Here is a 106,268-nt window from a genome sequence, read left to right as displayed (position 1 = left end):
CCAGGGCAAATCGTTGATGTTGGCATTATGAAGGTAGTCTAATGTCACACGAACTGTGCGCGCTGGAGCGTTGTCCAGCTCGCTCAGGCGGTCAGAAGGGAAGAAGGTGAGGTTGAAGAATTTGATTCATGTAGCCATTTGCTGTCAAATGTCCCTGAACCAAAACCAAGTCAGCCGGACTCGGGAGTATGCAAGCTAAAACACCACAGAACATGGAAGGAAGCCACCATAGTTTACTTAGACATCGCATCCATACATGACGTCATCATATGACGTAACGAGATGATGTGTACTTGGATATTGCGGGAAACTGTATCACACGCAATGTAAACAACTATAAGGAGAATACACTACACTCCTCCCCTCTAAACATTTACCTTATGATTATATTAAACATTAGAGTCCATCAATAATATTGATATATATATAATAATAATAATACTTCTACAGTCCATCGGGAGGTGTACTACGATCTTGCTGTAATGTTAGGCTTCTGAATAATACCAACATTAAAGTCCATTTCATTATAACTTTGATAACTGGAATTAACACAACTTTTAGAACTTGTAAATTCTGAGCTTGAATAACTGTTGAATTGACAATTCCTGCGAGATGCCAGAACTGTCCTCATTAAAGTCACAATGTTCAAAGATCAAGTCTTTGCACTTGTTTTCGAGTTCTCTGTGGATAGCGTCTTGGTTCACCATTTGTTGAAGTCACAGGTTTATCAAGAGTTCTCTCCCTTGATTCAAGGTTGCTGGCTGGCTTTAACGCTGGTTGTAGCTTGCGTTGAGTAGTCTCCTCCTCTGTAGGAATGGTATTACCAGTTGTTACCGGTAACAAAGGCAATGCATTTGGTAATGACAGTCTCAGTTCTTCATCTGCATGTCCCACTGAAGGTAGCATCTGGTTAACATGCACATATCTGGTTCTTGCTCCAGTTTGAACAAGATAACGTTGTTGACCTAAGCGTTTAACTACTCTTCCAGGAATCCATTTCTCATCTTGTGATTCTCTGTAATTTCTAACTCTGCAGGATTCATTCACTTCAAATTCTCTGAGTGTGATGGAATTGTCGTGAAATTGCTTCTGTTTTTCTTGAGCTGCTTCCACCGTTTTCCGCAGGTCTGGTTTCAAAAGTGAAAGTCTTGTGCGAACTTGTCTTCCAAGAAAAAGTTCAACAGGTGTCCGCCCAGTTACGGAATGAGGAGTTGACCTGTAAGTCAATAGGAAATTTGCCAAGTGTTTCCTTGTTGACTTGTCTCCATTGTTGAGTTTAACAGACATCATGTGTTTCTTCAGAGCAGATTTAATAACTTGAACAGATCTTTCTGCTGCACCGTTTGATGAAGGGTTGTAAGGTGGACTGAGGGAATGTTTGATTCCATTGTTCTTCATAAAATCTTTGAAGATTTCAGCTGTGAACTGCGGCCCATTATCTGACACTAATTCTTCGGGTAAGCCATATGAAGAAAATATCTTTCTCAATGTCTCTACAGTCTTCTCAGCTGTCGTGGAGGTCATGAGAATAGCTTCAATCCATTTCGAACGACTATCTATGAGCACAAAATAATGCTGACTTTGAAATTCCGCAAAGTCCACATGCACTCTTTCCCATATTCTCTGAGGATACTTCCAAGGGTGAAGAGGGGCCACTGGTGGGTCATTTTGTAGACTTTGGCATACAGTACAACTTTTAGCTGTCATTTCGATGTCATGATCAAGACCTGGGTACCACACATAGCTTCGAGCGCGTGCCTTCATCTTCACGATGCCCATATGCTCACTGTGTAGTTCATTCAACACATAGTCTTGATAGCTCTTTGGAATAATAACCCTGAGTCCCCATAACAAACAATCTTGATCCACAGACAGTTCATCTTTCCGTCTGAAGAATGGTGCAAGTCCCTCATCTGCAACATAATTTGGCCAACCACTCATGGTATAGTCCATCACACGAGCCAATACAGGATCTTTCCTAGTTGCTTGTGCTATTGCTGAGACAGGCAAGTTGATCACATTTGAGAAGTAGTTGATTTTGGCTTCAATAGTTTCTGGGTCATCGTTTCCAGGAAGTCTAGAGAGTCCATCTGCGTTAGCATGATCCTCTGATCTTCGATATCGTATCTCATAGTCATGTGCCATCAGAATGGGAGCCCATCGTTGTAGACGTGCTGCTGCCAGTGTAGGTATGCAGTTCTTGGGACCTAACAGAGTGGTAAGTGGTTTGTGGTCAGTGATTAAGACAAACTTCCTTCCATAGATGTACTTGTGAAACTTCTTGACTCCGTATATGATCGCAAGTGCTTCTTTTTCTATTTGGGCATAATTTTTCTCACTTGGTGAGAGGGTTCTTGAGGCGAAAGCAACTGGTCTTTCAGTTCCATCATTCATCACATGAGATAGTACACATCCAACACCATATGCGGATGCATCACATGCCAAAGTTAATGGCTTGTTCAAGTCATAGTGGACAAGAACACTTTCACTAGACAACATAGTCTTGCACTTTTGGAACGCATCTTCTTGTTCTGAATTCCATTTCCAAGGAGTGTCAGCCTTCAAGAGTGAGTAGAGGGGTGCTAGAATCGTGGACATGTTTCCCAAGAATCTGCCATAATATTTGATCATTCCCAAGAAAGCTCTTAGCTGTGTGACATTTTCTGGATGTGGAGCGTCCTCAATGGCCTTTATCTTGTCTTCCAGTGGATGTAGTCCATCCCCATCGATGCAGTGTCCCAGATATTCCACTTTGGGTACCTTGAACTTGCACTTGTCTAAGTTCACCTTAATGCCATAGGTATCCAGACGTTTCAGCACTTCATGAAGCACCTTGTCATGCTGGTCATCGGTCACAATCCCTATCAATATATCATCCAGCAATGATTCAGCTCCAGGTATGCCTTGTAATACCTGATCCATTATAGACTGAAATATGGAAGGAGCAGTGGCTATTCCAAACGAAAGTCTTTGATATTCGTAGAGGCCTTTATGGGTGTTGATCACTTGTAGTGGTTTTGACCTATCTGTAAGCTCTAACTGAAGGTATGCATTTGACAAGTCCAACTTCGTGAAGACTTTGGCTCCGCCCATCTTTGCGAATAAATCTTCTGCTGTTGGCAGGGGGTACACATTATCCTCCAGTACCGGATTGACTGTCACCTTATAGTCCCCACATAGTCTTACCGTCATATTTGCTTTCGGAACTACCACCACTGGCGTCGCCCACTCAGATTTCTCAACCTTCTTAATAATTCCATCCCATCCTCGTCGCCAAAACTGTCATGTATTTACACCTTATTGCTCGGGAGTATGCAAGCTAAAACACCACAGAACATGGAAGGAAGCCACCATAGTTTACTTAGACATCGCATCCATACATGACGTCATCATATGACGTAACGAGATGATGTGTACTTGGATATTGCGGGAAACTGTATCACACGCAATGTAAACAACTATAAGGAGAATACACTACAGGTACAATGTGTGAAGCCCATTTTTGCACGTGCATTTTGCTTTACTGTTTTCCTCCATGACATTTTTGAACAAGTGTGAAAACATTGCCGTTTAAGACTTTGCAAATCGATAATGGCTGCGTTTTGACGCACCGTTTGTCGAATATCAGGCCACCAACATTTCCAAATATCATATACCCAATTTATATACGGGATTTGTTGTGTAGTCAGGTTCAATGAACTCCATACTACCTCTGCGTTTCTATTTTTAAGGGGCGGTCGGGTAGCCTAGTGGTTAAAGCGTTCGCTCGTCACGCCGAAGACCCGGGTTCGATTCCTGACATGGGTACAGTGTGTGAAGCCTATTTCTGGTGTCCCCCGCCGTGATATTGCTGGAATATTGCTAAAAGCGGCGTAAAACCATATTCACTCACTCTCTTTTTAAAGTTGTATATCCGTCAGTTCGTTATATGCGTCAGTTCGTTATATGCGTGTTCGTTATAAACGTAGTTTACTGCAGTTTCTATTAGTGACAGTGACATCTCCATATATTTGACTTGTGACAGTCTCCACCCCATCTCCAACACAAACAGGTCCAATGCACTATTTACTTTTTAAGTAAATAATGCTTTGAAGTTTTAAGTACCTTTACTCAAATTAACTCATTGTCAAGCCGAAACTGTATTTAAGAGGCCTAACGTGGTGCTGTCAGATCACAATTATTCACAATGGCTTTTCGATGTGTTGCATGCGAGAAGAATGTCAGAACGGGTGGCCCAGTCGTCTAAGGCGCCACGATTCGCTGTGCAGAGTTGCGTCCCTTCGGCACGCTAGAAACCTATGATTGTGGGTTCGAATCCCGATTCACACCGATTATGTTTCGAGCTTTGTCGGCACCATACCCGTGCTCGTATGTTTCACCGAAGTGGTAAACGTCTGACACCTGCATCACTTCGGGCTTTCCTCCCATATTAAGCTGACACGCCGTGATACAACTGGAATACTGTTAAAAGCAGCGTTAAACCACTCACTCACTCATAGCCACATGAGTCTGGTACCTTGGGAATCTGGTTACTGGGAAGCTATGATGACGAGCACAACATTTGTCGTGGGAGGGAAGTGTGTGGCAGTGTCATTTTTGTCATAGTTTATTTGTATATATATGGTATTGGTTTTAGACAGTGTAGTAGTGTTTTATTGGATTATATACGGTACCAGTTTCCAGCCTGATTGCTCCAAGCTGCACGTGGGCTGACCAGTTCCAGTTTTAATGGCGAGGGCCCACGGCATTCGTCACCACTCGCCCCTTTCCGTAACCTGCAAGAAGACTCGTCCCCCTATCGATGAATGTTATGTGCATCTAAAAATATACGCAAGACACAGTTAAATGTGTTCAATCATACGGTATAATTCCGCACGTCCCGATGTGCTTTAAATTGCATCTGAAATATATATAATATATGGGGAAATATATGTGAACCATAACGCAACAATTTGAAAATTGATTAAGGTATGCCCGTTTGCGCTAAGACGGAACCCGGTCGCAAAAATAGCCACAAGAGGTGCACGAGTCGCTATTCCGCTTGTCCCGGAATAACACGAGTTGGTCACGAATGGGCCCACGGTAATCTTTTGTCTTGCCTTTTGAGGGCAATCTATTCTTTGCTCTCCTATTGGTCAGTTTTATCTTCTATTCTAACACGAGCACGTTGTAAGTCAGTCCACCATGTACAGCTGTGTGTGTGTGTGAGTTGGGTTTAACGCCGCTTTTAACATTATTCCAGTCATATCACGGCGTGTCAGCTTAATGTGGGAGGAAAGCCCGAAGTGATGCAGGTCTCAGACGTTTACCACTTCGGTGAAACCCACGAGCACGGGTATGGTGCTGACAAACCTAGAAACATAATCGGGGCGAACCGGGATTCGAACCCACAATCATAGGTTTCTGGCGTGCCCAAGGGACGCAACTCTGCACAGCGAATTGCGGCGCCTTAGACGACTAGGCCACCCGTGCCCCCTTGTACAGCTGCTTAAGACAGTCACAGTATTAGACAGATATTTTGACAGGCAAGACTTTTCACAGCCACAAATTTGGCGCGGTTAAATCTACAGGTAACCTAGCTCTACATTGAAAACACAGTATGTTTATCTCCATTGTACCATGACTAAATAAAACGCGAATTCTTTGGGGTTAGCAAATATACTGATCGAAGCGGCATGGGTTGAGTCCAGTGTTTTGAGTGGGTTATCGATCTGAATTACGGAATCACCGAACAACATATGGCGCTGTATATACTCAAGCAGTTTGTTTACACCATAATACTTCACTCGAACATATGACAGGCATTGAAAGCATATAAGCACGGCAACTTGGTAAGCTAATGTGAGGTGGGCATCCCTAAAGAAAACAAAGCAAGTTTTGCAAGGCTTTCGCTCTACATCGAACGTCACCATTATGACGTCATATCACTCATTGTGACGCAAAAGGTATGACGTCACAGTCGTATGGGGGGGGGGGGGGAGCGCCAAATTCCGAACTCTGTTGTCTCCAAAACGTAAATACATTCTCATTGTAGATTTCTGTCGTGTTTTCTGCGCGAAATGTATTGCCACACATCCTTTGAATATTGTCGTAACCGCATCTGTGCATCTTGTAACCTGTAATTGTAGATATAATTATTTAAAAAGACCTACCGACAATGACTGAAAATAGTACCATTCTATGAATATTAGCATAGGCGATGCAGCCGTCAATCTGTTTCAATCAGAGGGGGTTTATTGTGATTAAATAGCCTCTGATTGACCAATCACAATCGAGTAATTTCCAAATTCATGGTATAATTAGGAGATAAACATACTGTGTTTTCAATGTAGAGCTAGGTTAGCTGTAGATTTAACCGCGCTAAAATGAATTTGGAACCGAACGCGCAGCGTGTATCTTTGGTAATATGTCCGCAAGACAATGGTTCATTTTTCCGTCCTACAATGATAGGCATAGATGTGAATTTTAGTAAAACAGGGGATTGATTATTTTTAAGAAAATATCCCCTCGCCTACGTGAAAATCAAATGGTTGCTTTCATGCTTAACCGCTGGATGCTGAGATTTCATTTTTCTGTCGCACATTTTCCTAAGATTTGAAAAGAAATGGTTGTGTCAGAAATGTGGTCACGCGGCACTGAATCTCAATCTCATTATAAATCAGACTGTAGTTCTCGCAACCGCTAAACAAAGATCTGAAGACGTCCTATAAGGGGTCACGTCAGAACGACCTTTCATCCGACCAATCAGAGCGTCGCTTACCAGATTATGAAAGTGACAGTCGGAATGTGATTTCTAATCACGCAACCTCGTAAACTTTAACACGGGGTATTCCGAACGATAGTTACGGGTTTAACGACTGAATCCATACAATCTAGACCATCTATTAGCCATTCCAGAATGTTCTTTTGTTCGGGGTTCAAATTTGTAATAGAGAATTTGTATTAATATGTTTCGATGCGCCAATTTGAAATTAGTGCCGTAATGCACGAGAAAGCTGCCTTCTAACTGGTGGGTCAAAGTTCGCGCAAGGTCGGTCTGACGCGACCCGAAATGGGATCTCAGATGTTTGTTAAACGAGAACCAAGATCTGATTTTAATGAGATTGCACTGAATCGGAATTACGTACGGATGTACAATATTAAATTTCCTATCTGATGGTGTAAATTAAACCTGGTTTGAAAAAAGACACTGCTAAGTGTTGTCCAAAAATATATATTCTGCGTTGAAAAACAACAAATGTCTTCGCTTTTTATTGTACACTGATAAAAGTACTGTACGTGCAACGATTTTTTTTATTTTGCAGCTTTTCGGGAAACTGTGCGCGGACAAAAACTGCCGTATATGTGAACGACATAACTGTATAACGTTATACATTCAATACAAAAAATAACCTGCCGTGAATGACGAAAACCGATTAACCTCTTTGGCGTCAAAAGACGACAGGGGGTTTACACAGGTAGAAAGAACAGAGGGCCTTACTCCGCTCATCTTCCCGAGGCAAGAGAGTTAACTTACTTTAAAAGTCCAGTTTCCACCCTTGCCGAACTAGGCTGGAATTCCTGGGCTCGATCGTAGCGCCACCAGTGGCTATTACGAGTTATGTCCTTTCTATGCCTCTCCTATTGACCAATCAGATTCAACCTCTCGTATCACTTGCATTTGCTTCAAACAAAACGGTGGCGCCCAGTCAAGACGATCTGATTGATAATCAAGATCTATATTGTGATAAAACGAGTCTTACATCGCGAAGTGCATCAAACCACGTGAGCACCTTGATTAAAAACATGAAATGATTTAGAAAATATCTGTTGACAACGAGTTATATTTAGTGGTGCACATCCTTTTCAAATCCTGCAGTCGACGGAAATCTGCATGACACTTTACGAACCAGATTTCGATTTCGGTGCGCGATTTTGATTGGACTATGCATAGACTCGTTAGTCCAGCCAAAATGTAACTCCATAATACCAGCCTAGTTCGGCAAGGGTGGAAACTGGACTTTTATGGTCAGTTAACGCCCTTGCCTCGGGAAGATGAACTCCGCTATGCTTAGCTCTAGGTTATTCTAAATTAGGTCACTTGGTGAGAGTTAGCTGTGGTTGAGGACAATATGTTTTCCTGGGTTTTTTTGTTCACGAGGAAGCAAACTATTCCAACACAAATATCGATATTGAAACTATACGTTTATGTATTAAAAAACCCCATAAGAAATGATGAAATCGTACTTCATAAAAAGGAAGTGATAGCAAAATGGATGGCTCTATCTAACTTATAAATTAGTCCTTAGATTACAACATTCTCCTGATTGTGCAAGGGAAATTTGATTCATGTTGCACCATTATTAATGGAGCACTTACCCTTTGAATCAAATGTAATGAATTTACTAAAAAGACTGACATTTTATTTGACGTCATGGCTGGTTTTATGGCTTTGACAACGTCGGAGAAAGAAGACATTGGTATGTTGATAAATACATATCTCCCCTAATTTTCGTTCAAGGAATGGCAAATCTCGATGTGTTAAACGGAATTTGACGCTTTTTCAACACAACATAACATGACTGCTTTTGTCATGTAAATAATGTCTTGAATAGACAATTAGATAGTTTAACGGAATTATCTGTTAAAATATATGAGTGACGATAACCTCAGCGCTACGACAACTTTGTGGAACGGACGCTCGAATTTTAAAGGTGGGCCGTTGTATTGTATTAAATTAATACGTGTCAAATTTTGACGTGTTTGAAGTATTATTTTGTTAAACTCAATTGGATTGTGCTGTGGATCGTGAAGGTGTCTTATTCACACACGACAGTGAAATTCTAAAAAAGTTAAAGGTGAGGTGAAATGGGTTTTAACGTCGCGTCCAAGATTATTGCACTTAAATAGCGACGTGCATGCATGTGTATGTGAGTGTGTGTGGCGGCTTGTACTAATCCGGACTGATGCCGATTTATAGTGCTAGCACACTGAGATACCATGCCGCAGTTTAACATGAATGCAACAAGTACCATCTTTTAACGTCTTTTGGTATGACGCGGCCGGGAATCGAACCCCGGACCTTCCGCTCTCCGTAGTCCGGGCGGACGCTCTACCATTAGACGACGGAGGCGGTCTAAAAAAAGTTATAAATGGCAAGTAATAGATCTATATAAATACTAAACCAGCTCCCGCGTAATACCAATTTCATGAAACTCGTGAATAGTTCTGGTATATGCGTTTAGTATTCTCTGTATATATTGTCTATTCTACACATGCAATGCACGTTTTTGACTATACGTTAACTACGTCGGTACACTATACAATGGCAAAACAGTTATTTTAGTATAAAACACGAAATTTACTTCAATAATACTTATCATTCACTTCTACAATATTCATAACTACGATATTTGCCCCCTGGAAACAATTGTCACGTCCTCAATGGGCACACGATTTTGGTTTGTTTGTTTGTTGTTTTACGCCGCACTCAGCAATATTCCAGCTATATGACGGCGGTCTGTAAATAATCGAGTCTGGACCAGACCATCCAGTGATTAATATCATGAACATCAATCCATGCAATTGGGATTGCTGACGTGCATCAACCAAGTCAGCGAGCATGAACACCCGATCCCGTTAGTCGCCTATTACGACAAGTATAGTCGCCTTTTACGGCAAGCATGGGTTGCTGAAGACCTATTCTACCCCGGAATCTTCACGGGTCTGTGGGCACACGAAAGTTTGTTTGAAGCCTTCAAGGTACAATTGTTCATACGTAACTTTAACAGGAGGCAACATAAAAGAAAACAAATGACAAGCATGCATGTCCTGTACATGTTACTATGATTGTTGTTGTTGTTGTTGTTTAACGCCGCACTCAGCAATATTCCAGCTATATGAAGGCGGTCTGTAAATAATCGAGTCTGGACAAGACAATCCAGTGATTTACCATGTTACTATGATCAATACTGTGCGCGACTTGTGAAGATCCGGGGTAGAATAGGTCTTCAGCAACCCACGCTTGCCGTAAAAGGCGACTATATGCTTGTCGTAAGAGGCGAGTAACGGGATCGGGTGGTCAGGCTCGTTTACTTGGTGGATGCATGTCATCGTGTCCCAATTGCGTGATTCGATGTTCATGTTGTCAATCACTGGATTGTCTGGTCCAGACCCGGTTATTAACAGACCACTGTCATATAGCTGGATTATTGCTGAGTGCGGCGTTAAACAACAATTCGCGATTCGCCTTACAACAGTGTTCTAACTTTCAGCCGCTTATAAGCGCAACAATCGCTGGTTGATGCATGTCATCGTATCCCAATTGCGTGAATCGATGCTCATTATGTCAATCACTGGATTGTATGGTCCAGACCCGGTTATTAACAGACCACTGTCATATAGCTGGATTATTGCTGAGTGCGGCGTTAAACAACAATTCGCGATTCGCCTTACAACAGTGTTCTAACTTTCAGCCGCTTATAAGCGGAACAATCGCTGGCTGAGGTCGCTTCGTTCTCAAACCAAAATGGCGGCTGAGTTAGACAGCGGAAAAAGGAATTCTTGACTGGATCAACTGGAAAATTGGCAAAGGGTAGCAAACACCCCATCATCCTCAGTCTGCTCCACGTCTACAAAGAAGTCATAAATGCATCGGCTAGTCGTCCAGGCTCTTCTGTTACGTTCTTCATTAGGGCAAGGCAACCAAGCGGTGGTTGCGCCGCCATTTTGGAAGAGTGCGCAAGCGCTTCGAGTGGTTGCAGACACCCGGGTGAGCGATTATATGGCAAGCCGTTTTCACATTTATTACAGAATTACAGATATCTTCAATTGTTTTAAAGATATCGGTATTTTATTTAAAGATATCAATAATGTTTTTAAGATATCAAAAAATAATTAAAGATATCTTAAAATGTTACGGTGATATCAAGAAATTAGTTTGTGATATCTCTAAATGTATTTAAGATATCATTAAACAATTACCATCCTACAGTACATAAATATATTAGAAATAAATTCAGGATATCTTAAATTCAATTCAAGATATCTTGAAATAAGTTATACATATCCATAAATGCATTGCAGATATCGTTAATTCAATTAGAGATATCGTTAATTCAATAAGAGATATCTTTAATTCAATTAGAGATATCTTTAATTCAATTCAAGATTTCATTAATTCTGCCCGTTACGGATATCAAACATCCAATTAAAGACATCATTAATACTTTTGATGATATCTTTATATCAATTATTGATATCAGTTATCAAATTTAAGTGACATTATTAATGTAACATCTTTAATAATGGCAACAATTGAAGATATCAATAATTAATTATTGATATCCGTATTTAGTTTCGAGATATCAGGAATTGAATTAATGACATCATAGCAAAACATGACATTTTGATATCTTTAACTCATATTTTGATATCAATAATCGAATTTAAGATATCAGCAATTCTTTTCAAGATATCTTCAATTCCATTCAAGATATCTTCAATTCATTTCAAGATATCTTTAAAACAATTGAAGATATCTTATATTTTATTGCAGATATCTACAATTATCTGCATTTAAGATATCTTCAATTCCATTCAAGATATCTTCAATTCATTTCAAGATATCTTTAAAACAATTGAAGCTATCTGTAATTCTGTAATAAATGTGAAAACGGCTTGCCATACGATTAATTGGCTTACTCTTAGCGATTCGTGATTGCAACGCGAAAGGGACCTTGACGGTGCAAGGAAATTGTTGTGCTGTGACGTCATAAAGAGGGATGTTTGACGTCATCTTACTTCCGTAAAAAGATTCCAAGTGTAGGCCTACGGACTGTAAAAGAATATCTTATTTTTCTGTCGTCAGTTCATAATGTCAAACAAACATTATTTCTAAACATGTCAACACACTTGTTTACCTTCAATTAATCAGACATTATATAAGAAAAACTGCATTTTTTACATAAACAGTTAAAAGATTTGCGGACAATGAGTCCAAATGATTGATGCTATGTATCTCCGGAATATATATATATAAATTTAAGATTGTGAATTGTATTTTTGTGTTCGTAAGCAACTATAGTTTAAAAATATATACAGAAGTCAAAATATGATATATTTTTTCACCAATAAGGTTCCTTTTCGCCCGATGGGTCACATATTAAAACTAACAGTTCTTAATAACATTATTTTGCATAGACGAACGATGTTACGTCTTAAGCTTGGATTGACGGAGCGGTTATTTCTGGTTGAAATGCGACCCGGATTTGTTCCAAATATGTTGTTTTTCAAATGACAAAGCTTGAAGGAATATTTAACTCTAAATTCGTACTTTCAAAATATATATGTATCAATACACCGTGACGTTTTTTATGTATCATTTCTAAAACGAAACGGTGCAACAGTAACTATTATTACACGTTGATTGTAATATGACTGCAGGGGTTATCTCCCTTTGCCAGACAGCCGGTTGTTCGACAGTGGATAGGGGGGTATAAGGTAAGGTTTGTTTTGTTTGTTGTTTAACGCCGCACTCAGCAATATTCCAGCTATATGACGGCGGTCTGTAAATAATCGAGTCTGGACCAGACAATCCAGTGATTAATATCAGGAGCATCGATCCGCGCAATTGGGATCGATGACATGCATCAACCAAGTCAGGGAGCCTGATCACCCGATCCCGTTAGTCGCCTTTTACGACAAGCATAGTCACCTTTTACGGAAAGCATGGGTTGCTGAAGACCTATTCTACCCCGGCGTCTTCATGGGACTAATAAGTAAGAAAACACCCACAGCTGGAATGGGACAGTCCTAACTGAAAGAAGAGCATGTCGGGAAATGAGGCGGACCTTCGACGTTTGTGTGCGTAACAAAAGTTAATCTTTGCATGACTAGAAATGTATATATTTCTACTTTTATTTTTGCTTTTATCTCCTCAATAGCTCGTGGTGAAATTATTATAATGCCATTCAGCTTTCTCATTTTCTGTTTTATTTATTTACACCTTGTCAACAACTCATGTACAAGTCAAGGCATTTAGAAGTGATACACACAAGGAAGAGAATTTATGGATGTCAACTTTTTTGTTAAGAGGAGTAAGTGAGTGAGTGAGTTTGGTTTTACGCCGCTTTTAGCAACATTCCGGCAATATCACGGCCCAAGGGACGCAACTCTGCACAGCGAATCGCGGCGCCTGAGACGACTGTTCCCCCCCCCCCGTGCCCCCACATGGCTTGGTTAGGTTGGTTAGGCAAAGTAGAACATATTACGTCCAGAGGATACTCAATGATCACAGTATTGTTTTGTTTGTTTTTTGTTTCTTTGTTGTTTAAAGCCACACTCAGCAATATTCCAGCTAGATGACGGAGTTCTGTAGATAATCGAGTCTGGATCATGAGCATCGATCCACGCAATTGGGATCAATGACGTGCATCAACCAAGTCAGCGAGCCTGACCACCCGATCCCGTTAGTCGCCTTTTAAGGCAAGCCTGGGTTGCTCAAGACCTATTCTACCCCGCATCTTCACGGGCCTATTGGCTAAATAATCCATAATCAACGACCATACCTACATACTATTGATGCAACACACACGTGACTTTAATGAACAATCACCGCGATGTCTGAGTGGGGTCGGTAGACGTGTCTGAGTGGGGTCGGTAGACGTGTCTGAGTGGTGTCGGTAGACGTGTCTGAGTGGGGTCTGATCAGGGTCGGTAGACGTGTGTGAGTGGGGTCGGTATACGTGTCTGAGTGGGGTCGGTATACGTGTCTGTGCGGGGTCGGTATACGTGTCTGAGTGGGGTCGGTAGACGTGTGTGAGTGGGGTCGGTATACGTGTCTGAGGGGGGTCGGTAGACATGTGTGAGTGGGGTCGGTATACGTGTCTGAGTGGGGTCGGTAGACGTGTGTGAGTGGGGTCGGTATACGTGTCTGAGGGGGGTCGGTAGACATGTCTGTGCGGGGTCGGTAGACGTGTCTGAGTGGGGTCGGTATACGTGTCTGAGGGGGGTCGGTAGACATGTCTGAGTGGGGTCGGTAGACGTGTCTGAGTGGTGTCGGTAGACATGTCTGAGTGGGGTCTGAGCAGGGTCGGTAGACGTGTGTGAGTGGGGTCGGTATACGTGTCTGAGTGGGGTCGGTATGTATCGGGGGCACGGGTGGCCCAGTTGTCTAAGGCGCCGCGATTCGCTCTGCAGAGTTGCGTCCCTTGGGCACGCCAGAAACCTATGATTGTGGGTTCGAATCCCGGTTCATCCCGATTTTGTTTCTAGGTTTGTCAGCACCATACCCGTGGGTTCCACGAAGTGGTAAACGTCCGAGACCTGCATCATTTCGGGCTTTCCTCCCACATTAAGCTGACACCCCGCGATATAACTGGAATACTGTTAAAAGCGGCGTTAAACCCAACTCACTCACTCAATTGATGTATCATACCGACAGCTCGTTCTTTCTGTTGTAGGGTTAATCTTAGCATGCATGTTTGGATGTGAATGAACAGCACGTCGTTCCTTTTATACCCATATCCTTGTAGGCTGGCCTGCTGTAAGTGCAGCCAAAGTTGCAGTTCAAACTCAAGTTCCATTGATCTGGGTACTGAAGCACGTTAATGCTCAGCAAAATGTTTTGGTTGCGTTTGGGCGATTGATTCTCAACTATTTTGAAAACTATTCGCGGTTTGCACCAGTGTGTCCACATTTTAGTTTGGTAACGTTTCTTTTTTTCTTCAGTTGACGTCCAAAGTTAGGTTATTTAGGTCCATCGTCCTCAACTTAGTAATTGAAAAGTATGCTCTGCAAAACAAATATGTAAAATAGTAAAATCGTAAATATCTGACAGTGTTGCTGACATCCATACAAAATTAGTACCAACAGTAAAGTCATCCTTTCTGCATGGATTGTGATCGGTTTGTGTTGAAAGAATGAGGTACTGCAGAAACATGGTGAAAAGATGGGAAAATCGCAAAAACACAACCACGTGAGAGCCTGGCGCCGAAACACACAAATATGGCATGCACGTGCAACATTTCTTGTTGGGCTATAAAAACTTTGGGTTGTCATTTGCATGCTATCACAATCTTACTGAAAGTGAACTTCGAAAATATGCTGCGATTGACGGTAGCCAAAAGTAACAACGCAACGGCGGACTGAAATAGGAGAATCATCTTCAGCTGTAGACAGTTTTTTCCACGTAGCATCAAGTTCATGTACCATTACAAGACTGTGGAAGCGTTATCAGACGCACGGGACAACACGGGACCTCTCCACATCCGGTCAACCACTGATTACTACTAGAGGTGAGGTGAAATGGGGTTAAACGTCGCGTCCAAGATTATTGCACTTATATAACGACGTGCATGCACGTGTGTGTGTGTGTGTGTGTGTGTGGCTGCTTGTACTAGTCCGAACTGATGCCGATGTATAGTGCTAGCACACTGAGATACTATGCCGCAGTTTAACATGGATACCCCACTCAGACACAGTATACTGACTCCGAGCCGACCAGTCCTTGTTTTAGCCCCTTAATGCCGAGCGCCAGATAGGGTAACAACAAGTACCATCTTTTAACGCCTTTTGGTATGACGCGGCCGGGCATCGAACCCTGGACCTTCCGCTCTCCGGGCGGACGCTCTACCACTGAGGCGGTCTATTACTACTAGAGCACAGGACAGATTCATACGGCTCCGTCACTTACGTGAAAGAACCTCCACGGCCACCTCTACAACTACGGCAATACCAGGATTGCGTAGGACATACGCCCAGACAGTGAGGAACCGTTTACGCGTTAGAGGTATTCGCGCAAGACGAACAGTTCGATGTGTCAAATTGACGGACCTGCATCGTCGGCTGCGACGTCAATGGTGTCAAGGTCACAGAGTATGGCGGCAACTGCGATGGCGACAAATTTGACACATTTTATGCTTCGCGGTGCGAATGGTGGTACGTTGTGTTTACAGGCGTCTTCGGTAACGATATGCACGAAACTGCATACAGGAAGTGGACAGATTTGGTGGTGGTAGTGTGATGATGTGGGCGGACGTCTCCTACACTGGTAGAACACACCATCTGTTGAATATTTACATGATATATAAAATATACATCTAAAAATCACGTTTGCGTTTCTTTTTTTGTAGAGTATACATTCCTCGAGCAGTTGTGAATGCAAACATGTCAAGTCGACCCGTGTTCTGCCAATCTGGGCTTTGCTGCACCTGGTGTTGTAACACGTGGTCTTTTATTATCTTTATTTAGGAGATACTGTGTTTTCAATGTAAACCAAGGTTACCTGTAGATTAACCACGCTAAATTAAACCGAACGCCCATTGAAAACACAGTATGTTTATCTCCATTCTACCATGACTAAATAAAACGCGAACTCTTTGGTGTTAGCAAATATACTGAGTGAAGCGGCATGGGTTGAGTCCAGTGTTTTGAGTGAGTTATCGATCTGAAATACGGAATCACCGAAAAAAATATGGCGCTGTATATACTCAAGCAGTTTGTTTACACCATAATACTTCACTCGAACATATCATATGACAGGCATTGAAAGCATAAAAGCACGGCAACTCGGTAAGCTAACATGAGGTTGGCATCCCTAAAGAAAACAAAACCGCCATATGTGATGCCTCACAAACGCATAATTATGATGTTACTGAAAGGCATGAAGGAGCATAATTATATTAACCACAAATAACAGAACGCGGTTGTGGAAATTTTTAAGTATTTATTTTGAGTATTTGGCAATACAGTTGATACATTTGCATAGAGTAGGTCTATTTAAAAAAAACAGTTATTTGACGGTGGGCTGTAAATAATCGAGTCAGGACCAGACAACCCAGTGATTGACATCAAGAGCATCGAACTACGTAACTGCAATATGATGTCATGCATCAACCGAATCAGCGAGCCTGACTACCCAATCCTGTTCATCGCCTCTAACGGCAAGCATGGGTTGCTGAAGACCTATTCTAACCTGGGTATTTATTAAAAAGGTAGATCGAAGGAAATGGAAGCATTTTTTGGCTCAAATGTAAACATGTGGAAATAGTATTAAAACTACCAACACTATTGGCAGATGCATATACTCAAATAATAGATCACATTCTTCTTACACTTGGCATTTGGTTATAATAATGTAAATGAAAATACTAAGGGCTCCATATGCCAAAAAGTCAAACAGTAAACTACGGTTATAACAAACTCAAAGGGACCAGTAATTTTAGTTCGTAATAACCGTAGTTCGTTATAAGCATGTATACGGCTTATATACAACAAATGATGTCCGGAGTACAGTTCTTCTTTCGTATACACCGTGCAAACCAGAACATTAGTCCGAGAGGAAAAAGGGACATCGGATGGTATAATAATGTCAGCTAATTACCAGAAACGGTCAGGTGCATCAATTAACTACATACAGACGATTTTGAAGTATTTCTTATTGCTGGAAAAGAATAGCATCAACATTTCACGCACATGATTTGTATGTTTCGTTTCGGTAACTGCGTGGCTTGAAATTTCGACATACATGCTATAACATTAACCTTTCCCGTATACTTCCCCGCCTTCAGGGCGGGGGAAGAACAAAGCAAGCTTTGCAAGGCTTTCGCTCTGCATCGCAAAAGATATGACGTCACAGTCGTATATAGAAAAGCGCCAAAATTCCAAACCCTCTGTTGTCTTCAAAACGTAAATACATTCCCTTTGTAGATTCTATGGTGTTTTTTGCACGAAATGTATTGCCTAACATACTTTGAATATTGTAGTTACCGCATTTGTAACATGAACTTGTAGACATATTTAAATATGCCTACCGACAATGACTGAAAATAGTACTATTCTTTAAATATTAGCTTCCGCGGTGACGCGGCCGTCAAACTAGCTGTTTCAATCAGAGGGGGTTTATTGTGATTTAATAACCTCTGACTGACTAATCACAATCGAGTAAGTTCCAAATTCATGGTAGAATTTTGCTTTATTATACTCCGATTTTCATTGTTCTGTTTTAAAATCTCCCAAATCTGTACTGTTTTAGTGAAAAGTGAGAACATTCTAACAATCCGCCACATGTTGAATTTGAAATGTGATTTAAAACGAAATTCTCAGCTATGTTTTATGAAAAAAAACCCATCTCAGCCTCTACCAATGAAGGAAACAAAAACCTAATGTGAATGATACTTATAACATTATATATAGTCCCAGAAAGGACTTTAATTTTTAAAAATATAACATTACTATTGAAGATGTTTGTTTGTTGTTTAACGCCGCACTCAGCTATATTATTGAAGTGGTAGATAACACAGTAGTCATGCAAGCAGTACATACAGTACCGGTCACGCTATTGTAAAAAAAATAAATGATTAAGTAAAAAAACTGTGTTTGAAAACGGTGATAATGATTTGAAAAAAGGATATCTGTTAATGCTAAAATAACTTTTATTATTTGCAGAAAAATCATATTACTATAGATCGAGCTGAATGCCGAATTTATCATTGCCAGTTTGACTTTATTTCTGCTCAGGAATTTTTTTGTCCAACTTTCTTAATCACAGCTCAAAAATAATATCAACATTGTGCAAATAATAATTTAGCTTTAACTCTTTTTTATTTTGAAAGTTTGGAAGAAAATAAAGACACATGAATATTTCGTACAAAACTTGTCGTGGGGATACTAGTATCCTGTTTCAAAATGGCGACCCTGGACGTGGAAGATGAAAACATTCTGACATCTATTTTCAAGGATGCATTTCCAGGTAACAATGTCACTCGTTGTCACGTTGTCATGACTGAATGCATACTCTAGATCACAATAGCGGGACTGTAAGACAAACTAGAGTCATTAGGGTGTCTGGATGGCCCTTGAGCTGGGGACCACAGTCGGCGAACACACGTCACAACTCTTCGTCTGCTATAGTTCATGTGAGCTGTTGTAATGGGGAAACAATCCAGTTTACCGGGCGCAGTTTCTGGCGCTAATTGTCTCAGGATACCGTGCATCTTGGATCCTTAGGGTTTTTGTGGTTTATAGCCTGTAGTGCAGGATGAAGACCCATGAAGATCCAGTTTAGAATAAGATCTTCAGCAACCCATGATTGTCGTCAGAGGCGAATGATGGGATCGGGAGGTTAGGCTCCTGACTTTGTTGATGCATGTCATCGTATCCTAATTGCGTGGATCGATGCTCATGATGTCAATCACTGGATTGTCTGGTCCAGAGTCGATTATTTACAGACCGACGTCATATTGCATGGAATGATGTGCATGATGTTTTGTTTTGTTTGTTGCTTAACGCCGCACTCAGCAATATTACAGCTATATGACGGCAGTCTGTAAAATAATCGAGTCTGGACCAGACAGTCCAGTGATTGACATCACGAGCATCGATCCACGCAATTGGGATTGATGACATGTATCAACCAAGTCAGCGAGCCTGACCACCCGATCCCGTTAGTCGCCTTTTACGACAAGCATATAGTTGTCTTTTACGGCAAGCATGGGTTGCTGAAGACCTATTCTACCCCGGAATCTTCCCGGGTATGATGCGCATGACATTGTAATAGGCACCTAACGTCTCCAATAGGCGCCCAGTGCCAGCAGTTTACTGCGATACTTTGCATTGTGTTCTCTCCCGGTGCAGTATCTTTTGCCATATCCTGCGAGGCTCCTGGCCAGGTTACAAATCCTAGAGACACAAAATGAAAAGGAATAAAATTTAAAGTTTATGATTAAAGAAACAAGGGGCAAACCGTAAAGTTAGTGCACTACTCCAATCAATGGCAAACTACCCACATGTTCGGACATATAGAGGCGGTGAAGTATGTGAAGTGGGGCTGCAACGAATACACTATGAGGCGAATACTATTTGTAAAACGAATATAAGGTAAAGAATACAAATATTAGTTCACGAATACAATAACAAGTCAGCAGTTGATGTAATATTTGTTATATTCAGTAAAGCAATAACAACAAATTATTTGTTAATTATTAATATATTATTGATTATATACCACACTTATCCAGGTACTAGTATCTGCTCAAATGCGACAATGACCAGTGACCACAATACTGTCAAATTAAATATCATGAGAGTGTTGTCTTTTGAAGATATCTATGCAAATAATGTTCTTATGGATATTTTTAGGTACAGGGTATGTAAATGCACATGATTGCATATTCATAAATATTTGATTCTAGTGGCCACAAATAATGAATTCAATTCATGAATGGATATGGTTCGATTCACCGAATACACAAGTGAATTGAAACAGTCCTAATGTGAAGTATGTTAACCCTCATCGCCAACACATAATGCAGTGTAGAATGTTAGTGTGTACCATGGATAACAGAACACCCAGTAAGTAGACCTTAGACAACTAAGACTGAGCCATGATACTACATGTACTAAGTCCAGGGGTTGAAAAATTATTAAAAATGTTACTTGACCAAGGGCAAGTATGACCAACATTCTCACTTGCCCAATTTTAAAATGTACTAGCCCAAAATCAAGCTAATAAATTCAGTAAAATGTTACTGCTGCAGAAATGAGAATAAAATTCTGAAATTTGAACATCCATCAATAAACGTTCTCTTACGATTGCAAGCGTGTATGTTTGGGTACTTGAAACAAATGGTGCACTTCATGACTTTCGCTGTGTCATCATACGCAACCCAAGGAAACTGGTCTTTCCACCCAGCGATGAATGTTCGTTTTTGTTTACATTCGTCATACTTCTTATTCTTTGCCGATATACAACTTCCCTCTGCCTTCCTTTTAAGTTCGTCCCCACCGCCAAAGAAACTTAAAATAGACCGCTGAGACATGATCGGCCATGTGCGGTACTGGCAATATAAATTGTTATTGCAGATACCCCTCTGGGTGCTAATGAGGCAAAGGGAGACTACTCTGTCCTTTACTGGCTTACTTATTTGAAACAACAGATTTACTTACAGTGATCCCTCGCTATTGCACTCTTCAATATAACGCTAACTCGGTTATTGTGTGCGGTAACACATGGTTCCCAAAACTTATATACACTTTTAGTAAACTCAAGTCACTGACACGATGTCATTTCCCCATCGCAAAAACATTACCACCTGCACGCAACACAGGAAATACCAATCAACAAATTCCGCAATTAAATCCTATTATTACTATCTGGTTATAAAAATAACACGTTTGTACCTTGACATATGTTTGTAGCATATTTGATTAATTTTATTTAAAATTTCATTCAATACAGTTTAGATCAATTTTGCCGAAATCGTGCGTAAAGGGGTCGATAGATCGCACAACTCGCTGTTATTTACAGCAGCCACGGTCAGGTTATCGCTATTGACGCCTCGAATGAACTTTAGTTGACAACGAAAAGAAACACATATTAAATAAATGCCATACTTTCACTCGTTAAAAGTCCCGTTTGTTGTAGTTCGACAAAATTATATTTCATCAAAGCTAGGCCTAACGAAGCATCTAAAGTCGGAAAATGTTTCAACCTCACGTTACAATTTCCAAGAAATTCCATTTCCAAGAAACATGTGCCATATATGGAAGTGTTACTACGATTTAACAATGAAACAAGCCTGGTTCTCGTTGTTGACCTGCCTGACATCGAAATGTATTAATCCCATTGGTTGACTGGCGTAGCTGTATGCAAATAACATTGTCAGTCTGGGACACTAACAAAATATTAGCCAATCAAATACCGTAACATGATCACATGATTACATTCTCGTGAAACTTGACCCAGTTCATTTTGTGTGCTCTACTTGTCCACGGGCATGCTAGAAAACGTATATTACACGCCCGACATCTAAACCTTACTTGGCACGGGCGTCGGGCAATGGTATTTTTCAACCCCTGAAGTCTTAACAAACCATTATTTATTTATTGTTACGCAAAACAGTTGCAATTAGGCCCTTACATTTGTAGAAAGATTATCCTGTGTGTGATACTGAAGAGAAAATGTGTCCAGTGATTTTAAGGGAGTTTTTGCCAGTGGACCACTTGACCACACCGTGCTCGTGGGTTTCACCAAAGTGGTAAACGTCTGAGACCTGCATCACTTCGGGCTTTCCTCCCACATTAAGCTGACACACCGCGATATAACTGGTGATGTGGTGTTGCAGACAGCTGGCAGGACAACCCTGACTTTCCTGACTGTTGTGTTGAGTTGTGTCATGGTGTGTTGTGGTGTTGCAGACAGCTGGCAGGACAACCCTGACTTTCCTGACTGTTGTGTTGAGTTGTGTCATGGTGTGTTGTGGTGTTGCAGACAGCTGGCAGGACAACCCTGACTTTCCTGACTGTTGTGTTGAGTTGTGTCATGGTGTGTTGTGGTGTTGCAGACAGCTGGCAGGACAACCCTGACTTTCCTGACTGTTGTGTTGAGTTGTGTCATGGTGTGTTGTGGTGTTGCAGACAGCTGGCAGGACAACCCTGACTTTCCTGACTGTTGTGTTGAGTTGTGTCATGGTGTGTTGTGTCATGGTGTGTTGTGGTGTTGCAGACAGCTGGCAGGACAACCCTGACTTTCCTGACTGTTGTGTTGAGTTGTGTCATGGTGTGTTGTGGTGTTGCAGACAGCTGGCAGGACAACCCTGACTTTCCTGACTGTTGTGTTGAGTTGTGTCATGGGGTGTTGTGGTATTGCAGACAGCTGGCAGGACAACCCTGACTTTCCCGACTGTTGTGTTGAGTTGTGTCATGGTGTGTTGTGGTGTTGCAGACAGCTGGCAGGACAACCCTGACTTTCCTGACTGTTGTGTTGAGTTGTGTCATGGTGTGTTGTGGTGTTGCAGACAGCTGGCAGGACAACCCTGACTTTCCTGACTGTTGTGTTGAGTTGTGTCATGGTGTGTTGTGTCATGGTGTGTTGTGGTGTTGCAGACAGCTGGCAGGACAACCCTGACTTTCCTGACTGTTGTGTTGAGTTGTGTCATGGGGTGTTGTGGTGTTGCAGACAGCTGGCAGGACAACCCTGACTTTCCTGACTGTTGTGTTGAGTTGTGTCATGGTGTGTTGTGGTGTTGCAGACAGCTGGCAGGACAACCCTGACTTTCCCGACTGTTGTGTTGAGTTGTGTCATGGGGTGTTGTGGTGTTGGAGACAGCTGGCAGGAGAACCCTGACTTTCCCGACTGTTGTGTTGAGTTATGTCATGGTGTGTTGTGGTGTTGCAGACAGCTGGCAGGACAACCCTGACTTTCCTGACTGTTGTGTTGAGTTGTGTCATGGTGTGTTGTGGTGTTGCAGACAGCTGGCAGGACAACCCTGACTTTCCTGACTGTTGTGTTGAGTTGTGTCATGGTGTGTTGTGGTGTTGCAGACAGCTGGCAGGACAACCCTGACTTTCCTGACTGTTGTGTTGAGTTGTGTCATGGTGTGTTGTGGTGTTGCAGACAGCTGGCAGGACAACCCTGACTTTCCTGACTGTTGTGTTGAGTTGTGTCAGTGTGTGTTGTGGTGCTGCAGACAGCTGGCAGGACAACCCTGACTTTCCTGACTGTTGTGTTGAGTTGTGTTATGGTGTGTTGTGGTGCTGCAGACAGCTGGCAGGACAACCCTGACTTTCGTGACTGTTGTGTTGAGTTGTGTCATGGTGTGTTGTGGTGTTGCAGACAGCTGGCAGGACAACCCTGACTTTCCTGACTGTTGTGTTGAGTTGTGTCATGGGGTGTTGTGGTGTTGTAGACAGCTGGCAGGACAACCCTGACTTTCCTGACTGTTGTGTTGAGTTGTGTCATGGTGTGTTGTGGTGTTGCAGACAGCTGGCAGGACAACCCTGACTTTCCTGACTGTTGTGTTGAGTTGTGTCATGGTGTGTTGTGGTGTTTCAGACAGCTGGCAGGACAACCCTGACTTTCCTGACTGTTGTGTTGAGTTGTGTCATGGTGTGTTGTGGTGTTGCAGACAGCTGGCAGGACAACCCTGACTTTCCTGACTGTTGTGTTGAGTTGTGTCATGGTGTGTTGTGGTGTTGCAGACAGCTGGCAGGACAATCCTGATTTTCCTGACTGTTGTGTTGAGTTGTCTCATGGTGTGTTGTGCTGTTGCAGACAGCTGGCAGGACAACCCTGACTTTCCTGACTGTTGTGTTGAGTTGTGTCATGGTGTGTTGTGGTGTTGCAGACAGCTGGCAGGACAACCCTGACTTTCCCGACTGTTGTGTTGAGTTGTGTCATGGTGTGTTGTGGTGTTGCAGACAGCTGGCAGGACAACCCTGACTTTCCTGACTGTTGTGTTGAGTTGTGTCATGGTGTGTTGTGGTGTTGCAGACAGCTGGCAGGACAACCCTGACTTTCCCGACTGTTGTGTTGAGTTGTGTCATGGTGTGTTGTGGTGTTGCAGACAGCTGGCAGGACAACCCTGACTTTCCTGACTGTTGTGTTGAGTTGTCTCATGGTGTGTTGTGGTGTTGGGAGACAGCTGGCAGGACAACCCTGACTTTCCTGACTGTTGTGTTGAGTTGTGTCAGTGTGTGTTGTGGTGTTGCAGACAGCTGGCAGGACAACCCTGACTTTCCTGACTGTTGTGTTGAGTTGTGTCATGGTGTGTTGTGTCATGGTGTGTTGTGGTGTTGCAGACAGCTGGCAGGACAATCCTGATTTTCCTGACTGTTGTGTTGAGTTGTCTCATGGTGTGTTGTGGTGTTGCAGACAGCTGGCAGGACAACCCTGACTTTCCTGACTGTTGTGTTGAGTTGTGTCATGGGGTGTTGTGGTGTTGCAGACAGCTGGCAGGACAACCCTTACTTTCCTGACTGTTGTGTTGAGTTGTGTCATGGTGTGTTGTGGTGTTGCAGACAGCTGGCAGGACAACCCTGACTTTCCTGACTGTTGTGTTGAGTTGTGTCATGGTGTGTTGTGGTGTTGCAGACAGCTGGCAAGACAACCCTGACTTTTCTGACTGTTGTGTTGAGTTGTGTCATGGTGTGTTGTGGTGTTGCAGACAGCTGGCAGGACAATCCTGACTTTCCTGACTGTTGTGTTGAGTTGTGTCATGGTGTGTTGTGGTGTTGCAGACAGCTGGCAGGACAATCCTGACTTTCCTGACTGTTGTGTTGAGTTGTGTCATGGTTTGTTGTGGTGTTGCAGACAGCTAGCAGGACAGCCCTGACTTTCCTGACTGTTGTGTTGAGTTGTGTCATGGTGTGTTGTGGTGCTGGCAGGACAACCCTGACTTTCCTGACTGTTGTGTTGAGTTGTGTCATGGTGTGTTGTGGTGTTGCAGACAGCTGGCAAGACAACCCTGACTTTCCTGACTGTTGTGTTGATTTGTGTCATGGTGTGTTGTGGTGTTGCAGACAGCTGGCAGGACAACCCTGACTTTCCTGACTGTTGTGTTGAGTTGTGTCATGGTGTGTTGTGGTGTTGCAGACAGCTGGCAGGACAACCCTGACTTTCCTGACTGTTGTGTTGAGTTGTGTCATGGTGTGTTGTGGTGTTGCAGACAGCTGGCAGGACAACCCTGACTTTCCTGACTGTTGTGTTGAGTTGTGTCATGGTGTGTTGTGGTGTTGCAGACAGCTGGCAGGACAACCCTGACTTTCCTGACTGTTGTGTTGAGTTGTGTCATGGTGTGTTGTGGTGTTGCAGACAGCTGGCAGGACAGCCCTGACTTTCCTGACTGTTGTGTTGAGTTGTGTCATGGTGTGTTGTGGTGCTGGCAGGACAACCCTGACTTTCCTGACTGTTGTGTTGAGTTGTGTCATGGTGTGTTGTGGTGTTACAGACAGCTGGCAGGACAACCCTGACTTTCCTGACTGTTGTGTTGAGTTGTGTCATGGTGTGTTGTGGTGTTGCAGACAGCTGGCAGGACAACCCTGACTTTGTGCAGTATCTGGTGGAGCTCAGCTCCTGTGGAGTGGAGCGGCTCAGTCGGGAGCCTGACAGACTCGCGGAGGAGAAGTCCCAGATCCTGTCGGAGACCCAGGACCTCGCCTTCCACAACTACACAACCTTCATCCACACCGCCGACTGCTCCAAGGAGATCTTCCAAGATGTACGTACAACCCTAGTCTCGTGATGCATATGGTAGCCGGCAGTGTACACGTGGTTTCTGCAGAGTACATATGGTTTCTGCAGAGAACATACAGAGTACAGAGTACATTCATTATTCATATGGTTTCTGCAGAGTACATACAGAGTACAGAGTACATTCATTATTCATATGGTTTCTGCAGAGAACATACAGAGTACAGAGTACATTAATTATTCATATGGTTGCCTGCAGAGTACATACAGAGTACAGAGTACATTCATTTTTCATATGGTTTCTGCAGAGTACATACAGAGTACAGAGTACATTCATTATTCATATGGTTGCCTGCAGAGTACATACAGAGTACAGAGTACATTCATTATTCATATGGTTTCTGCAGAGTACATACAGAGTACAGAGTACATTAATTATTCATATGGTTGCCTGCAGAGTACATACAGAGTACAGAGTACATTAATTATTCATATGGTTTCTGCAGAGTACATACAGCATGGTACAGAGTACAGAGTACATTAATTATTCATATGGTTTCTGCAGAGTACATACAGAGTACATTAATTATTCATATGGTTTCTGCAGAGTACATACAGAGTACAGAGTACATTAATTATTCATATGGTTGCCTGCAGAGTACATACAGAGTACAGAGTACATTAATTATTCATATGGTTGCCTGCAGAGTACATACAGAGTACAGAGTACATTCATTATTCATATGGTTGCCTACAGAGTACATACAGAGTACAGAGTACATTCATTATTCATATGGTTGCCTGCAGAGTACATACAGAGTACAGAGTACATTCATTATTCATATGGTTGCCTACAGAGTACATACAGAGTACAGAGTACATTAATTATTCATATGGTTGCCTGCAGAGTACATACAGAGTACAGAGTACATTCATTATTCATATGGTTGCCTGCAGTGTTCATTGTGTATATTTATTTAATCAATATTTTAGTTCCAGATTATTGAGAAGCATGTGGACAACCTGCTTACAAAGTTACCTCCCTTCTCTGATGAATGTCAGAACGTTGTGAAGAAAGCCCAGGAGATCAGCTCCAGGTAGGAGAATGTCTGTCTGTCTGACAGTGTCTTCTTTCTGTCTGTCTGTCTGTCTGTCTGTCTGTCTGTCTGTCAGTGTCTTCTGTCTGTCTGTCTGTGTCTTCTGTCTGTCTGTCTGTGAGTGTCTTCTGTCTGTCTGTCTGTCAGTGTCTTCTGTCTGTCTGTCTGTCCGTGTCTTCTGTCTGTCTGTGAGTGTCTTCTGTCTGTCTGTGAGTGTCAGTGTCTTCTGTCTGTCTGTCTGTCAGTGTCTTCTGTCTGTCTGTCTGTCAGTGTCTTCTGTCTGTGTGTCTGTTTCTGTCAGTCTGTCAGTGTCTTCTGTCTGTCCGTCTGTCAGCGTCTTATGTCTGTCTGTGAGTGTCTTCTGTCTGTCTGTGAGTGTCTTCTGTCTGTCTGTCTGTCCGTGTCTTCTGTCTGTCCATCTGTCCGTGTCTTCTGTCTGTCTGTGAGTGTCTTCTGTCTGTCTGTCTGTCAGTGTCTGTCTGTCTGTGAGTGTCAGTGTCTTCTGTCTGTCTGTCTGTCTGTGAGTGTCTTCTGTCTGTCTGTGAGTGTCAGTGTCTTCTGTCTGTCTGTGAGTGTCAGTGTCTTCTGTCTGTCTGTCTGTCTGTCAGTGTCTTCTGTCTGTCTGTCAGTGTCTTCTGTCTGTCTGTCTGTCCGTGTCTTCTGTCTGTTTGTGAGTGTCAGTGTCTTCTGTCTCTCTGTCTGTCTGGGTCTTCTGTCTGTCTGTCTGGCCGTGTCTTCTGTCTGTCTGTCTGACAGTGTCTTCTGTCTGTCTGTCTGTCCGTGTCTTCTGTCTGTCTGTGAGTGTCAGTGTCTTCTGTCTGTCTGTCTGTCCGTGTCTTCTGTCTGTCTGTCTGTCAGTGTCTTCTGTCTGTCTGTTAGTGTCTTCTGTCTGTCTGTCTGTCAGTGTCTTCTGTCTGTCTGTCTGTCTGTTTCTGTCAGTCTGTCAGTGTCTTCTGTCTGTCCGTCTGTCAGTGTCTTCTGTCTGTCTGTGTCAGTGTCTTCTGTCTGTCTGTCCATTTATCTGGGAATGTCTATCAGCGGTAGAAACTAACATGATACTTTAACTATTGGGCAGTTTGGAAAGGACTACAGGACTACAGGACTAGTGCCAATGTCCTGTTGTGTTATTCCTTTACAGCGTATGAACACATTGACCCTGCAGTGACACTGGTGCTATGAGCGGTGTTTGGTGTATGAATATGTCGACCCTGCAGCGACACTGATGTTATGTACGGTGTTTGGTGTATGAATCTGTCTACCATTCAGCGACACTGATGTTATGTACGGTGTTTGGTGTATGAATACGTCGACCCTGCAGCGACACTGATGTTGTGTACAGTGTTTGGTGTATGAATACGTCAACCCTGCAGCGACACTGATGTTATGTACGGTGTTTGGTGTATGAATACGTCAACCCTGCATCGACACTTTTGCTATGTTTGTGTGTTTGGTGTATGACTACATCGGCCCTGCAGCGACACTGATGTTATGAGCAGTGTTTGGTGTATGACTACGTCGACCCTGCAGCGACACTGATGTCATTGTGTGTGTGTTTGCAGTCGGCGTATGAACACGTTGACCCTGCAGCGACACACCCAGTTACTGGAGGTGCTGGAGATGCCCCAGCTGATGGACACGTGTGTCAGGAACGGCTACTACGAGGAGGCCCTGGAGCTGGCAGCCCATGTCCGCAGACTGGAGAAGAAACATGCTGCCATCCCAGTGATCATGGTGAGTAAACCAGCTGCCCAACATGCTCCAGTCAGTGGATGCTGCCATCCCAGTGATCATGGTGAGTACACCAGCTGCCCAACATGCTCCAGTCAGTTGATGCTGCCATCCCAGTGATCATGGTGAGTAAACCAGCTGCCCAACATGCTCCAGTCAGTGGATGCTGCCATCCCAGTGATCATGGTGAGTACACCAGCTGCCCAACATGCTCCAGTCAGTGGATGCTGACATCCCAGTGATCATGGTGAGTAAACCAGCTGCCCAACATGCTCCAGTCAGTGGATGCTGCCATCCCAGTGATCATGGTGAGTAAACCAGCTGCCCAACATGCACCAGTCAGTGGATGCTGCCATCCCAGTGATCATGGTGAGTACACCAGCTGCCCAACATGCTCCATGTCAGTGGATGCTGCCATCCCAGTGATCATGGTGAGTACACCAGCTGCCCAACATGCTCCAGTCAGTGGATGCTGCCATCCCAGTGATCATGGTGAGTAAACCAGCTGCCCAACATGCTCCAGTCAGTGGATGCTGCCATCCCAGTGATCATGGTGAGTAAACCAGCTGCCCAACATGCTCCAGTCAGTGGATGCTGCCATCCCAGTGATCATGGTGAGTACACCAGCTGCCCAACATGCTCCAGTCAGTGGATGCTCCAGTCAGTGGATGCTGCCATCCCAGTGATCATGGTGAGTACACCAGCAGCCCAACATGCTCCAGTCAGTGGATGCTGCCATCCCAGTGATCATGGTGAGTAAACCAGCTGCCCAACATGCTCCAGTCAGTGGATGCTGCCATCCCAGTGATCATGGTGAGTAAACCAGCTGCCCAACATGCTCCAGTCAGTGGATGCTGCCATCCCAGTGATCATGGTGAGTAAACCAGCTGCCCAACATGCTCCATGTCAGTGGATGCTGCAATCCCAGTGATCATGGTGAGTAAACCAGCTGCCCAACATGCTCCAGTCAGTGGATGCTGCCATCCCAGTGATCATGGTGAGTACACCAGCTGCCCAACATGCTCCAGTCAGTGGATGCTCCAGTCAGTGGATGCTGCCATCCCAGTGATCATGGTGAGTAAACCAGCTGCCCAACATGCTCCAGTCAGTGGATGCTGCCATCCCAGTGATCATGGTGAGTACACCAGCTGCCCAACATGCTCCAGTCAGTTGATGCTGCCATCCCAGTGATCATGGTGAGTAAACCAGCTGCCCAACATGCTCCAGTCAGTGGATGCTGCCATCCCAGTGATCATGGTGAGTACACCAGCTGCCCAACATGCTCCATGTCAGTGGATGCTCCAGTCAGTGGATGCTGCCATCCCAGTGATCATGGTGAGTAAACCAGCTGCCCAACATGCTCCAGTCAGTGGATGCTGCCATCCCAGTGATCATGGTGAGTACACCAGCTGCCCAACATGCTCCAGTCAGTGGATGCTGCCATCCCAGTGATCATGGTGAGTACACCAGCTGCCCAACATGCTCCAGTCAGTGGATGCTGCCATCCCAGTGATCATGGTGAGTAAACCAGCTGTCCAACATGCTCCAGTCAGTGGATGCTGCCATCCCAGTGATCATGGTGAGTAAACCAGCTGCCCAACATGCTCCAGTCAGTGGATGCTGCCATCCCAGTGATCATGGTGAGTAAACCAGCTGCCCAACATGCTCCAGTCAGTGGATGCTGACATCCCAGTGATCATGGTGAGTAAACCAGCTGCCCAACATGCTCCAGTCAGTGGATGCTGACATCCCAGTGATCATGGTGAGTAAACCAGCTGCCCAACATGCTCCAGTCAGTGGATGCTGACATCCCAGTGATCATGGTGAGTAAACCAGCTGCCCAACATGCTCCAGTCAGTGGATGCTGCCATCCCAGTGATCATGGTGAGTAAACCAGCTGCCCAACATGCTCCAGTCAGTGGATGCTGACATCCCAGTGATCATGGTGAGTAAACCAGCTGCCCAACATGCTCCAGTCAGTGGATGCTGCCATCCCAGTGATCATGGTGAGTAAACCAGCTGCCCAACATGCTCCAGTCAGTGGATGCTGACATCCCAGTGATCATGGTGAGTACACCAGCTGCCCAACATGCTCCATGTCAGTGGATGCTGACATCCCAGTGATCATGGTGAGTAAACCAGCTGCCCAACATGCTCCAGTCAGTGGATGCTGCCATCCCAGTGATCATGGTGAGTAAACCAGCTGCCCAACATGCTCCAGTCAGTGGATGCTGCCATCCCAGTGATCATGGTGAGTACACCAGCTGCCCAACATGCTCCATGTCAGTGGATGCTGCCATCCCAGTGATCATGGTGAGTACACCAGCTGCCCAACATGCTCCAGTCAGTGGATGCTGCCATCCCAGTGATCATGGTGAGTAAACCAGCTGCCCAACATGCTCCAGTCAGTGGATGCTGCCATCCCAGTGATCATGGTGAGTAAACCAGCTGCCCAACATGCTCCAGTCAGTGGATGCTGCCATCCCAGTGATCATGGTGAGTACACCAGCTGCCCAACATGCTCCAGTCAGTGGATGCTCCAGTCAGTGGATGCTGCCATCCCAGTGATCATGGTGAGTACACCAGCAGCCCAACATGCTCCAGTCAGTGGATGCTGCCATCCCAGTGATCATGGTGAGTAAACCAGCTGCCCAACATGCTCCAGTCAGTGGATGCTGCCATCCCAGTGATCATGGTGAGTAAACCAGCTGCCCAACATGCTCCAGTCAGTGGATGCTGCCATCCCAGTGATCATGGTGAGTAAACCAGCTGCCCAACATGCTCCATGTCAGTGGATGCTGCAATCCCAGTGATCATGGTGAGTAAACCAGCTGCCCAACATGCTCCAGTCAGTGGATGCTGCCATCCCAGTGATCATGGTGAGTACACCAGCTGCCCAACATGCTCCAGTCAGTGGATGCTCCAGTCAGTGGATGCTGCCATCCCAGTGATCATGGTGAGTAAACCAGCTGCCCAACATGCTCCAGTCAGTGGATGCTGCCATCCCAGTGATCATGGTGAGTACACCAGCTGCCCAACATGCTCCAGTCAGTTGATGCTGCCATCCCAGTGATCATGGTGAGTAAACCAGCTGCCCAACATGCTCCAGTCAGTGGATGCTGCCATCCCAGTGATCATGGTGAGTACACCAGCTGCCCAACATGCTCCATGTCAGTGGATGCTCCAGTCAGTGGATGCTGCCATCCCAGTGATCATGGTGAGTAAACCAGCTGCCCAACATGCTCCAGTCAGTGGATGCTGCCATCCCAGTGATCATGGTGAGTACACCAGCTGCCCAACATGCTCCAGTCAGTGGATGCTGCCATCCCAGTGATCATGGTGAGTACACCAGCTGCCCAACATGCTCCAGTCAGTGGATGCTGCCATCCCAGTGATCATGGTGAGTAAACCAGCTGTCCAACATGCTCCAGTCAGTGGATGCTGCCATCCCAGTGATCATGGTGAGTAAACCAGCTGCCCAACATGCTCCAGTCAGTGGATGCTGCCATCCCAGTGATCATGGTGAGTAAACCAGCTGCCCAACATGCTCCAGTCAGTGGATGCTGACATCCCAGTGATCATGGTGAGTAAACCAGCTGCCCAACATGCTCCAGTCAGTGGATGCTGACATCCCAGTGATCATGGTGAGTAAACCAGCTGCCCAACATGCTCCAGTCAGTGGATGCTGACATCCCAGTGATCATGGTGAGTAAACCAGCTGCCCAACATGCTCCAGTCAGTGGATGCTGCCATCCCAGTGATCATGGTGAGTAAACCAGCTGCCCAACATGCTCCAGTCAGTGGATGCTGACATCCCAGTGATCATGGTGAGTAAACCAGCTGCCCAACATGCTCCAGTCAGTGGATGCTGCCATCCCAGTGATCATGGTGAGTAAACCAGCTGCCCAACATGCTCCAGTCAGTGGATGCTGACATCCCAGTGATCATGGTGAGTAAACCAGCTGCCCAACATGCTCCAGTCAGTGGATGCTGACATCCCAGTGATCATGGTGAGTAAACCAGCTGCCCAACATGCTCCAGTCAGTGGATGCTGCTATCCCAGTGATCATGGTGAGTAAACCAGCTGCCCAACATGCTCCAGTCAGTGGATGCTGCCATCCCAGTGATCATGGTGAGTAAACCAGCTGCCCAACATGCTCCAGTCAGTTGATGCTGCCATCCCAGTGATCATGGTGAGTAAACCAGCTGCCCAACATGCTCCAGTCAGTGGATGCTGACATCCCAGTGATCATGGTGAGTAAACCAGCTGCCCAACATGCTCCAGTCAGTGGATGCTGCCATCCCAGTGATCATGGTGAGTAAACCAGCTGCCCAACATGCTCCAGTCAGTGGATGCTGCCATCCCAGTGATCATGGTGAGTACACCAGCTGTCCAACATGCTCCAGTCAGTGGAAGCCGAACTTGTGTTTCTGTCATACTCCATCAGCACTGAAACGGAACTCACATGTGTTATAACCAGCGTATCACACTCTTCCTTCCAGAGCATCGTGGAGGAGGTGAAGACTTCGACGCAGCTCATGTTGAACCAGCTGATCCACCAGCTGCGGACCAACCTGCAGCTTCCGGCTTGTCTCCGCGTCATAGGCTTCCTGCGCAGGATGGACGTCTTCACTGAAGCCGAGCTACGCATCAAGTTCCTTCAGGTGAGTCCACCCTACCCCCCACTGACCACATCATGAACTTGCCATGACCCCACCTTGACCTCCCCATGACCCATTCCTGACCTCAACCAGACCCCACCCTAGCCCCACCCGACAACTACCACTAACATAGTGATTCCTGGTCAGATTTGTCCCCAGCACCTTAGGCTTGTGGCCGATCTGCGCATTCCTTGTAATATCGTACACTTGTTTGGCCCGTGATTATTTACAGGGAGCTAAATTATAATAAAAGGTATTTACAGATAAACTACCTCAACTTTCAAAACACAACAGGATTATCTCCTAATTGGTGCTGACATGGCCTCTGTCTTCAGGCTCGCGACTCCTGGTTCCAGGGAATCCTTGAGGCTGTACCTAGAGATGACCGTGAGTACCTCGTTACATACACTCACATGTACACACTCCAACCTACGACCACCAACACGTCCACATACACTCGCCCACATATACAGTGTTACACACGCCAACACGCCCACACGTCCACATACACTCACCTACTTGTACAGTGTTACACATGCCCACACGTCCACATACTCTCGCCCACATATACAGTGTTACACACGCCCACAAGCCCACACGTCCACATACACTCGCCCACATATACAGTGTTACACACGCCCACACGTCCACATACACTCGCCCACATATACAGTGTTACACACGCCCACACGTCCACATACACTCGCCCACATATACAGTGTTACACACGCCCACACGCCCACACGTCCACATACACTCACCCACACCTCCACATACACTCACCCACATATACAGTTTTACACACGCCCACACGTCCACATACACTCACCTACTTGTACAGTGTTACACACGCCCACACGCCCACACGCCCACACGTCCACATACTCTCGCCCACATATACAGTGTTACACACGCCCACACGTCCACAGGTCCACATACACTCGCCCACATATACAGTGTTACACACGCCCACACGTCCACATACACTCGCCCACATATACAGTGTTACACACACCCACACGCCCACAGGTCCACATACACTCGCCCACATATACAGTGTTACACACGCCCACACGTCCACATACACTCGCCCACATATACAGTGTTACACACGCCCACACGCCCACACGTCCACATACACTCGCCCACATATACAGTGTTACACACGCCCACACGTCCACATACACTCGCCCACATATACAGTGTTACACACGCCCACACGCCCACACGTCCACATACACTCGCCCACATATACAGTGTTACACACGCCCACACGCCCACACGTCCACATACACTCGCCCACATATACAGTGTTACACACGCCCACACGTCCACATACACTCGCCCACATGTACAGTGTTACACACACCCACACGCCCACGGGTCCACATACACTCGCCCACATATACAGTGTTACACACGCCCACACGTCCACATACACTCGCCCACATATACAGTGTTACACACGCCCACACGCCCACACGTCCACATACACTCGCCCACATATACAGTTTTACACACGCCCACACGCCCACACGCCCACATACACTCGCCCACATATACAGTGTTACACATGCCCACACGTCCACATACACTCGCCCACATATACAGTGTTACACACGCCCACACGTCCACATACACTCACCCACACGTCCACATACACTCACCCACACGTCCACATACTCTCGCCCACATGTACAGTGTTAGGGACTGACAATTTGATAGGGGGGAAGGCTGGGAATTGTCTGGAGATAAGATATATTTCAGCTACAGCTACAAAAGCAGATATTTGTTTTCATTAAAACTATGAGCCTGAATATTTTTGTAAGGAAAACACCTCGTACCAAACTTATCCTATGTCACTCTATGCATTTTTTACTTCTTTGATCCTGGTGTGGAAGGGGGCACGGGTGGCCCAGTCGTCTAAGGCAGCGCGATTCGCTGCGCAGAGTTGTGTCCCTTGGGCACTCCAGAAAACCTATGATTTTGGGTTCGAATCTGGGGGTTCGCACCGATTATGTTTCTAGGTTTGTCAGCACCATACCCATGCTCATTGGTTTCACTCAAGTGGTAAACGTCTGAGACCTGCATCACTTCGGGCTTTCCTCCCACATTAAGCTGACACACTGTGATATGACTGGAATACTGTTAATAGCGGCGTTAAACCCAACTCACTCACTCACCTGGTGTTGAAACATCCTAGAACAAAGTTTCCAGCTTAAAAAACATCTCACCCCAACACATCCCTCACATCACCATAGTCCCTACCTTAACCATGGGACACACACCACTGCAATCTACCAGCACGACACTTAAGAATTGACATCTTGACACATTGATGTATAGACATCACAGCCTTCATCGGATTGACAAGTCGATAGATAGGCAGAAGGTAAGACGTTAAAAGATGGTACTTGTTGTTACCCTGTCTGGCGCTCGGCATTAAGGGGCTAAAACAAGGACTGGTCGGCTCGGAGTCAGTATACTGTGTCTGAGTGGGGTATTCATGTTAAACTGCGGCATGGTATAAGAAAAACACCTCGCACCAAACTTATCCTATGTCACACTATGCATTTTTTACTTCTTTGATCCTGGTGTGGAAACATCCTAGAACAAAGTTTCCAGCTAAAAAAACATCTCACCCCAACACATCCCTCCCATCACCATAGTCCCTACCTTAACCATGGGACACACACCACGGCAATCTACCAGCACGACACTTAAGAATTGACATCTTGACACATTGATGTATAGACATCACTGTCTTCGTCGGATTGACAAGTCGATAGATAGGCAGAAGGTAAGGCCTTGAGATCTCGAGACATTCAGTGGGTTGACTTTCTGATTATCGTTCTTTATCGGATCAATATCTCTCTAAGGAACGACAGGTTGATAATTCAACAGTTCACCATACCCGTGAAGATCCGGGGTAGAATAGGTCTTCAGCAATCCATGCTTGCAATAAAAGGCGACTATGCTTGTTGTAAAAAGTTAATGTACGGGATCGGATGGTCAGACTCGCTGACTTGGTGGAAGCATGTCATCGTATCCCAATTGCATGGATCGATGCTCATGTTGTCAATCACCTGACTGTCTGGTCCAGACTTGATTATTTATAGGCCGCTGTCATATAGCTGGAATATTGCTGAGTGCGGCATTAAACAAACAACCAACCATGCCATGACAGTTCAACACCAATCAAAGGATTTGTACTTCGCCACTGATCGCCATCACTCACAGGATCGACAGTCTTGGACGGATCGCCATCACTCAAGAGATTGACAGCTCATTCGACGTTATTAGGTCAAGGTATCCTTTGACCTCTGGGGTTCGACTTATCACCATATCTATCGGGATCGCCATTCATCCGGGGATTGGTAGGACCGTCCGTCGTCCAGAGAGCGCAAGGTGCTTATGGATTGACAGATCAAAATTGTCCGGACGCCCTTCTCAGTGCGTGACTCATTTGCTTGGGTGGTGACCATTGTGATGCTGGGATGTGTTCGGGTGAATTGTTTTTTGAAGCTGGAAACTTTATTCAAGTATGTTTCATGCATAGTGTGAAATAGGATAAGTATATAAATAAACAATTTAATGTAAAATTTACAACACATGGCAGACCCAACAATCTGAAGCATAATTAATTTTTCAAGAATTCTTTTTTTCCCCGATAATATCAAATGTTTGGTCCCTCACACACGCTCACAAACATGCTCAGTGTCACTCACACATACACATGTTCAGTGTAACACATTCTGTCAATGCACACACTCATACGTACACCATCACACATACGTACACACTTTCATACACCTTCCATGCATTACAGACCGCCTCCGTGGAGCAGAAGGTCCCGGGGTTCAATCCCCCGGCCGAGTCATACCAAAAGAGGTTAAAAGATGGTACTTGTTGTTACCCTGTCTGGCGCTCGGCATGAAGGGGCTAAAACAAGGACTGGTCGGCTCGGAGTCAGTATACTGTGTCTGAGTGGGGTATTCATGTTAAACTGCCGCATGGTATCTCAGTGTGCTAGCACTATAAATCGGCATCAGTCCAGACTAGTACAAGCAGCCACACAAACGTACATGCACGTCGCTATATAAGTACAATAATCTTGGACGGGACGTTAAACCCTATTTCACCTCACCTCACACACACACACCCTCACATTTGCACACACACAGTTGCGCGCATGCGAAAACATACACACCCAGACACACAGAGTTACACACATACCCTCCAATAGGGCTGGGACGATACACCAACTGTGAGAGCCAATAGTACCACGATACCTTACTTACGATCCGATATGTATCATGATACTTGCAGGTGCTCTTACCTGTGGTCCCTAAGTCATCTTTTTCATAGACAGGATGACCAAATACCCGATTTACAGTCAGCAGTGTGAAGTATGGCACAATGAATGAAAATAGTTACGTTTTTACTACAAACTTTCATTACTAAAATAAGTGTAACAGTTATTTAAGCAAACATTTAAGGTAGAAATCGATACTTTTTACTTAGTGTGCGATAAGGCTGTTACGATTCACTCGCGTATTCGGTGAATCGAACAGTATCCATTCATGAATTGAATTCGTTATTCGTGGTCCATGGATTTTATATTTATGAATATGCAGTCATGTGCATCTACATACCGTGTACCTAAAAATATCCTTAAGAACATCTTATATGCAGAGATTTCTTCAAAGATAACACTCATATATATAATTTGACAGTATTGTGGTCATCGGTCATTGTAGTATTTGAGCAGATACTATCCCTGGATAAATGCAGTATATGAATGTATAATATATCAATAATTAACCAACCGTGTCAAATAATTAATGTTGTTATTTTTCACTGAATATAATAAATTGTACATCAACTGCTGACTTGTCATTGTATTCGTGAATAAATATTTGTATTCGTTACCCTATATTCGTGATATGAATCATATTCACCTCATAGTGTATTCGTTGCAGCCCTTGTGTGCGACGTGATCGATGCTTGTATCGAGAAGTAAAAAAGTCGCAATCCACCGATGCATCAGTGTATCGTCCCAGCACTACCCTCTAATGTATGTCCTCAGCTTGCACTGCTTGTTACAGCGTACGCCCACATTACCAAGACGATCGAGCTGAGCCGTGTACATCTGTTTGACATCATCACACAATATCGAGCCATCTTCTCCGACGAGGACCCACTTCTCACCACCACTCGAGACGAAACCATCAATGAGGCTGCGCTTTTCCATGGCTGGGTGGTCCAGAAGGTGAGACTGATAACAGACAGGCCACCGTCCTATAGCTGCAATATTGCTGAGTGCAGCGTTAAACAACAAACAAAGATAGATCACACTCATGGTCAGACTGATAACAGACAGGCCACCGTCCTATAGCTGCAATATTGCTGAGTGCAGCATTAAACAACAAACAAAGATAGATCACACTCATGGTCAGACTGATAACAGACAGGCCACCGTCCTATAGCTGCAATATTGCTGAGTGCAGCGTTAAACAACAAACAAAGATAGATCACACTCATGGTCAGACTGATAACAGACAGGCCACCGTCCTATAGCTGGAATATTGCTGAGTGCAGCGTTAAACAACAAACAAAGATAGATCACACTCATGGTCAGACTGATAACAGACAGGCCACCGTCCTATAGCTAGAATATTGCTGAGTGCAGCGTTAGACAACAAACAAAGATAGATCACACTCATGGTCAGACTGATAACAGACAGGCCACCGTCCTATAGCTGCAATATTGCTGAGTGCAGCGTTACACAACAAACAAAGATAGGTCACACTCATGGTCAGACTGATAACAGACAGGCCACCGTCCTAGAGCTGCAATATTGCTGAGTGCAGCGTTAAACAACAAACAAAGATAGATCACACTCATGGTAAGACTGATAACAGACAGGCCACCGTCCTATAGCTGGAATATTGCTGAGTGCAGCGTTAAACAACAAACAAAGATAGATCACACTCATGGTCAGACTGATAACAGACAGGCCACCGTCCTATAGCTGCAATATTGCTGAGTGCAGCGTTAAACAACAAACAAAGATAGGTCACACTCATGGTCAGACTGATAACAGACAGGCCACTGTCCTATAGCTGCAATATTGCTGAGTGCAGCGTTAAACAACAAACAAAGATAGGTCACACTCATGGTCAGACTGATAACAGACAGGCCACCGTCCTATAGCTGCAATATTGCTGAGTGCAGCGTTACACAACAAACAAAGATAGGTCGCACTCATGGTCAGACTGATAACAGACAGGCCACCGTCCTATAGCTGCAATATTGCTGAGTGCAGCATTAAACAACAAACAAAGATAGATCACACTCATGGTCAGACTGATAACAGACAGGCCACCATCCTATAGCTGCAATATTGCTGAGTGCAGCGTTAAACAACAAACAAACAAAGATAGGTCACACTCATGGTTAGACTGATAACAGACAGGCCACCATCCTATAGCTGCAATATTGCTGAGTGCAGCGTTACACAACAAACAAAGATAGGTCACACTCATGGTCAGACTGATAACAGACAGTCCACCGTCCTATAGCTGCAATATTGCTGAGTGCAGCGTTAAACAACAAACAAAGATAGGTCACACTCATGGTAAGACTGATAACAGACAGGCCACCGTCCTATAGCTGCAATATTGCTGAGTGCAGCGTTAAACAACAAACAAAGATAGGTCGCACTCATGGTCAGACTGATAACAGACAGGCCACCGTCCTATAGCTGCAATATTGCTGAGTGCAGCATTAAACAACAAACAAAGATAGATCACACTCATGGTAAGACTGATAACAGACAGGCCACCGTCCTATAGCTGGAATATTGCTGAGTGCAGCGTTAAACAACAAACAAAGATAGATCACACTCATGGTCAGACTGATAACAGACAGGCCACCGTCCTATAGCTGGAATATTGCTGAGTGCAGCGTTAAACAACAAACAAAGATAGGTCACACTCATGGTCAGACTGATAACAGACAGGCCACCGTCCTATAGCTGCAATATTGCTGAGTGCAGCGTTAAACAACAAACAAAGATAGATCACACTCATGGTCAGACTGATAACAGACAGGCCACCGTCCTATAGCTGCAATATTGCTGAGTGCAGCGTTAAACAACAAACAAAGATAGGTCACACTCATGGTCAGACTGATAACAGACAAGCCACCATCCTATAGCTGCAATATTGCTGAGTGCAGCGTTAAACAACAAACAAAGATAGGTCACACTCATGGTCAGACTGATAACAGACAGGCTACCGTCCTATAGCTGCAATATTGCTGAGTGCAGCGTTACACAACAAACAAAGATAGGTCACACTCATGGTCAGACTGATAACAGACAGGCCACCGTCCTATAGCTGCAATATTGCTGAGTGCAGCGTTAAACAACAAACAAAGATAGGTCACACTCATGGTCAGACTGATAACAGACAGGCCACCGTCCTATAGCTGGAATATTGCTGAGTGCAGCATTTAACAACAAACAAAGATAGATCACACTCATGGTAAGACTGATAACAGACAGGCCACCGTCCTATAGCTGCAATATTGCTGAGTGCAGCGTTAAACAACAAACAAAGATAGGTCACACTCATGGTCAGACTGATAACAGACAGGCCACCGTCCTATAGCTGCAATATTGCTGAGTGCAGCATTAAACAACAAACAAAGATAGATCACACTCATGGTAAGACTTATAACAGACAGGCCACCGTCCTATAGCTGCAATATTGCTGAGTGCAGCGTTAAACAACAAACAAAGATAGGTCACACTCATGGTCAGACTGATAACAGACAGGCCACCGTCCTATAGCTGCAATATTGCTGAGTGCAGCGTTAAACAACAAACAAAGATAGGTCACACTCATGGTCAGACTGATAACAGACAGGCCACCGTCCTATAGCTGCAATATTGCTGAGTGCAGCGTTAAACAACAAACAAAGATAGGTCGCACTCATGGTCAGACTGATAACAGACAGGCCACCGTCCTATAACTGGAATATTGCTGAGTGCAGCGTTAAACAACAAACAAAGATAGGTCGCACTCATGGTTAGACTGATAACAGACAGGCCACCGTTCTATAGCTTGAATATTGCTGAGTGCAGCGTTAAACAACAAACAAAGATAGATCACACTCATGGTCAGACTGATAACAGACAGGCCACCGTCCTATAGCTGGAATATTGCTGAGTGCAGCATTACACAACAAACAAAGATAGATCACACTCATGGTCAGACTGATAACAGACAAGCCACCGTCCTATAGCAGGAATATTGCTGAGTGCAGCGTTAAACAACAAACAAACAAAGAAAGATCACACTCATGGTCAGACTGATAACAGACAGGCCACCATCCTATAGCTTGAATATTGCTGAGTGCAGCGTTACACAACAAAGAAAGATAGATCACACTCATGGTCAGACTGATAACAGACAGGCCACCATCATATAGCTGGAATATTGCTGAGTGCAGCATTAAACAACAAACAAAGATAGATCACACTCACAGGTTGCTGACAGATCACGCTGACAGATCTTAGGCAGATCTCACTCTCCGATCTAACTAACAGATCCCACTGATAGATCCCACTGATAGATCCCACGGACAGATCCCACTGACAGATCCCTCTGTGAGATCCCACTGATAGATCCCACTGACAGATCCCACTGATAGATCCCACTGACAGATCCCACTGACAGATCCCACTGACAGATCTAACTGATAGATCCCACTGACAGATCTAACTGATAGATCCCACTGACAGATCTAACTAACAGATCCCACTGATAGATCCCACTGACAGATCCGACTGATAGATCCCACTGACAGATCTAACTGATAGATGCCACTGACAGATCCCACTGACAAATCACACTGACAGGTCCCACTGACAGATCGTACTAATAAATCTGAAAGATAGATCCCACTGACAGATCCCACTGATAGATCCCACTGATAGATCCCATTGAGCGATCCCACTGACAGATCCCACTGATAGATCCCACTGACAGGTCACACTGACAGATCCCACTGATAGATCCCACTGACAGATCCCACTGACAGATCCCACTGATAGATCCCACTGACAGGTCCCTCTGAGAGATCCCACTGACAGATCCCACTGATAGATCCCACTGACAGATCCCACTGACAGATCCCACTGATAGATCCCACTGATAGATCCCACTGACAGATCCCTCTGATAGATCCAACTGATAGATCCCACTGATAGATCCCACTGATAGATCCCACTGATAGATCCCTCTGATAGATCAAACTGATAGATCCCACTGATAGATCCCACTGATAGATCCCTGTGACAGATCACAGATCTAAACATCACAGACACATCTTACTCACAGATCTCTGACTGATATTTACTGTGACCTGCAGGTGTCCCACTCCCTCCAACTGATATTTACTGTGTCCTGTAGGTGTCTCCCTCCTTCCAACTGATATTTACTGTGACCTGCAGGTGTCCCACTCACTCCAACTGATATTTACTGTGTCCTACAGGTGTCTCCCTCCAACTGATATTTACTGTGTCCTGTAGGTGTCTCCCTCCCTCCAACTGATATTTACTGTGTCCTACAGGTGTCTCCCTCCAACTGATATTTACTGTGTCCTACAGGTGTCTCCATCCAACTGATATTTACTGTGTCCTGTAGGTGTCTCCCTCCAACTGATATTTACTGTGTCCTACAGGTGTCTCCCTCCAACTGATATTTACTGTGTCCTACAGGTGTCTCCCTCCAACTGATATTTACTGTGTCCTACAGGTGTCTCCCTCCCTCCAACTGATATTTACTGTGACCTACAGGTGTCCCACTCACTCCAACTGATATTTACTGTGTCCTGTAGGTGTCTCCCTCCCTCCAACTGATATTTACTGTGTCCTACAGGTGTCTCCCTCCCTCCAACTGATATTGACTGTGTCCTACAGGTGTCTCCCTCCAACTGATATTTACTGTGTCCTGTAGGTGTCTCCCTCCCTCCAACTGATATTTACTGTGTCCTACAGGTGTCTCCCGCCCTCCAACTGATATTTACTGTGTCCTACAGGTGTCTCCCGCCCTCCAACTGATATTGACTGTGTCCTACAGGTGTCTCCCTCCCTCCAACTGATATTTACTGTGTCCTGTAGGTGTCTCCCTCCCTCCAACTGATATTTACTGTGTCCTACAGGTGTCTCCCGCCCTCCAACTGATATTGACTGTGTCCTACAGGTGTCTCCCTCCAACTGATATTTACTGTGTCCTGTAGGTGTCTCCCTCCCTCCAACTGATATTTACTGTGTCCTACAGGTGTCTCCCTCCCTCCAACTGATATTTACTGTGTCCTACAGGTGTCTCCCTCCAACTGATATTTACTGTGTCCTACAGGTGTCTCCCTCCAACTGATATTTACTGTGTCCTACAGGTGTCTCCCTCCCTCCAACTGATATTAACTGTGTCCTACAGGTGTCTCCCTCCCTCCAACTGATATTTACTGTGTCCTACAGGTGTCCCACTCCCTCCAACTGATATTTACTGTGTCCTACAGGTGTCTCCCTCCAACTGATATTTACTGTGTCCTACAGGTGTCTCCCTCCCTCCAACTGATATTTACTGTGTCCTACAGGTGTCTCCCTCCAACTGATATTTACTGTGACCTACAGGTGTCTCCCTCCCTCCAACTGATATTTACTGTGTCCTACAGGTGTCCCACTCCCTCCAACTGATATTTACTGTGTCCTGCAGGTGTCCCACTCCCTCCAACTGATATTTACTGTGTCCTACAGGTGTCTCCCTCCAACTGATATTTACTGTGTCCTACAGGTGTCTCACTCACTCCAACTGATATTTACTGTGTCCTACAGGTGTCTCCCTCCCTCCAACTGATATTTACTGTGTCCTACAGGTGTCCCACTCCCTCCAACTGATATTTACTGTGTCCTGCAGGTGTCCCACTCCCTCCAACTGATATTTACTGTGTCCTACAGGTGTCTCCCTCCAACTGATATTTACTGTGTCCTACAGGTGTCTCCCTCCCTCCAACTGATATTTACTGTGTCCTACAGGTGTCTCCCTCCCTCCAACTGATATTTACTGTGTCCTACAGGTGTCCCACTCCCTCCAACTGATATTTACTGTGTCCTACAGGTGTCTCCCTCCAACTGATATTTACTGTGTCCTACAGGTGTCTCCCTCCTTCCAACTGATATTTACTGTGTCCTACAGGAGTCTCCCTCCCTCCAACTGATATTTACTGTGTCCTACAGGTGTCTACCTCCCTCCAACTGATATTTACTGTGTCCTACAGGTGTCTCCCTCACTCCAACTGATATTTACTGTGACCTACAGGTGTCCCACTCACTCCAACTGATATTTACTGTGTCCTGTAGGTGTCTCCCTCCTTCCAACTGATATTTACTGTGTCCTACAGGTGTCTCCCTCCAACTGATATTTACTGTGTCCTACAGGTGTCCCACTCCCTCCAACTGATATTTACTGTGTCCTACAGGTGTCTCCCTCCAACTGATATTTACTGTGACCTACAGGTGTCTCCCTCCAACTGATATTTACTGTGTCCTACAGGTGTCTCCCTCCAACTGATATTTACTGTGTCCTACAGGTGTCTCCCTCCAACTGATATTTACTGTGTCCTACAGGTGTCCCACTCCCTCCAACTGATATTTACTGTGTCCTACAGGTGTCTCCCTCCAACTGATATTTACTGTGTCCTACAGGTGTCTCCCTCCAACTGATATTTACTGTGTCCTACAGGTGTCTCCCTCCCTCCAACTGATATTTACTGTGTCCTACAGGTGTCCCACTCCCTCCAACTGATATTTACTGTGTCCTACAGGTGTCTCCCTCCCTCCAACTGATATTTACTGTGTCCTACAGGTGTCTCCCTCCCTCCAACTGATATTTACTGTGTCCTACAGGTGTCTCCCTCCCTCCAACTGATATTTACTGTGTCCTACAGGTGTCTCCCTCCCTCCAACTGATATTAACTGTGTCCTACAGGTGTCTCCCTCCCTCCAACTGATATTTACTGTGTCCTACAGGTGTCTCCCTCCAACTGATATTAACTGTGTCCTACAGGTGTCTCCCTCCCTCCAACTGATATTTACTGTGTCCTACAGGTGTCCCACTCCCTCCAACTGATATTTACTGTGTCCTACAGGTGTCTCCCTCCCTCCAACTGATATTTACTGTGTCCTACAGGTGTCTCCCTCACTCCAACTGATATTTACTGTGACCTACAGGTGTCCCACTCACTCCAACTGATATTTACTGTGTCCTGTAGGTGTCTCCCTCCTTCCAACTGATATTTACTGTGTCCTACAGGTGTCTCCCTCCAACTGATATTTACTGTGTCCTACAGGTGTCTCCCTCCCTCCAACTGATATTTACTGTGTCCTACAGGTGTCTCCCTCCAACTGATATTTACTGTGTCCTGTAGGTGTCTCCCTCCTTCCAACTGATATTTACTGTGTCCTACAGGTGTCTCCCTCCCTCCAACTGATATTTACTGTGTCCTACAGGTGTCTCCCTCCCTCCAACTGATATTAACTGTGTCCTACAGGTGTCTCCCTCCAACTGATATTTACTGTGTCCTGTAGGTGTCTCCCTCCTTCCAACTGATATTTACTGTGTCCTACAGGTGTCTCCCTCCCTCCAACTGATATTTACTGTGTCCTACAGGTGTCCCATTCCCTCCAACTGATATTTACTGTGTCCTACAGGTGTCTCCCTCCAACTGATATTTACTGTGTCCTACAGGTGTCTCCCTCCCTCCAACTGATATTTACTGTGTCCTACAGGTGTCTCCCTCCCTCCAACTGATATTTACTGTGTCCTACAGGTGTCTCCCTCCAACTGATATTTACTGTGTCCTACAGGTGTCTCCCTCCAACTGATATTTACTGTGTCCTGTAGGTGTCTCCCTCCCTCCAACTGATATTTACTGTGACCTACAGGTGTCTCCCTCCCTCCAACTGATATTTACTGTGTCCTACAGGTGTCCCACTCCCTCCAACTGATATTTACTGTGTCCTACAGGTGTCTCCCTCCTTCCAACTGATATTTACTGTGACCTACAGGTGTCTCCCTCCAACTGATATTTACTGTGTCCTACAGGTGTCTCCCTCCAACTGATATTTACTGTGTCCTGTAGGTGTCTCCCTCCCTCCAACTGATATTTACTGTGACCTACAGGTGTCTCCCTCCCTCCAACTGATATTTACTGTGTCCTACAGGTGTCCCACTCCCTCCAACTGATATTTACTGTGTCCTACAGGTGTCTCCCTCACTCCAACTGATATTTACTGTGTCCTACAGGTGTCTCCCTCCAACTGATATTTACTGTGTCCTACAGGTGTCTCCCTCCCTCCAACTGATATTTACTGTGTCCTACAGGTGTCTCCCTCACTCCAACTGATATTTACTGTGTCCTACAGGTGTCCCACTCCCTCCAACTGATATTTACTGTGTCCTACAGGTGTCTCCCTCCAACTGATATTTACTGTGTCCTACAGGTGTCTCCCTCCAACTGATATTTACTGTGTCCTACAGGTGTCTCCCTCCAACTGATATTTACTGTGTCCTACAGGTGTCTCCCTCCAACTGATATTTACTGTGTCCTACAGGTGTCTCCCTCCAACTGATATTTACTGTGTCCTACAGGTGTCTCCCTCCCTCCAACTGATATTTACTGTGTCCTACAGGTGTCCCACTCCCTCCAACTGATATTTACTGTGTCCTACAGGTGTCTCCCTCCTTCCAACTGATATTTACTGTGTCCTACAGGTGTCCCACTCCCTCCAACTGATATTTACTGTGTCCTACAGGTGTCTCCCTCCAACTGATATTTACTGTGTCCTACAGGTGTCTCCCTCCTTCCAACTGATATTTACTGTGTCCTACAGGTGTCCCACTCCCTCCAACTGATATTTACTGTGTCCTACAGGTGTCTCCCTCCAACTGATATTTACTGTGTCCTACAGGTGTCTCCCTCCTTCCAACTGATATTTACTGTGTCCTACAGGTGTCTCCCTCCAACTGATATTTACTGTGTCCTACAGGTGTCTCCCTCCTTCCAACTGATATTTACTGTGTCCTACAGGTGTCCCACTCCCTCCAACTGATATTTACTGTGTCCTACAGGTGTCTCCCTCCCTCCAACTGATATTTACTGTGACCTACAGGTGTCTCACTCCAACTGATATTTACTGTGACCTGCAGGTGTCTCACTCCCTCCAACTGATATTTACTGTGTCCTACAGGTGTCCCACTCCCTCCAACTGATATTTACTGTGTCCTACAGGTGTCTCCCTCCCTCCAACTGATATTTACTGTGTCCTACAGGTGTCTCCCTCCAACTGATATTTACTGTGTCCTACAGGTGTCTCCCTCCAACTGATATTAACTGTGTCCTACAGGTGTCTCCCTCCAACTGATATTTACTGTGACCTACAGGTGTCTCATTCCCTCCAACTGATATTTACTGTGACCTACAGGTGTCTCCCTCCCTCCAACTGATATTTACTGTGACCTACAGGTGTCTCCCTCCCTCCAACTGATATTTACTGTGTCCTACAGGTGTCTCCCTCCCTCCAACTGATATTTACTGTGTCCTACAGGTGTCTCCCTCCAACTGATATTTACTGTGTCCTACAGGTGTCTCCCTCCAACTGATATTAACTGTGTCCTACAGGTGTCTCCCTCCAACTGATATTTACTGTGACCTACAGGTGTCTCATTCCCTCCAACTGATATTTACTGTGTCCTGCAGGTGTCTCCCTCCCTCCAACTGATATTTACTGTGTCCTACAGGTGTCTCCCTCCCTCCAACTGATATTTACTGTGTCCTACAGGTGTCTCCCTCCTTCCAACTGATATTTACTGTGTCCTACAGGTGTCTCATTCCCTCCAACTGATATTAACTGTGTCCTACAGGTGTCTCCCTCCAACTGATATTTACTGTGACCTACAGGTGTCTCATTCCCTCCAACTGATATTTACTGTGTCCTACAGGTGTCTCCCTCCAACTGATATTTACTGTGTCCTACAGGTGTCTCCCTCCCTCCAACTGATATTTACTGTGTCCTACAGGTGTCCCATTCCCTCCAACTGATATTTACTGTGTCCTACAGGTGTCTCCCTCCCTCCAACTGATATTTACTGTGTCCTACAGGTGTCTCCCTCCAACTGATATTTACTGTGTCCTGCAGGTGTCCCACTCCCTCCAACTGATATTTACTGTGACCTACAGGTGTCTCCCTCCCTCCAACTGATATTAACTGTGTCCTACAGGTGTCTCCCTCCCTCCAACTGATATTTACTGTGTCCTACAGGTGTCCCACTCCCTCCAACTGATATTTACTGTGACCTACAGGTGTCTCCCTCCCTCCAACTGATATTTACTGTGTCCTACAGGTGTCCCATTCCCTCCAACTGATATTTACTGTGACCTACAGGTGTCCCATTCCCTCCAACTGATATTTACTGTGACCTACAGGTGTCTCCCTCCCTCCAACTGATATTTACTGTGTCCTACAGGTGTCTCCCTCCTTCCAACTGATATTTACTGTGTCCTACAGGTGTCTCCCTCACTCCAACTGATATTTACTGTGTCCTACAGGTGTCTCCCTCCAACTGATATTTACTGTGTCCTACAGGTGTCCCACTCCCTCCAACTGATATTTACTGTGTCCTACAGGTGTCTCCCTCCAACTGATATTTACTGTGTCCTACAGGTGTCTCCCTCCTTCCAACTGATATTAACTGTGTCCTACAGGTGTCCCACTCCCTCCAACTGATATTTACTGTGTCCTACAGGTGTCTCCCTCACTCCAACTGATATTTACTGTGTCCTACAGGTGTCTCCCTCCTTCCAACTGATATTTACTGTGTCCTACAGGTGTCTCCCTCCCTCCAACTGATATTTACTGTGTCCTACAGGTGTCTCCCTCCCTCCAACTGATATTTACTGTGTCCTACAGGTGTCTCCCTCCAACTGATATTTACTGTGACCTACAGGTGTCTCCCTCCCTCCAACTGATATTTACTGTGACCTACAGGTGTCCCACTCCCTCCAACTGATATTTACTGTGTCCTACAGGTGTCTCCCTCCAACTGATATTTACTGTGACCTGTAGGTGTCTCCCTCCCTCCAACTGATATTTACTGTGTCCTACAGGTGTCTCCCTCCAACTGATATTTACTGTGTCCTGCAGGTGTCCCACTCCCTCCAACTGATATTTACTGTGTCCTACAGGTGTCTCCCTCCCTCCAACTGATATTAACTGTGTCCTACAGGTGTCTCCCTCCCTCCAACTGATATTTACTGTGTCCTACAGGTGTCCCACTCCCTCCAACTGATATTTACTGTGTCCTACAGGTGTCTCCCTCCAACTGATATTTACTGTGTCCTGCAGGTGTCCCACTCCCTCCAACTGATATTTACTGTGACCTACAGGTGTCTCCCTCACTCCAACTGATATTTACTGTGACCTACAGGTGTCCCACTCACTCCAACTGATATTTACTGTGTCCTACAGGTGTCTCCCTCCCTCCAACTGATATTTACTGTGACCTACAGGTGTCCCACTCACTCCAACTGATATTTACTGTGTCCTGTAGGTGTCTCCCTCCCTCCAACTGATATTTACTGTGTCCTACAGGTGTCTCATTCCCTCCAACTGATATTTACTGTGTCCTGCAGGTGTCCCATTCCCTCCAACTGATATTTACTGTGTCCTACAGGTGTCTCCCTCCAACTGATATTTACTGTGTCCTACAGGTGTCTCCCTCCCTCCAACTGATATTTACTGTGTCCTACAGGAGTCTCCCTCCAACTGATATTTACTGTGACCTACAGGTGTCTCACTCCCTCCAACTGATATTTACTGTGTCCTACAGGTGTCCCATTCCCTCCAAACTGATATTTACTGTGTCCTACAGGTGTCTCACTCCCTCCAACTGATATTTACTGTGTCCTACAGGTGTCTCACTCCCTCCAACTGATATTTACTGTGACCTGTAGGTGTCTCCCTCCCTCCAACTGATATTTACTGTTTCCTGCAGGTGTCTCACTCCCTCCAACTGATATTTACTGTGTCCTGCAGGTGTCTCACTCCCTCCAACTGATATTTACTGTGTCCTGCAGGTGTCCCACTCACTCCAACTGATATTTACTGTGTCCTACAGGTGTCTCCCTCCCTCCAACTGATATTTACTGTGTCCTACAGGTGTCCCACTCACTCCAACTGATATTTACTGTGTCTTGTAGGTGTCTCACTCCCTCCAACTGATATTTACTGTGTCCTGCAGGTGTCCCACTCACTCCAACTGATATTTACTGTGTCCTACAGGTGTCTCCCTCCCTCCAACTGATATTTACTGTGTCCTGCAGGTGTCCCACTCACTCCAACTGATATTTACTGTGACTTGTAGGTGTCTCCCCCCAACTGATATTTACTGTGTCCTGCAGGTGTCTCCCTCCCTCCAACTGATATTTACTGTGTCCTACAGGTGTCTCCCTCCCTCCAACTGATATTTACTGTGTCCTACAGGTGTCTCCCTCCAACTGATATTTACTGTGACCTGTAGGTGTCTCCCTCCCTCCAACTGATATTTACTGTGACCTACAGGTGTCCCACTCCCTCCAACTGATATTTACTGTGTCCTGCAGGTGTCCCACTCCCTCCAACTGATATTTACTGTGACCTACAGGTGTCCCACTCACTCCAACTGATATTTACTGTGTCCTACAGGTGTCTCCCTCCCTCCAACTGATATTAACTGTGACCTACAGGTGTCCCACTCCCTCCAACTGATATTTACTGTGTCCTGCAGGTGTCCCATTCCCTCCAACTGATATTTACTGTGTCCTACAGGTGTCTCCCTCCCTCCAACTGATATTTTCTGTGTCCTACAGGTGTCTCCCTCCAACTGATATTTACTGTGTCCTACAGGTGTCTCATTCCCTCCAACTGATATTTACTGTGTCCTACAGGTGTCTCATTCCCTCCAACTGATATTTACTGTGTCCTGCAGGTGTCTCATTCCCTCCAACTGATATTTACTGTGTCCTACAGGTGTCCCATTCCCTCCAACTGATATTTACTGTGTCCTACAGGTGTCTCCCTCCAACTGATATTTACTGTGACCTACAGGTGTCTCCCTCCCTCCAACTGATATTTACTGTGACCTACAGGTGTCTCCCTCCAACTGATATTTACTGTGTCCTACAGGTGTCTCATTCCCTCCAACTGATATTTACTGTGTCCTACAGGTGTCTCATTCCCTCCATCTGATATTTACTGTGTCCTGCAGGTGTCTCATTCCCTCCAACTGATATTTACTGTGTCCTACAGGTGTCTCATTCCCTCCAACTGATATTTACTGTGTCCTACAGGTGTCCCATTCCCTCCAACTGATATTTACTGTGTCCTACAGGTGTCTCCCTCCAACTGATATTTACTGTGACCTACAGGTGTCTCCCTCCCTCCAACTGATATTTACTGTGACCTACAGGTGTCTCCCTCCAACTGATATTTACTGTGTCCTACAGGTGTCTCCCTCCCTCCAACTGATATTTACTGTGTCCTACAGGTGTCTCCCTCCCTCCAACTGATATTTACTGTGTCCTACAGGTGTCCCATTCCCTCCAACTGATATTTACTGTGACCTACAGGTGTCTCCCTCCCTCCAACTGATATTTACTGTGACCTACAGGTGTCTCATTCCCTCCAACTGATATTTACTGTGTCCTACAGGTGTCCCATTCCCTCCAACTGATATTTACTGTGTCCTACAGGTGTCCCATTCCCTCCAACTGATATTTACTGTGTCCTACAGGTGTCTCCCTCCAACTGATATTTACTGTGTCCTACAGGTGTCTCACTCACTCCAACTGATATTTACTGTGACCTACAGGTGTCTCCCTCCCTCCAACTGATATTTACTGTGACCTACAGGTGTCTCCCTCCAACTGATATTTACTGTGTCCTACAGGTGTCTCCCTCCCTCCAACTGATATTTACTGTGTCCTACAGGTGTCTCCCTCCCTCCAACTGATATTTACTGTGTCCTACAGGTGTCCCATTCCCTCCAACTGATATTTACTGTGACCTACAGGTGTCTCCCTCCCTCCAACTGAGATTTACTGTGACCTACAGGTGTCTCATTCCCTCCAACTGATATTTACTGTGTCCTACAGGTGTCCCATTCCCTCCAACTGATATTTACTGTGTCCTGTAGGTGTCTCCCTCCCTCCAACTGATATTTACTGTGTCCTACAGGTGTCTCCCTCCCTCCAACTGATATTTACTGTGTCCTACAGGTGTCTCCCTCCTTCCAACTGATATTTACTGTGTCCTACAGGAGTCTCCCTCCCTCCAACTGATATTTACTGTGACCTACAGGTGTCTCCCTCACTCCAACTGATATTTACTGTGTCCTACAGGTGTCCCACTCCCTCCAACTGATATTTACTGTGTCCTACAGGAGTCTCCCTCCCTCCAACTGATATTTACTGTGTCCTACAGGAGTCTCCCTCCCTCCAACTGATATTTACTGTGTCCTACAGGAGTCTCCCTCCCTCCAACTGATATTTACTGTGTCCTACAGGTGTCTCCCTCCCTCCAACTGATATTTACTGTGTCCTGCAGGTGTCTCCCTCCCTCCAACTGATATTTACTGTGTCCTACAGGTGTCTCCCTCCCTCCAACTGATATTTACTGTGTCCTACAGGTGTCTCCCTCCCTCCAACTGATATTTACTGTGTCCTGGAGGAGTCCCACTCACTCCAAACTGATATTTACTGTGACCTGGAGGAGTCCCACTCCCTCCAACTGATATTTACTGTGTCCTACAGGTGTCTCCCTCCCTCCAACTGATATTTACTGTGTCCTACAGGTGTCTCACTCACTCCAACTGATATTTACTGTGTCCTGCAGGTGTCTCCCTCCAACTGATATTTACTGTGTCCTACAGGTGTCTCCCTCCAACTGATATTTACTGTGTCCTACAGGTGTCTCCCTCCCTCCAACTGATATTTACTGTGACCTACAGGTGTCTCCCTCCCTCCAACTGATATTTACTGTGACCTACAGGTGTCTCCCTCCCTCCAACTGATATTTACTGTGTCCTGGAGGAGTCCCACTCCCTCCAAACTGATATTTACTGTGTCCTGCAGGTGTCCCCCTCCCTCCAAACTGATATTTACTGTGACCTGGAGGAGTCCCACTCCCTCCAAACTGATATTTACTGTGACCTGGAGGAGTCCCACTCCCTCCAAACTGATATTTACTGTGACCTGGAGGAGTCCCACTCACTCCAACTGATATTTACTGTGTCCTAGAGGAGTCCCACTCCCTCCAAACTGATATTTACTGTGACCTACAGGTGTCTCCCTCCCTCCAACTGATATTTACTGTGACCTGGAGGAGTCCCACTCCCTCCAAACTGATATTTACTGTGACCTGGAGGAGTCCCACTCCCTCCAAACTGATATTTACTGTGACCTGGAGGAGTCCCACTCACTCCAACTGATATTTACTGTGTCCTGGAGGAGTCCCACTCCCTCCAACTGATATTTACTGTGTCCTGGAGGAGTCTCACTCCCTCCAAACTGATATTTACTGTGACCTGGAGGAGTCCCACTCCCTCCAAACTGATATTTACTGTGACCTGGAGGAGTCCCACTCCCTCCAAACTGATATTTACTGTGACCTACAGGTGTCTCCCTCCCTCCAACTGATATTTACTGTGACCTGGAGGAGTCCCACTCCCTCCAAACTGATATTTACTGTGACCTACAGGTGTCTCCCTCCCTCCAACTGATATTTACTGTGTCCTGGAGGAGTCCCACTCCCTCCAAACTGATATTTACTGTGACCTACAGGTGTCTCCCTCCCTCCAAACTGATATTTACTGTGACCTACAGGTGTCTCCCTCACTCCAACTGATATTTACTGTGACCTGCAGGTGTCCCACTCCCTCCAACTGATATTTACTGTGTCCTGGAGGAGTCCCACTCCCTCCAAACTGATATTTACTGTGACCTACAGGTGTCTCCCTCCCTCCAAACTGATATTTACTGTGACCTACAGGTGTCTCCCTCCCTCCAAACTGATATTTACTGTGACCTACAGGTGTCTCCCTCCCTCCAAACTGATATTTACTGTGACCTACAGGTGTCTCCCTCACTCCAACTGATATTTACTGTGACCTGCAGGTGTCCCACTCCCTCCAACTGATATTTACTGTGTCCTGGAGGAGTCCCACTCCCTCCAAACTGATATTTACTGTGACCTACAGGTGTCTCCCTCCCTCCAAACTGATATTTACTGTGACCTACAGGTGTCTCCCTCACTCCAAACTGATATTTACTGTGACCTACAGGTGTCTCCCTCACTCCAACTGATATTTACTGTGACCTACAGGTGTCTCCCTCCCTCCAACTGATATTTACTGTGTCCTGGAGGAGTCCCACTCCCTCCAAACTGATATTTACTGTGTCCTGGAGGAGTCCCACTCCCTCCAAACTGATATTTACTGTGACCTACAGGTGTCTCCCTCCCTCCAAACTGATATTTACTGTGACCTACAGGTGTCTCCCTCCCTCCAACTGATATTTACTGTGTCCTGGAGGAGTCCCACTCACTCCAAACTGATATTTACTGTGACCTGGAGGAGTCCCACTCCCTCCAACTGATATTTACTGTGTCCTACAGGTGTCTCACTCACTCCAACTGATATTTACTGTGTCCTGCAGGTGTCTCCCTCCAACTGATATTTACTGTGTCCTACAGGTGTCTCCCTCCAACTGATATTTACTGTGTCCTACAGGTGTCTCCCTCCCTCCAACTGATATTTACTGTGACCTACAGGTGTCTCCCTCCCTCCAACTGATATTTACTGTGTCCTACAGGTGTCTCCCTCCCTCCAACTGATATTTACTGTGTCCTGCAGGTGTCCCATTCCCTCCAACTGATATTTACTGTGACCTACAGGTGTCTCCCTCCCTCCAACTGATATTTACTGTGACCTACAGGTGTCCCATTCCCTCCAACTGATATTTACTGTGTCCTGCAGGTGTCCCATTCCCTCCAACTGATATTTACTGTGACCTGGAGGAGTCCCACTCCCTCCAAACTGATATTTACTGTGACCTGGAGGAGTCCCACTCCCTCCAAACTGATATTTACTGTGACCTGGAGGAGTCCCACTCACTCCAACTGATATTTACTGTGTCCTGGAGGAGTCCCACTCCCTCCAACTGATATTTACTGTGTCCTGGAGGAGTCTCACTCCCTCCAAACTGATATTTACTGTGACCTGGAGGAGTCCCACTCCCTCCAAACTGATATTTACTGTGACCTGGAGGAGTCCCACTCCCTCCAAACTGATATTTACTGTGACCTACAGGTGTCTCCCTCCCTCCAACTGATATTTACTGTGACCTGGAGGAGTCCCACTCCCTCCAAACTGATATTTACTGTGACCTACAGGTGTCTCCCTCCCTCCAACTGATATTTACTGTGTCCTGGAGGAGTCCCACTCCCTCCAAACTGATATTTACTGTGACCTACAGGTGTCTCCCTCCCTCCAAACTGATATTTACTGTGACCTACAGGTGTCTCCCTCACTCCAACTGATATTTACTGTGACCTGCAGGTGTCCCACTCCCTCCAACTGATATTTACTGTGTCCTGGAGGAGTCCCACTCCCTCCAAACTGATATTTACTGTGACCTACAGGTGTCTCCCTCCCTCCAAACTGATATTTACTGTGACCTACAGGTGTCTCCCTCCCTCCAAACTGATATTTACTGTGACCTACAGGTGTCTCCCTCCCTCCAAACTGATATTTACTGTGACCTACAGGTGTCTCCCTCACTCCAACTGATATTTACTGTGACCTGCAGGTGTCCCACTCCCTCCAACTGATATTTACTGTGTCCTGGAGGAGTCCCACTCCCTCCAAACTGATATTTACTGTGACCTACAGGTGTCTCCCTCCCTCCAAACTGATATTTACTGTGACCTACAGGTGTCTCCCTCACTCCAAACTGATATTTACTGTGACCTACAGGTGTCTCCCTCACTCCAACTGATATTTACTGTGACCTACAGGTGTCTCCCTCCCTCCAACTGATATTTACTGTGTCCTGGAGGAGTCCCACTCCCTCCAAACTGATATTTACTGTGTCCTGGAGGAGTCCCACTCCCTCCAAACTGATATTTACTGTGACCTACAGGTGTCTCCCTCCCTCCAAACTGATATTTACTGTGACCTACAGGTGTCTCCCTCCCTCCAACTGATATTTACTGTGTCCTGGAGGAGTCCCACTCACTCCAAACTGATATTTACTGTGACCTGGAGGAGTCCCACTCCCTCCAACTGATATTTACTGTGTCCTACAGGTGTCTCACTCACTCCAACTGATATTTACTGTGTCCTGCAGGTGTCTCCCTCCAACTGATATTTACTGTGTCCTACAGGTGTCTCCCTCCAACTGATATTTACTGTGTCCTACAGGTGTCTCCCTCCCTCCAACTGATATTTACTGTGACCTACAGGTGTCTCCCTCCCTCCAACTGATATTTACTGTGTCCTACAGGTGTCTCCCTCCCTCCAACTGATATTTACTGTGTCCTGCAGGTGTCCCATTCCCTCCAACTGATATTTACTGTGACCTACAGGTGTCTCCCTCCCTCCAACTGATATTTACTGTGACCTACAGGTGTCCCATTCCCTCCAACTGATATTTACTGTGTCCTGCAGGTGTCCCATTCCCTCCAACTGATATTTACTGTGACCTACAGGTGTCTCCCTCCCTCCAACTGATATTTACTGTGTCCTGCAGGTGTCCCACTCCCTCCAAACTGATATTTACTGTGACCTGGAGGAGTCCCACTCCCTCCAAACTGATATTTACTGTGTCCTACAGGTGTCTCCCTCCCTCCAACTGATATTTACTGTGTCCTACAGGTGTCTCACTCACTCCAACTGATATTTACTGTGTCCTGCAGGTGTCTCCCTCCAACTGATATTTACTGTGTCCTACAGGTGTCTCCCTCCAACTGATATTTACTGTGTCCTACAGGTGTCTCCCTCCCTCCAACTGATATTTACTGTGACCTACAGGTGTCTCCCTCCCTCCAACTGATATTTACTGTGACCTACAGGTGTCTCCCTCCCTCCAACTGATATTTACTGTGTCCTGGAGGAGTCCCACTCCCTCCAAACTGATATTTACTGTGTCCTGCAGGTGTCCCCCTCCCTCCAAACTGATATTTACTGTGACCTGGAGGAGTCCCACTCCCTCCAAACTGATATTTACTGTGACCTGGAGGAGTCCCACTCCCTCCAAACTGATATTTACTGTGACCTGGAGGAGTCCCACTCACTCCAACTGATATTTACTGTGTCCTAGAGGAGTCCCACTCCCTCCAAACTGATATTTACTGTGACCTACAGGTGTCTCCCTCCCTCCAACTGATATTTACTGTGACCTGGAGGAGTCCCACTCCCTCCAAACTGATATTTACTGTGACCTGGAGGAGTCCCACTCCCTCCAAACTGATATTTACTGTGACCTGGAGGAGTCCCACTCACTCCAACTGATATTTACTGTGTCCTGGAGGAGTCCCACTCCCTCCAACTGATATTTACTGTGTCCTGGAGGAGTCTCACTCCCTCCAAACTGATATTTACTGTGACCTGGAGGAGTCCCACTCCCTCCAAACTGATATTTACTGTGACCTGGAGGAGTCCCACTCCCTCCAAACTGATATTTACTGTGACCTACAGGTGTCTCCCTCCCTCCAACTGATATTTACTGTGACCTGGAGGAGTCCCACTCCCTCCAAACTGATATTTACTGTGACCTACAGGTGTCTCCCTCCCTCCAACTGATATTTACTGTGTCCTGGAGGAGTCCCACTCCCTCCAAACTGATATTTACTGTGACCTACAGGTGTCTCCCTCCCTCCAAACTGATATTTACTGTGACCTACAGGTGTCTCCCTCACTCCAACTGATATTTACTGTGACCTGCAGGTGTCCCACTCCCTCCAACTGATATTTACTGTGTCCTGGAGGAGTCCCACTCCCTCCAAACTGATATTTACTGTGACCTACAGGTGTCTCCCTCCCTCCAAACTGATATTTACTGTGACCTACAGGTGTCTCCCTCCCTCCAAACTGATATTTACTGTGACCTACAGGTGTCTCCCTCCCTCCAAACTGATATTTACTGTGACCTACAGGTGTCTCCCTCACTCCAACTGATATTTACTGTGACCTGCAGGTGTCCCACTCCCTCCAACTGATATTTACTGTGTCCTGGAGGAGTCCCACTCCCTCCAAACTGATATTTACTGTGACCTACAGGTGTCTCCCTCCCTCCAAACTGATATTTACTGTGACCTACAGGTGTCTCCCTCACTCCAAACTGATATTTACTGTGACCTACAGGTGTCTCCCTCACTCCAACTGATATTTACTGTGACCTACAGGTGTCTCCCTCCCTCCAACTGATATTTACTGTGTCCTGGAGGAGTCCCACTCCCTCCAAACTGATATTTACTGTGTCCTGGAGGAGTCCCACTCCCTCCAAACTGATATTTACTGTGACCTACAGGTGTCTCCCTCCCTCCAAACTGATATTTACTGTGACCTACAGGTGTCTCCCTCCCTCCAACTGATATTTACTGTGTCCTGGAGGAGTCCCACTCACTCCAAACTGATATTTACTGTGACCTGGAGGAGTCCCACTCCCTCCAACTGATATTTACTGTGTCCTACAGGTGTCTCACTCACTCCAACTGATATTTACTGTGTCCTGCAGGTGTCTCCCTCCAACTGATATTTACTGTGTCCTACAGGTGTCTCCCTCCAACTGATATTTACTGTGTCCTACAGGTGTCTCCCTCCCTCCAACTGATATTTACTGTGACCTACAGGTGTCTCCCTCCCTCCAACTGATATTTACTGTGTCCTACAGGTGTCTCCCTCCCTCCAACTGATATTTACTGTGTCCTGCAGGTGTCCCATTCCCTCCAACTGATATTTACTGTGACCTACAGGTGTCTCCCTCCCTCCAACTGATATTTACTGTGACCTACAGGTGTCCCATTCCCTCCAACTGATATTAACTGTGACCTACAGGTGTCCCACTCCCTCCAACTGATATTTACTGTGTCCTGCAGGTGTCCCACTCCCTCCAAACTGATATTTACTGTGACCTGGAGGAGTCCCACTCCCTCCAAACTGATATTTACTGTGACCTGGAGGAGTCCCACTCCCTCCAAACTGATATTTACTGTGACCTGGAGGAGTCCCACTCACTCCAACTGATATTTACTGTGTCCTAGAGGAGTCCCACTCCCTCCAAACTGATATTTACTGTGACCTACAGGTGTCTCCCTCCCTCCAACTGATATTTACTGTGACCTGGAGGAGTCCCACTCCCTCCAAACTGATATTTACTGTGACCTGGAGGAGTCCCACTCCCTCCAAACTGATATTTACTGTGACCTGGAGGAGTCCCACTCACTCCAACTGATATTTACTGTGTCCTGGAGGAGTCCCACTCCCTCCAACTGATATTTACTGTGTCCTGGAGGAGTCTCACTCCCTCCAAACTGATATTTACTGTGACCTGGAGGAGTCCCACTCCCTCCAAACTGATATTTACTGTGACCTGGAGGAGTCCCACTCCCTCCAAACTGATATTTACTGTGACCTACAGGTGTCTCCCTCCCTCCAACTGATATTTACTGTGACCTGGAGGAGTCCCACTCCCTCCAAACTGATATTTACTGTGACCTACAGGTGTCTCCCTCCCTCCAACTGATATTTACTGTGTCCTGGAGGAGTCCCACTCCCTCCAAACTGATATTTACTGTGACCTACAGGTGTCTCCCTCCCTCCAAACTGATATTTACTGTGACCTACAGGTGTCTCCCTCACTCCAACTGATATTTACTGTGACCTGCAGGTGTCCCACTCCCTCCAACTGATATTTACTGTGTCCTGGAGGAGTCCCACTCCCTCCAAACTGATATTTACTGTGACCTACAGGTGTCTCCCTCCCTCCAAACTGATATTTACTGTGACCTACAGGTGTCTCCCTCCCTCCAAACTGATATTTACTGTGACCTACAGGTGTCTCCCTCCCTCCAAACTGATATTTACTGTGACCTACAGGTGTCTCCCTCACTCCAACTGATATTTACTGTGACCTGCAGGTGTCCCACTCCCTCCAACTGATATTTACTGTGTCCTGGAGGAGTCCCACTCCCTCCAAACTGATATTTACTGTGACCTACAGGTGTCTCCCTCCCTCCAAACTGATATTTACTGTGACCTACAGGTGTCTCCCTCACTCCAAACTGATATTTACTGTGACCTACAGGTGTCTCCCTCACTCCAACTGATATTTACTGTGACCTACAGGTGTCTCCCTCCCTCCAACTGATATTTACTGTGTCCTGGAGGAGTCCCACTCCCTCCAAACTGATATTTACTGTGTCCTGGAGGAGTCCCACTCCCTCCAAACTGATATTTACTGTGACCTACAGGTGTCTCCCTCCCTCCAAACTGATATTTACTGTGACCTACAGGTGTCTCCCTCCCTCCAAACTGATATTTACTGTGACCTACAGGTGTCTCCCTCACTCCAACTGATATTTACTGTGACCTGCAGGTGTCCCACTCCCTCCAACTGATATTTACTGTGTCCTGGAGGAGTCCCACTCCCTCCAAACTGATATTTACTGTGACCTACAGGTGTCTCCCTCCCTCCAAACTGATATTTACTGTGACCTACAGGTGTCTCCCTCACTCCAAACTGATATTTACTGTGACCTACAGGTGTCTCCCTCACTCCAACTGATATTTACTGTGACCTACAGGTGTCTCCCTCCCTCCAACTGATATTTACTGTGTCCTGGAGGAGTCCCACTCCCTCCAAACTGATATTTACTGTGACCTACAGGTGTCTCCCTCCCTCCAAACTGATATTTACTGTGACCTACAGGTGTCTCCCTCCCTCCAAACTGATATTTACTGTGACCTACAGGTGTCTCCCTCACTCCAACTGATATTTACTGTGACCTGCAGGTGTCTCACTCCCTCCAACTGATATTTACTGTGTCCTGCAGGTGTCTCACTCCCCCCAACTGATATTTACTGTGTCCTACAGGTGTCTCACTCCCTCCAACTGATATTTACTGTGACCTGCAGGTGTCCCACTCCCTCCAACTGATATTTACTGTTCCCTACAGGTGTCCCACTTCCTGAGTACGCTAGAGATAGACCTGCAGCATGGAGTCGGGGGGAGACTGGATTCACTCCTCGGTCAGTGTATGTATTTTGGGCTGAGCTTCAGTCGAGTTGGCGCCGACTTCCGCGGCCTCTTGCCATCGATTTTCAAGACAGCTGCACTGCAGAACTTCAAGGCAGGACTGAAGGAGGCAAACACAAGGTTGGTCTAACGTGTGTAGCACAACTTGGTCATAGCCATGTACTGGCAAACACAAGGTTGGTCTAACGTGTGTAGCACAACTTGGTCATAGCCATGTACTGGCAAACACAAGGTTGGTCTAACGTGTGTAGCACAACTTGGTCATAGCCATGTACTGGCAAACACAAGGTTGGTCTAACGTGTGTAGCACAACTTGGTCATAGCCATGTACTGGCAAACACAAGGTTGGTCTAACGTGTGTAGCACAACTTGGTCATAGCCATGTACTGGCAAACACAAGGTTGGTCTAACGTGTGTAGCACAACTTGGTCATAGCCATGTACTGGCAAACACAACGTTGGTCTAACGTGTGTAGCACAACTTGGTCATAGCCATGTACTGGCAAACACAAGGTTGGTCTAACGTGTGTAGCACAACTTGGTCATAGCCATGTACTGGCAAACACAAGGTTGGTCTAACGGGTGTAGCACAACTTGGTCATAGCCATGTACTGGCAAACACAACGTTGGTCTAACGTGTGTAGCACAACTTGGTCATAGCCATGTACTGGCAAACACAAGGTTGGTCTAACGTGTGTAGCACAACTTGGTCATAGCCATGTACTGGCAAACACAACGTTGGTCTAACGCGTGTAGCAAGTCTTGGTCATAGCCATGTACTGGCAAACACAAGATTGGTCTAACGTGTGTAGCACAACTTGGTCATAGCCATGTACTGGCAAACACAACGTTGGTCTAACGTGTGTAGCAAGTCTTGGTCATAGCCATGTACTGGCAAACACAACGTTGGTCTAACGCGTGTAGCAAGTCTTGGTCATAGCCATGTACTGGCAAACACAACGTTGGTCTAACGCGTGTAGCAAGTCTTGGTCATAGCCATGTACTGGCAAACACAACGTTGGTCTAACGTGTGTAGCACAACTTGGTCATAGCCATGTACTGGCAAACACAACGTTGGTCTAACGTGTGTAGCACAACTTGGTCATAGCCATGTACTGGCAAACACAACGTTGGTCTAACGCGTGTAGCAAGTCTTGGTCATAGCCATGTACTGGCAAACACAACGTTGGTCTAACGCGTGTAGCAAGTCTTGGTCATAGCCATGTACTGGCAAACACAACGTTGGTCTAACGGGTGTAGCACGTCTTGGTCATAGTCATGTACTGGCAAACACAACGTTGGTCTAACGTGTGTAGCACATCTTGGTCATAGTCATGAACTGCCAAACACAAGGTTGGTCTAACTCTTGGTCTCCAGTTATTCAAAAATAAAATATCAATTGAACGATTTGGGGAACTGGTTCAGATTGAGAAGGTTTGAGATTCAGAAGGTTTTGGATCTAAGAGGTTAAGGGTCTAATAGGTTGGGGATCTAAGAGGTTCGGGATCAAAGAGGTTGGGGATCTAAGAGGTTGGGGATCTAGGAGCTTCAGGATCTAAGAGGTTGTGGATCTGCTAAGTTCAGGATCTAAGAGGTTGTGGATCTATTTAGTTTAGGATCTAAGAGGTTCGGGATCAAAGAGGTTGAGGATCTAAGAGGTTGGGGATCTAGGAGCTTCAGGATCTAAGAGGTTGGGATCTAGGAAGTTTGGGATCTAGAGGTTGGGGATCTAGGAGGTTCAGGATCTGGGAAGTTCAGGATCTAAGAGTTTCAGGATCTAAGAGGTTGGGGATATAGGAGGTTCAGGATATAGGAGGTTCACAATTTAGGAGGTTTGGGATGTAGGAGGCACGTGATCTGGGAGATACAGAATCTTGGAAGTTTGGTATCTGGGAGGGGATATAATAAGTTCCGGATCTAAGAGGTTGGGATCTAGGAAGTTCGGGATCTAAGAGGTTGGGATCTAGGAAGTTCAGGATCTAGGAGGTTCAGAATCTAGAAAGTTCGGGATCTAGGAGGTTCAGAATCTAGGAAGTTCGGGATCTAAGAGGTTGGGATCTAGGAAGTTCGGGATCTAAGAGGTTGGGATCTAGGAAGTTTGGGATCTAGAGGTTGGGATCTAGGTGGTTCAGGATCTAAGAGGTTGGGGATCTCGGAAGTTCAGGATCTAGGAGGTTGAGGATATAAGAAGTTTGGGATCTAAGAGATTTGGGATCTATGAGGTTCGGGGATCTAGGAGGTTCAGGATCTAAGAGGTTTGGGATCTCAGAAGTTCAGGATCTAGGAGGTTTGGGATGTCGGATTTGGAATCCTGGTTGTTCAGGGTCTAGAAGGTGCAGGATCCAGAAGGTTCAGGAGCTAGGAGGTTTGGGATCTGAAGGTTGTATTGACACATAGCCTTCAACAAACAAACTACTAAATTTTATTGATTCAAAATCCAATGATTGTAGTCCCCATAGACTGGTGGCTTTTGAGGCCATAATTCTGAACCAGTTCCCAATTCTTTCTTTTGTCCTACAAGAGTAACTGAATAAAATTGACAACATGTAGACATAGTAAACCTTACTCCAAATCTAAGCACAAGTGAAATAAGTTTCCTCCAGTCATATGGTCTTGATAATAAATAAAAATGACAAAAACATTTCCATAAACATTAATCTCTACTTAGGCAGAGTACATTGTACAATTCTTACTATATCATAAGCATGTATTTATTAATCACTATTGGGGGCACGGGTGGTCCAGTTGTCTAAGGCGCCGCGATTCGCTGTGCAGAGTTGCGTCCCTTGGGCACGCTAGAAACCTATGATTGTGGGTTCGAATCCCGGTTCGCCCCGATTATGTTTCTAGGTTTGTCAGCACCATACCCGTGCTCGTGGGTTTCACCGAAGTGGTCGACGTCTGAGACCTGCATCACTTCGGGCTTTCCTCCCACATTAAGCTGACACGCCGTGATATGACTGGAATACTGTTAAAAGCGGCGTTAAACCCAACTCACTCACTCACTCACTATTAATAACTATCAAATAGTGGGGATACCATATGTCTTGAAAAGGTGAGCACAACCTGCCCTACTGGTGGAACTCATCACACCTATTTAAATTCTATAGTAAGGCCTTGGGGTCAGAAGCCAGGCGCTGAGATCGTATCCTGTTAGTGACTCGGTTGTTCTTCAGCCTTTTTACCACCGATGTTTACAGGTCTTTACAGTGTTGTCACTACTCGTAGTGTACAGTACATTCACCCTGTGAACTGTGCCGCCTCCGTGGTCTTGTGGTAGAACGTCTGCCCGGAGAGCGGAAGGTCCGGGGTTCGATCCCCGGCCGCGCCATACCAAAAGACGTTAAAAGATGGTACTTGTTGTTACCCTGTCTGGCGCTTGGCATTAAGGGGCTAAAACAAGGACTGGTCGGCTCGGAGTCAGTATACTGTGTCTGAGTGGGGTATTCATGTTAAACTGCGGCATGGTATCTCAGTGAGCTAGCACTATAAATCGGCATCAGTCCGGACTAGTACAAGCAGCCACACACACACACGTGCATGCACGTCACTATATAAGTGCAATAATCTTGGACGCGACGTTAAACCCAATTTCACCTCACCTCACACCCTGTGAACTGTAAAGAACCCACTTGTCTGATGGTAGATGACCAGATGGTGGTAACACGAATACATACATACACCCGTAACACAAGTGTCAAAACATGTGGTGTCACCCTGGGCCAGTGACTTGGCTCAAATGTATGAACTGCCACTTGGAGCTTGGGATTGGGTTCCTGATATGTGAGGTGCTCCCACAGACATCTAGGGTTGTATACTCCCAAGGGAGTTGAGAAAGATAGCTGGAATGCAAACGGATCCACTAGACGGAGAACAAATAAAATCACATTTGAGCAGATACTAGTACCTGGATACCAGCAGTATATTAATGTATAACATAATATTCAAATAATATTAAAAGGAAAGTCTCTTCTGTTTTTCTCTTTCAAATTTTCCGTGTCAAACTTTTGAAGTTGCATGATTAGAAAGCACATTCCGACTGTCACTTTCCTGATCTAGTATGCTACTCTCTGATTGGTTGGATGAAAGGTTCTGATGTGACCTGTAATGGGATCTCCTGTAATCAGATCTTTGTTTAGCGGCACCAAGAACTAAGATCTGATTTTAATGACACTGGGAATTGACTATTTGATGATTATTGAATGATATCAGTTTATCGATATTCCTAAGCTAAAGTAAAACTTCTTGGCCAAATTCTCTTACTGTATTCGACGTAATAAGCGCCCCGCTCTGATAAGCGCCCACGCCGATATTTGCTAATATATTGGCGAGTGAACAATCGCAATTAGCACCACTTCTGATTGATCAATGTCCACAATTCATGTATGATACGCAGTCATGTGTTATATGCACCCTCAGTTATGGGGAATTAAATTCAGGAATAATATATCTGTCGTATATAAATATTTCAGGCTGTCAGCATAAACCACGAAATTTACGATCTTTCAATTCTTTTATTTTCACCTAAATAATATTCAAATAAGAGCCCCAAAATCAAAATACTGTATTCCACGTAATAAGTGACCCGTGAAGATTCCGGGGTAGAATGGGTCTTCAGCAACCCATGCTTGCCGTAAAAGGCAACTATGCTTGTCGTAAAAGGCGACTAACGGGATCTGGTGGTCAGGCTCGCTGACTTGGTTGATACATGTCATTGATCCCAATTGCGTGGATCGATGCTCATGATATTAATCACTGGATTGTCTGGTCCAGACTCGATTATTTACAGACCGCTGTCATATAGCTGGAATATTGCTGAGTGCGGCGTTAAACAACAAACCAAACCAAAACCCAAAAAATATTACGTGGAATACAGTATTTTGATTTTTGATTATTTATTACGTTGAATACAGTATTTTGATTTTACCAATCCAAGCAGAAATTGTGATTCATATGCATAAAGATACCGATCGGCAAGAAGGGGAGTGCAGTTGGTACCAAAGGGGATGCTTAATTCTTGCTTAAATGTCTCTTCCTCAAGTTTCACATAGGTGTTATCAATTGGGATTCAAGCATATTTGGGGGCACGGGTGGCCCAGTCTAAGGCGCCGCGATTTGCTGTGCAGAGTTGCGTCCCTTGGGCACGCCAGAAACCTATGATCGTTGGTTCGAATCCCTAAGGCAACTATGCTTGTTGTAAGAGGCGACTCATGGGATCGGGTGGTCAGACTCGCTGACTTGGTTGATGCATGTCATCATATCCCTTTTGTGTGGATCAATGCTCATGATGTCAATCACTGAATTGTCTTGTCCAGACTCGATTATTTACAGACCGCCGTCATGTAGCTGGAATATTGCCGAGTGTGGCGTTAATTACATTAAGTAATACGTTACCACTGTTATACCGAGGCTGTTGTCTCCCACAACTGCTGCTATAGCGAAATCTACCACAGAGATCTCAATTACCTCATGCAGCACGTGCGTAGCCACCTAGCTGCCATGTGACACCCTTCACTCTTGTCTCCTTCGTCTGCTTAGCAAGACGTGTTTTCTCCTGCTGAAGCGTTCCTTGAAGATTTGGTGATATTTATTATAGTTTATTCTCTAATAAACTGTGCTTTTATGGGGCGTTGCGGTAGCTACGCTTGGTTATAATTTTCCCACCAAACGGAAATTTTTTCCCGCCCTTTTTTCTATATACTTGCGGGGTTCGCGTATGCACGTTGTGTTTTACGTTTCCCCTGTTCTTGTATGTTTTGGGGGTTAACATAACTTATTTCTTTAATAAAAGTTATATGTGTATGTTATATGTTCACATTGCTCGTTTATTTTCTTGTGAAAATGTTCGTTTGTGAATCATTGTGGTGCGTGCGTTGTAACCATGTTTTGTTCTTTGTTTATAGCAAACAATCAATGTCTGACATGGATATGTCCCCAGTATCCACCCCCTCTACCCCTGCTCCTCGGAGTTATGGGGTGTGCAGAAAGTTTTTGTCGTCCCGGGATCCCCACGATCGTTGCCCGCGGTGCAGGGTTCCTTGCGGGGACACCCGGTGCATCCTGTGCGAAGGTCTGGGGCCTGCGGATTTTGAGCGGTACTGGCTGTACGTACAGTCCGTCTCCACCCCTGTGGTGGCCGGTTCGTCCGGTCGGGGTCCCCGTGCGGGTACCACCTCCTCGGCTGCGGCGGATCCCCTTGCGGCCCTCGGGCTGTCTGGGGATTCCGTCGCCGCATTGTTGTCGAAACTTGTGGATTCCAAGCTGGCGGCCTTATCGCAAGATAGGCCGCTGGCTGTTCCGTCCCCGGCCTCTTCGGTGGCCGCGGGGTCGGACGCGGGGTCCACCGGTAAAGCGGCGGATCTCTTGGCGGCCCGTGTGCTGTCCGGGGATTCCGTCGCTGCATTACTTGCATAACTTGTGGACTCCAAGCTGGCGGCCTTATCTCAGGATAGGCCGCTGGCTGTTCCGTCCCCGGCCACTTCGGTGGCCGCGGGGTCGGACGCGGGGTCCACCGGTACGGCGGCGGCTCCCGTGGTCACCGGTCCTTCCCCCGAACCGTTGCTCCCGCTATCGGTTTAGGACCGCGTGGCCATGGTTTATGACCTCTTTGAGGACATGCCCCGGCCGGTACCGCGGGGAATCCACGACTGTGGGTTCCTCCGAGGTATACGATGAGTCTTCCGACACGGCTTTCCCCGCATCAACCTTGCTGCGCGGTTTCAAGCCTTCCTTGGAGAACGCCTTCGCGGCGGCCTCCGGTCGGGGTCTCCCGTTGCCTCCGACGTCGTGGAGAAAGGGTTTATTCCCGGTACATGACCTTGCCTTTCCCGAGGCTGGTCCTACCGCGGAGGCCCATGTTGAGCGGTTGGGTGTCCGTGCCCCACCGGCTGCTACGGTAACGCAAGCTACCTTGCACCAGCTGGACGCCCTCGCTCGGCACTCCATGTCTCACGGAGACACTTACTTGGCTGCAGCGGCCCGTCTGGTCGAAGGTTCTCCCACGGACCGTGACCAGCGCATTTACAACTGCCTGCTCAGTTTAAATGCTTCCCTGGAGTACGTTGCCGAGGACTCTCGGCACACACTTGCTCTTGTTGGGTCCCTGCATAGGCGCCTGGGTGCCGCTCCTAACCGGAGCGCGCCCCAGGCTGCTGCGGCCGGTAGGTCTAAGGGGTCGGGTTCTTCTTCCTCTGGGAAGTAGCCCCGCCCTGAGGGCTCCGGTATGGGCAATCAGCTGCCCTTTCGCGGGAAGACGGGGAACTGGGGGAAGCCCAAGTCGTCGACGGACGGCAAGGGCCCCTCCAGGTGACTCTCATTGGAGGGGTTCGTATGCCGACAGCGCCAACTTCGGTTGGCCCTTAGGCGAACCCGAGTCACTTGGCCCTGGACAGTTGCGCCTGTCGCAACCTGTCAGGGCCCCCTCTCCTTCCCCAGTGGGAGCCAGACTCCAGACTTACTGGGAGAATTGGGAACAAGTGTTCGACGACCCGTGGGTGGTCAACACGATTCGGTACGGCTATCGGCTTGATCTCAAAGCGAATCCGCCGCTCACCGTTGCCCCGTTGGCAGGTTTCGATTCGGAAACCGATCTTCCCATCCTCGCCGATGCCATCGGCAGGTTGGTGGAGAAGGGGCAGTACGGGAGTTAGCTCTACCAGAAATAACACCGGGGTTTTACTCCAGGATATTTCTCGTTCCCAAGTAGGACAGTGCCGAACTCAGAATGATTCACACGTCCGCTCCCTGGCTGTTCACCCGGTTAACCACCCCCATAGTGGGGTTCCTCCACAGGAGGGGTGTCCGGTACTTCGCGTACCTGGACGACTCGCTAGTAGCAAATCGAATGACGGACACCCTGTCACGCCATCTCGATTTCGCACGTCGGCTCTTGGAGCAATTTGGGTGGATTATCAATCTCCCCAAGAGCGAGTTAACCCCTTCTCAGAACTTGCTGTTCATCGGAGGTCGGTTCAACACGGTGTCCCATCGCCTCTTTGTCCCCCCAGACCGGTGGCACAAAATTCAGGCGATGATTGCCAAAGTCTTAGCGGTGCAACAGACTGTTCACTTTTGGGAAAAGCTGTTAGGGCTACTTGTATCAGCCCAGGACTGCACCGCACGGGGTCGTCTCCAACTCCGCCCGCTGCAACGGTTTTTAATCCAGTTGTTAGCAACGGAGGTGAACAGTGCGACCGTCGCCCTCCCGGATCGGCTCCGACCGCATCTGGAGTGGTGGACGGTCCCTTACATTGTCTTATCAGGAGTCTCTATGCGGCCCTACCGGGCCACGTTGACCCTGTATACAGACGCCTCTCTAGTGGGCTGGGGCGCCCATCTAGAGGGGGAGGTGAGCTCGGGGCTGTGGTGCTTAGACGAACTAGGTCTTCACATCACTTGTCTCGAGTTCAAGGCAGTGATCAACGCAGTCAATCACTGGAAGCATCGTCTCGTCGACGCCCGGCTCATGCTGGCGACCGACAACACGACGGTAGTGTCCTATGTGAACAAACTGAGGGGAACCCACAGTCACTCGCTACTCGATCTCACGTTCGAGTTTTACGCTCTGGTGGACAGTGTCCCGTGCCAGATACGCGCCCGTCACATCCCAGGTGTGCGGAACGTACTGGCCGATGCTCTATCGAGGCCTCAGGATCCGAGCCCCACAGAGTGGATGCTGAACCCAGTAGTGTTTCAGTGGCTGTGCGAACGTTTGGGTCGTCCGATGGTCGACCTGTTCGCAACGCGGTTCAACAATCAACTCCCGTTGTTTGTATCACCAGTCCCGGTCCCGAGGGCCATCGATCACGATGCTCTCGCGTTAGACTGGACGGGCTTGGTCGCTTATGCTTACCCGCCGACAGCGTTGATACCACACATTCTAAGCCGGCTCCGAGGAGTTCGCTGTCGAATGTTACTGATCGCGCCCATGTGGCCGAACAGATCGTGGTACCCCGACTTGCTGACCCAGGTCACGCAGTCGCCACTTCCACTGCCTGTGAGACCGGATCTCTTGATCCACCCTCACAGCCGTCAGCTTCATCCAAACGCAGGGCAGTTCAATCTGCACGCGTGGATGTTGTCACCGAGCGTCTGAGGAGTAAAGTTTTTTCTCGCCGGGCGTCTCGGGCATACGTTAGTATGCATCGTGATTCTACCCAGAAGGTGTATAATGCACGTTGGGTTATTTTCACGAAGTGGTGTTGTAAACATCACATTCATTCGCCAGATAAGGTATCTGTGCAGGATATTGCTCGTTTCATGTCTCACTTGCGAGAGACCCGGAAACTCTCCGGGGGTTCCATTGCCAACTATGTCTCGTCCGTTGCTACGGTACGGGACGTTGCTATGGGTACCAGTCTCTCCAAAGAGCCGGTGATACGGGGTATTATCAAGGGTTTCAAACAGCACGATCTTAAGAAGGGCCGCCTTCGGGCACCGGCCTGGGATCTTTGGCTAGTGTTGCAATCACTTACGGAAGCTCCGTATGAACCCTTGCATAGTGCTTCGTTCCGGCATGTGACTTGGAAAACAGCATTTCTCCTCTCCTTTGCCACGGCGGCACGTGTATCCGAAATTCATGCACTCGATGTCGCCAAGGTACGATTCGATAGGGGTGACGAAGGAGCGGTCCGCCTGGGCCTGCTCATGGGCTTCGTCGCCAAGAATCAGAGAGTCGGGCAAACGGAGAGAGAATTCACTGTAAGATCACTCAAAGAAATCTTACATCCTGCTGATACTGAGGACAGAGCGCTGTGTCCGGTTAGGGCCCTAAAGTATTATCTTAAGGCTTCGAATGAACGTAGACAAGGGCGTGACCGTCTGTTCATATCGTGTAACCCTAATCGCACGGTTGACATACCTCGCAACTCGATTGCGTTGTGGCTTCGTTCTGTCATCAATCTGGCGTACCGGTCTCGGGGGTTACCGGTAGCGGGGTCAAACCCGCACGAGATCAGGGCGCTAGCGGCAACATTTGCCCTACACTCGAATATCTCTGTTCGCAGAATATTACGAGGTTGTTACTGGCGTTCTGACTCGGTTTTTGCCAATCATTACCTCAAACAGGTCGCTGATGCCGTCGTGGAGAGTGTGCACCGTCTTGGCCCGCGGATCGCGGCGCAAGCGGGCACCTAAGGGGTGTGCCCAGCGCAATTCCGAACTCCTCAGGCGTCTGACCTTGCACGGTGGTCAATCTGGGTCTACTCCAATGTTCCCACTGCCGTGGGTACAGGAGTTGGGGTCCCGCAAACCAGCGCACTCACACCACAGGTGAGGGCGGCTTTTTGTGTGCTTTGTCCTTATTTGTATTTTGACAATTATGTCTTTAATTGTCTGTCGTGTATCCCAACCTTGTGATGCATGCTTACAAATACTGGAATTAGGTCACGCGCCTAATGCATACTTTAAGTAGGCTTGCTCTGGGATATACGGTCTGAATGAAATTAATTTCCCTCTTTTCGACTGTTTAACCTGATCTAAGATTAAGCTCACGCGGATACAGTGTTCTCATCCGCTGCGGCGATGAAATACCTATCCAGTGGGGCCGTTTGGAGTCACCAATCGTTTTGGCAATGACGATTGAGCCTTACGGTATGCGCTTGACAGTGCTTTGGTATTCCTATAGGGTAACGCCTAGCTAGGTGCATGCGCATCGAGTGCTTCCGCCTTGGTGTTTACTTCCGCTGGTCGGCAGGAACGCTAGCAGTCAGGATTCGGGTTGTAGGTGCTCCCCACCGCCTACTGTGGTAGTCAGCCTCGGTATAACAGTGGTAACGTATTACTTAATGTAATTTGTAGAATTTTCCTATTCGGAATATTCTATAAGTAATACGTTACCACTGGGCTGCTGCCCGCCCGTCCGTCCCCCGAGCACTTGCTCTCGCAGGAGACAAGAGTGAAGGGTGTCACATGGCAGCTAGGTGGCTACGCACGTGCTGCATGAGGTAATTGAGATCTCTGTGGTAGATTTCGCTATAGCAGCAGTTGTGGGAGACAACAGCCTCGGTATAACAGTGGTAACGTATTACTTATAGAATATTCCGAATAGGAAAATTCTACAAAACAATAAATAAACCAACAAACAATAAACATTTAAATTCTGATTTCATTTTCTTTCATTTTGGACAAATTGTCTTGAACTTCTGAAGACAGACATGTAACGTAACATTTGAGGTCACTGCATCAAAAGACCCTAACTTTTATAGGCATGCGTTGATTGAGAGATTCATGTTTCAGATTTGAGGAGAATATGCAGTCATACAATCTGCTAGGAGTAACATCCGCTGGCAGCGGAATCAACTACGGAAGCAGTACACAGGTATGTTTGTGTTGTGAGAGTTACCTCCCTTTGACCTGTAGGAATACATGGTGGGTCAGTTATAAACTGCCACTGGTAGCTTGTCCTTCCGAGTGTCGTTGTGATGGTGTGTGAGAGTTACCTCCCTTTGACCTGTAGGAAAACATGGTGGGTCAGTTATAAACTGCCACTGGTAGCTTGTCCTTCCGAGTGTTGTTGTGATGGTGTGTGAGAGTAACCTCCCTTTGACCTGTAGGAAAACATGTTTGGTCAGTTATAAACTGCCACTGGTAGCTTGTTCTACCGAGTGTTGTTGTGATTGTGTGTGAGAGTTGCCTGCCTTTGACCTGTAGGAATACATGGTGGGTCAGTTATAAACTGCCACTGGTAGCTTGTCCTTCCGAGTGTCGTTGTGATGGTGTGTGAGAGTTGCCTCCCTTTGACCTGTAGGACTACATGGTGGGTCAGTTATAAACTGCCACTGGTAGCTTGTCCTTCCAAGTGTTGTTGTGATGGTGTGTGAGAGTTGCCTCCCTTTGACCTGTAGGAATACATGGTGGGTCAGTTATAAACTGCCACTGGTAGCTTGTCCTTCCGAGTGTCGTTGTGATGGTGTGTGAGAGTTGCCTCCCTTTGACCTGTAGGAATACATGGTGGGTCAGTTATAAACTGCCACTGGTAGCTTGTCCTTCCAAGTGTCGTTGTGATGGTGTGTGAGAGTTGCCTCCCTTTGACCTGTAAGAATACATGGTGGGTCAGTTATAAACTGCCACTGGAGGCTTCTCCTTCCGAGTGTTTGTGAGTTGCCAGCCAGGGACTGTCTACCCTCCCACGGTGCTGCTAGAGTTCTGGGCAGCCTACTGTAATAGTATTGTTTGTGTGTTGCCAGCCAGGGACTGTCTACCCTCCCACGGTACTGCTAGAGTTCTAGGCAGCCTACTGTAATAGTATTGTTTGTGTGTTGCCAGCCAGGGACTGTCTACCCTCCCACGGTGCTGCTAGAGGTCTGGGCAGCCTACTGTAATAGTATTGTTTGTGTGTTGCCAGCCAGGGACTGTCTACCCTCCCACGGTGCTGCTAGAGTTCTACCCCCTGGCAGCCTACTGTAATAGTATTGTTTGTGTGTTGCCAGCCAGGGACTGTCTACCCTCCCACGGTGCTGCTAGAGGTCTGGGCAGCCTACTGTAATAGTATTGTTTGTGTGTTGCCAGCCAGGGACTGTCTACCCTCCCACGGTGCTGCTAGAGTTCTGGGCAGCCTACTGTAATAGTATTGTTTGTGTGTTGCCAGCCAGGGACTGTCTACCCTCCCACGGTGCTGCTAGAGTTCTACCCCCTGGCAGCCTACTGTAACCATGTGCTCACTGCCTTCAATGACCTCCGCCTGTGTGCACCGGTCAATCTTGCCTGTGAAATAGCCGATTGTGTCCAGCAGTCATTGCTCGAAGTTAACAGGGTCATCCTCGCCTTCTTCAGGTCAGTGCACGGTCCATCCAGCCCCCATCTGAAGGTCCACCCACTGAAGCTGTATCAAATACAGCATCCCATCTACATGCATCACTCTGATACAAATACAGCATCCCATCTACATGCAGCACTCTGATACAAATACAGCATCCCATCTACATGCAGCACTCTGATACAAATACAGCGTCCCATCTACATGCAGCACTCTGATACAAATACATCCTCCATCTACATGCAGCACTCTGATACAAATACAGCGTCCCATCTACATGCAGCACTCTGATACAAATACAGCATCCCATCTACATGCAGCACTCTGATACAAATACATCCTCCCATCTACATGCAGCACTCTGATACAAATACATCATCCCGTCTACATGCAGCATTCTGATACAAATACATCCTCCCATCTACATGCAGCACTCTGATACAAATACATCCTCCCATCTACATGCAGCACCCTGATAGAAATACAGCATCCCATCTACATGCAGCACTCTGATACAAATACATCCTCCCATCTACATGCAGCACTCTGATACAAATACATCATCCCATCTACATGCAGCACTCTGATACAAATACAGCATCCCGTCTACATGCAGCACGCTTACACAAATACATCCTCCCATCTACATGCAGCACTCTGATACAAATACATCCTCCCATCTACATGCAGCACTCTGATACAAATACATCCTCCCATCTACATGCAGCACTCTGATACAAATACATCCTCCCATCTACATGCAGCACTCTGATACAAATACATCATCCCATCTACATGCAGCACTCTGATACAAATACATCCTCCCATCTACATGCAGCACTCTGATACAAATACATCCTCCATCTACATGCAGCACCCTGATACAAATACAGCATCCCATCTACATGCAGCACCCTGATACAAATACATCCTCCCATCTACATGCATCACTCTGATACAAATACATCCTCCATCTACATGCAGCACTCTGATACAAATACATCCTCCATCTACATGCAGCACTCTGATACAAATACATCCTCCATCTACATGCAGCACTCTGATACAAATACAGCATCCCATCTACATGCAGCACTCTGATACAAATACATCCTCCATCTACATGCAGCACTCTGATACAAATACAGCATCCCATCTACATGCAGCACTCTGATACAAATACATCCTCCCATCTACATGCAGCACCCTGATACAAATACATCCTCCATCTACATGCAGCACTCTGATACAAATACATCCTCCATCTACATGCAGCACTCTGATAGAAATACATCCTCCATCTACATGCAGCACTCTGATACAAATACATCCTCCATCTACATGCAGCACTCTGATACAAATACAGCATCCCATCTACATGCAGCACCCTGATACAAATACATCCTCCATCTACATGCAGCACTCTGATACAAATACAGCATCCCATCTACATGCAGCACCCTGATACAAATACATCCTCCATCTACATGCAGCACTCTGATACAAATACATCCTCCATCTACATGCAGCACTCTGATACAAATACATCCTCCATCTACATGCAGCACTCTGATACAGATACATCCTCCCATCTACATGCAGCACCCTGATACAAATACATCCTACATCTACATGCATCACCCTGATACAAATACAGCATCCCATCTACGTGCCACACTTCCTTCGTGTAGGTTTACATACACTCTCTACATTTATGATACTTTCAGCCATTGTCTGATTTATTGACCTGTGATAATTACTGTTTCCAGAGCTGAAGAGACGACCTTCAACTTGCAGGAGGGGGAGCAGTTCGGTCAGTTCTGCGCCACGTACATCACGGACCTCCTCCCCTACCTCAACAAGTGTCTGCAGGTGCTCTTCCCTGCCTCCCAGCTGGCTCAGGCCCTGGGTGTGTCGGTCACAGAGCTCCACAAACTGGTGAGTCCATGCAAGCCTCTGTCGTTCCACAAATTGGTGAGTCCATGCAAGCCTCTGTCGTTCCACAAACTGGTGAGTCTAAGCAAGCCTCTGTCGTACCACAAACTGGTGAGTCCATGCAAGCCTCTGTCGTACCACAAACTGGTGAGTCCATGCAAGCCTCTGTCGTTCCACAAACTGGTGAGTCCATGCAAGCCTCTGTCGTTCCACAAACTGGTGAGTCCATGCAAGCCTCTGTCGTTCCACAAACTGGTGAGTCCATGCAAGCCTCTGTCGTTCCACAAACTGGTGAGTCCATGCAAGCCTCTATTGTTCAACAAACTGGTGAGTCCATGCAAGCCTCTGTCGTTCCACAAACTGTTGAGTCCATGCAAGCCTCTGTCGTTCCACAAACTGGTGAGTCTAAGCAAGCCTCTGTTGTTCCACAAACTGGTGAGTCCATGCAAGCCTCTGTCGTTCCACAAACTGGTGAGTCCAAGCAAGCCTCTGTTGTTCCACAAACTGGTGAGTCCATGCAAGCCTCTGTCGTTCAACAAACTGGTGAGTCAATGCAAGCCTCTGTTGTTCCACAAACTGGTGAGTCCATGCAAGCCTCTGTCGTTCCACAAACTGGTGAGTCTAAGCAAGCCTCTGTCGTTCAACAAACTGGTGAGTCCATGCAAGCCTCTGTTGTTCCACAAACTGGTGAGTCTAAGCAAGACTCTGTCATTCCACAAAGGGGCGGTCAGGTAGCCTAGTGGTTAAAGCGTTCGCTCGTCACGCCGAAGATCCGGGTTCGATTCCCGACATGGGTACAATGTGTGAAGCCCATTTCTGGTGTCCCCCGCCGTGATATTGCTGGAATATTGCTAAAAGCGGCGTAAAACCAAACTCACTCACTCACTCATTCCACAAACTGGTGAGTCCATGCAAGCCTCTGTCGTTCCACAAACTGGTGAGTCTAAGCAAGCCTCTGTCATTCCACAAACTGGTGAGTCTAAGCAAGCCTCTGTCATTCCACAAACTGGTGAGTCTAAGCAAGCCTCTGTCGTTCCACAAACTGGTGAGTCCATGCAAGCCTCTGTCATTCCACAAACTGGTGAGTCTAAGCAAGCCTCTGTCGTTCAACAAACTGGTGAGTCTAAGCAAGCCTCTGTCATTCCACAAACTGGTGAGTCTAAGCAAGCCTCTGTCATTCCACAAACTGGTGAGTCTAAGCAAGCCTCTGTCGTTCCACAAACTGGTGAGTCCATGCAAGCCTCTGTCGTTCCACAAACTGGTGAGTCCATGCAAGCCTCTGTCATTCCACAAACTGGTGAGTCTAAGCAAGCCTCTGTCATTCCACAAACTGGTGAGTCTAAGCAAGCCTCTGTCATTCCACAAACTGGTGAGTCTAAGCAAGCCTCTGTCATTCCACAAACTGGTGAGTCCATGCAAGCCTCTGTCGTTCCACAAACTGGTGAGTCTAAGCAAGCCTCTGTCGTGGCCTGTTTGTTGGGTATCCAGCATCCATTGTAAATATGATCTCCTCAGAAACAGCTGGACCAATGAAGACGCAAGCTCACATGCTTGTTTCCACCAATGATAACACCTGAATTTGTTCAAGAGGTTCAAATCCAATTTTCAATATGGCCGCCTCAGCAGACATATTAAAAAACCTGATAACGGTGTCATTTTTGTAAGCCCGTCACTGCAGTAGCCTGTTTGCAGAGCTTAGTACTATCGCTGCCATCATTTACCGTTCCCCACTGTGCTAGGGGACCTTTGGCATGTATGTTGTTCAATGTGAAGATTCGGGTTAGAATAGGTCTTCAGCAACCCATGCTTGTCGTAAGAGGCGACTAACATGATCGAGTGGTCAGACTCGCTGACCTAGTTGATGCATGTCATCATATCCCAATTGCGTTGATCGATGCTCATGGTATCAATCACTGTATTCTTGATCCAGACTTGATTATTTATAGAAAACTGTCGTATAGCTGCTATATTGCTTAGTGCGGTGTTAAACAACATACAAAACAAAACAAGGTTTCACTAGATAGACACAATTTTATGGATAACAACTTCTTTAATACTGTAAAATTCGACGTTTCGGTATAGATCCTTATACCGTTGTCAAGGATCTATACCGAAACGTCGCTTTTTACAGTATTAAAGAAGTTATTATCCATAAAATTGTGTCTATCTTGTCATCCGCCAACTTCTAAGTAATGCCTATCAAACAAGGTTTCACTAACTTCTCTTTCACTTTTCAGGGCAGTGTGGGCCAGGTTGACCTGAAGGCTGTTCTGAAGCAGGTCAGCCATCTCATACCTGTTGTCAAGGAAAGCCCTACACCAATTTCAAGCTCAACAGCAGCTCCTCACAACCCATCCTCCCCTCCAAATCAGCCTGCAAATAAAACTGAAACAAGTGTTCTCCGAGCTCAAGACACAGATGCTACTGGGACAACAACTGTTCCCGGATCTCAAGACACTGACACTACTGGGACAACAACTGTTGCCAAATCTCCAGACACAGATACTAGTAGTACAACAGATATTCCCAGATCTCCAGACACGGATGCCACTGGGACAATACCTGTTCCCAAATCTCCAGACACGGATGCCACTGGGACAACAGATATTCCCAGATCTCCAAACACGGATGCCACTGGGACAACAGATATTCCAAAATCTCCAGACACGGATGCTACTGGGACAATAACTGTTCCCAAATCTCCAGACACAGACACTACTGGGACACCAACTGTTCCCAAATCTCCAGACACGGATGCTACTGGGCCAACACCTGTTCCCCAATCTCCAGACACAGATGCTGTGGTCCATAGTGATGATGGAAGGGTGACACATACAGATACTACTACTGTGGCAGCTACTCCGGATGGCCCTGACAGAGTCCCGGTGGTTGCAGGTCCAGATACTTCTGTAGATGCTGTTGCCCCTTCCTCTGCTGATGGCTGGTCCAATTCTTGGGGGGACAACGACTTCAGCATTGACCTTGACTCGGTCCAGCTGACCGGTGGGGCACCCGCGGGTATTGATATTGGGCTGGCCTCGAGTTTAGTGGACAGCGTGCTACAAGGGGGGACAACCTCTGTGGGTGAAACCGGGGATGTGAAGAAACAAGACTGAATCTGTGTTACCATGGTTTCTGCAAAAATAGAACTCAGCTCAGACTGTTTCAACCTTTTGTAGTGTCACTGCAGATGGAAATCATGGTGAATGATTTTCTGTTGCTGGTTCGTGAGGTGTGGCCACAGATTTCTGTAACCATGGATACTTTGTTATGAAAGAAACATTATTAGTTTTTACTGAAGTTAACCTCTATAATCTACCATTAACTTATTACTGAGAAGACCCTCTCCGTGGTCTAGCAGATGGAGTGTCTGCCTGGAGAGCGGAGGGTTGTTGATTGATCCCCGGCCACGTCATGCCTGGTGTTTGGCATTGATGGGATAAAACAATGACTGGTCGGCTTAGAGCCAGTATACTGTGTCTGAGTGGGGTATCCATGTTAAACTGCTGCATACTATCTCAGTGGGCTGACACTGTACGGTCGGCATAAGTCTGGACGACTACAAGCGGCCACACAGAAACATGTGCATGCATGTCGTTATAGAAGTGCAACAATCTTGGATGCGACTTTAAGCCCTATTTTACCTCACCTCATAACTGAGCAAATGTTTTGGATATGTTCATTTTGTTTTGAGTGTAACCATGGTAACACATTCTTCAGAAATGTGACAACTGGGAAGTAGTGTCAAGGGACTTGTTATGTGGGCTTTCATATCTATATTTTGTTGATTAAATATTCAAATTCTTTACAATGTTTGTGTCTTCTTGGATCCAGTTCACCCATACAGATACGTACTGTATTTGTCCTGGAAGTGATGATATTCTGTACCTTTCTGTGTTGATACAGTGTAATATTCAGCTGACAGTGCTGATACTGTTATACCCAGCTGACAGTGTTGATACTGTTCTACCCAGCTGACAGTCTTCATACAGTGTTCTACCCAGCTGACAGAGTTATATACAGCTGACAGTGTTGATACTGTGTTGTACCCAGCTGGCAGTGTTTATACTGTGTTATGACCAGCTGACACTGCTGTTACTGTGTTGTACCCAGCTCTCAGTGTTGATACTGTGTTATACCCAGCTGACAGTGTTGATACTGTGTTATACCCAGCTGACAGTGTTGATACTGTGTTATACCCAGCTGACAGTGTTGATACTGTGTTATACCCAGCTGACAGTGTTGATACTGTGTTATACCCAGCTGACAGTGTTGATACTGTGTTATACCCAGCTGACAGTGTTTATACTGTGTTATATCCAGCTGACAGTGTTGATACTGTGTTATACCCAGCTGACAGTGTTTATACTGTGTTATATCCAGCTGACAGTGTTGATACTGTGTTATACCCAGCTGACAGTGTTTATACTGTGTTATATCCAGCTGACAGTGTTGATACTGTGTTATACCCAGCTGACAGTGTTTATACTGTGTTATACCCAGCTGACAGTGTTTATACTGTGTTATATCCAGCTGACAGTGCTGTTACTGTGTTGTACCCAGCTCTCAGTGTTGATACTGTGTTATACCCAGCTGACAGTGTTTATACTGTGTTATATCCAGCTGACAGTGCTGTTACTGTGTTGTACCCAGCTCTCAGTGTTGATACTGTGTTATATCCAACTGGCAGTGTTTATACTGTTTTATGTCCAGCTGACAGTGTTGATACTGTGTTGTACCCAGCTGGCAGTGTAGATACAGTGTTATACCCAGCTGACAGTGTTGATACTGTGTTATACCCAGCTGACAGTGTTGATACTGTGTTATACCCAGCTGACAGTGTTGATACTGTGTTGTACCCAGCTGGCAGTGTAGATACAGTGTTATACCCAGCTGACAGTGTTGATACTGTGTTATATCCAGCTGACAGTTTTAATACTATGTTGTACCCAGCTGACAGTGTTTATACTGTGTTATGTCCAGCTGACAGTGTTGATACGGTGTTATACCCAGCTGACAGTGTTTATACTGTGCTTTCGCTCGTCAGATACCACAACTATTCACTCGTTTCATAAAATTTGTATTAAATGGGAGCTTGTTTAATATTCTATATATATCAAGCTGACAGTGTTGATACTGTGTTATATCCAGCTGATAGTGTTGATACTGTGTTATACCCAGCTGACAGTGTTGATACTGTGTTGTACCCAGCTGACAGTGTTGATACTGTGTTATATCCAGCTGATAGTGTTGATACTGTGTTATACCCAGCTGACAGTGTTGATACTGTGTTGTACCCAGCTGACAGTGTTGATACTGTGTTATATCCAGCTGACAGTGTTGATACTGTGTTATATCCAGCTGACAGTGTTGATACTGTGTTATATCCAGCTGGCAGTGTTTATACTGTGTTATACCCAGCTGACAGTGTTGATACTGTGTTATATCCAGCTGGCAGTGTTTATACTGTGTTATACCCAGCTGATAGTGTTGATACTGTGTTATACCCAGCTGACAGTGTTGATACTGTGTTGTACCCAGCTGACAGTGTTGATACTGTGTTATATCCAGCTGATAGTGTTGATACTGTGTTATACCCAGCTGACAGTATTGATACTGTGTTGTATCCAGCTGGCAGTGTTGATACTGTGTTATACCCAGCTGACAGTGTTGATACTGTGTTATATCCAGCTGACAGTATTGATACTGTGTTGTATCCAGCTGGCAGTGTTGATACTGTGTTATACCCAGCTGACAGTGTTGATACTGTGTTGTACCCAGCTGACAGTGTTGATACTGTGTTATATCCAGCTGATAGTGTTGATACTGTGTTATACCCAGCTGACAGTATTGATACTGTGTTGTATCCAGCTGGCAGTGTTGATACTGTGTTATATCCAGCTGACAGTGTGAATACTGTGATACCCAGTTGACAGTCTTCATACAGTGTTATACCCAGCTGACAGCGTTGATACTGTGTTGTACCCAGCTCGCAGTGTTGATACAATTTTATATTCAGCTAACAGTGTTGACACAGTGTTATACCCAGCTGGGAATAACAGCATCAACAGTGCCAGCTGTCAACTGGGTATAACACAGTGTCAACACTGTCAGCTGGGTATAACAACATATAACCACTGCCAGCTGGGTACAACACAGTATCAACACTGTCAAGTGTTATACCCAGCTACCAGTGTTTATACAGTGGTATACCCAGCTGACAGTGCTGATGCAGTGTTATACCAAGCTGACAGTCTTCATACAGTGTTATACCCAGCTGACAGTGTTATATCCAGCTGAAAGTCCTAATACAATGTTATACCTGGCTGGGAATAACAGCATCAACAGTGCCAGTTGTCAACTGGGTATAACACACTATCAACACTGTCAGCTGGATATAACAGTATCAACCCTGTCGGCTGGGTACAACAGTATCAACACTGCCAACTCGGTATTACACAGTATCAACTCTGCCAGGTGGATATTACAAAGTACCAAAACTGTCAAGTGTGACACCTAGACTACAGTGTTTATACTGTTATATCTTGCTGACAGTGTTGATACTGTTATAACCAGCTAATAGTGTTCATACTGTTATACACAGTTGACAGTGTTGATACCGTGTTGTACCCAGCTAACAGTGTTGATACTGTGTTATACCCAGCTGGCAGTGTTGATACTGTGTTATACCCAGCTGGCTCTGCTGATACTATGTTATATCCAGCCGACAGTGTTGATACTATGTTGTACCCAGCTGACAGTGTTGATACTGTGTTATATCAAGCTGACAGTGTTGATACTGTCTTGTACTCAGCTGGCAGTGTTGATACTGTGTTATATCCAGCTCGCAGTGTCGATACAGTGTTATATCCAGCTGGCAGTGTCGATACAGTGTTATATCGAGCTGACAGTGTTGATACTATGTTATACCCAGTTGACAGTGTTGATACTATGTTGTACCCAGCTGACAGTGTTGATACTGTGTTATACCAAGTTGACAGTGTTGATACTGTCTTGTACTCAGCTGGCAGTGTTGATACTGTGTTATACCCAGCTGACAGTGTTGATACAGTGTTATTCCTAGCTGGAACTGTTGATGCTGTTATTCCCAGCTGACAGTGTTGATACTGTTATGCCCAGCTGACAGTCTTCATACAGTGTTATACCAAGCTGACAGTGTTATATCCAGCTGACAGTCTTGTACTCAGCTGGCAGTGTTGATACGGTGTTATAACCAGCTGACAGTGTTGATACTATGTTGTACCCAGCTGGTATTATTGATACAGTGTTATACCAAGGTGACAGTGTTGATACAGCGTTATACCCAGCTGACAGTGTTGATACTGTTATACCCAGCTGAAAGTGTTGATACTGTGTTATACCAAACTGACAGAGTTGACACTATGTTGTACCCAGTTGGCGTTGTTGATACTGTGTTATATGCAGCTGGAACTGTTGAAGCTGTTATTCCCAGCTGGCAGTGTTGATACTGTTAGGCCCAGCTGGCAGTGGTGATACTGTGTTGTACCCAGCTGGCAGCGTTGATACTGTTATACCCAGCTGGCAGTGTTGATACTGTTATACACAGCTGGCAGTGTTGATACTGTGTTATGTCTAGTTGACAGTGTTAATACTGTGATACCCAGCTGACAGTCTTCATACAGTGTTATACCCAGCTGACAGCGTTGATACTGTGTTGTACCCAGCTCGCAGTGTTGATACAGTTTTATATTCAGCTAACAGTGTGGATACAGTGTTATACCCAGCTGGGAATAACAGCATGAACAGTGCCAGCTGTCAACTGGGTAAAACACAGAATCAACACTGCCAGCTGGGTACAACACAGTATCAACACTGTCAAGTGTTATACCCAGCTAACAGTGTTATGTTCAGCTAACAGTGTTAATACAGTGGTATACCCAGGTGACAGTGCTGATACAGTGTTAAACCCAGCTCACAGTGTTGATACAGAGTTATACCCAGCTGACAGTGTTGATACTGTGTTATACCCAGCTGACAGTGTTGGTACTGTGTTATACCCAGCTGACAGTGTTGATACTGTTATACCCAGCTGGCAGTGTTGATACTGTTATACCCAGCTGGCAGTGTTGATACTGTGTAATGTCTAGCTGGAACTGTTAATACTGTGATACCCAGCTGACAGTCTTCATACAGGTTTATACCCAGCTGACAGCGTTGATACTGTGTTGTACCCAGCTCGCAGTGTTGATACAGTTTTATATTCAGCTAACAGTGTTGATACAGTGTTATACCCAGCTCACGATACTATGTTGTATCCAGCTCGCAGTGTTGATACAGTTTTATATTCAGCTAACAGTGTTGATACAGTGTTATACCCAGCTGATAGCGTTGATACTGTGTTGTACCCAGCTCGCAGTGTTGATACAGTTTTATATTCAGCTAACAGTGTTGATACAGTGTTATACCCAGCTGGGAATAACAGCATGAACAGTGCCAGCTGTCAACTGGGTATAACACAGTGTCAACACTGCCAGCTGGGTACAACACAGTATCAACACTGCCAGCTGGGTACAACACAGTATCAACACTGTCAAGTGTGATACCCAGCTAACAGTGTTATGTTCAGATAACAGTGTTGATACTGTGTTATACCCAGGTGACAGTGCTGATACTGTGTTATACCCAGCTGGCTGTGTTGATACTATGGTATATCCAGCTGACAGTGTTGATACTATGTTGTATCCAGCTGACAGTGTTGATACTGTGTTATACCAAGCTGACAGTGTTGATACTGTGTTGTACCCAGTTGACAGTGTTGATACAGTGTTATTCCCAGCTGGAACTGTTGATGCTGTTATTCCCAGCTGACAGTGTTGATACTATTATACCCAGCTGACCCTGTTGATACTGTCAAACACAAAGCTGACAGTGTTGATAATGTGTTGTACCCAGCTCGCAGTGTTGATACAGTTTTATATTCAGCTAACAGTGTTATGTTCAGCTAACAGTGTTTATACAGTGGTATACCCAGGTGACAGTGCTGATACAGTGTTATACCCAGCCGACAGTGTTGATACAGTGTTATACCCAGCTGACAGTGTTGATACTATGTTGTACCCAGCTGGTATTATTGATACAGTGTTATACCCAGCTGACAGTGTTCATACGGTATTTCACCCAGCTGACAGTGTTGATACAGTGTTGTACCTAGTTGACAGTGTTGATACTGTTATACCCAGCTGACAGTGTTGATACAGCGCTATACCCAGCTGACAGTGTTGATACTGTTGTACCCAGCTGACAGTTTTGATACTATTATACCCAGCTGAATTTAAAGTGCTGATACAGTGTTATACCCAGCTGACAGTGCTGATATAGTGTTATACACAGCTGACAGTGTTGATACTGTTATACCCAGATGGCAGTTTAGATGCAGTATTAAACACAACTGACAGTGTTGTTACTGTGTTATTCCCAGCTGACAGTGTTGATACTGTTATACCCAGCTGACAGTGTTGATACTGTTATACCCAGCTGACAGTGTTGATACTGTTATACCCAGCTGACAGTGTTGATACTGTTAAACCAAGCTGACAGTTGTGATACTGTTATACCCAGCTGACAGTGTTGATACTGTTATACCCAGCTGACAGTGTTGATACTGTTATACCCAGCTGACAGTGTTGATACTGTTATACCCAGCTGACAGTGTTGATACTGTTATACCCAGCTGACAGTGTTGATACTGTTATACCCAGCTGACAGTGTTGATACTGTTATACCCAGCTGACAGTGTTGATACTGTGATACCCAGCTGACAGTGTTGATACTGTGTTATACCCAGCTGACAGTGGTGATACTGTTATACCCAGCTGACAGTGTTGATACTGTGTTATACCCAGCTGACAGTGGTGATACTGTTATACCCAGCTGACAGTGTTGATACTGTTATACCCAGCTGACAGTGTTGATACTGTGATACCCAGCTGACAGTGTTGATACTGTGTTATACCCAGCTGACAGTGGTGATACTGTTATACCCAGCTGACAGTGTTGATACTGTGTTATACCCAGCTGACAGTGTTGATACTGTTATACCCAGCTGACAGTGTTGATACTGTTATACCCAGCTGACAGTGTTGATACTGTTATACCCAGCTGACAGTGTTGATACTGTTATACCCAGCTGACAGTGTTGATACTGTGATACCCAGCTGACAGTGTTGATACTGTGTTATACCCAGCTGACAGTGGTGATACTGTTATACCCAGCTGACAGTGTTGATACTGTGATACCCAGCTGACAGTGTTGATACTGTGTTATACCCAGCTGACAGTGGTGATACTGTTATACCCAGCTGACAGTGTTGATACTGTTATACCCAGCTGACAGTGTTGATACTGTGATACCCAGCTGACAGTGTTGATACTGTGTTATACCCAGCTGACAGTGTTGATACTGTTATACCCAGCTGACAGTGTTGATACTGTGATACCCAGCTGACAGTGTTGATACTGTGTTATACCCAGCTGACAGTGTTGATACTGTTATACCCAGCTGACAGTGTTGATACTGTTATACCCAGCTGACAGTGTTGATACTGTGATACCCAGCTGACAGTGTTGATACTGTGTTATACCCAGCTGACAGTGTTGATACTGTTATACCCAGCTGACAGTGTTGATACTGTGATACCCAGCTGACAGTGTTGATACTGTGTTATACCCAGCTGACAGTGGTGATACTGTTATACCCAGCTGACAGTGTTGATACTGTTATACCCAGCTGACAGTGTTGATACTGTGATACCCAGCTGACAGTGTTGATACTGTGTTATACCCAGCTGACAGTGTTGATACTGTTATACCCAGCTGACAGTGTTGATACTGTGATACCCAGCTGACAGTGTTGATACTGTGTTATACCCAGCTGACAGTGTTGATACTGTTATACCCAGCTGACAGTGTTGATACTGTGATACCCAGCTGACAGTGTTGATACTGTGTTATACCCAGCTGACAGTGGTGATACTGTTATACCCAGCTGACAGTGTTGATACTGTGATACCCAGCTGACAGTGTTGATACTGTGTTATACCCAGCTGACAGTGGTGATACTGTTATACCCAGCTGACAGTGTTGATACTGTTATACCCAGCTGACAGTGTTGATACTGTGATACCCAGCTGACAGTGTTGATACTGTGTTATACCCAGCTGACAGTGTTGATACTGTTATACCCAGCTGACAGTGGTGATACTGTTATACCCAGCTGACAGTGTTGATACTGTTATACCCAGCTGACAGTGGTGATACTGTTATACCCAGCTGACAGTGGTGATACTGTTATACCCAGCTGACAGTGGTGATACTGTTATACCCAGCTGACAGTGTTGATACTGTGTTATACCCAGCTGACAGTGTTGATACTGTTATACCCAGCTGACTGTGTTGATACTGTTATACCCAGCTGACAGTGGTGATACTGTTATACCCAGCTGACAGTGGTGATACTGTTATACCCAGCTGACAGTGGTGATACTGTTATACCCAGCTGACAGTGTTGATACTGTTATACCCAGCTGACAGTGTTGATACTGTTATACCCAGCTGACAGTGGTGATACTGTTATACCCAGCTGACAGTGGTGATACTGTTATACCCAGCTGACAGTGTTGATACTGTTATACCCAGCTGACTGTGTTGATACTGTTATACCCAGCTGACAGTGTTGATACTGTTATACCCAGCTGACAGTGTTGATACTGTTATACCCAGCTGACAGTGTTGATACTGTTATACCCAGCTGACAGTGTTGATACTGTTATACCCAGCTGACAGTGGTGATACTGTTATACCCAGCTGACAGTGGTGATACTGTTATACCCAGCTGACAGTGGTGATACTGTTATACCCAGCTGACAGTGGTGATACTGTTATACCCAGCTGACAGTGGTGATACTGTTATACCCAGCTGACAGTGGTGATACTGTTATACCCAGCTGACAGTGGTGATACTGTTATACCCAGCTGACAGTGGTGATACTGTTATACCCAGCTGACAGTGGTGATACTGTTATACCCAGCTGACAGTGGTGATACTGTTATACCCAGCTGACAGTGGTGATACTGTGATACCCAGCTGACAGTGGTGATACTGTTATACCCAGCTGACATTGGTGATACTGTTATACCCAGCTGACAGTGTTGATACTGTTATACCCAGCTGACATTGGTGATACTGTTTTATCTTATAATGGGTAGGTTTCTCGGCAGGATAAAGCCAACGGATAAAAACGATATCCGTTGAGGTCATATGCGGATAGAGATGCAAATATCAAAGGTCAAGTAGGGACTTCTTTCACTGTTAATAAACAATCATGGCGTCCCCCTCGTCATTCGGCGATTGAGTCAGAATTAACCATCGGGAATCTGGATAAACTACAGGGATAATTGCTATCATTATCAAAAGAACAGTCTAATATACTGAAAATCAGTGTCTAACTGTGACGTAGATAAGGCATTTTATAAGTTTTGGCAACTTTGGAGATATAAATTTCGAAACAATTTTGCGAGGGCACGAGGCCTAGCCAACGGGATCAATAGCCATATCTGTGCTTGTAGATATCTGCGGCTTGAAACCTTCTCCACAAATTAAAATAGTTGGATTTAGCCGAAATATATTTGAATTGTTACCTTGTTTCGTTTTGTCGCTGTGTATACATCCGACTACACTTCTTAACGTCATGACAGGACAGACCGACTGTCAACAACGTCTGACAGTGGCCGTGACGTCTCATAGACTAGGGTTAGAGTAGCTTCCCTTTGACAAAGGGCAGTTACTCTAGCGGACAGACCGATGGATTGCTGCGAAAGGCAATTAAAAACAACTGTTGTTTTACGTTTATGTTGCTTCGCCACTGCATAAGAAACAGATTTCAGTTGGAACTATATTGGCTACTGTCACTGTCCGACTGACACATCACTTACCCTCTGACATAATAAATATTAATGCGCGCATTCCAGGAAAACTCGCAATGTTTCCGTTATGTTTGTGAGAGAGGGAAAGCGATTTTGAAGTACAGAATTAAAGAATGACATTATATGATAAAGAGGTTATCAGGCTTGTGTGTTTTGGGATGGTACATATCCTGTAGCCTTGGCGAGCTAAATACATAGTGTTTATTCCTAATGCAGGATATTTACCATCCCCAAACACACTCGTGTGATAACCTCTATATATCCAGCTGAGTGGTGATACTGTTATATCCAGCTGGCAGTGTTGATGGGTGGAAGACTTTCTGCACTGTTGCAGAAATATACAACAGACAGGAGTTACTGATGACATGTTTATTGTGATGAGAGATATGTACAATGAGAACAGCTGACTATTGCACAGGAGCAGGGCACAGGACACAGGACACAGGGGCAGGGCACAGGGCACAGGGCACAGACATAAACCTCCCCATACTAAAGGTATTTCTCTGCTGCTGTTTTCTACAAGCTGAACTGTTGTCACAGAGCTTCAACTCACCCTTTATCCTAGTATATTTTTTATGCAGTGTTGGTTTATTGTTAAAATGTATCAGGTCATGGAAACTTAGTATTGAGTGATTTTATTTCCCTGTCCTGAGACAATATATGTTAATCCTGTGGTGACTGAGATACTAGCCCCTTCTCCCATCGCCAGACTGACTACTGACTACTGACTACTGCATTGGGATTTTTTTCTCAAGGAACGAATACTTTGACATGGGAGTTCAACTGTGACCCTGTGGAGTGGCAGCCGGAGACTGACATCTGGGCACTCATACATTGATATGCATTAGATGCTGAGTGAGCAAAAACCTATAACCTGTTTCCGTGACAACCTTAGAAAGCCAGCTTTTTCATCATGAGGTAAACATGCGAATCAACCTCAAAACCGTGCAGATTGTTGGGGTCTCCCTTCAGTCTCATCAGCAGCCCTCCGTAGGAGATGTAGGCTGCCCTGGAATATACAAGTCAGCCTTGTCATATACAATGTTACAGTCAGGCCTGGAATAAACAAATCAGCCTTGTCATATACAATGTTACAGTCAGGCTTGTCATATACAATGTTACAGTCAGGCTTGTCATATACAATGTTACAGTCAGCCCTGGAATATACAAGTCAGCCTTGTCATATACAATGTTACAGTCAGGCTTGTCATATACAATGTTACAGTCAGCCCTGGAATATACAATGTTACAGTCAGCCCTGGAATATACAAGTCAGCCTTGTCATATACAATGTTACAGTCAGGCCTGGAATAAACAATGTTACAGTCAGCCCTGGAATATACAAGTCAGCCTTGTCATATACAATGTTACAGAAAGCCCTGGAATATACAAGTCAGCCTTGTCATATACAATGTTACAGTCAGGCCTGGAATATACAAGTCAGCCTTGTCATATACAGTGTTACAGTCAGGCCTGGAATATACAAGTCAGCCTTGTCATATACAGTGTTACAGTCAGGCCTGGAATATACAAGTCAGCCTTGTCATATACAATGTTACAGTCAGCCCTGGAATATACAAGTCAGCCTTGTCATATACAATGTTACAGTCAGGCCTGGAATATACAAATCAGCCTTGTCATATACAATGGTACAGTCAGGCCTGGAATATACAAGTCAGCCTTGTCATATACAATGGTACAGTCAGCCCTGGAATATACAAGTCAGCCTTGTCATATACAATGTTACAGTCAGGCCTGGAATATACAAGTCAGCCTTGTCATATAAAATGTTACAGTCAGGCCTGGAATATACAAGTCAGCCTTGTCATATACAATGTTACAGTCAGGCCTGGAATATACAAGTCAGCCTTGTCATATACAATGTTACAGTCAGCCTTGTCATATACAATGTTACAGTCAGGCCTGAAATATACAAGTCAGCCTTGTCATATACAATGTTACAGTCAGCCTTGTCATATACAATGTTACAGTCAGGCCTGGAATATACAAGTCAGCCTTGTCATATACAATGTTACAGTCAGCCTTGTCATATACAATGTTACAGTCAGGCCTGAAATATACAAGTCAGCCTTGTCATATACAATGTTACAGTCAGCCTTGTCATATACAATGTTACAGTCAGCCCTGGAATATACAAGTCAGCCTTGTCATATACAATGGTACAGTCAGCCCTGGAATATACAAGTCAGCCTTGTCATATACAATGTTACAGTCAGGCCTGGAATATACAACTTAGCCTAGTCATATACAATGTTACAGTCAGCCCTGGAATATACAAGTCAGCCTTGTCATATACAATGTTACAGTCAGGCCTGGAATATACAATGTTACAGTCAGCCCTGGAATATACAAGTCAGCCTTGTCATATACAATGTTACAGTCAGGCCTGGAATATACATGTCAGCCTTGTGATATACAATGTTACAGTCAGCCCTGGAATATACAAGTCAGCCTTGTCCTATACAATGTTACAGTCAGCCCTGGAATAAACAATGTTACAGTCAGCCCTGGAATATACAATGTTACAGTCAGCCCTGGAATATACAAGTCAGCCTTGTGATATACAATGTTACAGTCAGTCAGCCCTGTAATATACAATGTTACAGTCAGTCAGCCCTGTAATATACAATGTTATAGTCAGCCCTGTAATATACAATGTTACAGTCAGCCCTGTAATATACAATGTTATAGTCAGCCTTGTAATATACAATGTTACAGTCAGTCAGCCCTGTAATATACAATGTTACAGTCAGACCTGTAATATACAATGTTATAGTCGGCCCTGTAATATACAATGTTATAGTCAGCCCTGTAATATACAATGTTACAGTCAGTCAGCCCTGTAATATACAATGTTATAGTCAGCCCTGTAATATACAATGTTACAGTCAGCCCTGTAATATACAATGTTACAGTCAGTCAGCCCTGGAATATACAATGTTACAGTCAGCCCTGTAATATACAATGTTACAGTCAGCCCTGTAATATACAATGTTATAGTCAGCCCTGTAATATACAATGTTATAGTCAGACCTGTAATATACAATGTTACAGTCAGTCCTGTAATGTACAATCTTACAGTCAGCCCTAATGTGTGTACACTTGCAAGTAGCCATGACATACCGCTACGAGTCCTGTATTCGATCATGCGATGAAATATATCGTGCTTGGATTTGTATAAGTAAACAGTCGACAGTTTGTGTGGATTACGAGATTTATCGATACCGAGATACTGTATATGATAAAGAATTATGTTAAGAATTGCAAAACACATTTTGCTGGAACACTTATCAGTGTAACTGACATGTTTAAACATTTATAGCACCTGAAACATGTTGACAAGATTTATCAAGGAAATGCTGGATCCTGAACACACTCTTACTAAAAAACGTTTGATATGCCAATTATGTCATGACTCATTGATGTAATTGTCACAGTTACGACTTGAACTCACTACTCAGTACAGTAGCATCAGAACAGCCATTGAACTTGACTGAATCCATAAACTTCAAATCATTGGTAGATCTAGATAAAAACATTCACAAATCTCTGTCACAATGACCCCTTACCAACGGCTGATAACCCGTGTACTGCCTTTTCATTTACGAAGTTAGACAGTAACATGGATAATTTTGTGATAGAATATTCATTAATATCAAATTTCCATTTTAAGAAATTGTTTGTCCCTTAATGTAAACCTCTTGGTCATGAGAGCAGGATGTGCCCTGATGTGAACCTTTCTCTCACGAGAGATCATATACCGATATATGGTCTCTGCTCTCACTTTGCCTGTTTGTTGATTTTTTGCAGTTGCGAAAAGATTTCTGATTTTTCGCAAACACTGTGTTCTGTTATTAATGTTGTGTTATAATGCTAAAAATTGGACCCCTCCATTTTTGTTTGGGACCCCTAATTTTATGATGAAGGGGTCCAAGTGACCCCAAGAAAATTTAAGCCAGAGCAGACAAAGTTACAGTCAGCCCTGTCATATACAATGTTACAGTCAATCCAGTAATATACATTGTTACAGTCAATCCAGTAATATACAACGTTACAGTCAATCCAGTAATATACAATGTTACAGTCAGTCAGCCCTGTAATATACAATGTTACAGTCAGCACTGTAATATACAATGTTACAGTCAGCCCTGGAATATACAATGTTACAGTCAGCCCTGTAATATACAATGTTACAGTCAGCCCTGTAATATACAATGTTACAGTCAGCCCTGTAATGTACAATGTTACAGTCAGCCCTGTAATGTACAATGTTACAGTCAGCCCTGTAATATACAATGTTACAGTCAGCCCTGTAATATACAATGTTACAGTCAGCCCTGTAATATACAATGTTACAGTCAGCCCTGTAATATACAATGTTACAGTCAGCCCTGTAATATACAATGTTACAGTCAGCACTGTAATGTACAATGTTACAGTCAGCCCTGTAATATACAATGTTACAGTCAGCCCTGTAATATACAATTTTAAGGCAGTCATGTAACGTACAATGTGACAGTCAACCCCATGTCTGTGGTAGACTAAAAGCTTCCCTCCCGTGTGTGGTAGTTACGGTGTTGCCTGGCGGTGAGGTAGACAACCGTCAATACCCGGACACAGATCAATGGTACACTGTGATCTGGGTCAGCCCTCACTCACTCCAGCAGACGACGGCAGACAGGACTTCACACGTCTGACCGCACAAAACCTGTCTTTACAAGTCTGACCTCACAAGCCTGTCTTCACAAGTCTTTACACCAGCACTAAATCAGGTTTCTTCAAACACCCCTGTCACCCAGCTCACTGCGCAGTGTGTTTACAAACGTCAAGGGTGGCACTACTCAGTACTATTCCAGATACAAAGTTCTAGTGTAAGGCAGGGCTTCGGATGTGACACACAGACCGAGGATGTAACCATGGCAACTATGTGTAGGAGAAACCATGTCTCCGAGGGATTACTAGAGATTGTAAACCCTCACATGAGGCACGTTCCCCAATGTGAGGGTTTACAATCTCTAGTAATCTCGAGGAGACATGGTTTGTCCAACTTAAAAAACCGACTCATCGCATAGACAATGTTTTCAATTAAATAACTGTAATAAAAACTCTCAAATGTATAACCTGCATCAGAGATGAAATATCGCCTGCAGTCGTTAACTCGGTTCAATGAAACCGGTGACCTCAGCACGTGGGTTTCGCAACGGTGCGAAATCTGCAAGTGCATCTCGCAATGGCACGAAATCAGCACGTGCGTCTTGTAGGCTGAGACTATTACACGTTTTGCTTTGACTGACGCTCATTCATTGTACAGCCTGTTGCTGGCGTACGGATCTTGAAAAGGACATTCTATAAACCAGTGCAGCTTATCAACACCTCTGAAGCCTTGTGGTACACTCACTTGGCTACAGATATGAAGGTTGCGAGTTCGATCCTCGGGAATATAAAGAAAACATTTGTCATTTGATTTTACATTTCATTACATGTTACAATCTGAACGGAAGTTATAATGATTGTAAGTCCTCCTGCGAGGTGTTACCGGGGGCACGGGTGGCCAAGTCGTTGTGCAGAGTTGCGTCCCTTGGACACGCCAGAAACCTATGATTGTGGGTTCGAATCCCGGTTCGCCCCGATTATGTTTCTAGGTTTGTCAGCACCATACCCGTGCTCGTGGGTTTCACCGAAGTGGTAAACGTCTGAGACCTGCATCACTACGGGCTTTCCTCCAACATTCAGCTGACACGCCGTGATTTAACTGGAATACTGTTAAAAGCAGCGTTAAACCCAACTCACTCACTCACTCACTCTGATGTGACACGCAGACCTAGAATGTAACCATGGCAACTATGTTGTAACCACCTTGGAGGCTGTACCTATCACTGTGTGTACGATTAGGTGTTGCAATGACCGAAAGTATGTTCTGAAATTCAAGTTAGAGATTTAAAGTGCAAAGAAGCATCACATGCAATGAGCATCATGTCCACGAGACTCCCAGCATCCCTACTCGGACAGTGTTTACAAGGCTGTGGTGAGACTAGATCATCACAGGGGAACCGGCATATTCTGCTGACTTAGCACTTCACAACTTCCTGTACAGCAATCAACATGGTAGGCTAGTCACCTACACATCGGTGATACAACCCTGATATATCACGCCTCATGCCCACCCTGATATATCACACCTCATGCCCACCCTGATATATCACGCCTCATGCCCACCCTGATATATCATGCCTCATGCCCACCCTGATATATCACGCCACATACCCACCCTGATATATCACGCCTCATACCCATCCTGATATATCACGCCTCATGCCCACCCTGTTATACCACACCTCACACCCATCCTGATACAGCACACCTCACACCCACCCTGATATATCGCACCTCACACCCACCCTGATATATCACACCTCACACCCACCCTGATATATCAAGCCTCATACCCACCCTGATACATCACACGTCACACCCACCCTGATATATCATGCCCCATACTCACCCTGATATATCATTCCTCATACTCTACCTGATATATCACGCCTCATACCCACCCTGATATATCACGCCTCATACCCACTCTGATATATATCACGCCTCATACCCACCCTGATACATCATGACTCATACCCACCCTGATATATCACACATCATACCCAACCTGATATATCACACCTCCCACCCACCCAGATATATCACACCTCACACCCACTCTGATGTATCACACCTCACACCCACCCTGATATATCACACCTCACACCCACCCTGATATATCAAGCCTCATACCCACCCTGATATATCACGCCTCATGCCCACCCTGATATATCATGCCCCATACTCACCCTGATATATCATTCCTCATACTCTACCTGATATATCACGCCTCATACCCACCCTGATATATCACGCCTCATACCCACTCTGATATATATCACTCCTCATACCCACCCTGATACATCATGACTCATACCCACCCTGATATATCACACCTCACACCCACCCTGATATACCACACCTCACACCCACCCTGATATATCACACTCTATACCCACCCTGATATATCATACCTCACACCCACCCTGATATATCACACCTCACACCCACCCTGATATATCAAGCCTCATACCCACCCTGATATATCACACGTCACACCCACCCTGATATATCATGCCTCATACTCACCCTGATATATCATTCCTCATACTCTACCTGATATATCACGCCTCATACCCACCCTGATATATCACGCCTCATACCCACTCTGATATATATCACGCCTCATACCCACCCTGATATATCATGCCTCCCACCCACCCAGATATATCAGACCTCACACCCACTCTGATATATCACACCTCACACCCACCCTGATATACCCAACTTCACACCCACCCTGATACATCACACCTCACACCCACCCTGATATATCACACCTCACACCCACATACACCAAAGTACCCTGGTTAGTGAAAGTGTTATGCTGTCTCCACTCAACACCCAAGCCACAGCTGAATGCAACCAAACACCGATGGTGAAATTAGAAAATAATTGTGAATTTATGAAAACAGAAAATGAGATGAAAAATGGGGCCGAAATCTGTGTGCGTTCACGCGGTAGTGTCGATAGTGGTTGTACGTTGCCATGACAACCAGCTAACCACACTGCCAGGAAATCGCACCAACATCCAATGTGATGATGCGATGGTTACAAACATGACTCTGATCACGGTGAGCACTGACAGGCATTTACCACAATTTGGAACGTCAAGCCAGAAATGTTGAGTTCTTTTACTGAACAAACAGAATTGCTTGACCATGAAATTTATAGCTGTATGTTCACTGGACAGACATCGCCTGGTGCCGCAGACTGTAGCGTACTAACTGTAGGATACTGTATGTAGTATAGTCTGTAGGATACTGTCTAGCATACCAACTGTAGGACACTGTATATAGTATACAGTCTGTAGGATACTGTCTAGTATACAGTCTGTAGGATACTGTCTAGCATACAGTCTTTAGGATACTGTCTAGCATACAGTCTGTAGGATACTGTATAGCATACAAACTGTAAGGTATACTGTCTACCATACCAACTGTAGGATACTGTTTAGCATACAGTCTGTAGGATACTGTCTAGCATACAGTCTGTAGTATACTGTCTAGCATAGTCTGTAGGATACTGTCGAGCATACAGTCTGTAGGATACTGTCTAGCATACAGTCTGTAGGATACTGTATAGCATAGTCTGTAGGATACTGTCGAGCATACAGTCTGTAGGATACTGTCTAGCATACAGTCTGTAGGATACTGTATAGCATACCAACTGTAGGATACTGTCTCGCATACAGTCTGTAGAATACTGTCTAGCATACAGTCTGTAAGATACTGTCTAGAATACAGTCTGTAGGATACTGTCTATCATACAGTCTGTAGGATACTGTCTAGCGTAGTCTGTAGCATACTGTCCAGCATACAGTCTGTAGGATACTGTCCAGCATAGTCTGTAGGATACTGTCTAGCATACAGTCTGTAGAATACTGTCCCTCATACAGCCTGTAGGATACTGTCTAGCATACAGTCTGTAGGATACTGTCCAGCTTAGAGTCTGTAGGATACTGTTTAGCATACCAACTGTAGGATACTGTCTAGCATACAGTCGGTAGGATACTGTCTAGCGTACAGTCTGTAGGAAACTGTTTAGCATACCAACTGTAGGATACAGTCTAGCATACAGTCTGTACGATACTGTCTAGCATACAGTCTGTAGGATACTGTTTAGCATACAGTCTGTAGGATACTGTCTAGCATACAGTCTGTAGGATACTGTCTAGCATACATACAGTCTTTAGGATACTGTCTAGCATACAGTCTGTAGGATATTGTCTAGCATACAGTATGTAGGATACTGTCCCTCATACAGTCTGTAGGATACTGTCTAGCATACAGTCTGTAGGATACTGGCTAGTATACCAACTGTAGGATACTGTCTAGCATACAGTCTGTAGGATACTGTCCCTCATACAGTCTGAAGGATATTGTCTAGCATACAGTCTGTAGGATACTGTCTAGCATACAGTCTGTAGGATACTGTCTAGCGTACAGTCTGTAGGAAACTGTTTAGCATACCAACTGTAGGATACTGTTTAGCATACCAACTGTAGGATACTGTCCCTCATACAGTCTGTAGAATACTGTCCCTCATACAGTCTGTAGGATATTGTCTAGCATACAGTCTGTAGGATACTGTCTAGCATACAGTCTGTAGGATACTGTCTAGCATACAGTCTGTAGGATACTGTATAGCATACCAACTGTAGGATACTGTCTAGCATACAGTCTGTAGAATACTGTCTAGCATACAGTCTGTAGAATACTGTCTAGCATACAGTCTGTAGGATACTGTCTAGCATACAGTCTGTAGGATACTGTCTAGCATACAGTCTGTAGGAAACTGTTTAGCATACCAACTGTAGGATACAGTCTAGCATACAGTCTGTAGGATACTGTCTAGCATACAGTCTGTAGGATACTGTTTAGCATACAGTCTGTAGGATACTGTCTAGCATACAGTCTGTAGGATACTGTCTAGCATACATACAGTCTTTAGGATACTGTCCCTCATACAGTCTGTAGGATACTGTCTAGCATACAGTATGTAGGATACTGTCCCTCATACAGTCTGTAGGATACTGTCTAGCATACAGTCTGTAGGATACTGTCTAGTATACCAACTGTAGGATACTGTCTAGCATACAGTCTGTAGGATACTGTCCCTCATACAGTCTGTAGGATATTGTCTAGCATACAGTCTGTAGGATACTGTCTAGCATACAGTCTGTAGGATACTGTCTAGCATACAGTCTGTAGGAAACTGTTTAGCATACCAACTGTAGGATACTGTTTAGCATACCAACTGTAAGATACTGTCTAGCATACAGTCTGTAGAATACTGTCCCTCATACAGTCTGTAGGATATTGTATAGCATACAGTCTGTAGGATACTGTCTAGCATACAGTCTGTAGGATACTGTCTAGCATACAGTCTGTAGGATACTGTATAGCATACCAACTGTAGGATACTGTCTAGCATACAGTCTGTAGAATACTGTCTAGCATACAGTCTGTAGAATACTGTCTAGCATACAGTCTGTAGATTACTGTCTAGCATACAGTCTGTAGCACCTGGTGTTGAATGATATAGCACATGCCTGTCAGCGGCGTTTGTGTGAGGCTGCTGCTGACTGTCTGACTGACTGAAGTGCTGTGCAGCTGGGGTGGTGGGTGTGGCAATGGGTGTGGCGGTGGGCGTGCCACAGTGTGGTGGTGGATGTGGCGTTTGATGTGGTGGTGGGTATGGTTTGGGTGTGGCGGTGGTGTGTGGGTGAGGCGGTGGATGTAACGGTGGGTGTGGCGGTGGGTGTGGCGGTGGGTGTGGCAGTGGGTGTGGCGGTGGATGTGGTGGTGGGTGTGGCCGTGGGTGTGGTGTTGTGTGTGGTGTTGTGTGTGGTGTTGTGTGTGTGGTGGTAGGTGTGGCAGTGGGTGTGGTGCTGTGTGTGGTGTGGGTGTGGTGGTAGGTGTGTTGGTGGATGTGGCCGTTGGTGTGATGTTGGGTGTGGCGTGGGTGTGGTGGTAGGTGTGGCAGTGGGTGTGGGGGTGATGGGGGTGGAGTGGGAGGGTTTGGGATGATATGTGGAGAGGGTGAAGAGAGGAGGGTGGGGTTATGTGTGGACTAGGGTGAGGGTACAGGGATGAATGACAGACATGCACACACACAGCCTCAAGGGCAGACACTCAGACACATAGACATACAAGGGCAGACACTCAGACACACTCTGAGGATGATGATGATGACAACGCTGGTGATGACGATGGTTACGAAGCGGAGGGTGGATGTTAGCGCCCCTTCCCAGAACATACATACACAGGTGTAGAGTACACACAGACGGCCTTTACATTCAACATCCCTTCTGAGCAGAACATCACACAACTCTGTCTACTGTACATAGTTCTGAGCAGAACATCACACGGCTCTGTCTACTGTACATAGTTCTGAGCAGAACATCACGCAGCTCTGTCTACTGTACATAGTTCTGAGCAGAACATCACGCAGCTGTCTACTGTACATAGTTCTGAGCAGAACATCACGCAACTCTGTCTACTGTACATAGTTCTGAGCAGAACATCACGCAGCTGTCTACTGTACATAGTTCTGAGCAGAACATCACACAACTCTGTCTACTGTACATAGTTCTGAGCAGAACATCACGCAGCTGTCTACTGTACATAGTTCTGAGCAGAACATCACACAACTCTGTCTACTGTACATAGTTCTGAGCAGAACATCACACAACTCTGTCTACTGTACATAGTTCTGAGCAGAACATCACGCAGCTCTGTCTACTGTACATAGTTCTGAGCAGAACATCACGCAGCTCTGTCTACTGTACATAGTTCTGAGCAGAACATCACGCAGCTGGTCATGTGATGTGGAAAACATGGCATGGCTATGGAAACCATCTGTTGGTAAAGTAATATATATCTTGTATCAGTAAGGTCAAATATATCAATTATTGGTAAGGTGATATATTTTTGTATCAGTAAGGTTATATATCTTCTTCCAGTAAGGTGATACATATTTGTATCAGTGAGGTGATATATATCTTGTATCAGTAAGGTGATACATATTTGTATAGGAGAGGTGATATATATCTTCTTCCAGTAAGGTGATATATATTTGCATCAGTGAGGTGATATATATCTTGTATCAGTAAGGTGACATATATCTTGTATCAGTAAGCATGGTAAGGTGATATATATCTTGTATCAGTGAGGTGATATATATCTTGTATCAGTAAGGTGATATATATTTACATCAGTGAGGTGATATATATCTTGTATCAGTGAGGTGATATATACCTTGTATCAGTAAGGTGATATATATCTTCTTCCAGTAAGCATGGTAAGGTGATATATATCTTGTATCAGTGAGGTGATATATATCTTGTATCAGTAAGGTGATATATATTTACATCAGTGAGGTGATATATATCTTGTATCAGTAGGGTGACATATACTGTAAATCTTGAAATTAATGCGTCTCCAAATTTATACGACAGCTGACCCCTAGACAAAAATGTGACTCAATATCAATGCGACTCCCTCACCCATCCCCAGTGGAATGATGCATATCCTTACCTTAATACAATCAAACACAAACTGCATCGCTTACTAGCGCTGAGTAGAGCATTTCCGTAAAAACAATAAACAGTGTTTTCCTAAAAACAACACACAGTTTATATGTTTATTCTGTTGACTGGCATTAAGAAAGTTCAAAGGCAATAAAAAAATTGAACGAACAACAGTTCACTGACTGTTATGCGGAGAAGGTGTCAACAAGCTTGAAGGCAGATGACAAAACAAAGGCTGTAGATCTGAAGAGTGTGGTGAAGCCTATTGGTGCGTGTTGGGTCGTGTCAGCCTTTGACGAAATGTGACGTCGCTGGCGTCTGTCTGGACTGCTGGAGTGGTCAATAATGCCTAGTTGGACTCCAGAACTCTTGACCTCAGCAGTGATAACTCATCGGATGCCCATTGTGTAATTCCTATTCTTTGAATGACATCGTTATATACTCGTTACAACTGCTGATCAATAAACCGTGTTTGTGTTTGTATTCAGATTAGTATTTCTGATATCTAAAGAGTGCTGTGAGGCCGCCTTATTGTTGATAGTCATTTTGGAGACATAAATGCGAAATTTCGTCAATGCGAACAAATCCCACTCACAAATTTCGCATTTAATTCATGCTCGCATAATTTCAAGATTTACAGTAAATAGTACCGGTAAGGTGACATAAACCATGCATTGCTATGTTTGTTTGTTTGTTTGTTGGTTTATGCCACACTCAGCAATATTTCGTCTCTATGACAGCGGTCTGTAAATAGTGAGTGAGTAAGTGAGTTTGGTTTTACGCCGCTTTTAGCAATATTCCAGTAATATCACGGCGGGGGGACACCAGAAATGGGCTTCACACATTGTACCAATGTCGGGATTCGAACCCGGGTGTTCGGCGTGACGAGCGAACGCTTTAACCACTAGGCTACCCGACCGCCCCCGGTCTGTAAATAATCGAGTCTGGACCGGACAATCCAGTGATTGACATCATCAGCATAGATCAATGCAATTGGTGCTCCTGACCCCGTTAATCGCCTCGTACAACAAGCATGGGTTGCTGAAGACCGATTCAGCCCCGGACCTTCACGGGTTGCACTGTAAAATGCTATGTAAAACAATCAGGTGATATATCATGAATAGTGTAGCTGACAACTCTCTAAAATACTATAATGTTCAGTGATATTGTGAAATGCCAGGTGAATATGTACCATGATATATCATTATGTTGCTATGGTAACCTGACTTCCCTGAGCATCACTATTTCATCCCCTGAAAAAAAATGGAAGTGAGATCTCGTTATGGTCACATGACCAGATGTATTGCCACGGTAATGCCACAGTTATTATGACATAAGCTTGATTGCCGCAATTTACACCGCCACGTCATATTTATGCTGCTTGGACCCAAGTTGCTGTATGAAGCAAGGTCATGGAGCTAGTTATAATCTAGCCTAAATAAATATGCTTTTTTAATGGTTGCAATGGCAACACCCAAGTTGCTGTATGAAGCAAGGTCACGTGGCTAGTTATAATCTAGTCTAAATAAATATGCTTTTTTAATGGTTGCAATGGCAACACCCAAGTTGCTGTATGAAGCAAGGTCACGTGGCTAGTTATAATCTAGCCTAAATAAATATGCTTTTTTAATGGTTGCAATGGCAACACCCAAGTTGCTGTATGAAGCAAGGTCACGTGGCTAGTTATAATCTAGCCTAAATAAATATGCTTTTTTAATGGTTGCAATGGCAACACCCAAGTTGCTGTATGAAGCAAGGTCACGTGGCTAGTTATAATCTAACCTAAATAAGTATGCTTTTTTAACGGTTGCTATGGCAACATCAAAGTTGCTGTATGAAGCGAGGTCAAGTCAATGATTACAATCAGGTTCATACGAAAACTTTTTTAATGGTTGCTATGGCAACACCCAAGTTACTGTATGAAGCAAGGTCAAGTCACAGATTACAATCAGGCTTACATGGATACACTGTGTTAATGGTTATATGTGGTCGCTATGGTTACACGATACAGAACATGCAACCCCATAAGAAAGGGGGACAGTGAGAGATACAGGTTGTTTCTATGGTTACAGTGAGAGGTACACAAAGAATGAGGAGACAACATGCTTCAGACATCATTTATTGACTCAGTAACCATGGTAACAACAACATGCACGTGTAGACACAGGTCAAAGGTTAGCGTTGCCAGTCAACATGCAGGTGAGCTACAGGAAGTCATCTTCAGTCCCAAACCAAAATGGCAGCCATCTTGATTTCCAAACATTTAGTGGTAACCATGGTGATTTGTTGGCGGTAACCAATTAGTCCTTCGATGTTATTTGCTGAATTAAGATGAGGTGAGCGGTTTACGGTGATGTCAGCGCCCACTCGTCTCAGATACCAGATGATGCATTTACAAGTTAGCAACGTTAAATGTAGAATGCATATCTGGTACAGAGGTCAAGCGGCAACTTACTCGAGGTCGGAACATTCGGGCTTTTTTGCTCTACTTGATGCGGCCTGAAGAATCCTGCTAACGCAATGTGCTACTTTGCACGTCTATAATTTCTGTCTCTAAACGCAATGGTTCTACAGAATATAATTTTGGTCTCAAAACGATATGGATCTTCAAAAGATAATTTTGGTTGCACACATGGCTCCACATCATATAATTTTGGTCTCTAAACACCATGCTTCTAGAAACGCCATGCTTTTACAAGATACCATTTTGATCTCTAAGCGCCATGCTTCCAGAAACGCCATGCTTTTACAAGATATCATTTTGATCTCCAAGCGCTATGGTTCAAGACGACAAAATGTTGGTCTCAGAATGAAATGATTCTACAAGATACAACTTTGGTCTCAGAATGATATGGTTCTACAAGGTAGAACTTTGGTCTGTTAATGGCACAGTCATCCTGTGCCAAAACATTCTGGAATTTCAAAATCATCTAAAAATTCTGCTCAACACGGATGTCTGCTCCTGGGGCTCGAACCAAGTTAATCGAGATGTTAGAGACAGAAAATACAGTCATGATATGTTCTACAACATGATTAAACAACCTGTTTCAAGCAGAAGGGTTCCGGACAAGGTGAGCTACAGTAGTTACCATAGCAACCAGTTGACAACTGTGCTCATTTGCCAAAAGAAAAAAAATGCCTTATGAAAGTATAAATGTTCACTCAAATTTGGAAGAAAGATTCAAGGCGGAGGTGAATTGGTTTAACCCTTCTGCTGGCACAAAGTGTACACTTGTATTAGAGACACACACACAGAGAATACATAGAGAAACACACATGCAGGTGAACACAGGCAGGGTTAACAAAACACATACTGACTTACCCTCCTCAGACCACTCATAATAATTACAACAATGTTTTTCTCTTGAATAAGGTTGTTTTGAAATTTACTTTATCATCAGGAGTTGAGTGAGATCAAACCATGTCTATCTGGAGATATCAAAATAAAATTGCATAACATTCGGATGTAATCAGTTACTATGATGTCACAATCAAATGATGTCACTAATTTCTCTGCCATTGAATCAGGTTAGCTATACTTTTTACACTCAAGACAATGGTTATTACGCTTTTAAAACTGAAAAATCTGGATGAATGACTTTGTATGATAAATAGAAACTCACCCGAATATCTTTTGATATCAAACATATCAACACTCCTCTGCAAACTTCAAGTTGTAAACTGTTATCAACTTGTGTTGATATATTTGATATTAAAAGACAATCGTATGTCGTTTTTTACTTATCAAATATGTGCATCCATACAAGATATTTGCCTCCACAGGTTGCCATAGCAACACATTTTATACACAACATTTGTCTACACAGGTAGCCATAGCAACACCTCATACAGCAAGGCGGAGTTAAATCACTGGCTGGACATCCAATCAGGGAGAATTTCTTACGGTGAAAACCAAAAATAATTGCCTGTGACAAGGTTGTCTCCCGTGACCGCAACCATTTAGCAGTATCTACTTTAAAACAAAACCTCACCCAGGAGAAATATTACCATGTCATGACAGTGAGACAAGAAGGTGCCACGCCCACTCTTTCCCACCCTGGTAGACGGGAGTACACTTGCAGCCTCACTGGCAACTCAATCACACGTAACAGCGAGGCAAACAGGCGGTTAATGTCTGTCAGTCAGATTGCAGACAGTCACGGCCGACTCCGACCGACATGTCAGGACACGTGCCACGCCCACTCCTTCTCACCTTTGTCATGCCATACATCACGCCCACCCACAGCCTCAAACACAGCACACATTTGCTGTCCGTGCGAATCTGTTCTCGAACCAACCTAAACATGTATTTGATGAGCTGACGAGATGAGTGAGTGAGTGAGTGAGTGAAGATAACACAACGCTGCATCCAACTCTACCACAACCAGCACAGCTGATCAACGTCTGTACGACCACGACATACACAGGAAAAAGTGGTTTGACGTCTTTCACAAACCCCGAAAAAACATGCAAGTATGTACAAAGGTAAAAAGAAAATACACAAACTGTGAATGTACACGATGAGTACACCAGCGATCCTGACGACAAGACACA

At 45.3% G+C, this 106,268-nt stretch overlaps 3 protein-coding genes across 3 annotated transcripts in view; 1 reads left to right on the top strand and 2 right to left on the bottom strand.

Annotated features, from left to right (window-relative positions):
* Positions 1-645: 645 nt before the first annotated feature.
* LOC125383533 (uncharacterized protein K02A2.6-like) lies at positions 646-3,192 on the bottom strand. Its single transcript, XM_048401872.1, has one exon. It carries the CDS (start codon positions 3,190-3,192, stop codon positions 646-648), a length of 2,547 nt encoding a protein of 848 aa, XP_048257829.1.
* A 15,452-nt stretch (positions 3,193-18,644) lies between these two features.
* LOC124128146 (conserved oligomeric Golgi complex subunit 8-like) lies at positions 18,645-80,349 on the top strand. The gene is made up of 12 exons (XM_048402141.1): positions 18,645-18,730; positions 25,780-25,976; positions 26,942-27,045; positions 28,605-28,776; positions 33,277-33,438; positions 33,771-33,822; positions 38,544-38,707; positions 61,776-61,975; positions 73,090-73,171; positions 74,441-74,625; positions 76,378-76,546; positions 78,781-80,349. The coding sequence occupies exons 1-12, from the start codon at positions 18,667-18,669 to the stop codon at positions 79,657-79,659; spliced, it is 2,430 nt and encodes an 809-aa protein (XP_048258098.1). The 5' UTR covers positions 18,645-18,666; the 3' UTR covers positions 79,660-80,349.
* Positions 80,350-89,860: 9,511 nt separating this feature from the next.
* Positions 89,861-106,268, bottom strand: part of LOC124126467 (DNA-directed RNA polymerases I, II, and III subunit RPABC3-like) — a 51,351-nt gene continuing 34,943 nt past the window's right edge. The window contains exon 4 of the mRNA XM_046489908.2: positions 89,861-90,515. Within this exon, the coding sequence (XP_046345864.1) occupies positions 90,398-90,515 (118 nt within the window). The 3' untranslated portion in view covers positions 89,861-90,397. The remainder of the gene's footprint in view (positions 90,516-106,268) is intronic.

Source organism: Haliotis rufescens, unplaced genomic scaffold, assembly GCF_023055435.1.
Source record: "Haliotis rufescens isolate VD_foot unplaced genomic scaffold, xgHalRufe1.0.p SCAF_24, whole genome shotgun sequence".
Taxonomy (NCBI): Eukaryota; Metazoa; Mollusca; class Gastropoda; order Lepetellida; family Haliotidae; genus Haliotis; species Haliotis rufescens.
Note: the sequence above shows the minus strand (reverse complement) of the source record. Positions and strands in the feature narration are given on the sequence as shown.

Bases quoted from the DNA above. Each gene is read 5' to 3' on its own strand.
- LOC124128146 (XM_048402141.1), top strand. From the start codon at position 18,667: ATGGCGACCCTGGACGTGGAAGATGAAAACATTCTGACATCTATTTTC. The intron at 25,977-26,941 runs GTACGTACAACC...TCAATATTTTAG, and splicing joins CCAAGGAGATCTTCCAAGAT to TTCCAGATTATTGAGAAGCA. The intron at 73,172-74,440 runs GTATGTTTGTGT...GTGTGTTGCCAG, and splicing joins ACTACGGAAGCAGTACACAG to CCAGGGACTGTCTACCCTCC.
- LOC125383533 (XM_048401872.1), bottom strand. From the start codon at position 3,192: ATGACGGTAAGACTATGTGGGGACTATAAGGTGACAGTCAATCCGGTA.